General features: G+C 40.9%; 1 protein-coding gene across 2 annotated transcripts; it reads left to right on the top strand.

Moving 5' to 3' along the window:
* The first annotated feature begins 50,830 nt into the window (after nt 1–50,830).
* MINDY4 (MINDY lysine 48 deubiquitinase 4) lies at nt 50,831–135,914 on the top strand. 2 transcript variants are annotated; one of them, XR_007772829.1, is made up of 18 exons: nt 50,831–51,025; nt 53,998–54,117; nt 54,941–55,158; nt 60,688–60,934; nt 62,081–62,541; nt 80,531–80,589; nt 81,054–81,163; nt 83,052–83,168; nt 85,157–85,245; nt 94,688–94,789; nt 95,444–95,507; nt 96,827–96,892; nt 97,166–97,233; nt 111,117–111,180; nt 113,091–113,252; nt 123,627–123,807; nt 127,666–127,820; nt 134,504–134,525. XR_007772829.1 is itself a non-coding variant. In XM_050942539.1 (18 exons), exons 1-18 carry the CDS (start codon nt 50,963–50,965, stop codon nt 134,550–134,552), a joined length of 2,313 nt encoding a protein of 770 aa, XP_050798496.1. In that variant the 5' UTR covers nt 50,831–50,962; the 3' UTR covers nt 134,553–135,914. The 2 variants fall into 2 exon arrangements, 1 of the variants encoding a protein (XP_050798496.1); XM_050942539.1 differs by having other exon boundaries at nt 127,748–127,820; nt 134,504–135,914.
* Nucleotides 135,915–144,179: the final 8,265 nt, after the last annotated feature.

The raw sequence follows: 144,179 nt of genomic DNA, 5'->3' as shown, positions 1-144,179 counted from the left end.
AGTCGCCGGCAAGAAGGAACTGAGGAGCGGGCGGGCCGGCAGGGATATATATTGGGCGCCATGGCGGCGCCACTCCAGGGGGCGACCTGCCGGCCCACTGGAGTTGCTAGGGTAAAAAGTTTCCGACGAACGTGCACGCACAGCGCGCACACCTAACTGGAATGGATGTGAGCAACACATCTCGAAGAACAACAGTTACAAAGGTGAGTAACCGTCTTTTATGTGGACAAGTGGCACAGGAGTAAAGGGAGGCGATGTAAGCAGTGTCAGGGTTTGATCGTTGGTGATGTAGACAGCCACTTCTGTTTTATGGACAACCTTAGAAAGCCTGAATCCCTAGAAAAGTATATATTTTTTTATTCTGAATGCACGCAGGAGACTGGGTTGCATACTCCCAATTACATTTTTGCTATGTCCCTAAAGCCAGAAAAATCCTGGGAATTTAAGGGCGATAAGTGGCTTCTATGTTTGTTAAGAACTTTATTGGCAAAGTTTCGGAACTACACGTTCCTAGCACACAATTCCAAAGGTTACAATACTTACTCTATCATTAGGCAGTTACTGAAGGAAAAGATGTGCCTAGAACTGATCACTCAGAGTAGTAAACTGTGTGTGGAAGTTAAGGCCCTGGGGATTCGTTTTAATGACTCTTTAAACTTCTTGCCCATGAAGCTTATCAAGCTACCGCAGGCGATGGGGTTAGAAGGGTGCAAAGGTTATTTTCCACATTTTTTAACACTTTAGAAAATCAAAATTACGTGGGGCCTATGCCCAGTGTGGAGCACTATGGTGCAGAAAGCATGATGCCCAGGGAAAAAGCAGTTTCTCGACTGGTATCGGGGCCACAGCTCTGAGGTGTTTGACTTGCAGAAAGAGCTCGCGTATTACTGTCAGCAGGATGTCAAAATTTTGAGACTGGCTTCTATCCTATACAGAAAAGAGATTATGAAAATGACGGAGAAGAGAGAGATAGTGGAGAAAGAACCTGGTCAATTCACCAAGATAAAACTGTGTATAGATCCATTCCGGTACATAACACTAGCATCCGTCTTCATAGCTATGTACAGGTTTATATTTTTGGAGCCTAACACAGAAGCTCTTCTCCCTCCAGACAACTATCGCAGGCAGAAAAAGAAATTTTCGACCCCATCTATTCGGTGGCTGTTGTATATCTCTCAAAGAAAATATACAAATATGGCACGCTTTACAGAGTGAGGATCTACAGGGAGGCCCCTACTTTTTAGATGGTTATGCCAATGCTGATGGGGCACGCACAGCCATAGAGTTTAACGGGTGTTTTTTCCATGGCTGTGTCACCTGTCATTGTGAAAAAGCACAAAACCCTATGATGGGGATATCTGTTGGGTTTCTTTATTACAGGACGCAGCTCAAGACTGACTATCTAAAATGACTTGGTTTTGTAGTGAGGACTCTTTGGGAGCATAAGTGGGAGGTGATGAAAGAAACAGAAATGGAGCTTGCAGACTTTTTAAACCGAGCCCAGTTACCCCAGCTTCTCGTGCTTAGGGACGCTCCTTTTTGGGGGAGAACAAATGCTATCTGCCTATATTACAAGCCTAACCCCGGGGAAGAAACCCACTATTATAATTTTACCAGCCTGTACCCTTTCATAAACAAAAGCAAAGTATAAACTATATCGGGGTGTCCGATAGCGTATCACAAATTTGGATCCCTTGCAAATTATTTTGGAATTGCAAAAGTTAAAATGTACCCCTTGCGAGGCCTCTTTCCTCCACTTTTACCTGTCAGAGTGGACGGCAAGCTTATGTTCCCGCTACGCCGAACCTGTGCAGAAACCCAGCAGCGGGAAACATGCACCCATAATGACGAAGAAAGGGCCATCCTGGGGACTTGGTGCACGGTGGAATTAAACACAGCCATAGTGAAGGGGTACGCAGCGGCTAAAATCTATGAAATCTGGCATTTTAATGAAAAATCTGATGAACTCTTTTCAGAGTACATAAAATTACACTTCCGCCAGAAACAAGAGGCTTCAGGGTATCCTGGCGGGTACACAGATGAAGAAAAGCAAAAATAAGTACATTAGCGATTTCTACCAGAAAGAAGGCATGCGTTTATGCCAACATGAGATCAGATCAAACCCTGCTTAAACGCCAAATCGCTAACCTGTTTTTAAATTCTTTGTGGGGTAAATTCGGCCAAAGAACCAACCTACCCAACATCAGCATCGTGACAGACCCTGATGAACACTTTCAGTACCTGTTTTCCCCCAATTACGAGGTTTCATCCTGCAAGTTTATCGATGATGAAACAGCATGTTTGTCTTGGAAGCACGCAAAAGAACAGCACTCTGTCTCTGACAATACCAATGTTTTCATAGCCTGTTTCACCACTGCTTATGCCCGCTTAGAACTATACAGCCTCCTAGATAGGTTGCAAGAGCAGTATCTGTACCACGACAGTGACTCAGTGATATTTGTGAAAAGGGTGGGTGACTGGAATCCGCCCTCTGGGGGATTATTTAGGAGACCTAAGGAGCGAGATCCCACCAGATCAACACATCATCGAGTTTGTGCTGGCAGGCCCAAAAACGTATGGATATAAGCTGTCGGGAGGAAATACCTGTAGGAAAGTCAAAGGTATTACCCTAAACGTAGCAAATTGTGAAAAGATCAGCGACAGTTTGAAAGATCTAGTCCTGGACTATTTCATGGGTCTGTGAGAAAACATTTCAAAAAAGAGGTGCAGCTGCCCTCTATTGTAAGAAATAAACATGGATATGAGGTAAAAACACCCCTTTTCTGCAATTCTTGCGGGGCCTAGCAACCGCAGGAAAAGTTACTTTATAAAAAACGTGTTGGATAATGCCAAACAAACACTGTCTGTTATGCCTGAGAATATTTTGTGGTGTTACAGTTGTTGGCAACCTCTGTATACGGAACTACTCTGTGAATATGCCTTTATCAATTTTGTGGAGAGGCTGCCTGATGCTTTTGATGATGACCATTTGTTTCCTACTAATACAGTAAATATGATTATATCATAGACGATCTGATGAACTTGGCTTGCAAAAGCGATGAAATCGAGAAAGCCTTTACCAAGTATGTGCATCACAGAAACCTGAGCATTGGGTATATAGTTCAAAATGTATTTTGTCAGGGAGAAAAAAGAGTCGCACGATTAACCGAAACACAAAGTACATGGTTCTGTTCAAAAACTCCCAGGGATAAATTACAAATCGCTACGCTCGCTTGGCAAATGTACCCTGGCAAAGCTCAATTCTTTCTAGAAGCTTTCGAGGATATTACCAAAAGACCTTATGGCTACCTGGTGGTTGATTTAAATGCTTCCACATCAGAAGCTTATAGACTAAGAACTGGTCTTCTCCCTCCAGACTGGTCGGCGGTTTATACTTTGAAAAGAACAACAGCCGGGTATAAAAAGAGATGAATTATTAGCAGGCCTCTTTTTAAACATGTCTAGCTGCGTGAAGAGAAACCTGGGCCTTTTAAAATTACTTAGCAAATCATCCTCACAGCAAACGAGGGCTATACTGTGTTCGGCCTCTGACAATCTAGTAATGGCCACCTCAGAAATGGCGCTCAGTACCTTAAAAGGAAACGTACCTTTGACACAGAATCAGGTGAGCGTGCTGAAAAAGAGATGCACACTTGTACAAATTTTATGTAATAAAAGCGTTTCACTCTAAAGAAAGAAGCATCTGATAAAGCAATCTAGTGGGTTTATCGGATCTCTGTTAAGTTTTGCTATCCCTCTGGTAACGGGGCTTTTAACTAATCGATAATGGAGTATGCAGAAAAAATGTACCTGGTGCCCAGCCGCTAGTTGGGGCAATTAAAAAACGAAAATTGCCTAAAAGACCCGAATGGCTCAGTGTGTAATGTTTTCTACATTCTAAAATTTTTAAAATTGCTAATGTTTTGCTTTAAATAAAACACTTCTATACTTATTAAAAAATAATAATCTGTGTACTTTTTCTCAATTGGTCATTGCTGTTTAAAAAAAAAAAAAAAAACAGCACCAAACATCAAGTGTCTTTAAACCCCTCACCTGGGGTGCTTTATTGGGTAACATGGCTATGCAAATCATTGGAAGATACACGTCTGGTCTTGTTGAAACATATTTTGAGTAAAGTTAGGCATGCCCAAGAATTTAAATGTATTTTTTACAAAATTCATCACCATCCGGTCATTTTTCACTAAGTCATTTGAATAGAATTTTAAAATCCTGTCAAAAGATAAATCTTTGCTACGATGATGTAAGAAAAACAGGCAGTGATAGCCGCAGGCGACAGAGTGGGGGTCTTGTAATTGTCTATTGTGAAACACAATATCTGTGGCATTTTTGTTTAAAAATTTCATAATGCTTTTCGGAAACACCACACTGTTTGAGGTATGCCCATATGAATCAAAAAGCTCTCCACGGGTATGCTCCGCCAGATACAAAGCGAGCCAGTGTTCACCCGGTTGGTTATGTGGATGCATGTTCACCACCAGACCTAGGCGTCCCTGAGACAGCTTTCCGCCAAGGAGCCAATCGCAAGGGAACGCGTCTAAGAAATTCTTTTTCATGTAAGGGTCCGTTGACAAGATACCTGAAAGCTGCACGGTGTCCATGTTCATATGTAGTCAAACAGAACATTTCCTCCTCTGATCATCTCTATGACATTGTCAAAAACCTCATACACAATCAAACTGACGGTGACCGTTAAAGCCTTCCCAAAACATGTTTCTGCTCTCAGGTTCCCGGTTTTAATCAGCATTCCTGGTCAGGAGACAGGTCAAAGGCAAACAAGGTGTAACCCTGTGCAAACTCCTCACAGTCAATTAACAGAGAACTATCTTTCATGTGTTTACCAGCCCTCTGTACAGAATTCATGTATTCTCTCACGCAGCGTCCTGCCTCGAAATCCGGTTGCAGACGCTTGGTCGGTATCTGTTCACCATCCACATACAAGGCCACAAAATTAATATCGTAATGTTTAAAATGAAAGGGATTTTTAGCGTAACTTCTGCTAAAAGCATCATTATCCACAAACCCTAGGACAAGCATTTTAGGCAACTGTCCCAAGAACAGGTTCTCCTGGTTACTAACCCTGCTGCCCACGGGGATGCTAAACATTTTCATTCCCACACAGCCCATGGGGTATTTAGCATTAGCAGTAAGCAGGGCCTCCACGTGCCCGAGACGGACACTCAGGGCCACCCGTATTGTCTTCACAAAAGGGACGCTGATATAATGCGCAATTTAAAGCCTTCAACCGCACTGCCCATTAAACAGAAAGCGTCCTTACTGCAAGTCAGTTTAATTTTCACATCCACTCAGTTCAACAAAAGTTTTTCTTGAAAAAACAGGTTGCTGTGTAGATGGCCCAGCAGCTCTACCGTTCTGCACTTGGCTGTCAGCTTTGCAAACCTCACAAACCTTAGATTCCCTCCATCCAACTCTGTTTCTTCGTGCTGTCCAACAGTGTGTTTGTAAACTGGCCAGTGGAAAATTGTGTGGCGAAGATGTCATTGCTGTAATTGAGCACCGATTCTATAAAGGCCCGGTAAGGGTTACAGTTATTGTTTTTGGGTTAGGAGGCAGTCTCCCAGTGTAACATCGAACTGACTGAAAACAGAGGCCACGGGGTATTTTACCAGATCCACCTCAGCGTTCACGGCAAGTTCAGTTCCGTCTCTTTTTACAATCTTGCAACACAGGTACTGCAGTGTGTTGTTTAAATCCATATAATCTATGCCATTCCCTGCTATAAAAAGGTCAATGGGGGCAGACTCTGTAACAGTCGATAGAAGCAGCACCTCAATGTAGATGCTTTTCTCAATGCTGGTCTGCATAGGGGCTATTTGGAACAAGCATACTTCGGATTTGGTGCACTCTTCAGACCCGCAGTGAACAAAAGTCATATTGATTAAAATGTCTCTTTTACCAGACAGAGCGTGTCTACTCTTTCGCCGAGGCTTCCTCTTGGACTTTCGCTTATGGATGGCCCTGTGTCAAAGCCCTTCTTTTAAAGGGTTTTGGGGGACCTATGCATCGCAAGTATGACATATTTCTCTCTGTTCCTCCTTTTAATGTACATCAGCCCCGATCCTTCCTGTGAAGCTGTATTCCCCACCTTCTCCAGAACAGCATGGGAGACACGACCTACCACGTCTTTAGCTATGTTTTGAGCAGCGTTTTCAGAACAAGCCCATCCTAATTGGTAGAGGACAGCGGGAGGAGTTCTTAGAGGGGTCACACGATCCACCTCTGGATGGGTCACACCCACCCCAGAAGTCGCCCTGATTTGACCAATCTCCTCTTGGGGCAGTCTTTTCAGGAGGAACCCCATCCTGATAGGCAGAGGATGGTGGTTGGAGTTCTTAAATTAACTTGCTAGCTATTATTTTGAGGTCTGTTTGAAACAATGGGCAAAAATGGTATAAAAACCTCAGGTATGTTAGCAACTGTCCTTTTCAACAGAAACTTTCTTGAAGGGCTGCGGGACTGCAAAAAGAGGTAAGACTTGCTGTCTTTAACTCTGAAACTATTTATTATATAATGCCACTCCTTTGCCCATGCTGTCTTAGTCAATAATGGTGCCTATGTATATTTCAGTGTAATCTTTTAGCATGGAACCAGTAACTTTAAACTGCATTTCACCACCAGATCCAGGTAAAAACCATTTTTTTATACTGACACTATAGTTGTGCTTAATACTGTTTTTTTTTAAAATAGGTATTACACAGGTTGTATAGGGATTTGGAGGTAATACTGACACTTTTGCTTGTTCTTTAACCTGAAGGCCCAAACACACATGGTAGGGAAGAGAACAAGCATGTACCTGCAACACTTTATCCCATAGTGAAAGGTAACTTTTTTGCAATTTGCTCTTAAATGCATGGGGGTTTATTGAAAAGTATATGGCTGGAAACTTGGTTTGGTGTCTTTATAAAACTGCTGTTTTGTGTGTGAGAGAGTCTGTGCAAGGCGTAGGTGTAGATTCTTAAAGTACTTGGCTTGTTTCAAACTAACAGGCTTTTTTTTATTGTGAATAATGTGATGCCGGTTCGAGGCAATTGGGGGGAATAATATTTACTAACCCAAAGGCTCAAATACACGTGGCTAGGGGACAGAACAAGCATGGGCCTTTTAAATGCATGTGGTTTCTTGAAAAGTATATGGTTGCAAACTTGGTTTGGTGTATTTATAAAGCTGCTGTTTTTTTGGGGGGGGGGTGTCTGTGGAATAGGTGTAGATTTCTTAAAGTACTTGGTTTGTTTCAAACTAACAGGGTGTTTTTTTACTGTGCATAATATGATGTTTTAAAAATGGGTTTGAGGCAATTGTGGAGAATAATACTAACTAACCCAACGGCCCAAGCACACATGGCAGGGGAACAGAACAAGCATGGCCCTATTAAATGCAGGGGGTAAACTGTTTGGTTTGTTACAAAACAACAGGGTTTATTACTATGCAAAATGTGTTTTAAAATGGATTTTAAAAGCAGTTTGGTTTTTTATTCTGCAAAATGAGATATATTTAAAAAATGTTTGTGGAGGGGGTTGTTTATTTTTTAAGTGGTAGAAATAAACTCAAAACCTGTGTTTGTTGTACAGCCTGAAATGGATTATTTCATTTTAAAGCTATGACTCTTTAAATAGAAAAACACCCTAGCGAACATTTTATTTTTTTAAGTTTACAAGATGGTTTCATGTGTTTTATAATAATGTTGTTTGCTCCACGGTACAGTCAAAAGATGAGAGATCCTTAGACCAGATGGAAAACAAGCTCAAAAGAAAAAGGAAACAGACAGCTGAAAAAGAAAATTCACCAGCATCAGTGACTGATGGATGGATGAAGCCCAGTAAATATATATTGTTTATTGGTTTGGTTGTTTTATGAGGTATTGTATTTTAAGTAAATACATAGGTGTGGGCGAGAAAGCTAGTAAAGTTCAGTTTTGTAATCCCCTTCCCCCTCATAGGCATGGGCAACTTTTCTGACAGTGCTGTAGTCAGAGCTACAAGGACACCTCGTGCAGAACCGCCAAAGAACCAGGAATCTGATTTGAGACCTTTAACAATGCACAAGAGCACAAGAATGCAGATGAAGCATCAGGGTGGTCCAAACTTCAAATACGTCAAACCCAAGGACAAGACAAAAGACTCTTGTAAAAAAACAACCAAGCAAACACACCTCCAGTTCCTCAGTGGCCACCACCACACCAAGTCCTGAGGAAACTGTGAGCGAAAATGCACACATTCATGCGCTTTAGTGTTGTGAATTAAAAAAAACAAACAAACAAGGACTGACAAACCATTCTCCCAAAACCATAAGCTCGTCATAGCTCCCCCATATTCTAGTATTTGGGAAGAGTCTGATGCTTCATTCAGAAAACTGATGGATGCTGTATCCTCAGGGAGTCTAAAAGAATGGCATTCTAAAAAGATTTGGGAAAAATAGTCGCTTTGTTCAGAACACGGCTGAACTCTGTATCCTTAGGGGGTCTAAAAGACAGGAGGGCTGGAAAGGGTGGCTCTGAGCAGGTGTGACTAGTCGTGGAAAGGGGCCTGTGTAAAAGGGGCACCCCTCCAGGGTACACATCAGCTGATGTGTGGGGACAGCGCTTGGGGGATAAACAAATGGCTGCCAAAATGTTTCAAGCCAGGGTTGTTGCAAAATTTTTTAAAAAGGGCTAAAGAGGTAATGAGAAAAAAAGATGCCCCCTACTGGAGGCTTACAAACCGGCTTGTCTGAAAATGGGGAGGCGGAATCAGACTCTGGTTTAGAAAATTCCCCAGAGGGCTTTCTAGATGGGTCCCCATTACTCCCAATGACCATCACAAAGACGCCTCTGACATAGAAGATGCTGCTAATGGTCCGGTAGAGGAACCTCCAAGAAACCTTGAAAATGCAGGGTTGTATATGGAGACAGTGAGAAGCTGGCAACGTGAATTACCTAGATTTGGGGGGTCGATGTATTGTGAGTAATTTCGCTTTCTCAATCTTGAGCAAATAAATTCAGCTCGGCAGGTTGTTGAAGCCCCACAACGAGGGATACAGTTAGTGCTCAGTGACGTTAACGGTAGGGTAGGATCTGATGACTATGTTGAGTTATGTTTGGAGAGCCGTAATTTAACTAACCCTTTGTTTTCAGTCAGAAGAACTAGGGATGGGCTGTCTGCTGAGAATTTCTTAAAAATCAGACCTCAAAGCTGCTACAGAGCAATAGAGTTGCAAGTTAATGGGACATTGCACCTCGTGACAGTTATAAAAAACGGGGCAGGGGCGCTTGTAGAGTTTTAAATTCTATCCTTAGTAGTCAAATTATTCATAAAAAGAGACAATGTTTAGTAGACCTAGTTTACACTGGTACCAATCTCTGTTTTGCGGGTGGGCTCTTGGCCGTCATGTCCGATCGTAAACCTACGGACACGGAATTGTTAGTGGAGGCGAGAAAGTTGCATGAGAAACGGGGTGGTCAGATAAAAAAAAAGATTCTGCTCAGTGACGTAGCAAAGTTTGTACAGCATTTAGGAGTTAACATACAGGTGGTGCTGTATACGGCAAAAGGTGGCTGGGGCTTTTTTAAAACAAGGGACACAGTGTACCCAAAGACTTATTTCATCCTGTTGCATGATGAGCATTACTATGGGTTCTGGACGTGAAAAAGTTGTTCAGAATGAAAAATTATTGTGAGTTTTGCCACACAGTGTACAGCCACGACCACTCTTGCAGGCATCATTGCCGCCTCTGCTTGAGCCTAACGTGCTCAGATAGCGTGGGCGTTCAGCTGCGGTGTCCTAGCTGTAGACTATATTGTCGGTCCAAAGAATGTTTGGACAAACATATCGACTGTGCATCAAAAAACCAAGTTGAATGCCTGTCTAAAACTGTGTGTGATAAGTGTCAGTCTTATGTGGACAAGCGGCACAGGGGTAAAGGGAGGCGGTGTAAGCAGTGTCAGGGTTTGATCGTTGGTGATATAGACAGCCACCTCTGTTTTATGGACAACCTTAGAAAGCCCGAATCCCTAGAAAAGTATATTTTTTATGATTTTGAATGCACGCAGGAGACTGGGTTGCATGCTCCCAATTACATTTTTGCTATGTCCCTAAAGCCAGAAAAATCCTGGGAATTTAAGAGTGGTAAGTGTCTTCTATGTTTGTTAAGACCTTTACTGGCAAAAGTTTCGGGACTACACGTTCCTAGCACACAATTCCAAAGGTTACAATGCTTACTTTATCATTAGGCAGTTACTGAAGGAAAAGATGTGCCTAGAACTGATCAGAGTAGTAAACTAATGTGTGTGGAAGTTAAGGCCCTGGGGATTCGTTTTATAGACTCTTTAAACTTCTTGCCCATGAAGCTTAGCAAGCTACCGCAGGCGATGGGGTTTGAAGGGTGCAAAGGTTATTTTCCACATTTTTTTAACGCTTTAGAAAACCAAAATTACATGGGGCCTATGCCCAGTGTGGAGCACTATGGTGCAGAAAGCATGATGCGCAGGGATAAAGCAGTTTCTCGACTGGTATCGGGGCCACAGCTCTGAGGTGTTTGACTTGCAGAAAGAGCTCGCGTATTACTGTCAGCAGGATGTCAAAATTTTGAGACTGGCTTCTATCCTATACAGAAAAGAGATTATGAAAATGACGGAGAAGAGAGAGATAGTGGAGAAAGAACCTAGTCAATTCACCAAGATAAAACTGTGTATAGATCCATTCCGGTACATAACACTAGCATCTGTCTGCATAGCTATGTACAGGTTTATGTTTTTGGAGCCTAACACAGAAGCTCTTCTCCCTCCAGACAACTATCGCAGGCAGAAAAAGAGATTTTCGACCCCATCTATTCAGTGGCTGTTGTATATCTCTCACAAAGAAAATATACAATTACAGCATGCTTTAAAGGGTGGGGAACTAGAGGGAGGCCCCTGCTTTTTAGATGGTTATGCCCATGTTGATGGGGCATGCACAGCCTTTTAGTTTAACGGGTGTTTTTTCCACGGTTGTGTCACCTGTCATGGTGAAAAAGCACAAAACCCTATGATGGGGATATCTGTTGGGTTTCTTTATTACAAGACGCAGCTCAAGACTGACTGTCTAAAATGACTTGGTTTTGTAGTGAGGACTCTTTGGGAATATAAGTGGGAGGTGATGAAAGAAACAGACAGGGAGCTTGCAGACTTTTTAAACCGAGCCCAGTTACCCCAGCCTCTCGTGCCTAGGGATGCTCCTTTTTGGGGGAAGACAAATGCTATCTGCCTATATTACAAGCCTAACCCCGGGGAAGAAACCCACTATTATGATTTTACCAGCCTGTACCCTTTCATAAACAAAAGCAAAGTATAAACCATATCGGGGTGTCCGATAGCGTATCACAAATTTGGATCCCTTGCAAATTATTTTGGAATTGCAAAAGTTAAAATGTATCCCTTGTGAGGCCCCTTTCCTCCACTTTTACCTGTCAGAGTGGATGGCAAGCTTATGTTCCCGCTACGCCGAACCTGTGCAGAAACCCAGCAGCGGGAAACATGCACCCATAATGACGAAGAAAGGGCCATCCTGGGGACTTGGTGCACGGTGGAATTAAACGCAGCCATAGTGAAGGGGTACGCAGCGGCTAAAATCTATGAAATCTGGCATTTTAATGAAAAATCTGATGAACTCTTTTCAGAGTACATAAAATTACACTTCCGCCAGAAACAAGAGGCTTCAGGGTATCCTGGCGGGTACACAGATGAAGAAAAACAAAAATAAGTACATTAGCGATTTCTACCAGAAAGAAGGCATGCGTTTACGCCAACATGACATCAGATCAAACCCTGCTTAAACGCCAAATCGCTAAACTGTTTTTAAATTCTTTGTGGGGTAAATTCGGCCAAAGAACCAACCTACCCAACATCAGCATCGTGACAGACCCTGATGAACACTTTCAGTACCTGTTTTCCCCCAATTACGAGGTTTCATCCTGCAAGTTTATCGATGATGAAACAGCATGTGTGTCTTGGAAGCACGCAAAAGAACAGCACTCTGTCTCTGACAATACCAATGTTTTCATAGCCTGTTTCACCACTGCTTATGCCCGCTTAGAACTATACAGCCTCCTAGATAGGTTGCAAGAGCAGTATCTGTACCACGACAGTGACTCAGTGATATTTGTGAAAAGGGTGGGTGACTGGAATCCGCCCTCTGGGGGATTATTTAGGAGACCTCAGGAGCGAGATCCCACCAGATCAACACATCATCGAGTTTGTGTTGGCAGGCACAAAAACGTATGGATATAAGCTGTCGGGAGGAAATACCTGTAGGAAAGTCAAAGGCATTACCCTAAACGTAGCAAATTGTGAAAAGATCAGCGACAGTTTGAAAGATCTAGTCCTGGACTATTTCACGGGTCTGTGAGAAAACATTTCAAAAAAGAGGTGCAGCTGCCCTCTATTGTAAGAAATAAACATGGATGAGGTAAAAACACCCCTTTTCTGCAATTCTTGCGGGGCCTAGCAACCGCAGGAAAAGTTACTTTATAAAAAACGTGTTGGATAATGCCAAACAAACACTGTCTGTTATGCCTGAGAATATTTTATGGTGTTACAGTTGTTGGCAACCTCTGTATACGGAACTACTCTGTGAATATGCCTTTATCAATTTTGTGGAGAGGCTGCCTGATGCTTTTGATGATGACCATTTGTTTCCTACTAATAAAGTAAATATGATTATATCATAGGCGATCTGATGAACTCGGCTTGTAAAAGCGATGAAATCGAGAAAGCCTTTACCAAGTATGTGCATCATAGAAACCTGAGCATTGGGTATATAGTTCAAAATGTATTTTGTCAGGGAAAAAAAAAGAGTCGCACGATTAACCGAAACACAAAGTACATGGTTCTGTTCAAAAACTCCCAGGGATAAATTACAAATCGCTACGCTCGCTTGGCAAATGTACCCTGGCAAAGCTCAATTCTTTCTAGAAGCTTTCGAGGATATTACCAAAAGACCTTATGGCTACCTGGTGGTTGATTTAAATGCTTCCACATCAGAAGCTTATAGACTAAGAACTGGTCTTCTCCCTCCAGACCGGTCGGCGGTTTATACTTTGAAAAGAACAACAGCCGGGTATAAAAAGAGATGAATTATTGGCAGGCCTCTTTTTAACAGCCGGGGCTGCTGACCGAAAACATGTCTAGCTGCGTGAAGAGAAACCTGGGCCTTTTAAAATTACTTAGCAAATCATCCTCACAGCAAACGAGGGCTATACTGTGTTCGGCCTCTGACAATCTAGTAACGGCCACCTCAGAAATAGCGCTCAGTACCTTAAAAGGAAATGTACCTTTGACACAGAATCAGGTGCGCGTGCTGAAAAAGAGATGCACACTTGTACAAATTTTATGTAATAAAAGCGTTTCACTTAAAAGAAAGAAGCATCTGATAAAGCAATCTAGTGGGTTTATCGGATCTCTGTTAAGTTTTGCTATCCCTCTGATAACGGGGCTTTTAACTAATCGATAATGGAGTATGCAGAAAAAATGTACCTGGTGCCCAGCCGCTAGTTGGGGCAATTAAAAAACGAAAATTGCCTAAAAGACCCGAATGGCTCAGTGTGTAATGTTTTCTACATTCTAAAATTTTTAAAATTGCTAATGTTTTGCTTTAAATAAAACACTTCTATACTTATTTAAAAAAATAATAATCTGTGTACTTTTTCCAATTGGTCATTGCTGTTTTTAAAAAAAAAAAAAAAAAAACGCCACCAAACATCAAGTGTCTTTAAACCCCTCACCTGGGGTGCTTTATTGGGTAACATGGCTATGCAAATCATTGGAAGATACACATGTCTGGTCTTGTTGAAACATGTTTTGAGTAAGGTGAGGCATGCCCAAGAATGTAAATGTATTTTTTACAAAATTCATCACCATCCGGTCATTTTTCACTAAGTCATTTGAATAGAATTTTAAAATCCTGTCAAAAGATAAACCTTTGCTACGATGATGTAAGAAAAACAGGCAGTGATAACCGCAGGCGACAGAGTAGGGGTCTTGTAATTGTCTATTGTGAAACACGTCTGTGGCATTTTTGTTTAAAAATTTCATAATGCTTTTCGGAAACACCACACTGTTTGAAGTATGCCCATATGAATCAAAAAGCTCTCCACGGGTATGCTCCGCCAGATACAAAGCGAGCCAGTGTTCACCCGGTTGGTTATGTGGATGCATGTTCACCACCAGACCTAGGCGTCCCTGAGACAGCTTTCCTCCAAGGAGCCAATCGCAAGGGAACGCGTCTAAGAAATTCTTTTTCGTGTAAGGGTCCGTTGACAAGATACCGGAAAGGTGCACGGTGTCCATGTTCATATGTAGTCAAACAGAACATTTCCTCCTCTGATCATCTCTATGACATTGTCAAAAACCTCATACACAATCATACTGATGGTGACCGTTAAAGCCTTCCCAAAACATGTTTCTGCTCTCAGGTTCCCGGTTTTAATCAGCATTCCTGGTCAGGAGACAGGTCAAAGGCAAACAAGGTGTAACCCTGTGCAAACTCCTCACAGTCAATTAACAGAGAACTATCTTTCATGTGTTTACCAGCCCTCTGTACAGAATTCATGTATTCTCTCACGCAGCGTCCTGCCTCGAAATCCGGTTGCAGACGCTTGGTCGGTATCTGTTCACCATCCACATACAAGGCCACAAAATTAATATCGTAATGTTTAAAATGAAAGGGATTTTTAGCGTAACTTCTGCTAAAAGCATCATTATCCACAAACCCTAGGACAAGCATTTTAGGCAACTGTCCCAAGAACAGGTTCTCCTGGTTACTGACCCTGCTGCCCACGGGGATGCTAAACATTTTCATTCCCACACGGCCCATGGGGTATTTAGCATTAGCAGTAAGCAGGGCCTCCACGTGCCCGAGACGGACACTCAGGGCCACCCGTATTGTCTTCACAAAAGGGACGCTGATATAATGCGCAATTTAAAGCCTTCAACCGCACTGCCCATTAAACAGAAAGCGTCCTTACTGCAAGTCAGTTTAATTTTCACATCCACTCAGTTCAACAAAAGTTTTTCTTGAAAAAACAGGTTGCTGTGTAGATGGCCCAGCAGCTCTACCGTTCTGCACTTGGCTGTCAGCTTTGCAAACCTCACAAACCTTAGATTCCCTCCATCCAACTCTGTTTCTTCGTGCTGTCCGACAGTGTGTTTGTAAACTGGCCAGTGGAAAATTGTGTGGCGAAGATGTCATTGCTGTAATTGAGCACCGATTCTATAAAGGCCCGGTAAGGGTTACAGTTATTGTTTTTGGCTTAGGAGGCAGTCTCCCAGTGTAACATCGAACTGACTGAAAACAGAGGCCACGGGGTAATTTACCAGATCCACCTCAACGTTCACGGCAAGTTCAGTTCCGTCTCTTTTTACAATCTTGCAACACAGGTACCGCAGTGTGTTGTTTAAATCCATATAATCTATGCCATTCCCTGCTATAAAAAGGTCAATGGGGGCAGACTCTGTAACAGTCGATAGAAGCAGCACCTCAATGTAGATGCTTTTCTCAATGCTGGTCTGCATAGGGGCTATTTGGAACAAGCATACTTCGGATTTGGTGCACTCTTCAGACCCGCAGTGAACAAAAGTCATATTGATTAAAATGTCTCTTTTACCAGACAGAGCGTGTCTACTCTTTCGCCGAGGCTTCCTCTTGGACTTTCGCTTATGGATGGCCCTGTGTCAAAGCCCTTCTTTTAAAGGGTTTTGGGGGACCTATGCATCGCAAGTATGACATATTTCTCTCTGTTCCTCCTTTTAATGTACATCAGCCCCGATCCTTCCTGTGAAGCTGTATTCCCCACCTTCTCCAGAACAGCATGGGAGACACGACCTACCACGTCTTTAGCTATGTTTTGAGCAGCGTTTTCAGAACAAGCCCATCCTAATTGGTAGAGGACAGCGGGAGGAGTTCTTAGAGGGGTCACACGATCCACCTCTGGATGGGTCACACCCACCCCAGAAGTCGCCCTGATTTGACCAATCTCCTCTTGGGGCAGTCTTTTCAGGAGGAACCCCATCCTGATAGGCAGAGGATGGTGGTTGGAGTTCTTAAATTAACTTGCTAGCTATTATTTTGAAGTCTGTTTGAAACAATGGGCAAAAATGGTATAAAAACCTCAGGTATGTTAGCAACTGTCCTTTTCAACAGAAACTTTCTTGAAGGGCTGCGGGACTGCAAAAAGAGGTAAGACTTGCTGTCTTTAACTCTGAAACTATTTATTATATAATGCCACTCCTTTGCCCATGCTGTCTTAGTCAATAATGGTGCCTATGTATATTTCAGTGTAATCTTTTAGCATGGAACCAGTAACTTTAAACTGCATTTCACCACCAGACCAAGGTAAAAACCATTTTTTTATACTGACACTATAGTTGTGCTTAATACTGTTTTTTTTTAAATAGGTATTACACAGGTTGTATAGGGATTTGGAGGTAATACTGACACTTTTGCTTGTTCTTTAACCTGAAGGCCCAAACACACATGGTAGGGAAGAGAACAAGCATGTACCTGCAACACTTTATCCCATAGTGAAAGGTAACTTTTTTGCAATTTGCTCTTAAATGCATGGGGGTTTATTGAAAAGTATATGGCTGGAAACTTGGTTTGGTGTCTTTATAAAACTGCTGTTTTGTGTGTGAGAGGGTCTGTGCAAGGCGTAGGTGTAGATTCTTAAAGTACTTGGCTTGTTTCAAACTAACAGGCTTTTTTTTATTGTGAATAATGTGATGCCGGTTCGAGGCAATTGGGGGGAATAATACTTACTAACCCAAAGGCTCAAATACACGTGGCTAGGGGACAGAACAAGCATGGCCCTATTAAATGCAGGAGTAAACTGTTTGGTTTGTTGCAAAACAACAGGGTTTATTACTATGCAAAATGTGTTTTAAAATGGATTTTAAAAGCAGTTTGGTTTTTTATTCTGCAAAATGAGATATATTTAAAAAATGTTTGTGGAGGGGGTTGTTTATTTTTTAAGTGGTAGAAATAAACTCAAAACCTGTGTTTGTTGTACAGCCTGAAATGGATTATTTCATTTTAAAGCTATGACTCTTTAAATAGAAAAACACTCTAGCGAACATTTTAGTTTTTTAAGTTTACAAGATGGTTTCATGTGTTTTATTATAATGTTGTTTGCTCCACAGTACAGTCAAAAGATGAGAGATCCTTAGACCAGATGGAAAACAAGCTCAAAAGAAAAAGGAAACAGACAGCTGAAAAAGAAAATTCACCAGCATCAGTGACTGATGGATGGATGAAGCCCAGTAAATATATATTGTTTATTGGTTTGGTTGTTTTATGAGGTATTGTATTTTAAGTAAATACATAGGTGTGGGCGAGAAAGCTAGTAAAGTTCAGTTTTGTAATCCCCTTCCCCCTCATAGGCATGGGCAACTTTTCTGACAGTGCTGTAGTCAGAGCTACAAGGACACCTCGTGCAGAACCGCCAAAGAACCAGGAATCTGATTTGAGACCTTTAACAATGCACAAGAGCACAAGAATGCAGATGAAGCATCAGGGTGGTCCAAACTTCAAATACGTCAAACCCAAGGACAAGACAAAAGACTCTTGTAAAAAAACAACCAAGCAAACACACCTCCAGTTCCTCAGTGGCCACCACCACACCAAGTCCTGAGGAAACTGTGAGCGAAAATGCACACATTCATGCGCTTTAGTGTTGTGAATTAAAAAAAACAAACAAACAAGGACTGACAAACCATTCTCCCAAAACCATAAGCTCGTCATAGCTCCCCCATATTCTAGTATTTGGGAAGAGTCTGATGCTTCATTCAGAAAACTGATGGATGCTGTATCCTCAGGGAGTCTAAAAGAATGGCATTCTAAAAAGATTTGGGAAAAATAGTCGCTTTGTTCAGAACACGGCTGAACTCTGTATCCTTAGGGGGTCTAAAAGACAGGAGGGCTGGAAAGGGTGGCTCTGAGCAGGTGTGACTAGTCGTGGAAAGGGGCCTGTGTAAAAGGGGCACCCCTCCAGGGTACACATCAGCTGATGTGTGGGGACAGCGCTTGGGGGATAAACAAATGGCTGCCAAAATGTTTCAAGCCAGGGTTGTTGCAAAATTTTTTAAAAAGGGCTAAAGAGGTAATGAGAAAAAAAGATGCCCCCTACTGGAGGCTTACAAACCGGCTTGTCTGAAAATGGGGAGGCGGAATCAGACTCTGGTTTAGAAAATTCCCCAGAGGGCTTTCTAGATGGGTCCCCATTACTCCCAATGACCATCACAAAGACGCCTCTGACATAGAAGATGCTGCTAATGGTCCGGTAGAGGAACCTCCAAGAAACCTTGAAAATGCAGGGTTGTATATGGAGACAGTGAGAAGCTGGCAACGTGAATTACCTAGATTTGGGGGGTCGATGTATTGTGAGTAATTTCGCTTTCTCAATCTTGAGCAAATAAATTCAGCTCGGCAGGTTGTTGAAGCCCCACAACGAGGGATACAGTTAGTGCTCAGTGACGTTAACGGTAGGGTAGGATCTGATGACTATGTTGAGTTATGTTTGGAGAGCCGTAATTTAACTAACCCTTTGTTTTCAGTCAGAAGAACTAGGGATGGGCTGTCTGCTGAGAATTTCTTAAAAATCAGACCTCAAAGCTGCTACAGAGCAATAGAGTTGCAAGTTAATGGGACATTGCACCTCGTGACAGTTATAAAAAACGGGGCAGGGGCGCTTGTAGAGTTTTAAATTCTATCCTTAGTAGTCAAATTATTCATAAAAAGAGACAATGTTTAGTAGACCTAGTTTACACTGGTACCAATCTCTGTTTTGCGGGTGGGCTCTTGGCCGTCATGTCCGATCGTAAACCTACGGACACGGAATTGTTAGTGGAGGCGAGAAAGTTGCATGAGAAACGGGGTGGTCAGATAAAAAAAAAGATTCTGCTCAGTGACGTAGCAAAGTTTGTACAGCATTTAGGAGTTAACATACAGGTGGTGCTGTATACGGCAAAAGGTGGCTGGGGCTTTTTTAAAACAAGGGACACAGTGTACCCAAAGACTTATTTCATCCTGTTGCATGATGAGCATTACTATGGGTTCTGGACGTGAAAAAGTTGTTCAGAATGAAAAATTATTGTGAGTTTTGCCACACAGTGTACAGCCACGACCACTCTTGCAGGCATCATTGCCGCCTCTGCTTGAGCCTAACGTGCTCAGATAGCGTGGGCGTTCAGCTGCGGTGTCCTAGCTGTAGACTATATTGTCGGTCCAAAGAATGTTTGGACAAACATATCGACTGTGCATCAAAAAACCAAGTTGAATGCCTGTCTAAAACTGTGTGTGATAAGTGTCAGTCTTATGTGGACAAGCGGCACAGGGGTAAAGGGAGGCGGTGTAAGCAGTGTCAGGGTTTGATCGTTGGTGATGTAGACAGCCACCTCTGTTTTATGGACAACCTTAGAAAGCCCGAATCCCTAGAAAAGTATATTTTTTATGATTTTGAATGCACGCAGGAGACTGGGTTGCATGCTCCCAATTACATTTTTGCTATGTCCCTAAAGCCAGAAAAATCCTGGGAATTTAAGAGTGGTAAGTGTCTTCTATGTTTGTTAAGACCTTTACTGGCAAAAGTTTCGGGACTACACGTTCCTAGCACACAATTCCAAAGGTTACAATGCTTACTTTATCATTAGGCAGTTACTGAAGGAAAAGATGTGCCTAGAACTGATCAGAGTAGTAAACTAATGTGTGTGGAAGTTAAGGCCCTGGGGATTCGTTTTATAGACTCTTTAAACTTCTTGCCCATGAAGCTTAGCAAGCTACCGCAGGCGATGGGGTTTGAAGGGTGCAAAGGTTATTTTCCACATTTTTTTAACGCTTTAGAAAACCAAAATTACATGGGGCCTATGCCCAGTGTGGAGCACTATGGTGCAGAAAGCATGATGCGCAGGGATAAAGCAGTTTCTCGACTGGTATCGGGGCCACAGCTCTGAGGTGTTTGACTTGCAGAAAGAGCTCGCGTATTACTGTCAGCAGGATGTCAAAATTTTGAGACTGGCTTCTATCCTATACAGAAAAGAGATTATGAAAATGACGGAGAAGAGAGAGATAGTGGAGAAAGAACCTAGTCAATTCACCAAGATAAAACTGTGTATAGATCCATTCCGGTACATAACACTAGCATCTGTCTGCATAGCTATGTACAGGTTTATGTTTTTGGAGCCTAACACAGAAGCTCTTCTCCCTCCAGACAACTATCGCAGGCAGAAAAAGAGATTTTCGACCCCATCTATTCAGTGGCTGTTGTATATCTCTCACAAAGAAAATATACAATTACAGCATGCTTTAAAGGGTGGGGAACTAGAGGGAGGCCCCTGCTTTTTAGATGGTTATGCCCATGTTGATGGGGCATGCACAGCCTTTTAGTTTAACGGGTGTTTTTTCCACGGTTGTGTCACCTGTCATGGTGAAAAAGCACAAAACCCTATGATGGGGATATCTGTTGGGTTTCTTTATTACAAGACGCAGCTCAAGACTGACTGTCTAAAATGACTTGGTTTTGTAGTGAGGACTCTTTGGGAATATAAGTGGGAGGTGATGAAAGAAACAGACAGGGAGCTTGCAGACTTTTTAAACCGAGCCCAGTTACCCCAGCCTCTCGTGCCTAGGGATGCTCCTTTTTGGGGGAAGACAAATGCTATCTGCCTATATTACAAGCCTAACCCCGGGGAAGAAACCCACTATTATGATTTTACCAGCCTGTACCCTTTCATAAACAAAAGCAAAGTATAAACCATATCGGGGTGTCCGATAGCGTATCACAAATTTGGATCCCTTGCAAATTATTTTGGAATTGCAAAAGTTAAAATGTATCCCTTGTGAGGCCCCTTTCCTCCACTTTTACCTGTCAGAGTGGATGGCAAGCTTATGTTCCCGCTACGCCGAACCTGTGCAGAAACCCAGCAGCGGGAAACATGCACCCATAATGACGAAGAAAGGGCCATCCTGGGGACTTGGTGCACGGTGGAATTAAACGCAGCCATAGTGAAGGGGTACGCAGCGGCTAAAATCTATGAAATCTGGCATTTTAATGAAAAATCTGATGAACTCTTTTCAGAGTACATAAAATTACACTTCCGCCAGAAACAAGAGGCTTCAGGGTATCCTGGCGGGTACACAGATGAAGAAAAACAAAAATAAGTACATTAGCGATTTCTACCAGAAAGAAGGCATGCGTTTACGCCAACATGACATCAGATCAAACCCTGCTTAAACGCCAAATCGCTAAACTGTTTTTAAATTCTTTGTGGGGTAAATTCGGCCAAAGAACCAACCTACCCAACATCAGCATCGTGACAGACCCTGATGAACACTTTCAGTACCTGTTTTCCCCCAATTACGAGGTTTCATCCTGCAAGTTTATCGATGATGAAACAGCATGTGTGTCTTGGAAGCACGCAAAAGAACAGCACTCTGTCTCTGACAATACCAATGTTTTCATAGCCTGTTTCACCACTGCTTATGCCCGCTTAGAACTATACAGCCTCCTAGATAGGTTGCAAGAGCAGTATCTGTACCACGACAGTGACTCAGTGATATTTGTGAAAAGGGTGGGTGACTGGAATCCGCCCTCTGGGGGATTATTTAGGAGACCTCAGGAGCGAGATCCCACCAGATCAACACATCATCGAGTTTGTGTTGGCAGGCACAAAAACGTATGGATATAAGCTGTCGGGAGGAAATACCTGTAGGAAAGTCAAAGGCATTACCCTAAACGTAGCAAATTGTGAAAAGATCAGCGACAGTTTGAAAGATCTAGTCCTGGACTATTTCACGGGTCTGTGAGAAAACATTTCAAAAAAGAGGTGCAGCTGCCCTCTATTGTAAGAAATAAACATGGATGAGGTAAAAACACCCCTTTTCTGCAATTCTTGCGGGGCCTAGCAACCGCAGGAAAAGTTACTTTATAAAAAACGTGTTGGATAATGCCAAACAAACACTGTCTGTTATGCCTGAGAATATTTTATGGTGTTACAGTTGTTGGCAACCTCTGTATACGGAACTACTCTGTGAATATGCCTTTATCAATTTTGTGGAGAGGCTGCCTGATGCTTTTGATGATGACCATTTGTTTCCTACTAATAAAGTAAATATGATTATATCATAGGCGATCTGATGAACTCGGCTTGTAAAAGCGATGAAATCGAGAAAGCCTTTACCAAGTATGTGCATCATAGAAACCTGAGCATTGGGTATATAGTTCAAAATGTATTTTGTCAGGGAAAAAAAAAGAGTCGCACGATTAACCGAAACACAAAGTACATGGTTCTGTTCAAAAACTCCCAGGGATAAATTACAAATCGCTACGCTCGCTTGGCAAATGTACCCTGGCAAAGCTCAATTCTTTCTAGAAGCTTTCGAGGATATTACCAAAAGACCTTATGGCTACCTGGTGGTTGATTTAAATGCTTCCACATCAGAAGCTTATAGACTAAGAACTGGTCTTCTCCCTCCAGACCGGTCGGCGGTTTATACTTTGAAAAGAACAACAGCCGGGTATAAAAAGAGATGAATTATTGGCAGGCCTCTTTTTAACAGCCGGGGCTGCTGACCGAAAACATGTCTAGCTGCGTGAAGAGAAACCTGGGCCTTTTAAAATTACTTAGCAAATCATCCTCACAGCAAACGAGGGCTATACTGTGTTCGGCCTCTGACAATCTAGTAACGGCCACCTCAGAAATAGCGCTCAGTACCTTAAAGGAAATGTACCTTTGACACAGAATCAGGTGCGCGTGCTGAAAAAGAGATGCACACTTGTACAAATTTTATGTAATAAAAGCGTTTCACTTAAAAGAAAGAAGCATCTGATAAAGCAATCTAGTGGGTTTATCGGATCTCTGTTAAGTTTTGCTATCCCTCTGATAACGGGGCTTTTAACTAATCGATAATGGAGTATGCAGAAAAAATGTACCTGGTGCCCAGCCACTAGTTGGGGCAATTAAAAAACGAAAATTGCCTAAAAGACCCGAATGGCTCAGTGTGTAATGTTTTCTACATTCTAAAATTTTTAAAATTGCTAATGTTTTGCTTTAAATAAAACACTTCTATACTTATTTAAAAAAATAATAATCTGTGTACTTTTTCCAATTGGTCATTGCTGTTTTTAAAAAAAAAAAAAAAAAACGCCACCAAACATCAAGTGTCTTTAAACCCCTCACCTGGGGTGCTTTATTGGGTAACATGGCTATGCAAATCATTGGAAGATACACATGTCTGGTCTTGTTGAAACATGTTTTGAGTAAGGTGAGGCATGCCCAAGAATGTAAATGTATTTTTTACAAAATTCATCACCATCCGGTCATTTTTCACTAAGTCATTTGAATAGAATTTTAAAATCCTGTCAAAAGATAAACCTTTGCTACGATGATGTAAGAAAAACAGGCAGTGATAGCCGCAGGCGACAGAGTAGGGGTCTTGTAATTGTCTATTGTGAAACACGTCTGTGGCATTTTTGTTTAAAAATTTCATAATGCTTTTCGGAAACACCACACTGTTTGAAGTATGCCCATATGAATCAAAAAGCTCTCCACGGGTATGCTCCGCCAGATACAAAGCGAGCCAGTGTTCACCCGGTTGGTTATGTGGATGCATGTTCACCACCAGACCTAGGCGTCCCTGAGACAGCTTTCCTCCAAGGAGCCAATCGCAAGGGAACGCGTCTAAGAAATTCTTTTTCGTGTAAGGGTCCGTTGACAAGATACCGGAAAGGTGCACGGTGTCCATGTTCATATGTAGTCAAACAGAACATTTCCTCCTCTGATCATCTCTATGACATTGTCAAAAACCTCATACACAATCATACTGATGGTGACCGTTAAAGCCTTCCCAAAACATGTTTCTGCTCTCAGGTTCCCGGTTTTAATCAGCATTCCTGGTCAGGAGACAGGTCAAAGGCAAACAAGGTGTAACCCTGTGCAAACTCCTCACAGTCAATTAACAGAGAACTATCTTTCATGTGTTTACCAGCCCTCTGTACAGAATTCATGTATTCTCTCACGCAGCGTCCTGCCTCGAAATCCGGTTGCAGACGCTTGGTCGGTATCTGTTCACCATCCACATACAAGGCCACAAAATTAATATCGTAATGTTTAAAATGAAAGGGATTTTTAGCGTAACTTCTGCTAAAAGCATCATTATCCACAAACCCTAGGACAAGCATTTTAGGCAACTGTCCCAAGAACAGGTTCTCCTGGTTACTGACCCTGCTGCCCACGGGGATGCTAAACATTTTCATTCCCACACGGCCCATGGGGTATTTAGCATTAGCAGTAAGCAGGGCCTCCACGTGCCCGAGACGGACACTCAGGGCCACCCGTATTGTCTTCACAAAAGGGACGCTGATATAATGCGCAATTTAAAGCCTTCAACCGCACTGCCCATTAAACAGAAAGCGTCCTTACTGCAAGTCAGTTTAATTTTCACATCCACTCAGTTCAACAAAAGTTTTTCTTGAAAAAACAGGTTGCTGTGTAGATGGCCCAGCAGCTCTACCGTTCTGCACTTGGCTGTCAGCTTTGCAAACCTCACAAACCTTAGATTCCCTCCATCCAACTCTGTTTCTTCGTGCTGTCCGACAGTGTGTTTGTAAACTGGCCAGTGGAAAATTGTGTGGCGAAGATGTCATTGCTGTAATTGAGCACCGATTCTATAAAGGCCCGGTAAGGGTTACAGTTATTGTTTTTGGCTTAGGAGGCAGTCTCCCAGTGTAACATCGAACTGACTGAAAACAGAGGCCACGGGGTAATTTACCAGATCCACCTCAACGTTCACGGCAAGTTCAGTTCCGTCTCTTTTTACAATCTTGCAACACAGGTACCGCAGTGTGTTGTTTAAATCCATATAATCTATGCCATTCCCTGCTATAAAAAGGTCAATGGGGGCAGACTCTGTAACAGTCGATAGAAGCAGCACCTCAATGTAGATGCTTTTCTCAATGCTGGTCTGCATAGGGGCTATTTGGAACAAGCATACTTCGGATTTGGTGCACTCTTCAGACCCGCAGTGAACAAAAGTCATATTGATTAAAATGTCTCTTTTACCAGACAGAGCGTGTCTACTCTTTCGCCGAGGCTTCCTCTTGGACTTTCGCTTATGGATGGCCCTGTGTCAAAGCCCTTCTTTTAAAGGGTTTTGGGGGACCTATGCATCGCAAGTATGACATATTTCTCTCTGTTCCTCCTTTTAATGTACATCAGCCCCGATCCTTCCTGTGAAGCTGTATTCCCCACCTTCTCCAGAACAGCATGGGAGACACGACCTACCACGTCTTTAGCTATGTTTTGAGCAGCGTTTTCAGAACAAGCCCATCCTAATTGGTAGAGGACAGCGGGAGGAGTTCTTAGAGGGGTCACACGATCCACCTCTGGATGGGTCACACCCACCCCAGAAGTCGCCCTGATTTGACCAATCTCCTCTTGGGGCAGTCTTTTCAGGAGGAACCCCATCCTGATAGGCAGAGGATGGTGGTTGGAGTTCTTAAATTAACTTGCTAGCTATTATTTTGAAGTCTGTTTGAAACAATGGGCAAAAATGGTATAAAAACCTCAGGTATGTTAGCAACTGTCCTTTTCAACAGAAACTTTCTTGAAGGGCTGCGGGACTGCAAAAAGAGGTAAGACTTGCTGTCTTTAACTCTGAAACTATTTATTATATAATGCCACTCCTTTGCCCATGCTGTCTTAGTCAATAATGGTGCCTATGTATATTTCAGTGTAATCTTTTAGCATGGAACCAGTAACTTTAAACTGCATTTCACCACCAGACCAAGGTAAAAACCATTTTTTTATACTGACACTATAGTTGTGCTTAATACTGTTTTTTTTTAAATAGGTATTACACAGGTTGTATAGGGATTTGGAGGTAATACTGACACTTTTGCTTGTTCTTTAACCTGAAGGCCCAAACACACATGGTAGGGAAGAGAACAAGCATGTACCTGCAACACTTTATCCCATAGTGAAAGGTAACTTTTTTGCAATTTGCTCTTAAATGCATGGGGGTTTATTGAAAAGTATATGGCTGGAAACTTGGTTTGGTGTCTTTATAAAACTGCTGTTTTGTGTGTGAGAGGGTCTGTGCAAGGCGTAGGTGTAGATTCTTAAAGTACTTGGCTTGTTTCAAACTAACAGGCTTTTTTTTATTGTGAATAATGTGATGCCGGTTCGAGGCAATTGGGGGGAATAATACTTACTAACCCAAAGGCTCAAATACACGTGGCTAGGGGACAGAACAAGCATGGCCCTATTAAATGCAGGGGTAAACTGTTTGGTTTGTTGCAAAACAACAGGGTTTATTACTATGCAAAATGTGTTTTAAAATGGATTTTAAAAGCAGTTTGGTTTTTTATTCTGCAAAATGAGATATATTTAAAAAATGTTTGTGGAGGGGGTTGTTTATTTTTTAAGTGGTAGAAATAAACTCAAAACCTGTGTTTGTTGTACAGCCTGAAATGGATTATTTCATTTTAAAGCTATGACTCTTTAAATAGAAAAACACTCTAGCGAACATTTTAGTTTTTTAAGTTTACAAGATGGTTTCATGTGTTTTATTATAATGTTGTTTGCTCCACAGTACAGTCAAAAGATGAGAGATCCTTAGACCAGATGGAAAACAAGCTCAAAAGAAAAAGGAAACAGACAGCTGAAAAAGAAAATTCACCAGCATCAGTGACTGATGGATGGATGAAGCCCAGTAAATATATATTGTTTATTGGTTTGGTTGTTTTATGAGGTATTGTATTTTAAGTAAATACATAGGTGTGGGCGAGAAAGCTAGTAAAGTTCAGTTTTGTAATCCCCTTCCCCCTCATAGGCATGGGCAACTTTTCTGACAGTGCTGTAGTCAGAGCTACAAGGACACCTCGTGCAGAACCGCCAAAGAACCAGGAATCTGATTTGAGACCTTTAACAATGCACAAGAGCACAAGAATGCAGATGAAGCATCAGGGTGGTCCAAACTTCAAATACGTCAAACCCAAGGACAAGACAAAAGACTCTTGTAAAAAAACAACCAAGCAAACACACCTCCAGTTCCTCAGTGGCCACCACCACACCAAGTCCTGAGGAAACTGTGAGCGAAAATGCACACATTCATGCGCTTTAGTGTTGTGAATTAAAAAAAACAAACAAACAAGGACTGACAAACCATTCTCCCAAAACCATAAGCTCGTCATAGCTCCCCCATATTCTAGTATTTGGGAAGAGTCTGATGCTTCATTCAGAAAACTGATGGATGCTGTATCCTCAGGGAGTCTAAAAGAATGGCATTCTAAAAAGATTTGGGAAAAATAGTCGCTTTGTTCAGAACACGGCTGAACTCTGTATCCTTAGGGGGTCTAAAAGACAGGAGGGCTGGAAAGGGTGGCTCTGAGCAGGTGTGACTAGTCGTGGAAAGGGGCCTGTGTAAAAGGGGCACCCCTCCAGGGTACACATCAGCTGATGTGTGGGGACAGCGCTTGGGGGATAAACAAATGGCTGCCAAAATGTTTCAAGCCAGGGTTGTTGCAAAATTTTTTAAAAAGGGCTAAAGAGGTAATGAGAAAAAAAGATGCCCCCTACTGGAGGCTTACAAACCGGCTTGTCTGAAAATGGGGAGGCGGAATCAGACTCTGGTTTAGAAAATTCCCCAGAGGGCTTTCTAGATGGGTCCCCATTACTCCCAATGACCATCACAAAGACGCCTCTGACATAGAAGATGCTGCTAATGGTCCGGTAGAGGAACCTCCAAGAAACCTTGAAAATGCAGGGTTGTATATGGAGACAGTGAGAAGCTGGCAACGTGAATTACCTAGATTTGGGGGGTCGATGTATTGTGAGTAATTTCGCTTTCTCAATCTTGAGCAAATAAATTCAGCTCGGCAGGTTGTTGAAGCCCCACAACGAGGGATACAGTTAGTGCTCAGTGACGTTAACGGTAGGGTAGGATCTGATGACTATGTTGAGTTATGTTTGGAGAGCCGTAATTTAACTAACCCTTTGTTTTCAGTCAGAAGAACTAGGGATGGGCTGTCTGCTGAGAATTTCTTAAAAATCAGACCTCAAAGCTGCTACAGAGCAATAGAGTTGCAAGTTAATGGGACATTGCACCTCGTGACAGTTATAAAAAACGGGGCAGGGGCGCTTGTAGAGTTTTAAATTCTATCCTTAGTAGTCAAATTATTCATAAAAAGAGACAATGTTTAGTAGACCTAGTTTACACTGGTACCAATCTCTGTTTTGCGGGTGGGCTCTTGGCCGTCATGTCCGATCGTAAACCTACGGACACGGAATTGTTAGTGGAGGCGAGAAAGTTGCATGAGAAACGGGGTGGTCAGATAAAAAAAAAGATTCTGCTCAGTGACGTAGCAAAGTTTGTACAGCATTTAGGAGTTAACATACAGGTGGTGCTGTATACGGCAAAAGGTGGCTGGGGCTTTTTTAAAACAAGGGACACAGTGTACCCAAAGACTTATTTCATCCTGTTGCATGATGAGCATTACTATGGGTTCTGGACGTGAAAAAGTTGTTCAGAATGAAAAATTATTGTGAGTTTTGCCACACAGTGTACAGCCACGACCACTCTTGCAGGCATCATTGCCGCCTCTGCTTGAGCCTAACGTGCTCAGATAGCGTGGGCGTTCAGCTGCGGTGTCCTAGCTGTAGACTATATTGTCGGTCCAAAGAATGTTTGGACAAACATATCGACTGTGCATCAAAAAACCAAGTTGAATGCCTGTCTAAAACTGTGTGTGATAAGTGTCAGTCTTATGTGGACAAGCGGCACAGGGGTAAAGGGAGGCGGTGTAAGCAGTGTCAGGGTTTGATCGTTGGTGATGTAGACAGCCACCTCTGTTTTATGGACAACCTTAGAAAGCCCGAATCCCTAGAAAAGTATATTTTTTATGATTTTGAATGCACGCAGGAGACTGGGTTGCATGCTCCCAATTACATTTTTGCTATGTCCCTAAAGCCAGAAAAATCCTGGGAATTTAAGAGTGGTAAGTGTCTTCTATGTTTGTTAAGACCTTTACTGGCAAAAGTTTCGGGACTACACGTTCCTAGCACACAATTCCAAAGGTTACAATGCTTACTTTATCATTAGGCAGTTACTGAAGGAAAAGATGTGCCTAGAACTGATCAGAGTAGTAAACTAATGTGTGTGGAAGTTAAGGCCCTGGGGATTCGTTTTATAGACTCTTTAAACTTCTTGCCCATGAAGCTTAGCAAGCTACCGCAGGCGATGGGGTTTGAAGGGTGCAAAGGTTATTTTCCACATTTTTTTAACGCTTTAGAAAACCAAAATTACATGGGGCCTATGCCCAGTGTGGAGCACTATGGTGCAGAAAGCATGATGCGCAGGGATAAAGCAGTTTCTCGACTGGTATCGGGGCCACAGCTCTGAGGTGTTTGACTTGCAGAAAGAGCTCGCGTATTACTGTCAGCAGGATGTCAAAATTTTGAGACTGGCTTCTATCCTATACAGAAAAGAGATTATGAAAATGACGGAGAAGAGAGAGATAGTGGAGAAAGAACCTAGTCAATTCACCAAGATAAAACTGTGTATAGATCCATTCCGGTACATAACACTAGCATCTGTCTGCATAGCTATGTACAGGTTTATGTTTTTGGAGCCTAACACAGAAGCTCTTCTCCCTCCAGACAACTATCGCAGGCAGAAAAAGAGATTTTCGACCCCATCTATTCAGTGGCTGTTGTATATCTCTCACAAAGAAAATATACAATTACAGCATGCTTTAAAGGGTGGGGAACTAGAGGGAGGCCCCTGCTTTTTAGATGGTTATGCCCATGTTGATGGGGCATGCACAGCCTTTTAGTTTAACGGGTGTTTTTTCCACGGTTGTGTCACCTGTCATGGTGAAAAAGCACAAAACCCTATGATGGGGATATCTGTTGGGTTTCTTTATTACAAGACGCAGCTCAAGACTGACTGTCTAAAATGACTTGGTTTTGTAGTGAGGACTCTTTGGGAATATAAGTGGGAGGTGATGAAAGAAACAGACAGGGAGCTTGCAGACTTTTTAAACCGAGCCCAGTTACCCCAGCCTCTCGTGCCTAGGGATGCTCCTTTTTGGGGGAAGACAAATGCTATCTGCCTATATTACAAGCCTAACCCCGGGGAAGAAACCCACTATTATGATTTTACCAGCCTGTACCCTTTCATAAACAAAAGCAAAGTATAAACCATATCGGGGTGTCCGATAGCGTATCACAAATTTGGATCCCTTGCAAATTATTTTGGAATTGCAAAAGTTAAAATGTATCCCTTGTGAGGCCCCTTTCCTCCACTTTTACCTGTCAGAGTGGATGGCAAGCTTATGTTCCCGCTACGCCGAACCTGTGCAGAAACCCAGCAGCGGGAAACATGCACCCATAATGACGAAGAAAGGGCCATCCTGGGGACTTGGTGCACGGTGGAATTAAACGCAGCCATAGTGAAGGGGTACGCAGCGGCTAAAATCTATGAAATCTGGCATTTTAATGAAAAATCTGATGAACTCTTTTCAGAGTACATAAAATTACACTTCCGCCAGAAACAAGAGGCTTCAGGGTATCCTGGCGGGTACACAGATGAAGAAAAACAAAAATAAGTACATTAGCGATTTCTACCAGAAAGAAGGCATGCGTTTACGCCAACATGACATCAGATCAAACCCTGCTTAAACGCCAAATCGCTAAACTGTTTTTAAATTCTTTGTGGGGTAAATTCGGCCAAAGAACCAACCTACCCAACATCAGCATCGTGACAGACCCTGATGAACACTTTCAGTACCTGTTTTCCCCCAATTACGAGGTTTCATCCTGCAAGTTTATCGATGATGAAACAGCATGTGTGTCTTGGAAGCACGCAAAAGAACAGCACTCTGTCTCTGACAATACCAATGTTTTCATAGCCTGTTTCACCACTGCTTATGCCCGCTTAGAACTATACAGCCTCCTAGATAGGTTGCAAGAGCAGTATCTGTACCACGACAGTGACTCAGTGATATTTGTGAAAAGGGTGGGTGACTGGAATCCGCCCTCTGGGGGATTATTTAGGAGACCTCAGGAGCGAGATCCCACCAGATCAACACATCATCGAGTTTGTGTTGGCAGGCACAAAAACGTATGGATATAAGCTGTCGGGAGGAAATACCTGTAGGAAAGTCAAAGGCATTACCCTAAACGTAGCAAATTGTGAAAAGATCAGCGACAGTTTGAAAGATCTAGTCCTGGACTATTTCACGGGTCTGTGAGAAAACATTTCAAAAAAGAGGTGCAGCTGCCCTCTATTGTAAGAAATAAACATGGATGAGGTAAAAACACCCCTTTTCTGCAATTCTTGCGGGGCCTAGCAACCGCAGGAAAAGTTACTTTATAAAAAACGTGTTGGATAATGCCAAACAAACACTGTCTGTTATGCCTGAGAATATTTTATGGTGTTACAGTTGTTGGCAACCTCTGTATACGGAACTACTCTGTGAATATGCCTTTATCAATTTTGTGGAGAGGCTGCCTGATGCTTTTGATGATGACCATTTGTTTCCTACTAATAAAGTAAATATGATTATATCATAGGCGATCTGATGAACTCGGCTTGTAAAAGCGATGAAATCGAGAAAGCCTTTACCAAGTATGTGCATCATAGAAACCTGAGCATTGGGTATATAGTTCAAAATGTATTTTGTCAGGGAAAAAAAAAGAGTCGCACGATTAACCGAAACACAAAGTACATGGTTCTGTTCAAAAACTCCCAGGGATAAATTACAAATCGCTACGCTCGCTTGGCAAATGTACCCTGGCAAAGCTCAATTCTTTCTAGAAGCTTTCGAGGATATTACCAAAAGACCTTATGGCTACCTGGTGGTTGATTTAAATGCTTCCACATCAGAAGCTTATAGACTAAGAACTGGTCTTCTCCCTCCAGACCGGTCGGCGGTTTATACTTTGAAAAGAACAACAGCCGGGTATAAAAAGAGATGAATTATTGGCAGGCCTCTTTTTAACAGCCGGGGCTGCTGACCGAAAACATGTCTAGCTGCGTGAAGAGAAACCTGGGCCTTTTAAAATTACTTAGCAAATCATCCTCACAGCAAACGAGGGCTATACTGTGTTCGGCCTCTGACAATCTAGTAACGGCCACCTCAGAAATAGCGCTCAGTACCTTAAAAGGAAATGTACCTTTGACACAGAATCAGGTGCGCGTGCTGAAAAAGAGATGCACACTTGTACAAATTTTATGTAATAAAAGCGTTTCACTTAAAAGAAAGAAGCATCTGATAAAGCAATCTAGTGGGTTTATCGGATCTCTGTTAAGTTTTGCTATCCCTCTGATAACGGGGCTTTTAACTAATCGATAATGGAGTATGCAGAAAAAATGTACCTGGTGCCCAGCCACTAGTTGGGGCAATTAAAAAACGAAAATTGCCTAAAAGACCCGAATGGCTCAGTGTGTAATGTTTTCTACATTCTAAAATTTTTAAAATTGCTAATGTTTTGCTTTAAATAAAACACTTCTATACTTATTTAAAAAAATAATAATCTGTGTACTTTTTCCAATTGGTCATTGCTGTTTTTAAAAAAAAAAAAAAAAAACGCCACCAAACATCAAGTGTCTTTAAACCCCTCACCTGGGGTGCTTTATTGGGTAACATGGCTATGCAAATCATTGGAAGATACACATGTCTGGTCTTGTTGAAACATGTTTTGAGTAAGGTGAGGCATGCCCAAGAATGTAAATGTATTTTTTACAAAATTCATCACCATCCGGTCATTTTTCACTAAGTCATTTGAATAGAATTTTAAAATCCTGTCAAAAGATAAACCTTTGCTACGATGATGTAAGAAAAACAGGCAGTGATAGCCGCAGGCGACAGAGTAGGGGTCTTGTAATTGTCTATTGTGAAACACGTCTGTGGCATTTTTGTTTAAAAATTTCATAATGCTTTTCGGAAACACCACACTGTTTGAAGTATGCCCATATGAATCAAAAAGCTCTCCACGGGTATGCTCCGCCAGATACAAAGCGAGCCAGTGTTCACCCGGTTGGTTATGTGGATGCATGTTCACCACCAGACCTAGGCGTCCCTGAGACAGCTTTCCTCCAAGGAGCCAATCGCAAGGGAACGCGTCTAAGAAATTCTTTTTCGTGTAAGGGTCCGTTGACAAGATACCGGAAAGGTGCACGGTGTCCATGTTCATATGTAGTCAAACAGAACATTTCCTCCTCTGATCATCTCTATGACATTGTCAAAAACCTCATACACAATCATACTGATGGTGACCGTTAAAGCCTTCCCAAAACATGTTTCTGCTCTCAGGTTCCCGGTTTTAATCAGCATTCCTGGTCAGGAGACAGGTCAAAGGCAAACAAGGTGTAACCCTGTGCAAACTCCTCACAGTCAATTAACAGAGAACTATCTTTCATGTGTTTACCAGCCCTCTGTACAGAATTCATGTATTCTCTCACGCAGCGTCCTGCCTCGAAATCCGGTTGCAGACGCTTGGTCGGTATCTGTTCACCATCCACATACAAGGCCACAAAATTAATATCGTAATGTTTAAAATGAAAGGGATTTTTAGCGTAACTTCTGCTAAAAGCATCATTATCCACAAACCCTAGGACAAGCATTTTAGGCAACTGTCCCAAGAACAGGTTCTCCTGGTTACTGACCCTGCTGCCCACGGGGATGCTAAACATTTTCATTCCCACACGGCCCATGGGGTATTTAGCATTAGCAGTAAGCAGGGCCTCCACGTGCCCGAGACGGACACTCAGGGCCACCCGTATTGTCTTCACAAAAGGGACGCTGATATAATGCGCAATTTAAAGCCTTCAACCGCACTGCCCATTAAACAGAAAGCGTCCTTACTGCAAGTCAGTTTAATTTTCACATCCACTCAGTTCAACAAAAGTTTTTCTTGAAAAAACAGGTTGCTGTGTAGATGGCCCAGCAGCTCTACCGTTCTGCACTTGGCTGTCAGCTTTGCAAACCTCACAAACCTTAGATTCCCTCCATCCAACTCTGTTTCTTCGTGCTGTCCGACAGTGTGTTTGTAAACTGGCCAGTGGAAAATTGTGTGGCGAAGATGTCATTGCTGTAATTGAGCACCGATTCTATAAAGGCCCGGTAAGGGTTACAGTTATTGTTTTTGGCTTAGGAGGCAGTCTCCCAGTGTAACATCGAACTGACTGAAAACAGAGGCCACGGGGTAATTTACCAGATCCACCTCAACGTTCACGGCAAGTTCAGTTCCGTCTCTTTTTACAATCTTGCAACACAGGTACCGCAGTGTGTTGTTTAAATCCATATAATCTATGCCATTCCCTGCTATAAAAAGGTCAATGGGGGCAGACTCTGTAACAGTCGATAGAAGCAGCACCTCAATGTAGATGCTTTTCTCAATGCTGGTCTGCATAGGGGCTATTTGGAACAAGCATACTTCGGATTTGGTGCACTCTTCAGACCCGCAGTGAACAAAAGTCATATTGATTAAAATGTCTCTTTTACCAGACAGAGCGTGTCTACTCTTTCGCCGAGGCTTCCTCTTGGACTTTCGCTTATGGATGGCCCTGTGTCAAAGCCCTTCTTTTAAAGGGTTTTGGGGGACCTATGCATCGCAAGTATGACATATTTCTCTCTGTTCCTCCTTTTAATGTACATCAGCCCCGATCCTTCCTGTGAAGCTGTATTCCCCACCTTCTCCAGAACAGCATGGGAGACACGACCTACCACGTCTTTAGCTATGTTTTGAGCAGCGTTTTCAGAACAAGCCCATCCTAATTGGTAGAGGACAGCGGGAGGAGTTCTTAGAGGGGTCACACGATCCACCTCTGGATGGGTCACACCCACCCCAGAAGTCGCCCTGATTTGACCAATCTCCTCTTGGGGCAGTCTTTTCAGGAGGAACCCCATCCTGATAGGCAGAGGATGGTGGTTGGAGTTCTTAAATTAACTTGCTAGCTATTATTTTGAAGTCTGTTTGAAACAATGGGCAAAAATGGTATAAAAACCTCAGGTATGTTAGCAACTGTCCTTTTCAACAGAAACTTTCTTGAAGGGCTGCGGGACTGCAAAAAGAGGTAAGACTTGCTGTCTTTAACTCTGAAACTATTTATTATATAATGCCACTCCTTTGCCCATGCTGTCTTAGTCAATAATGGTGCCTATGTATATTTCAGTGTAATCTTTTAGCATGGAACCAGTAACTTTAAACTGCATTTCACCACCAGACCAAGGTAAAAACCATTTTTTTATACTGACACTATAGTTGTGCTTAATACTGTTTTTTTTTAAATAGGTATTACACAGGTTGTATAGGGATTTGGAGGTAATACTGACACTTTTGCTTGTTCTTTAACCTGAAGGCCCAAACACACATGGTAGGGAAGAGAACAAGCATGTACCTGCAACACTTTATCCCATAGTGAAAGGTAACTTTTTTGCAATTTGCTCTTAAATGCATGGGGGTTTATTGAAAAGTATATGGCTGGAAACTTGGTTTGGTGTCTTTATAAAACTGCTGTTTTGTGTGTGAGAGGGTCTGTGCAAGGCGTAGGTGTAGATTCTTAAAGTACTTGGCTTGTTTCAAACTAACAGGCTTTTTTTTATTGTGAATAATGTGATGCCGGTTCGAGGCAATTGGGGGGAATAATACTTACTAACCCAAAGGCTCAAATACACGTGGCTAGGGGACAGAACAAGCATGGCCCTATTAAATGCAGGGGTAAACTGTTTGGTTTGTTGCAAAACAACAGGGTTTATTACTATGCAAAATGTGTTTTAAAATGGATTTTAAAAGCAGTTTGGTTTTTTATTCTGCAAAATGAGATATATTTAAAAAATGTTTGTGGAGGGGGTTGTTTATTTTTTAAGTGGTAGAAATAAACTCAAAACCTGTGTTTGTTGTACAGCCTGAAATGGATTATTTCATTTTAAAGCTATGACTCTTTAAATAGAAAAACACTCTAGCGAACATTTTAGTTTTTTAAGTTTACAAGATGGTTTCATGTGTTTTATTATAATGTTGTTTGCTCCACAGTACAGTCAAAAGATGAGAGATCCTTAGACCAGATGGAAAACAAGCTCAAAAGAAAAAGGAAACAGACAGCTGAAAAAGAAAATTCACCAGCATCAGTGACTGATGGATGGATGAAGCCCAGTAAATATATATTGTTTATTGGTTTGGTTGTTTTATGAGGTATTGTATTTTAAGTAAATACATAGGTGTGGGCGAGAAAGCTAGTAAAGTTCAGTTTTGTAATCCCCTTCCCCCTCATAGGCATGGGCAACTTTTCTGACAGTGCTGTAGTCAGAGCTACAAGGACACCTCGTGCAGAACCGCCAAAGAACCAGGAATCTGATTTGAGACCTTTAACAATGCACAAGAGCACAAGAATGCAGATGAAGCATCAGGGTGGTCCAAACTTCAAATACGTCAAACCCAAGGACAAGACAAAAGACTCTTGTAAAAAAAACAACCAAGCAAACACACCTCCAGTTCCTCAGTGGCCACCACCACACCAAGTCCTGAGGAAACTGTGAGCGAAAATGCACACATTCATGCGCTTTAGTGTTGTGAATTAAAAAAAACAAACAAACAAGGACTGACAAACCATTCTCCCAAAACCATAAGCTCGTCATAGCTCCCCCATATTCTAGTATTTGGGAAGAGTCTGATGCTTCATTCAGAAAACTGATGGATGCTGTATCCTCAGGGAGTCTAAAAGAATGGCATTCTAAAAAGATTTGGGAAAAATAGTCGCTTTGTTCAGAACACGGCTGAACTCTGTATCCTTAGGGGGTCTAAAAGACAGGAGGGCTGGAAAGGGTGGCTCTGAGCAGGTGTGACTAGTCGTGGAAAGGGGCCTGTGTAAAAGGGGCACCCCTCCAGGGTACACATCAGCTGATGTGTGGGGACAGCGCTTGGGGGATAAACAAATGGCTGCCAAAATGTTTCAAGCCAGGGTTGTTGCAAAATTTTTTAAAAAGGGCTAAAGAGGTAATGAGAAAAAAAGATGCCCCCTACTGGAGGCTTACAAACCGGCTTGTCTGAAAATGGGGAGGCGGAATCAGACTCTGGTTTAGAAAATTCCCCAGAGGGCTTTCTAGATGGGTCCCCATTACTCCCAATGACCATCACAAAGACGCCTCTGACATAGAAGATGCTGCTAATGGTCCGGTAGAGGAACCTCCAAGAAACCTTGAAAATGCAGGGTTGTATATGGAGACAGTGAGAAGCTGGCAACGTGAATTACCTAGATTTGGGGGGTCGATGTATTGTGAGTAATTTCGCTTTCTCAATCTTGAGCAAATAAATTCAGCTCGGCAGGTTGTTGAAGCCCCACAACGAGGGATACAGTTAGTGCTCAGTGACGTTAACGGTAGGGTAGGATCTGATGACTATGTTGAGTTATGTTTGGAGAGCCGTAATTTAACTAACCCTTTGTTTTCAGTCAGAAGAACTAGGGATGGGCTGTCTGCTGAGAATTTCTTAAAAATCAGACCTCAAAGCTGCTACAGAGCAATAGAGTTGCAAGTTAATGGGACATTGCACCTCGTGACAGTTATAAAAAACGGGGCAGGGGCGCTTGTAGAGTTTTAAATTCTATCCTTAGTAGTCAAATTATTCATAAAAAGAGACAATGTTTAGTAGACCTAGTTTACACTGGTACCAATCTCTGTTTTGCGGGTGGGCTCTTGGCCGTCATGTCCGATCGTAAACCTACGGACACGGAATTGTTAGTGGAGGCGAGAAAGTTGCATGAGAAACGGGGTGGTCAGATAAAAAAAAAGATTCTGCTCAGTGACGTAGCAAAGTTTGTACAGCATTTAGGAGTTAACATACAGGTGGTGCTGTATACGGCAAAAGGTGGCTGGGGCTTTTTTAAAACAAGGGACACAGTGTACCCAAAGACTTATTTCATCCTGTTGCATGATGAGCATTACTATGGGTTCTGGACGTGAAAAAGTTGTTCAGAATGAAAAATTATTGTGAGTTTTGCCACACAGTGTACAGCCACGACCACTCTTGCAGGCATCATTGCCGCCTCTGCTTGAGCCTAACGTGCTCAGATAGCGTGGGCGTTCAGCTGCGGTGTCCTAGCTGTAGACTATATTGTCGGTCCAAAGAATGTTTGGACAAACATATCGACTGTGCATCAAAAAACCAAGTTGAATGCCTGTCTAAAACTGTGTGTGATAAGTGTCAGTCTTATGTGGACAAGCGGCACAGGGGTAAAGGGAGGCGGTGTAAGCAGTGTCAGGGTTTGATCGTTGGTGATGTAGACAGCCACCTCTGTTTTATGGACAACCTTAGAAAGCCCGAATCCCTAGAAAAGTATATTTTTTATGATTTTGAATGCACGCAGGAGACTGGGTTGCATGCTCCCAATTACATTTTTGCTATGTCCCTAAAGCCAGAAAAATCCTGGGAATTTAAGAGTGGTAAGTGTCTTCTATGTTTGTTAAGACCTTTACTGGCAAAAGTTTCGGGACTACACGTTCCTAGCACACAATTCCAAAGGTTACAATGCTTACTTTATCATTAGGCAGTTACTGAAGGAAAAGATGTGCCTAGAACTGATCAGAGTAGTAAACTAATGTGTGTGGAAGTTAAGGCCCTGGGGATTCGTTTTATAGACTCTTTAAACTTCTTGCCCATGAAGCTTAGCAAGCTACCGCAGGCGATGGGGTTTGAAGGGTGCAAAGGTTATTTTCCACATTTTTTTAACGCTTTAGAAAACCAAAATTACATGGGGCCTATGCCCAGTGTGGAGCACTATGGTGCAGAAAGCATGATGCGCAGGGATAAAGCAGTTTCTCGACTGGTATCGGGGCCACAGCTCTGAGGTGTTTGACTTGCAGAAAGAGCTCGCGTATTACTGTCAGCAGGATGTCAAAATTTTGAGACTGGCTTCTATCCTATACAGAAAAGAGATTATGAAAATGACGGAGAAGAGAGAGATAGTGGAGAAAGAACCTAGTCAATTCACCAAGATAAAACTGTGTATAGATCCATTCCGGTACATAACACTAGCATCTGTCTGCATAGCTATGTACAGGTTTATGTTTTTGGAGCCTAACACAGAAGCTCTTCTCCCTCCAGACAACTATCGCAGGCAGAAAAAGAGATTTTCGACCCCATCTATTCAGTGGCTGTTGTATATCTCTCACAAAGAAAATATACAATTACAGCATGCTTTAAAGGGTGGGGAACTAGAGGGAGGCCCCTGCTTTTTAGATGGTTATGCCCATGTTGATGGGGCATGCACAGCCTTTTAGTTTAACGGGTGTTTTTTCCACGGTTGTGTCACCTGTCATGGTGAAAAAGCACAAAACCCTATGATGGGGATATCTGTTGGGTTTCTTTATTACAAGACGCAGCTCAAGACTGACTGTCTAAAATGACTTGGTTTTGTAGTGAGGACTCTTTGGGAATATAAGTGGGAGGTGATGAAAGAAACAGACAGGGAGCTTGCAGACTTTTTAAACCGAGCCCAGTTACCCCAGCCTCTCGTGCCTAGGGATGCTCCTTTTTGGGGGAAGACAAATGCTATCTGCCTATATTACAAGCCTAACCCCGGGGAAGAAACCCACTATTATGATTTTACCAGCCTGTACCCTTTCATAAACAAAAGCAAAGTATAAACCATATCGGGGTGTCCGATAGCGTATCACAAATTTGGATCCCTTGCAAATTATTTTGGAATTGCAAAAGTTAAAATGTATCCCTTGTGAGGCCCCTTTCCTCCACTTTTACCTGTCAGAGTGGATGGCAAGCTTATGTTCCCGCTACGCCGAACCTGTGCAGAAACCCAGCAGCGGGAAACATGCACCCATAATGACGAAGAAAGGGCCATCCTGGGGACTTGGTGCACGGTGGAATTAAACGCAGCCATAGTGAAGGGGTACGCAGCGGCTAAAATCTATGAAATCTGGCATTTTAATGAAAAATCTGATGAACTCTTTTCAGAGTACATAAAATTACACTTCCGCCAGAAACAAGAGGCTTCAGGGTATCCTGGCGGGTACACAGATGAAGAAAAACAAAAATAAGTACATTAGCGATTTCTACCAGAAAGAAGGCATGCGTTTACGCCAACATGACATCAGATCAAACCCTGCTTAAACGCCAAATCGCTAAACTGTTTTTAAATTCTTTGTGGGGTAAATTCGGCCAAAGAACCAACCTACCCAACATCAGCATCGTGACAGACCCTGATGAACACTTTCAGTACCTGTTTTCCCCCAATTACGAGGTTTCATCCTGCAAGTTTATCGATGATGAAACAGCATGTGTGTCTTGGAAGCACGCAAAAGAACAGCACTCTGTCTCTGACAATACCAATGTTTTCATAGCCTGTTTCACCACTGCTTATGCCCGCTTAGAACTATACAGCCTCCTAGATAGGTTGCAAGAGCAGTATCTGTACCACGACAGTGACTCAGTGATATTTGTGAAAAGGGTGGGTGACTGGAATCCGCCCTCTGGGGGATTATTTAGGAGACCTCAGGAGCGAGATCCCACCAGATCAACACATCATCGAGTTTGTGTTGGCAGGCACAAAAACGTATGGATATAAGCTGTCGGGAGGAAATACCTGTAGGAAAGTCAAAGGCATTACCCTAAACGTAGCAAATTGTGAAAAGATCAGCGACAGTTTGAAAGATCTAGTCCTGGACTATTTCACGGGTCTGTGAGAAAACATTTCAAAAAAGAGGTGCAGCTGCCCTCTATTGTAAGAAATAAACATGGATGAGGTAAAAACACCCCTTTTCTGCAATTCTTGCGGGGCCTAGCAACCGCAGGAAAAGTTACTTTATAAAAAACGTGTTGGATAATGCCAAACAAACACTGTCTGTTATGCCTGAGAATATTTTATGGTGTTACAGTTGTTGGCAACCTCTGTATACGGAACTACTCTGTGAATATGCCTTTATCAATTTTGTGGAGAGGCTGCCTGATGCTTTTGATGATGACCATTTGTTTCCTACTAATAAAGTAAATATGATTATATCATAGGCGATCTGATGAACTCGGCTTGTAAAAGCGATGAAATCGAGAAAGCCTTTACCAAGTATGTGCATCATAGAAACCTGAGCATTGGGTATATAGTTCAAAATGTATTTTGTCAGGGAAAAAAAAAGAGTCGCACGATTAACCGAAACACAAAGTACATGGTTCTGTTCAAAAACTCCCAGGGATAAATTACAAATCGCTACGCTCGCTTGGCAAATGTACCCTGGCAAAGCTCAATTCTTTCTAGAAGCTTTCGAGGATATTACCAAAAGACCTTATGGCTACCTGGTGGTTGATTTAAATGCTTCCACATCAGAAGCTTATAGACTAAGAACTGGTCTTCTCCCTCCAGACCGGTCGGCGGTTTATACTTTGAAAAGAACAACAGCCGGGTATAAAAAGAGATGAATTATTGGCAGGCCTCTTTTTAACAGCCGGGGCTGCTGACCGAAAACATGTCTAGCTGCGTGAAGAGAAACCTGGGCCTTTTAAAATTACTTAGCAAATCATCCTCACAGCAAACGAGGGCTATACTGTGTTCGGCCTCTGACAATCTAGTAACGGCCACCTCAGAAATAGCGCTCAGTACCTTAAAAGGAAATGTACCTTTGACACAGAATCAGGTGCGCGTGCTGAAAAAGAGATGCACACTTGTACAAATTTTATGTAATAAAAGCGTTTCACTTAAAAGAAAGAAGCATCTGATAAAGCAATCTAGTGGGTTTATCGGATCTCTGTTAAGTTTTGCTATCCCTCTGATAACGGGGCTTTTAACTAATCGATAATGGAGTATGCAGAAAAAATGTACCTGGTGCCCAGCCGCTAGTTGGGGCAATTAAAAAACGAAAATTGCCTAAAAGACCCGAATGGCTCAGTGTGTAATGTTTTCTACATTCTAAAATTTTTAAAATTGCTAATGTTTTGCTTTAAATAAAACACTTCTATACTTATTTAAAAAAATAATAATCTGTGTACTTTTTCCAATTGGTCATTGCTGTTTTTAAAAAAAAAAAAAAAAACGCCACCAAACATCAAGTGTCTTTAAACCCCTCACCTGGGGTGCTTTATTGGGTAACATGGCTATGCAAATCATTGGAAGATACACATGTCTGGTCTTGTTGAAACATGTTTTGAGTAAGGTGAGGCATGCCCAAGAATGTAAATGTATTTTTTACAAAATTCATCACCATCCGGTCATTTTTCACTAAGTCATTTGAATAGAATTTTAAAATCCTGTCAAAAGATAAACCTTTGCTACGATGATGTAAGAAAAACAGGCAGTGATAGCCGCAGGCGACAGAGTAGGGGTCTTGTAATTGTCTATTGTGAAACACGTCTGTGGCATTTTTGTTTAAAAATTTCATAATGCTTTTCGGAAACACCACACTGTTTGAAGTATGCCCATATGAATCAAAAAGCTCTCCACGGGTATGCTCCGCCAGATACAAAGCGAGCCAGTGTTCACCCGGTTGGTTATGTGGATGCATGTTCACCACCAGACCTAGGCGTCCCTGAGACAGCTTTCCGCCAAGGAGCCAATCGCAAGGGAACGCGTCTAAGAAATTCTTTTTCGTGTAAGGGTCCGTTGACAAGATACCTGAAAGCTGCACGGTGTCCATGTTCATATGTAGTCAAACAGAACATTTCCTCCTCTGATCATCTCTATGACATTGTCAAAAACCTCATACACAATCATACTTAAGGATGAACATTAAAGCCTTCCGAAAACATTTCTGCTCTCAGGTTCCCGGTTTTAATCAGGGAATAGTGATCAGCGCATTCCTGGTCGGGAGACAGGTCAAAGGCAAACAAAGTGTAACCCTGTGCAAACTCCTCACAGTCAATTAACAGAGAACTATCTTTCATGTGTTTACCAGCCGTCTGTACCAAATTCATGTATTCTCTCACGCAGCGTCCTGCCTCGAAGTCCGGCTGCAGAGGCTTGGTCGGTATCTGTTCACCATCCACATACAAGGCCACAAAATTAATATCGTAATGTTTAAAATGAAAGGGATTTTTAGCGTAACTTCTGCTAAAAGCATCATTATTCACAAACCCTAGGACAAGCATTTTGGGCAACTGTCCCAAGAATAGGTTCTCCTGGTTACTGACCCTGCTGCCCACGAGGATGCTAAAGACTTTCATTCCCACATGGCCCATGGGGTATTTAGCATTAGCAGTAAGCAGGGCCTCCACGTGCCCGAGACGGACACTCAGGGCCACCCGTATTTTCTTCACAAAAGGGACGCTGATATAATGCGCAATTTAAAGCCTTCAACCGCACTGCCCATTAAACAGAAAGTGTCTTTACTGCAAGTCAGTTTAATTTTCACATCCACTCAGTTCAACAAAAGTTTTTCTTGAAAAAACAGGTTGCTGTGTAGATGGCCCAGCAGCTCTACCGTTCTGCACTTGGCTGTCAGCTTTGCACATCTCACAAACCTTAGGTTCCCTGCATCCAACTCTGTTTCTTCGTGCTGTCCGACAGTGTCTTTGTAAACAAGCCAGTGGAAAATTGTGTGGCGAAGATATTATTGCTGTAATTGAGCACCGATTCTATAAAGGCCCTGTAAGGGTTACAGTTATTGTTTTTGGCTTATGAGGCAGTTTCCCAATGTAACATCCAACTGACTGAAAACAGAGGCCACGGGGTAATTTACCAGACCCACCTTAGCGTTCACGGCGAGTTCAGTTCCATCTCCTTTTACAATCTTGAAACACAGGTACCGCAGTGTGTTGTTTAAATCCATATAATCTATGCCATTCCCTGCTATAAAAAGGTCAATGGGGGCAGACTCCGTAACAGTCGATAGAGGCAGCACCTCAATGTACATGCTTTTCTCAATGCTGGTCTGCATAGGGGCTATTTGGAACAAGCATACTTCGGATTTGGTGCACTCTTCGGACCCGCAGTGAACAAAAGCCATATTGATTAAAATATGTCTCTTACCAGACAGAGCGTCTCCTCTTTCGCTCAGGCTTCCTCTTGGACTTTCACTTTTGGATGGCCCTGTGTCAAAGCCCTTCTTTTAAAGGGTTTTGGGGGACCTGTGCATCGCAAATATGACATATTTCTCTTCCTCCTTTTAATGTACATCAGCCTCAATCCTTCCTGTGAAGCTGTATTCCCCACCTTCTCCAGATCAGCATGGGAGACAAGGCCTAGCACGTCTTTAGCTATGTTTTGAGCAGCATTTTCAGGACAAAACCCATCCTAACCGGTAGAGGACAGTGGGAAAAGTTCTTAGAAGGGTCACAGAACTCACTTCCGGATGGGTCACACCCATCCCAGAAGTCGCCCTGATTGGTCAGATCTCCTCTTGGGGCAGTCTTTTCAAGACAAAACCCATCCTGATTGGTAGAGGATGGTAGATGGAGTTCTTAGAGGGGTAACATGACACACCTTGCTTCCAGTCGTGTTGCCGCTTTACCCCGGAATTATTATCTCCATGGTACAGGACTTCCAGTGAGAGGTGGGAGGGACTAGGGGGTCAAGGGGTGGGGCTTAAGGCGCCAACAGGCAGGGTTAGGGTTTGATTGATGGTAGGGCCCTTATACTACTACTATAAGTCAAGGACATTGAGGCTTCACATATAAAACATTGCCAAAACATACCATTCGTGACTAAGGGACCAGCTCATTCTGGACATACATGTCCAGTACCATATATATAGCACACAAGGTTTTGTGAACCCTCTACCTTGCTAATCCCTGCACAGAACATCTACCTTGGAATGGGTAAGATCATCATCCCCAGAGGTTTCATCTCCTCCAGGCCCCCGGGAACCTAATCAACTCACATTAAACCACATGATCTTCTCACCCAGCAACAAGACCTGACAGGGCTGTAACTAGGGGAGGGCGAGCAGGACAGGCACACAGGTTACAAAGCTGAGGGCAGCGTCAGTTGAAGAGAGGATGTTCAGCCCACCTGCAGGATTTGACCCAGCAGTATCAGCCAGAGTGCTCAGCATGCTCCCCACCTCCCAATACTGGAAAAATTCCATGAATTCCATCTTAGATCCCTAGCTTCCTTTTTAAAATAAGTGTCACTTCATCATTGAAAAATTGCAGGCTGTATACTAATTGGAAGTTGTGGAGCAGATGATTGCTACAAGTAGAATGAAGACATCCACGAAGTATCTCTGTGCTTAGCATGCCCAGTAGAAAGTTAAAATGGAAACAACTAAAGATTGCTATAGGCCTAAATGTTACTTAGGGTCCCACAGCCGACGATATGGGTCACTAAAGGCTACAGAATAGAAGCTAAAGGTTACTGGGGGTTGTTCAAACTGCTGGGCACACACAGAGCAAAAATAGGGTAAAGATAAAACGTGAGACTAAAGGGTGAGATCTGGAGCATGCTCAGTAAAGGTCTCGGTGCTGATAGAATAGTATATCAGGTAGTCAAATGAGATGAGAGAGAGATTGGAAAGCTGACAGAGCAGACAGAATAGCTGCTGGAAGGATCGAGAAGTGAGAGATGACCCTTAGGGGTTCTGAGGAGAGAGTGACAGTTTAGAACCCTGAGAACACTGCTGAAGAGAGCATCCACTGCAGCAGCCCCATCACCAGCAACTCTAGCAGCCACAGTGCCATAACACCAGCTGCACCCATACGTCTACGGCAGCAATAAAACCTGCAGAGGAAGTAAGCTTGCTATTAAATTACAATATACAGTGTAGCATAGTTTAGAAGTAGTAATAGTATGTATAAAACTGTGTGTGCGTGAATTAAAGTTTATTCATTAAGGTTCATATAGGAAAACTGCAAAGTACAAAGTAAGAACTGCTGTCTGAGACCCGTTACAGATTGGCCATCTACTGCGGATCGTATCCATGTAGTGTCACTTGAACTGTACATCGCTGCAGTTCAGATGCTCAGACTTACATTAAGGAATTGTGTCTGATATTTACTTTTAGATTATAGTGTAGTACAGATTATTTAATTATATTAATAAAAAGATACTTTGTTGTGGAAAAGAATACTGCCTGTAGCAATCATTTTATCAGAAGTTTATATCTGTGTCCTTTGGTGTTTATTTAACTGTCCTGGAAACCCATACCTCGGGAGGGATAGATTAAGGGGGCAATGAGGTTATTCTAAGGGTTCTGCAATCCATTTTTTTGGGATAATACCCCTCCCTGTAGGATTGGGCCCAGTGACTTTGGCTGGAGCAGGCTCTCCTCACATGACTAAGACCATGGCAACAGGCAAGCAGGGCACTAAGTACTGCCAACTGCTGAAGTGTGAGTCAGATATGGCCCCTGCCAACCCAGTCCACCACCATCCTACCCTCTGCAGTCCTGGTGTCCCAGGGGGTGTCAAACCATTTTTACAGGCTCAGGTTATGGAGCTGGCGGGAGCGAGTCCACCTTGCCAGCAGCAGTCAACTGCCCCAGCACCTGAAGTGGGGGCTGAGCTCAGAGAGTGTGACTGCGAGCCCAGCAATCATGGGGCTGGGACAGAGCAACCAAAGGGAGCCAAAGGGAGGTGGTTCCACTCTACACTCAGGAATGTGGGAGACTGACCTGGCTGCAAAGGCAGGTTTCCAAGTGGCGAGCACAGTGTGACTGGGCTGCTGAGAGGCAGGTGCCCAAGGGGGATCAGTACTTCAGGGAGTGCCTCAGGAAGCATCTCACAGCAGCCAGGCTCCACAGGCAGGGGTTCGACTTCAGGAAGTGTCCATTGAGCAACATTGGGCAGAGGCAAGAGTGCGTCAGGGACACAGCTCAGAGCTGTACTGCCTGGCCTGCCTGGGGAGCAACCAGCCCAGTGTTGGGGAGGTCTGGATACTGGGGGGACCATCCCAGGAGGGTTGAGTGACGGGGACCATTCCCTGGGTGGAGGGTTGGATGCATGTGAGGGGGGCCCACATCAGGCAGGGCTCCTCACCTTTGCAGGCAGGCTCCGCAGCCACGCTCTCTGAGTGCTCAGTCCAGCCACACTGTCAGTAGCTATACAGAAGTCAAAGTGGCAATACACCATGCTATGCCACCCTTATAGTAAAATTAATGTTAAAAATTAATGTTATGACTTATTTTGCTAATTTAAAAATGACCTTGGCAGACATTTGCCAGTGTTGAAATGAAAGGTGCCATATTGATTTGAATAAAACCTCATTTTTTAAAAAACAGATGTACAGGTAGTATATATATTGTGTGGATGCGGCCCATATAACACAGAGGTGCGTATGTGGTCCACATTAGTAAATAGGTTGAGAACTATTGCCTCAGCCTCTCATAACAACTAGTGGCAGCTCCTCTGGCTCAGACCCCAATACCATATGGCATCTCTCTGGAGGAAGGTAGCCACAGAAACACTGATCCGGTTTGGGAGCTTTTCCGTGATGGGGTAGAAAATCTGGAGGTAATGACGTTCTGCCTCTGAGAAGTTGGCAGCTAAAAATTGTAATAAAACATCATGCCCGATGGATCTATCCCACTCACCCCATGCAGATTATAGGGCTGGTTCTAAATCCTGAGGGCGCTAGCTATTGACCAACTCTTTTAAACAGCCTCAAGCTATTTGTGTTTCAGTTCTGCATCAGATCCACTTAGAGAAGCAAAAAGAGCTATAACCTCCTGGCTATAACAGAAATAGAGCTTTTTCTTCCACTGAGCTCCAGGAAAGAAACATCAAGAAAGCTAACAAAGCAGAAGTCTACCACTCTCTCAATCAGGAGATGGGGAAGACGGAGGACAAGGGAGAAGGCAGTGGCTACTAGACAGATTCCTGGAGGACAAGGTCTACTCCCATCTTCTCTTGTTTCTGCAGGCTCCTCCTCCCCAACATATCAGCTTTGAAAATGCCCATGTTCAGGATCATAAGACCTACTTCAAAGGCAGCATGGAGTCAGGTAGTGATAGAAAATTACATCAGCAAGCAGGCGGGTGGCTCACTATGCTCTCCTGTATGCAGATGCACTAATCTCTCAGACTGCTGTATCTGTCATGATGTTTAGCCTGCGGTCCTATATTTGACTTGGCAGGAGAAAAACAATGTACTTGCAGATCACCTCAGCAGAAACAGCACTCAGATGCATAAATGGTCCCTAAAGGACAAGTTGGTTCAGACCAACTTCTGCAGTTGGAGTCCACCAGTTGTGGACTTGTTTACAATGAGGACCAACTAGAAGCATTGCCTCTTCTGTTCCAGAGCAGGCAGTGCCAGTATTTCTATCAGACCCTTTCTTTCTGCACTGGGGAAGAGTTTTGTTACATGCTTTTTCATTGGTCCGTAAGGCAGTAAGAAAGATACACCAGAACAAGGTAAGAATGATTCTTCTTTGAGTGCTTACTCATTCACTCCATGTTAGGTGTGCGTGCCACATGCACCGTTGCCAGAGATTTTTCCCTCAGTGGTATCTGCTGGGCTGGCAATAGTGCCCTCTAGAGCCGCCCTCATGCACTAGTATAAGGGGCACCACCAGCCACGGACCCTCTCAGTTTCTTCTTACTGCCCATGATGGTTGCTGGAAAAGGTTGGAATTGGAAAAGGTTCAGAAAAGGGCTACAAAAATGGAATGGCTACCATATGAGGAGCGATTAATAAGACTGGTACTTTTCAGCTTGGAAAAGAGACGACTAAAGGGGACTATGATAGACGTCTATAAAATCATGACTGGCGTGGGAAAAGTAAATAAGGAAGTGCTATTTACTCCTCATTACACAAGATCTAGGGGGTCACCAAATTAAATTAATAGGCATCAGCTTTAAAAAAAACAGGAAGTACAGTATTTTTTTCATACAACGCAGAGTCAACCTGTGGAACTCCTAGAGGATGATATGAAGGCCAAGATTATAACAAGGTTCAAAACAGAACTAGGTAAGTTCATGAAGGATTGGTCCATCAATGGCTATTAGCCAGGATGGACAGGAATGGTGTCCCTAGCCTGTTTGCCAGAAGCTGGGAATGGGCGACAGAGGATGTATCACTTAATGATTATCTGTTCTGTTCATTCCCTCTGGGGCACCTGGCATTGGCCACTGTCGGAAGACAGGATAACTGGGCTAGATGGACCTTTGGTCTGACCCAGTATGGTCATTCTTATGTTCTTAGGATCCCTCTTGCTTTGGCAAGTCTTCCCTGTGGTTTTGGGACTCTAATTCTTCGTTGCTGTTTTTAACATAGTTTTTAGTGTATACAGATATTGTAGTTAGAGCAGTATAAAGTAGTTGTCTGTATGAAATTTTAGTTTGTAGCAACTTCACTAATTTTTTTTTATGTAGCTTGTTGTAAAACTAGGCAAATATCTAGAAAAGTTGATGTACCCCTTGGAAGACCTCTGCATACCCCCAGAGGTATGTACACCTCTGGTTGAGAACCACTGATCTAGAGTATCAATCTGTTTAGGGAAGAGGCCCTCTGTACATAGTCAATTATAATGTACAACACACCAAGTGAAGGCACATCAACAGAAAAGTGAAATGGAAGTTAATTTTTGGTTTGTGTAAGACAGCAAAATGTGGCATGCCAACCTTGATTTCATTGTGATACTCTGCATTAAGATGAATTTCATGTTTTATTATGCATTTTCTCTACAATGAACTATGAAAAATTGTTGTATTTGACTCCCTTCAACTCACCTCAGAATTTGTAATAGAAAAGGTATAACAGCCTACATACAGTGTTCATGTTTTACTAAGATCTTACAAGTGTAATTTCCACTGCTGAATGGTCCCACCTCTACAGAAGCTGCCAAGGTAGAAAAATTCAGCTTCCGTGTTACCTTACTAGTTTCTGGTGTTTGAAAAGTGAATCATTTGCTGCTACAATATAATTGCAAACAAACAAACAAACAAACACACACTTTATTCTATTTCACACTGGTGGGACTACAGCCACACTACCGTGAGTAGTTCTGATGCCCACAATTCAAGAAGGATGTTGAGAAATTGGAGAGGGTTCAGAGAAGAGGTGTGAGAATGATCAACGGATTAGAAAATATGCCATATAATAGACTCAGATATCCATCTATTTAGTTTAAAAAGAGAAGTTAAGGGGGTAATTTGATTACAGTCTTAGTATCTACATGGGGAACAAATATTTGATAATGGGCTCTTCAGTCAAGCAGAGTTATTTTAATGGCTGGAAATGAAGCTAGATACATTCATCCTGCAAGTAAGGCATAGATTTTTGCCAGTAATGGTAATTAACCACTGGAACAATTTACCAGGGACCATGGGTGATTACCCATCACTGACAATTATTAAATCAAGATTGAATGGGTTTTTTTCTAAAATATATACTCTAAGAATTATTTTGGGGAAGTTCTATGGCCTATTTTATATAAAAGGTCAGACTATATGAACACAGTCATGCCTCCTGGTCTTGGAGGCATCCTAAAGGAACAATTTCATAGATACCAAGAATGTTAATAACTTCATGTTGTCATATGTAGTAAGCTTACCTCTTAAATGTCAAACACTGACATTAGAGTTTAATGTGGACCTAGAAAAGTACTCACTAAAATGAATAGGCACATTTTCATTAAATATGTTAGTAAATAATTTAGAAAATCTTGAGTAAATTGAGATTTGAGTATTATGATCCAAAGTTGAGAATGGTTTTCTTGGAATCTCATGTTTCTAATATATTGAACTTTAATTGAAATATTATGCTCACTGGTTGCATACTGAGTGTTAAACACAAGAGCTGTTTCCAGCTGCATGAAAAATCTACTTTCTCACAGAGGGGAGGAGTTCTCTGGCCATCTCTGATGACACACAGTCTCCATGGCAACAAATCTATGACAACGCAACAGAGGAGGGTACTGCAGGCTGCAATTTGAGCTGTCTGCTTCAGGAATGCAGTGGTTAATGGCTGTACAGAAGAGCTAGGAAGTCAGCAAATTTAAATGACCAATTTTGATCAAGTAAAGAACACCCCTGTACGTTTTGGAATAAAATGGATAACTCTTTTGTGGAAGAAGTGGCTGCATCTTTGGTTAGAGAATTTCTCAGCAGAAAGGTAATTTTGTCTCATTTTGCTCCAGTCAATGCATGTGAGAGACCCTACCAAAACAACACATGAACAGCCCCCAAGTCATCTGAAAGAGATTAAGGGGTGCTAGGGGAGAGGAAATAATTTTTCCAGTTTTTGGGCAGTTGTATCTAAACTGTAACAAGCTACTAGAATAAAAACAGTAGACTACATTTCCCATAAGGCATTTCTTTAATAGTAACACTTCTGAATACGGAAGCTGGGTTTTATCTAGCTTAAAAAACATGACTTTGCATATAAAAATCTGTTTTGTTGAAAATGTCCCCATAAACACTTTAAAAAGGGTATGGAATATTTCTGGGGGTTACTGGGAAGTGTCCATTCTGATGCTGTCCAAATATTAGGTGTCCCAAACCTAAAAGAGATCAAGCAGTCAGAATGCACGTAGGGAGCAGGGGAATATAAAGAAACAGCACAATCATGACTTACGCATAGAGAACTGATTTTGTGAATGTAAAAAATCCCATTCTAAATTTATTTAGTTTTCAAACATTCATGCAGCTCCCTCTGGAGCTAAAGGGAAAAGTGAAATCCTGATAAGGATTTATTGAAAAACTAGTTTTCTGGAAGCCCCATTTAAAAATGCTACTCCGTGTAAGGCATTATGGAGCACTGTAAATAATGTTCTTGGTGCTCATACCAAACTTAGGATCAGAAATCAAAAATCTTATTTTCAAAATCATAGAACGATAGGACTGAAAGGACCTCGAGAGGTCATCTAGTCCACTCCCCTGCACTCATGGCACAACTATTATCTAGACCATCCCTGACAGGTGTTTGTCCAATCTGCTCTTAAAAATACCCAATGATGGAGAATCCACAACCTCCCTAGGCAATTTATTCCAGTGCTTAACCACTCTGACAGTTAGGACGTTTTTCCTAATGTCCAACCTAAACTTCCATTGTGGCAATTTAAGCCCATTGCTTCTTGTCCTATCCTCAGTGGTTAAGAAGAACATTTTTTTTTCTCCCTTCTCCTTGTAACAACCTTTTATGTACTTGAAAACTTATATCTCCTCTCAGACTTCTGAGGTAAGGGCCTAGTTGGTAGGGATTATAGAAAGCACTACCTTCATACATCTCTGTACTATCCACTCCTCACCTCATAATATTCTCCATCTGCACTGATGTCTATTAGAGCTATAATTTTGGTATATGGGTTGAGATAGTTAGGATTCCAGGATCCAGATGCTGTTCCCATCCATGGGAATTAGTTTAAAACAAGTTTTAATTCTCTGTTTGCCGTATGCTATCAACTCTTTGTTTCAAAGCACAATAGAAGTTATCTGCCAGGATGACATTTTACCAAGATATTCAGGTAAAAATACTGCATTGCTTTTTAGATTAGATGTGTACATATAACACTTAGCAAGCCACTATTAAAATTATCAGTTTAAACTGAGCAGTGGGATGGTGGCAGAATGGACAAATACAAGACTTGCTTCAAGATCTTTCACATCTAAAACCTAGAACCTATGCCAGATTCATCTCCCTTCAAGATTCATTTCTTCTTCCATTAAGCAAGGGACATATTACAATTGAAAAGAGGCTGCTTTTATTTCACTTCTGCCATAGTGCTTTTTATGTGTTTATGTGACTTTCTTTGGAGCTATTTCATAGCTCAGAGGCATGGTGTCTGCAGCAGAGAATCACTAGCAGTTTCGCTACACATCTTTGTGACTGAAGCCAGCTACCTTAACTCCTTAAAGCTGTCTCTCAGCATAACTATCAAGTAGAAATCTTATGTCTCATGAGAGCAAAATAATTTATTTTGCCGGATTTTAGCTTCAACCTTCCCATTGTTTACACTAACATTGGGATTCTTCTCCAAAGCTAACGTTTCAGTGCAATTTTGTATGGAGCCTTTCTTAAGTAGAGATTTTATAAGATTCAGGTATAGATCTAATATTTGAATCTTGTCCTGAGACTGCTGTTAATCATTTTTGTGTAACCTTTCAACTCAACCTGATTCATAAGTTCACTAAGTAGTTCAGAAAGAGACTTCATGTAACTAAAAAGTGGTGCTTTGCTTCTCATAACTGGAGAAAACCACAAGAGTTCTGTGGAAGGGTACATTTTGAAGTTTTGGATTGGTTTTTAGCCTGCTTTAAAGTAGATACCCATGTTTTGAAATACATTGTTAAGGTCTCTTCAGATCAATTCCAACATTTTCTGTTTGACAAAAGGTAATAACTTGAATCTGCTTCGTAATGTATTATTTACTAATGGTCAAATACTTTCTGAAAATACTAAACAGCTTGTGCAACGCAAGAGGAATATGAGGACTTCTAGACAGCCGTTATCAGATGTCATGCATGCCTGATTGACCTTTGAACATACAATACAGCTTGTTTTCTACACATATAATGAGACCTGATCAGTGGAAGTATTTAAACTATAAAAACATAAGCTACCGTTTCAGATACATTTTATGAACTCTCAGCATCCTCTTAAAGATTTTCATCTGCTGCCTAAATATTCTGGGAATTTATATTCACAACAGGCCTAGTTTTCACTAGTACTATCGGCAGCCCCATCAGATATTAATGAGATTCTTAAGTTCAGCACCTATGAAAAAGTCAAGCCACTGGTGTACATATTTCATAACCAAGCTTTACTGATTTTGTATATATTGTGAGCATATAGATTTTATTCCTGATGTAAAAGCACTGTAGCCATGCTTTAAGCATCACCTTGGAAAATGTAACCATTGGATTTGCAGGCTTCCCTTGATTAATTATGAAAGAAGTTTAGATAATACAGCAATAGTTAAATTATCTAAGCTAATAATAGGAAGTTTAAGCACTACTGCTGTATGTGCTGTAGCATTTATAGCAAGCTTCAAATTAGGTATGATCTATTGAATAAAGATGTTGTAAACTTTAAAGTTGTACTGTGTTTCCTGCAGTATTTCTAAAATTGATATTTCTTCTGTTGAGGGTTTAAAAAAGACAAGTGCCATTATGGACAGAGAATTTCCTCGTACTGCACTTAGCATCAACAATAGAAATGAACTGCGAAATGTTTTGCATTTACAATCTTTGTACAAACAAAACAAGGTAAGGAAATTTTCAGTTTTGTACTTAAATGACCAAGAGTTGTATGCTATTACATGTTAAAAGCAAACTTAAAAAACTGGTCAGACAAGAATCATCATTGCTTTTAATGCTCAGCTTTGTGCAGTTAAACAGTGTAATTTTTACTGGTTTCGAAGGACTTATGTTTTGTTCAATATCTTTTCCTTGTTACATTTACACAAGTGGTTGACACCCAATATTTCTGATTTTTTTTTAAACCAACATTTGAGAAACATAGTTCAACATGCATGATTGTATTTACTTATATCTAATTGGATAGCTAATGCTAGCTGCAGAACTTAAGATTTTTTTGCAAGAAAACCGGAACAGAAATCAGAAGTTTGAGTTATTATTGCATGTATAATATTCTAGTTCATTCACTCCATTATGGTCTGTTTCGCAAGCAGTAGTTTATTACTGGAATAAACATCACTTTAGTCATTTGTTTGGATATTGTATTAACAAATATTTTTAAATATGAAACCAAGAAAGAAGGACTGGGGAAAGACTGTTTTGTTTCCCTGTCTGCCTATTCTGCTTTAAGCTTCTGACTCTTAAGAATCTTTAAGGTGTAAAATAAACTGGATCTCTGCGTACTCAACATTCCTTAATATTTTCCTGAATCATACCATTTATGAACTAACATGACCTTATATCTGCAAAACTCCTCAGTGCATCCTAAAAGACAATGAGTCAGTTTAAACTGCTGCACTGTAAAACTAAAATGTTTCTCAATCTTCTGTTTTAACTGAAGTTAACTGGAAATTTTCAATAGTTGTAAAGCAATGTATTCCCTCCTCCCTAGGCAAAGGAGAATCCACTGAAAACAATTCTTGAAGTTATCACCAACTATTTTCTTGAACATTTTGGGACCACCAGATGCATCAAAAGTCCTGCAGGTTCAGTTCTACAAGCTAAGAGCTCACAGTTTAGGTATATAGAAACATCATCAGTTAATGACTACTCAGATGAAGACATGCATGGCAGAACAGTGTCTGATGCAAGTAAAACTGAGGTTTACAGGTACAGTCCCATTTTACTTTACGTTAAGTATGTATGCAGTCTAATCTTTACATTCAGAATTACAAGTATGAAGAGGTTTCAGTTTTTACATTCAGTTGTCATCTTTTCTTAGTTGCCTTTAGCTTGGCACACTATTAAAAGGGTACTATGATGAATGTAAGTAAATATATTCTAAATTGAGACAATTCTTTTAATTATGTACTCCTTGAGATTTGTCTTAGTGTACCCTCTGCTATCATATTCAGTGTTTGACAATCTCTCTATCCTACATCTTCATTGTGCTGTACAAGGGGCCCTGAGCTATTATACTAGATGTTTCAGAAAGTTCAGATATGAATGCACGCCTTTAAGTCAGCGGCAAGCAAACTGCAGCCGGCCAATCAAGGTAATGTGATTGCGGGCCACAAGACATTTTGCTGATGTTGACTGTCTGCAGGAATGTCTCCCTGCAACTCCCAGCCACAATGAGATTACCCTGATGGGCAGCAGGTTACCCATCACTGCTTTAAGTAGTGATAAATATCTAGGCAACAAATTCTCTTATATGTAAATAGAAATAGAATGCATGGAATCAGAAGCATTAAAAAGGCATGATCGTATTTGTTTCATCCCTACAAACTTAACAACCTGAAGTATTTTGAACCCCGTTCTACCAAAGCATATATCCTGCAGGGTGGAACTTGTACAAATCCTTTCTGTGACTTACTTTTGAATATTAATGTCCCTTGTTAAGATGTTTATGTTTAGTTCCTGCTAAATACTATGCTTCAACTGAATACTTTTAGATGCAGGTTCTTCTATTGACTAGATCAGGGGTTAGCAACCTTTCAGAAGTGGTGTGCCAAGTCTTTTATTCACTCTTTTTCACATGCCAGAAATAATTTTAACATTTTTAGATTTCTTTCTATAACTAAACTATTGTTGTATGTAAAGTAAATAAGGTTTTTCAAATGTTTAAGAAGTTTCATTTAAAATTAAATTAAAATGCAGAGCCCCCCTGGACCAGTGGCCAGGACCCAGGCCATGCGAGTGCTCCTGAAAATCAGCTCATATGCCAGCTTCGGCACATGCACCATAGGTTGCCTACACCTGGGCTAGCTCAATTGACATCCCAGAGCCTCAGGAGATTTAAAATACCCCTAATGCCTCACATTAATGGCTTTCAAGTAATCTGTAGCTGCCAGCACTTTATTCTTTGTTCCTTTAGCAGGGTCAATGACCAGGCAGGCTGAACAAACTGGATTTTTAAGTGTGTTTAAAAAAAAAAAGACCCAGCTTGTCTTTCAGGCAGCGATAAAGCCTAACCCCAAATGAAGGAGGCGCCCTACAGACATGACACCTTTGCAGCAGTGCCAGAGCGCTTTGGAAACAAAAGGCTTTTTATCAACTTCCACCAAATCTCCCTCCCCCGAATGAGACGGTTTGAAACCAGCCTAAACGAACTCTCCTGCCCCCGCCCTGAGGACACGTCTCCTTCAACAAGCTGCCCCAGTCCCCTGTATCAGCCCCTGGTAAAAGGAGAGGGAAGGATCCCTCAGCACGTAAGAGTCAGGCCGCACTGAATCACAGCGCCTATTCCCCCCCGTCACAGCAACAACCCGCTCCAGACCCCTCCCCGCGCTCGCGTCCTCCGCTCTACTTATACACCTCCGTCGCGCATGCGCAATGAAGCGTGCGGCCGTCCTTTCCCGCCCCCGCGCGCGCAGGAGGCGGGAATGATTGACCAGCGAGCTCTCCGCTCCCGAGGCAGCGCGGCCCCGATCGCGAAGGTTTACTCTCTTTCTTGTGCCTCCGTGGGACTCTATGATCCTCACCCTCCAAAGCCAGACAGCTCCAGTGTCCGGGCTTGCGCAGTGGATCCCTGGCGGAGGCCGGAGGGGGAGGGCAGGGAGGAGTGCCCAGCTGTCTTTAAAGAGACACACACACGTTCATCTTTCCTCTCCCCATGTTGGGGTTTCAGGGTGCAGCCAGGGGAGGGGTGACCCCACTGGCATGCCTGGTCTCGCCTCCCTTCTCTGTTGCGCCAAAGGTAGCTTGAGAAGGTGAGTTGCCAACTCTCACAGTAGGAGGTGCTTTTTTTTTAAAGCCCCAGCTCCAGGAATCAAGTGATTACCTGAGACGCTTAATTTTCTTTAAAGAAAGAGTACACTTCTAGCCACTGTGGGTGCAGAGATAAGCTTGATGGCATGACCCCAGTCAGTGTATTCTGAAAGTTCTGAAACCAGAAAGCAAAGATAAAATAACACAAAATGTATTCACTTAAAAAAAATGATGATTTTTTTTCTGCCAGGCTTGTGGGTTTTTTGGATGGCCTGACTCATGATTCTTGTATACTTGGGGTTGGCGATGCTGAGCGTGGATGCATGTAGGGATGCAAAAAAGTAAACTGAGTGGCTGTGCAATAGAGGCATACATTGTGGGTTTGTTCTCAGCTGGTATACATCAGTGTGGCTCCATTGACTGGAATGGAGCTGTGCCGTTTTACACCCGCTGAGATTCTGCCCATTTGTATGTTGATCTCATTCCTACCTTTGAGTGGCCTTGGAAGGGATGTGAGGAAAGGTGGGGATTTCTCCTTTCCATCTTTATATCCAGGGGACTGCAGATCTCTGTCAGTGGGGGACAGTGGGACACGTTTTGGCCCATGCTCTGGCAACACAAAGTAGCTGCAAAGCTGCCGTAATAAGGAATGACATGCGGAACTGTCCATCTGGCAATGCTAAGTCCTTCCAGAATGTCAGGGCGGGAAGGCGTGTTGCTGTAGCATGCTATCTCCAGTGACCCCCATAACCAAGTCAGCCCCAAGCAGTCAGAGGAGAAATGGGGCAATTACAGTGTAAAAAGCCAGTGCTTGAGATGAGTCCTTTTCTCAGTCTTCCTGATCATTTAAAAAAAAAGTGAAACAGCGCAGAATGAGAATTGGATTTTCTGTGCCAAGAGCTGATTCTTTGAGCCATGATCTAATAACCATCTCTTACAGATAAGTTTACCTGTTCACATCCTTTAGAGAGGCTTGACAACTCTAAAACCAGCCCCAGTATTTACACACTGGGCCAGATTTTTAGAGCTATTTAGGCACCTAAAGTTGCAGATAGATGCCTAATGGGATTTTCAAAAGCACATATGTGCCCATGGGGCTTAGGTGCCTTGGCACTTTTGAGAATCCCAGTAGGTACTTATTTGCATTATTAGGTGCCTAAATACCTTTAAAATCTGGCCCACTGTGCCCTTTGCCAGCCGAGAGTTGCATGGCCCTAAGTCACAAGTCATAGTCCCGGGCATCTCTAGAACTTCCGTGTATCCCTTCTGTATACTGTGCCCTTCCCTCTTGTACAGTATTTTGGTTGCTTCTAAAAAGCAGCTGTTTATTTAATTAAAAGGAATATTTTATAACACAACATTTTTTAACTTCATGGAACTTGCTGCTGAAAGATCCTAATGATGAAAATAGTTAATTAGAAAAAAGGTTAAAAGGTAAGATATTTGAATGAACATGTTAATCACTTAATGTTTTAGCCTCTGCGGTTACATTAGCTGGGATGCAAATTATATTGGTACTAATACTCATGCATCAGGGCATAAATTGCTCACCACCTATAGTCAGGAAGTACAATCCCCCCCATAATATACCAGTTACTCTATACTATATCAGGGGTCGGCAACCTTTCAGAAGTGGTGTGCCAAGTCTTCATTTATTCACTCTAATTTAAGATTTCGTGTGCCAGTAATATATTTTAACATTTTAGAAGGTCTCTTTCTAAAAGTCTATAATATATAACTAAACTATTGTTCCATGTAAAATGAATAAGGTTTTAAAAATGTTTAAGAAGCTTCATTTAAAATTAAATTAAAATGCAGAGCCCTCCGGACCGGTAGCCAGGACCCTGGCAGCGTGAGTGCCACTGAACATCAGCTCGGGTGCCACAGGTTGCCTACCCCGTACTATATTATAGATACTATATATACTAATACAATAGATCACAAGTTCCCAAACTGTGAGTCAGGACCCCAAAGTGGGTCACGACCCTGTCTTAATGGGGTTGCCAGGGCTACTGTTAGATTTCCTGGGGTTTGGGGTTAAAGCTGAAGCCCAACGGCTTCAAGCCCTGGGTGGTACGACTCAGGCTTCGGCTTTGGCCAAGGGTGGCAGAGCTCAGGTTACAGGCCCTTGGGCTTTGACCACTGACCTGGAGCAGTGGTTCTCAGGCAGGCTCAGGCTTCGGTCCCTGCTCCTGGGGTCATGTAGTAATTTTTGTTGTCGGAAGGGAGTCACAGTGCAATGAAGTTTGAGAACCTCTGCTATAGATGTTTTATGGGGTTTTATACCTTCCTGTGAATCATCTAGAACTGGCTAAAATCAGAGGTTGAAATCCTGGCCCCAGTGAAGTCAAAAGGAGTTTTGCCAGAATTTCACCCATCGACCAGATACTAGACTAGGGCCTAATCCTGCAAAAATTTATGTGACTTTACAATTTGAGTTCAATCCCCATTGACTTCCATGTGGCTACTCATACATAAAGATAAGCACCTGCATAAGTCATTGCAGGATGGGAGCCATATGGTATTCTTGCACATCCTATATTTAAATAAGGAGCCAGAGAACTTTTGGCAATGTAACATTAGCAAGACACAAAAATCTAAGCCTCACAGAAACACATTACAAAACGTAAATCATAAGAATGAAATATTTTAAAAACATCCTTAACTTTAATCCAAAATCAGTGATTCTCATTCCAAATGAGAGACTTTTGGCAAGCTTGTCTTAGCGATTATCTGAACAAGGAGTAGGACTGAGTGGACTTGTAGGCTCTAAAGTTTTACATTGTTTTGTTTTTGAGTGCAGTTATGTAACAAAAAATACCTACATTTGTAAGTTGCACTTTCACGAGAAAGAGATTGCGCTACATTACTTGTATGAGACGAATTGAAAAATACTATTTCTTTTGTTTATCATTTTAAAAGTGCAATATTTGTAATAAAAATAATAATAGAAACTGAGCACTGTACACTTTGTATTCTGTGTTGTAATTGAAATCAATATATTTAAAAATGTAGAAAAACATCCAAAAATATTTAATACATTTCAACTGGCATTCTACTGTTTAACAGTATGATTAAAACTGTGATTAATCATGATTAATTTTTTAAATCACGATTAATTTTTTAATTAATTGCGTGAATTAACTTTGATTAATTGACAGCCCTAATTACAAATAAGAAATGATAATAAATTAGTTCTCATTGAAGCTATTTAGGATTTTATACATACTTTCTCCATTAGGAGATGGTTTGTAGCACATTAAGAGATCATAAGATTAAAATAATGATTTATTTAATTTATAATTCATTCCAGAAAAAATGCAGGATTAAAAACTGAAGAGCTGTATGTTGACATTTTAAGTGATGAGCTGTCATAGCCATATATAATTGCTAGATAATTCACAAGTAACTCCACCACATTATTATTGTAATTTTTTATTGATAGTGTTTGTGTATAATTTCATTTTAAATATTTTTCTTCCCTGATAGATATGACATTGATGTTCCACTATATAAAGAGAGACATCAACATAAAAGTGAGAAATCCAAGACTGTGGTAGTACCCAATAGTGGCTCATCCTCTGAAGGAGATAAAAAGTCAAAAAATAGCAGAGATGATTTGAAAATAACAGAAACTTCTGAGGAGATGAAGACCACAATGAAAGAGAAGCAAAGGTCCAGGTCTGGTCTCATTGTCAGAGGAATGATGGCTGGACCCACTGCAAGTTCACAAGAGGTGCTTTCCTGTACTTCTAAAGAGATTAAATAAAGGGTTAGAGTTATAGATTTCTACATTATATTTGCTAGTAAAGACATCTGAATATAACATGCAGATTGTTTTTGTATATTAAATTGCTATATTTAGAGTTTGTAGTAGAGGAATAATTTAAGGAAGAAATTGTAGTTAGTAATTTAAGAAAATCTTTTCAATGATTTAGAACCATCAGCGATCATCACATTGTGTAATAACTAACCTATGCAACTCTCTGATCTTTGATTACACTATGTATAGTTATTGTTTATTTTCCATCCTCATTACCTTTTATTTCTTTAAGACTAGAATTTTCAAAGGTACCTAAGAGAGTTAGGCACACAAATCCAAAAAAATTTCTTTAGAAATCCCAGCCTAAATCAACAACTGTTCTGGGTTCCAGCAATTAAACTTCAATTAACATTCTCATGTGTTTTGTACTATACTCTTTCAGTGAGTATTCTGGAAAACCACTGCCAGGATTCATGTTTTTGGTTTTTCTCCCTATTCTGTTTTTTTTATGTCAACGGAAGTTTTGCCTGAGTAAAGAGTGCAAAGTTGGACCCATGATCATTAGGAATGGAAAAATCTCTCATGACCAGTTTGAATAATTTCTGAGATGCACATAAAAGTTTGTGTGTGTATCTGAACTTGTCTAAACCACTTTGGTCTGGAAATAGGACTGGGTACTTTCCTGTACTTCCTGATTTCATCTGAACTGGCTTAAACCTCAACAACGAGGTTTCATGAGCTGTTTCATTTCTGATCCTGGATGAAAAGAAGGAGTGCCTGAAAATGCACAACAATCAAGAGACCAAAAAGTTGATCCTTATTATTATTAATAATAATATTTATGTGTTTATTTATTTATTTTTATGTTGTAGCACCAAGGAGCCCTATTCATGGGCCCAAACCCAGTGACTTACCATATATATCTGGCCTGATACTGTCCAAATTTTGGGTGAAGATGCAAGTCAGTTCTTACTATTATTATCCAAACCCCATCCCTAATAACAGAATAAACTGCATATCCCAGTAGTTAGACTAATATGGCCTTTTGCTTTCTTGTGTGTTTGTTTAAAAAGGCTGAACATTTAATCTGGTATGTTCTTTATTGACAACTTATCCTAGGATTCAGTAAAAAGGAGGCTTCTGAAACGATCCTCTGGCATAAATAGCACAATGCAATTCAAAGAGGAAGATCATCAGAAAAATTCTTCAGAGGTGACAACTAATGATTTTCAAGAGATTAAAGGAATTTCCACAGAGTCCATGAGTTACCTTTCATCACATAATGCCAGTGGTCTGAAAGTAGGTACGGAATTTTCATCAAAGATTTCATCAAACTCATACACAACTTTAGTCAGTGAGAAGCTAAGACATTCGCCCAAAGATACAGCTGATCCACTTGCCAAACTCTTATCAGAAAGAGAAAGAACCAAAGTTGAAGAAAGGAAATCAGTGGCAAGCTTTGATATAGACACCAGTGAAAAAACCCTCAAATTAAGTGTTCTTCACAGACATTCAGAAGCTGGAAGAGAAAAGAGAGAAAGATCTCCCAAAAACAATGAGAATCAGTTATCAGGTCGCAGGTAAGATTGTTGGGTATCTTTCAAGAATATCTGTAAAACTACTGTACTGAAGAATTCGGGAAGTAACTAATATTGATTTGTGCAGGAAGCCTAGATATGATTTCCATTTAGCTCAGAGGCACAAAAGGAGGTGCTCAACAAAGAGCCCTCTTATGCATTAAGAACTAGCGCTGACGAGCTTCGGATTGCGTGAAGAAGGTGAATAAGGAAGTATAATTTATCTCTTCACATAACCTAAGAACCAGGGCTCACTCAATAAAATTAATAGACAGCAGGTTTAAAACAAACAAAAGGAAGTATTTCTTCACATAATGCGCAGTCAACCTGTGGAACTCATTGCCATGGGATGTTGTGAAGACCATAAGTAACTGGGTTCAAAAAAGAATAAGATATGTTCATGGAGGACAGCTCGATCAATGGCTGTTAGCCTCTGTTTGCCCGATGCTGGACTGGACAACAGGGGACGGGTCACTTGATAATTGCCCTGTTCTGTTCATTCCCTTTGAAGCATCTGGCACTGGCCACCATCAGAAGACAGGATACTGGACTAAATGGACCATTGGTCTGACTCAGTATGGCTGTTCTTGTGTTTTTATGAATTGAGTTCTGTTGCGTCTGAGAAGTATGAGAATATGGCTTCTGGGTGCTCATGTAAAATGAGGGAATATAGAAGGTGATCCTCAAGTCTCTAAGAGGGAGAGAGAGCTTCCTTAATCCCAGGAGCCCTAAAACATATTGATAGCTTTTCCTCTCCTTCCACCCTTATATGTCACTATCTTCACATGGATTGTAAACTCTTCAGTGCAGGATCTGAGGTATTTTATATATAGGAGCTTTGTACAGCTCCTAGCACATTTGGAACTCGATGCTGATCCATGCTTCAGGGCGCTAATGTGAAATAAATGCACGTTGTCTGAATGGGGCTGTGGTCTTGATTAGGCCTTGAAATAATGCAGGGCTATAGTGCATCAGGGTTAAGCAGGCTGATTTGTGAACATAGGATGCTCTATATCTGAACAGAAGAAGAGGAAAATGCTGGAGACAGTGTTGTTTTCTTCCCTTTCAAGTGATGCTAGGACAGGTGGTATTTAAGAGTTATCTTGCCTGAAGTTAGAATGAAGTTATCGGTACTTGGCTAAAAGTTTCTAATTTCTAATGGGCTTCATTGGCCCATTGCTTATAGCAGTCTATAATTAGTTGCATAAATAAGTGGCCTGAATTGCAAAGGTGTTTCAGTCAATAGAAATTGTGTGGTCAACACCTCTTAAAATTAGGAGACTTGGATAGGTGTCTTATTGTGGGTATAGAAGAGTAGCATTAGGCACCTGGTTTGAAAATCTTAGACTGAATGTAATACTACTGGTTATTATAAGAGTAGATTGATTTAAAAACAAAACACTGAGGATGACCTGATCTCTATTCCAAACTGCAAACTTAAATTCTTTCTTTTGGTTTATTGGGTTTCTAGACTTAAATTCTGCGACCTAATGAGCACGGGACACTGTTGACATCCATGTTAGTATGTTAGGTCCCTCCAACTTTCTTTTCCGTGGACTGGAGGAAGCATGAGAAAGGGACTCATTGAAGCTGCATGGAAACCAGCATGGCACTGTCCTCTTCCTAGGAGCCAAAAAACATTTGCAGAGGCTGCTGCCTTTCCTCCCCTTTCCTCTTCCTTCACCTGCATGACACAGTTATTTGTTCATGTTAGCAGACTTCATCTGAGTGATATGGATTGCTGAACAACCTGTCAGAACACTGTCTTCAAGGTCCCAGCATCTCAAGAGATTTACAGTAGATGGTCAAAAAAAAAAAAAACCTTTATGTCACGAGTAAGAATAAATAAGTGTTCTACACTAGCAGAAAGAATTGCTTTAGGGAATACAGGGTGATAAGAGTGAGTGTGTTCCCAATATTGATGAAATAATAGGAGTATAGCAGATTATTTATCACTGCCCTGCACTGTAGCAAAGGGCTGGCTAAAACCGAGTAGGAGGTTTTGTTCAAACAACAAAGCAGTTGTAATACCTCCATGCAGCTGCTGCTGGGCCTTGTGGCATCTACCATGCTAAATCAGCACCTGTGGGACAGAGATGAAAAGCAGTAGCTGTGCTGAAAGGAACCGACACCCCATGCACAATTCTGCAGAATGTATGTATGTCCCTGTGAGTTACAACAGCTTTGATCCTCTGATGGAATGAGCGGGTTTCAGAAAGAACAGTAGAGGGAGCTGTTTCATAAACAGTCTGTTTAATCATTGCATTGGTATTAGTATCTTTAAGACCTTGCTGATATAGGGCTCGCACGCTCTTGCAGGGGTGCTGAGAACTCTGGCCAAACCACAAAGTACTTCAGTACTTTGAGCACCTGAGTATTGTCTTTAAAGTCAGGGGGACTGCTCCTGTGCTTAAAATTAACCACATGCTTAAGTGCTTTGTGGCATTTGGGCAGAGAGTTTAGCACTTTAGCTGTAGACTCTCTTAGGTAGGGATTTTTTTTTTGTTCTGTGTTTCTACAGTGCCTAGCATGACTGGGTCCTGGTGCAGAAGTAGGGCTCCCAGGTGCTAGAATAGTACAAATAATAAATAATAACTTTGCAGGATGTGTCTGAGAAACTAGAACAGTCACTATTTATTTGGAACCAAAGTCCACTCTCTGTAACTCCCATGCAGTTCCATTGACTTCAGTGTTAATGATGACAGAATTTGACCCTTCTCGACTAATATTTGAAATTTAGTTTAGGACTGATTGCAGCTGGTTCACCCGCAGGGTTTTATAATCTTTCTCTTTTTTCCCTTAGCAATGTGAAGACATTCCAGTCTTATTTTTCATTCCTGTTTTCTTTTCCTTTTTCTGGCTTGCCATTTTCAAAGGTTCTTATTATTCACCACCCCAGGCACCTTTTGTCTATATATGCACTTGGCAAAAAACAGAAGTCAAAACCACAGCACTGCATCAAAGGACTATCTGAATATCAATGAATAACGGCTGCTGACAGAGCAGAGAAAAATAACTGTTTATAAAAATCTACTGGAGACATATGGATTCGTCAATATTTGGGCTCCCACACTTAGGTAAAAGGGGAAGACAAACACTGTGCTGTGAGTCATTATATCATTGATTAGTCTTAGACAAGGCAAGAATTGGGGGGCACAGGAGGGTATCTGTTAACTAACTTCAGTTTAATAATGATCTTGATAATTCTGATCTCTTACACTTTTAACAGGAGATTTCAAAGCAATTACAAAGGAGATAAATATCATTTTCCCCTTTCAGATGGAGAAACTGATGCACAAAGAGGTGATGTGACTTTCCCAAGGTCACCAAGCAGGCCTGTGGCAGAACTGGGAATCAGAGGTGGATGAGGGGTTTGTGGGGCCCGGGACCAGTGCAAATGGTGGCCCCTCCCCACCCCTTTCACGTGCAGTCCCCCGCACCTCTGCCTGGTGCACCTGCTGGGGAAATGAGGTCAGGGCAGGAGAGTTTGCCCCACCCCACCTCACTTTCCGGCACTCCTGCTGGGGATGTTGGTCAGGGCACAGGGGCTTCCCCTGCCCACCCGGCGCTGCTGCCAGGGAGCAGGGTCAGGGCACGGGGGCTTGCCCTACCCCACCTGCCCAGCACTCCTGCCGGTTAGGTCATGGGGACTTCCCCTGCTCCCTGGTAGGAGTGCCAAGCGGGCAGAACAGGTTGGCCCATTTTTCCAGAGGCCTCCAAATTGGCTGGGGCCCCTGGGCACAGGCCCAGTTGCTCAGTGGCTAAATCTGCCACTGCTGGTAATGGAATCCACATATCCTAAATCTCAGTCTAGTGCTCTATTGACTAGTTTAGACTAATATATATATATATATATATATATATATATATATATATTTTACAATATTAAAAAGATAAACTCAAAACTAGTCATCAATATTTAAAGGTCTGTATTGAGGCCAACATTGCATTAGCTTTGTTGGGAGTTGTCCTGAATAAGAACTGCAGGATTATAATCTTTTATAGGCATATTTTAGCCAGGTGGACAAACTGAGAAGACATTTGGATTTCTCTTACAACCAAAATGAAATGCTCAGCCTTTTTGTACATACATATAAGAGGAATGATGAACTGACTGAATGGAATCTTTCCAGAAATGGTCAGCTGTAGTAATACAATTATTCTCCAAATATACTTTAAAAAGCAAACTTAGTTGCTATTGTTTCTTATTAAGTAGTTTTTCATAGAATAGCTGACTGAATTTACGAAAATCAATTCAAAACAAAAAATATGGATGTAGCTTGTGGCATTTATCGGTTTATTTAAAGAACACCATTAGGGATCTCTGGATTAATATCTGATTTATTTACCTTAACAGATGTTCTCCATTTTCTAGGTCTGACAAAGATTCCAAACATCCACCATTAAAAAGTCAACATTTAACTACATTTACTACACTATCAGGGGTAATTGTGGTAAAATGCTGATTTCTTAATGGAGACCTCTCTATTTTTCAATATACTTCTGACTTACCATGCATCCCCTTATAGATGTATTGTGTCTACTGCCATGTAATAACTTTTAAAACATCCCTTTAGTCACATAAATTAGAAATGGAAAAATATCTAACTTACATAGTGCCTATCACTGTGGTGTCTTAGTGCTTCTACACAAAATTAAGGAGTGCAAATGAGAAGAACAAAGGTGTTATTTTCTCTGTGTTCCTCAAGAGTTAGATCTTGTCAGAGTCATATGGTCTCTTCCATGCCACTACAGATTTGTTCCAAAAATAGAGTTACATGCTTTCAAGTGCTTTATACAATTTGTGCATTCACTCGTGGTAATTTCATGCACAAAATGCATGCCTTTACTTCGAAATTCTGTCCCTCACTTTTTAATATAACTCTACAAAAGAGGAGAAATCATAGGTAGGTGGCAGCAAATCTGCATGAATCCTGAGTAATAAATAATTGACAGCAAATCTAATTCCCTAAGTCATCCTCTTCTAGCTATGTATTAAACCATATAGAATATGTGTCCCTTGCCTCTATTTGCCAGAAGCTGGAAATGGGCGACACAAGATGGAGTCTGGCATTGGCATAGTCCTTGTGAGGGTCTATATCTAAGCAATAGGTATATTTTATAGTCCTTGTGAGATTATATATATATACACACACACACAGAGTATATACTCTTTTACACTATGAAAAAAGGCTGTAAATATGACACCTTCACATGACTTCATATCAACATTGCTCAATTTAGCAAGTCAAAAATGATTTTTCAAACTTCCAATGCCAGTCAATGTAAAATCTCAAAATCAAGCTTTTTTTTGTCTTACCCTTTCTATGTTCATCACCAGTAATGCTCATCATTCTTCAGCTATCCCTTTCTATCCTCGTTATCCTTTCATCTGAATTTATGGTACTTGAAAACATAGTTAGTGATGTGCCATCTCTGAGGGTAGGCCCTGTGTGTAACTGCAACAGTTCTGATGTTTTCAGAACCTGTGTCTACCCCTAGCTGGGTGAGAAGATTTGGCCCATCAAAAGGTATCACATTCTGGGAGTTTTGACATCTGTGTTCTGCCTGCCACGGCATATGGAGCAGAAAAAAAATTAATTCCCCAGGAAAAGATATTTAGCACACTAGATGCTAAAATCTCAACAGCAAAGGAAGCATGACTATACCTGTGGAATTACATGGAGAACCAGGAGACCAAACAATGAGATCAGTTCAAGAATATCTTGCCTGTACTGTAGAAGCTAAAAAGGGAAGGGCAGACAGCGCTGCAAAAACAGGCAAAACTGTTTTACACTAGAATAGTTTCCTTCTTCCATAATTAAACAAAAGGATATGGGTTGCCTGTAAGAACAGAGGACTGAAGTCGGTGACTCAATAGGTCCCTTCTGCTCCTGTGTTCCTATAATATCTCAGAAGATCCCATTGTCCAAAGGAAGGGATTTTTAATACAGGATTAGGAATGAGGCACTTAATTGAGTTTTTACTCATACTTTCATTGTGAACACTAGTCATCCCTACCTCTTCTGTACCTCTAATTTCTCCTTCTATACTGTCCTCTTTACTGCTTGCAGTCTTGGCTAGAAATGGAATGTGAGCTAGTGATTTCCTTTCAAGACTCTGCCAATGTAGCTAGGTAATTTGAAGAATAGGGGCTGTTTTATGAGCCTGTGGCTTGGCATCAGCCATCTTCTTCCAACCAAAACCTTAGCATCTCTGTGATGTGCTCCATCTCCACTAGCTGTGGAGTAAGTGCCAAATGAGTCCACTGCCAGAATTTCTTTTCTTTTATGGCAGTGCATAGCCTTTCAACCAAAATTCCCCAGATGGGAACTTTTTAATTGTTCCAAAAATATCACGGCAAAGACTCATTATTTGTCGTGAATTCTTTCCGAGCTGTGCTGTGCATCCAAACACAAGCAGGCCAAATGTAGTGAATTGCCATAGATACTAATGCCTTCATTGGAACATTAGTCATATTTCATAGAATCATTGAAATTAGAGATGGAAAAGACCTTTTTAGGTCACTTTGCTCTACAGTATAATATTCAGTACTATATATATATTTGCTGCAGCACATTTTCCAGGGTTTTGTCCAGTTCAGTCTTTAAATGGCTCAAGCCACAGTACTCCCCCACCATTTCCCTTGGGGATCTATTCCAAAGTCTAATAGATCTTAGTTTTAGGATTTCCCCCCTTATATTCAGCCTAAATTTTCTTTTGCTTAATTCTATCCCATTATTTGTAGTTGTAGCTGCTTTTACCACCCTGGTCATTCCTCTCTCTGCTTTTTGTTTACCCCTTTTAAGTACCTGTGGACAGTTATCTTATTCCGTTAGTCATCATTTGACTAAAATTTATATATAATGATTTTAATATTTGTTCATAATTCTGTCCCTCCAACCTCTGAATTTGTGTCTTTTGCTGCTCTTCTTTAATTGCCTTCCTATTTCTTTCTAGTACTCAGGGCTCCCATAATGGTACAGTATCCTAGGCGTGTCTCACCAGTGCTACATGGAGATTAAAAATCTTTCGGTTGATGTTATACTTCTTAGTATGTGTTGAAAAATCACATTGGTGTCTCTTGCCACTACATTGCATTGCAAGCTCATGTCTTATTAGTTTCAGTTCTGGACAGTGATGTAAACATAATCTTTTCCTGAGTGTCTTCCTCTGAACCACTCTTTATGAGCCAGTGCTAGATGTAGGATACTGGCTTAGATGAATCTGTTGTGGTGCAGTAGTTCGGCATTCCTATGCCTTGGTGAGTACAGGCGCTTTCTCTATGCTTTGCAATACAGCATTTCTACATGTGACTGTCAGCTGTGAGTCTGAATCACTTTGTTTTGTCTTCTGAATCATCACTCACTTTCTCACTCTTACTTTAACTGAGGTTAATGAAGGTGGACATTTGTATTATGCTACTGACAGTTCTTACTTAGAGATGATGAAAAATTCTTGGCTACGAGAGGATTTTCCCTACATATACATTTCAGTAAAAAGGATAGGAAAAACCCAACAACCTGAAGACACATTTTGGGGAATAGAAGTAGAACTGGGTAGGAAAGGGCTTTGCTGTCCCACAAATATATTCAGAGTTTGAAATATTTTCCCATTTTTAATCTAGACAAAATGTCAAAATCTCTGAATTATTCATGAACCGGAAAAGCTTTTTTTTTTTTTTCCTCTTCATTTCAGGTCAATCAAAACATTTCATTTCTATAATTCTGAAATGTTTTCTTTCAATTTCAATGGGGGATTTTTTTACCCTTTTTTAGTCAAATTACCTTACATTTTGAAACTTTGGATTGGGAAACTGGAATTTTTCATTTTGAAAATGTCACAATTAAATATTTTGACAAATATGAAACATTTTTTCTGAACATTTTTTTGAGTCGGGAGATTTGTTGACTCTGACACTGTTTTGCTCACTGTTTCAATAGCAACAAATCAACTTTAAAAAAAATTGTCCAAAAATTGTTGACCAGCTCTAGATCGAAGACCACTAAAAGCAAATACCTCTTTCCCCCTAAGAAACTCAGTAGAAAAATCAAGATGACCAATTTTAAAATACAAATGTTATTTCTTAGTATTTCTCCAGTTATCTGAAACCAGCAAATATATATATAAACAAAAACAGTGACTTGGCCCTTTAAATAATCAGCGTTCTTTCTTTAAATGACTGAGTTTTAAAACTAGAGTAAAACAGCTTAATTGCCTATAGGAGGACTCAAACCTATGCTTGTCAATTCTCTATGCTTAATTAGTTTTAGAACTGCCTTAGAGCTCAGAATTAATTTTTTCTCCTAGTAAACCGTTGCATGCTTCCCACCCACAAGCCATCTGTGCTGGCATACGTTAAAATATAAGCACAGAAGATGGAAATTCATTTCTGAAGGACTAACTGACCACACACACACACACACACACACACACACACACACACACACACACACACACACACACACACACACACACACACACACACACACACACACACACACACACACACACACACACACACACACACACACACACACACACACACACAAAATTTTTCCCTTGCGCTAAATGAGAAATGAACCTGGAGGAAGTCTGTTATGTGGAGGTGGAACAGTTGTATCCTTGGTTTGAGTGGGCAATTAAGGGCTGGACTCCAATGGAGAGCATTCCAATGAAAGTGTACTGTACATTCCACTAGACTAACTCATTAAGAATCTTGACGTTCCTAACTTCCTTCCATTTATTTTCAGCTTTGCTGGAAATGGCCAAGCCTTTTTGCTCTTGGGAAAAGAGGGAATCCTTCCATTTCTGGGGATTCCTCCCAGTTTAAAGCTGGTGTCAAAATAATTGTGTTGATCTAACATCGTAAATATTGATTTCAGTGAACGTGTACATCTGGATACCGTCAATATTGCGCTTGAATTTTAACTGCATTATCTCCTTGTCCAAATGGAAAATAATAACTAACACACAAAGCACTTTATTTCAGAACTTAAATGAAGTAAGAAATTCTTGTTCTAAGATGCGTTCATATGATATACTCTGGGCCTGATCCTCTCTTCTCCCAGGTTTACAATGGTGTAACTCCATTATCTTCTTCCACTGGTGTAGATGAAATCAGAATCAAGCCATTTACCCAAAATCTTTGTAATACTCTCCCTAATCTGAGTGACAGTAATATCAAAAAGAAAATCCTTCTTGGTTTTTCAGATAAATGTCTTCTTATTTTTCACAGCTCATTTTTGTTAAGAAGGAGAGAGAATTGTAAAATCCAGAACAGAGCTATTCCACTTGGAGTAACAAATGTGGATGGCTTGCAGACAATACTTGACATATCACACTGAAATGACGTTTCAGCAGCTTGGGAAAAATGTAATAGCTGACTGCAAAGGAAAAGTGCTTATCAGCATTTTAACTTGGTTTATAGTCTTCATAAACTTTTATCGGAATAGTAAAGTGGAGCATCTGAGCCAAAGAAGTTCCTCCAGATAGAATAAAGTAAACATCTGCAGATATCCACTTTCAGCATAGAGCCAGACCCTGTCATCTTTCACCAGGCAAAACTCCCATTAACTTCAATGAGAATTTTGTCTGGTGGAGGACTACAGGATTTGGCCCAGGGGATGGAAAAAATCAGTGCTGATGTGATGTTATTAAGACATCATTAATTACTTTTGAGGCAGTGTAAGGGTGAGCAGGGCAGGGAGGAAGGTGTTAGACTCTGCTTTATTCCTAATATTACTGAACTCTTGTGGAGCTTTCCTATTTTAGTTTTGCATCCATGATGTTATTGTTAAGCTGACATCTACTAACAATATTTATAAAACAAGTTAAATGTCACAAAGACCTGCAGCTGGATTCAACTGTTTATTATCTATTTAAAATAACTTTTCTACCCAACTTTTCTGCCCATATATTTTCCAATTTGTGCTTCAAGAGGAGCCTTTTGTGAAGGGGGCCATTAGAACTTGGGTTGCCCCATGAGGATGTTTCTTGGAATTATATGTAATTAGTAACAGCAAGGAAGAGACAAAAAAATATTCCAGGATTGAGAAAGTCATGATTTTACAAAGATTTATGATATTGACAAATCCTAGTAGATTCAAAGCTTGATTCATCACTTTGTTAACTCCATTTAATGCTTGTAGCTTCATGGAAATCAGCACAGATGCATCATAGTACAACTGGTATAAAAGCCATGTGAATCAGGCCCTCAGAGTTAAAATGGCTGCTCCTTCTTTAACATATGTTGTCTTTAAGAGTGGGAGGCGCAAAATCATACTGGCTTCATTGAAGAGTAAGGTATCATCTTTAACTTTTAATTTCCTAAATTTCATTGATCAATATTCTGGATTTAGTGGTACATTTTTTAAATTTAATTTAATTTCCTTGTTAAAAACAATAGAAAGCTTTCCAGGAAGGTTATATAATGCAAATCGTTTACCCAAGAGTTATGATTGGCTCCAATCCTTTCTGTCAGGCAACTCTGTGGATAAGTAGTTTTTCTAAGTATAATGAATATTTTTAAATGCGCTGTTTACCCAGTGGGCTGTGACGCTCTCTTGTTAAATATGTAACTTAATTTATCAGCTCAGACTGTTTTATCTAAAATAACTAAACCTGTTAATTAGGCAAGCATTACTGCCATTATCCTACAAACTGCTGAGCAATGACTAATAGGGCTCAAACTATGCTCTGAGAGGGTGTGGCCTGATTTGGATGTCTGTGTAGTGGGGTCCAATGCAGATCCCACGGAAATCCAGTTGGCTTCACTGAGCATTGGATCAGGTCCTAGGTCCACACTCATATGTGGTAGGTTTGTTTGATGTTTCAAAAATATGTTTAATTGTTCCCATATTAGGCAGGAGAGGATGAGCTTTACAATGGTAGCGTTTGTAGAAAAGGTCAGTTTAGTCTGGGTTCGGCGTTCAACATTAAAGCAATGCAATTAATGTAGTTACCTGTACATGCTTCCTTTCCATCCTCTCTGAATTCCCAACCTAGCTTGTGTGTGTCTCCCCATGCTGTACCCTTTGCCAAGAGAGTAGGCGTGTGGCTTGATCCGCAGCTGACGTCAATACTGCTGTGTGACTCTGCAGACAGGAAGCACTGTAAGAATAGGGCAGTCAGCACCTCCCCGCAAAGACTAAACACATCACCTCTACAGTACACTCAGCCTTGAGCCTGGGAATAGGTCTCCGCATGACTTTCTTAACTGGCGGTGCAGTGAACTGCTGTCAAACAAGATCAGGTCAATTTAGGAGTTATGGATTTAAATATCCCATATAAAAAAGGTAAATAAATGAGGGGAGGAAACCTTCAGCTATCTCAAATTGCATAGCACCTTTCATAATGCGAAGTCTGGACGGGTAAGAAAAGCTAAAAGAAAGATTAGTAATCTATTGTGGCCTTTTGCTTGATGCCAGTGGATTCATGGCACCAGATATGTCAACACAACATCTGTGCATGTTGCCATCTGCCCTTTCAATATTTTCCCAAAATTTAATAGGAAGAGGCTGTGTGCAATTACTGGAAATGGTTAATTGCTTCTTCATTATATTTTATTTTTGGAAAGCACATCAAACTGGAAGAGGACAGCCGCATGGCCTAAAATGCAGTCTGTCAACAAGACAACTTGCTTAATCAGAGCACTGGAAACATATAGTATCTCTAGAGCATACTGTATGTAAAGCAAGAAGGCAGTACACATTAATTTATGCACTTAGGGGTTTACACGTTTCCTTTTCACTATGTCTGCTTGGGAACATCTGGTGTAACACATTAGGCAGAAGAATTAGCGCAAGAAATCACTGTCCCACAAGAACAATTATGTGTATGGCAGTAGCTCAGAGTGTGTTCTCCCAAAGTTTTATACCCCTTCTGATTACTTTAACAGGAGGTAAAGGCTATCTCTGCAGTACCTGTTCTCACCAATCAGCTATCATCTTTGTTTGGTTTTGATCATAACAAATGGAGATAAGAGAGCTTCTCCAGTGTTCAGTGTAAGCTCTCTTTATATTCCTATTTCAAGTTTGACATTACTTTTCAGGAAGATAATTCATTTGGCTAGAAACTGTTAAGTTAGATTGTCTGGGATTGTTGAAACTCCGAAGTTTTCTCCCAGGAAATGTCAGGCCAGACACTTTCCACATTCTTAAAAACAAATGAAGGTCAAAAACTGAAGAAGTGGCTACTTTTTATTAGACAAGCAAAAGAGAGAGCTCTTAAACCACCCACACTGAGAGGGCTCATGTGACTGTTAAATGCTGGGAACCCAATTTTTATGTGGGTCTTGCATTATTTAGGGTTGTCATTGCCACATGTACAATAGACAGTGTCTTGAATGTGTCTTTATTTAATGTAAATCAGTCTACCTCCCTTAGCTCTTCTACTGGCTGCTACCGCCATCGTTTGAGTGTCCTAGGGTATATCTGCACTGCAGCTGGAAGCAAGCTTCCCAGCCTAGGTAGACAGGCTTGTGCTAGCAGGGCTCAATCAGATTGCTAAAAGTAGCAATGTGAGCATTTCAGCTCAGGCTACTTACTATATGTGGTGTTGGGATGCGAGGTACTTCTAGTACGGAAGTTTTAATTTGGAATTCTTAATTAAGAGTAGAATCTATAACTGAACTGCACCTTCTTCATGTTAGCTCCTTGTCCATATCCAGTGATAATTGTAGTTATTTATTGTATTAGTGTTACAAATTGTAGTTATCTGCATTAAGACACGTTATTCAAGCGAGCCCAGCGTACCGTGCAATCCATATTTCTCAATAGAACTGACCTGTCATCATTATTTACTACTTCTCCAATTTTTGTGTCATCTACAAACTTTGCCAACAGTTATTTAATTTTCTTCTAGATCATTGATAACGATATTGTGTTACATAGGACCAAGAACAGATCCCTGTGGGATACCACTAGAAATGCCCCAATTGATGATGACTCCCCATTTACAATTACTTTTTGAGATCTATCAGTCAGCCAGTTTTAATCAATGTAACGTGTGCTATGTTGATTTTGTATAGTGCTAATTTTGAATCAGAATTTCATGCTATACTCAGTCAGATGACTTGCAGAAGTATATTATGTTAACAGAGTTACCGTTGTCAACAAAACTTGCAGTTTCATAAAAAAAACTGTATTGAGTTTATCTGACCAGATTTGTTTTCCATAAAACCACATTGATTGGCATTAATTACGCTGCCACTCTTTAACTCTTTACTAATTGCATCCTTTATAAGTCTTTCCATGATTTTGCCCAGAAACGTTGTCACTCTAAACAGTCAATATATATGTGGGTCATCACATTTACCTTATAAAAATACTGGCACAAAATACATTAGTTTTTTCCCAGTCCTCTGGAACATCTTGTAGCCCAATGTAATAATATAATATTGATTATATAATTATATTGATTACTTAAGAATTCCCAGTTATCCCTTTGAGGGGTGACAGGTTCTTGTCCCAAGATCAAACCCAGTTTTATAAAATTACTATATAGCTGGGAACCCTAATATGCATAGTTGCAACACTCACACTGTAGGAACCCTTCTATGTTTCCAAATATTGTATTAATACTTTTAGCAAAATCACAAACACTCTAACTCAAGGTAGATAGAGAGACTATAGAATGTACCTCTGCACATCCATATACTCAGACCATGTCTTGCAGGATGACCTGAAATGTTAGCCATTATCTTCCTCATCATCACCTTCCTCCTCATCACGAGTGGCCATAATTCTGGTCCCTTCCAAGGGCCACCTCTCTCTCCTGCCCCATCATGCTGGGATGCGACTTGTCTGATACGTTGCACTGACACCACTATATCTAATGCATATTCAGTAACAGGTTTTCCACTTTTAATTATTTGTATTTTCTCATCCTACTAATGTGAGGTGTCATTCTTTTATAGGTTAGTATATTGATACATGTACCACCACAGGGATCGGCAACCTTTGACACGTGGCCCGGCTGGGAAAGCCACTGGTGGGCTGGGATGGTTTGTTTAATTGCAGTGTCTGCAGGTTCGGCTAATTGCAGCTCCCACTGGCTTTGGTTCACCGCTCCAGGCCAATGGGAGCTGCGGGAAGCAGCGGCCAGCACATCCCTCAGCCCGCGCCGCTCCCCACAGTCCCTATTGGCCTGGAGTGGTGAACCGTGGCCAGAGGGAGCTGCGACTGGCCGAACCTGCGGACACTGCAGGTAAACAAACTATCCCGGCCCGCCAATGGCTTTCCCTGCCAGGCCGTGTGCCAAAGGTTGCCGATCCCTGTACTACCATGTCAGCTCGTGATCATACCCATCAGCCCTTGCTTAAGCAGATGTCGGGTTATTATTCCTATGTTCCTTGTGGTGGCACTTACTGGCACATTCCACCTCCTACTATTGCGCAAGCTCTCCCTAGTTCTTAAAATCTAAAGGTAACAGTTGATTTATGCCATGGGTTATGGCCCATTTAACCACACTTATGATAACTTATGCTTCATCTAATATCTTACAGGATACCATAGGTTTCTTGTGTTACAGCTGAATATAATGAAAACAGCTAAATATAATGAAGGCAAGGCAGTGAATATAATAAAGGCAAGCTAGCCCTATGGGCTCCAGGCTCCAGTATTACAAGAATGGAATAAGGGCTGTATACCTCTATTGTACTGTGTGTACAGTAACAGAACAGTATACAACTCTCAGATTGTTTCAGAGCCTATAGCAATTCTTCTGAATCTCTACATTATTTCAGAGGCAAGATGTAAGTACCATGCAAGAGCTGCAGAATGCATTAAATTGACAAGGAAACCATAGTTTTCCAACACAGTTAGTTACTCTGAAATAGCTGTTGACTATTGCTTATTTTAGAAGCACGTTTGTTTGTTTGACCTCCAGCGTAGGTTAATATAAATAGGAAACCATAGAGGACACATGCATTATTGTGCAGAGGGAAGAACTTTCTTTGAGTTTGGTTGTCCTATGTAAACAACATTTTCTATGCATGGAGTTGAAAGAGAAATGTTCAAATATTTGGAGAAAGTACAGTATGGTATATTTATAATAAAACATATTTTCTTCCTGCCCCATTTTTCTGACGACAGATGACTTCCTCCTTGCAAAGTTCTTTAATTGTATGATTTTATATGCACAGTAAATGTTCCTGGAATGGTAGCCATCTGTTGAAGTGGAAATAACAGTTAAAGTTCTGATGAAGTTTCAAGTAACTTAAGAAGGGAGCTCACAAATAATCTCCATCTGCAAAAATACCCTTCTGTGCAGGAAACCATCCTACGTGGAGCTCTGCTTTTGGTGCTTTCCCCAGTGATATACACCCTGGAAGTTCTCTGAGATCATCCATTTAGACTTTCTTTCAGTTCTTTCAGTGGTAGATCTATATATTCATTTGCAATTGCTTTCAGGTTGAGGATTTTTTGGGAGAAGAAGAGTTTTGGAGAGGAAAGAGTCAGAATATTAACTTAACCTGTTTCCAGTCCTTTCTGTTTCAAAAGGCAGTCAGATACTAAGGTGATTGGGCATGTTAAGACGATGGATGGAGATCTGGGTTCAGTTCAGTTTCTAGTTCTGCCACACACACCTTGTGTGGCCTTGGGCAAGTCATTTAACTCTTCTGTGTTTTAGTTTCCCATCTATAAAAATAGGGATAATAATACTTCCATACCTTTAGAGTACTTTAAAGAGGATAAATTTATTAATGTTTGTGAGCACAGATACTATGGTTGTGGATCCCATAAAAACTATATATAGAGAGAGACAGAGATGTAAATGTTGATGCAAGGCTGCATGATAGGCTCCTTGTAAAGGGGGAAAGAACACGATCGGTAAACCCTGTCCTTCCATTTCAGACTGCCATTGGCAGCATTTGGCTGTCATCATCTCTGACAATCCTAGTCTGTAATCCCTGTAATATATCCTGTCACCTTTGTGGCTCAATTAGTGATCAAATCTTCGACCTGGGCCATGGTAAAGTGCAATGTAATGTAAATGGAGGCGAGTGGCTTTTTTTGGTAACACACACACACACTTTTAAGTGTAAACAATGCTGATGTAGATAGGAACAATGACTTCTACCAAATGGCACGTTTTGTAACTTTCCTTTATATCCAAACCCTACGTATATTGCGATCTCAGCTTTCAGAGTCACTGTATGTGTAAGACTAGACCCAAAGGGGTTGACCTTGAAAGGAAAAACATTCTTGCTAAGAAGCCAGGTGGAATAGTTTGCAATCTCAGAAATAAAAATAAAAAAGCATGTTACTGTTGTAAGCGTGGCTGAGTGACTTCAGTATTCAGCTGAAACACATTCTGTGTGCAAACATCGATTTTACTGGAACTCTCCACCTGGCGAGTAAGTATGAAAATATGAGTAAGTAGCACAGAAAAAAAATGAATTGAAAAGAATGATGGAAACCGATATTAGTAAGATCTGTTAGAATGTACTGTAATTTACCTGACAATGGTTAATCCGCTGGTGTGCTGAGACCATTGCCCATCATTCTGACCAATACTGTTTAATTGTTCCTTGTACTTCCCTGTCCTTCTGTATCCATCTGGGGTGTCTTGTCTTAGTCTTTGATTGTAATCTCATTGGGGCAAGGTCTGTATTTGTGATCTGTTTCTATAGAGCTCCCAGCACACTGGAGTTCTGCTCCATGATTATCACTCCTAATGCGTAATAAATACTACTACTACTACTAATTGTATATTAAAAAACACTATAGTAAAAGGTACTGCTATTTTCCACTGTTGCTCAGGATCTTTTAGTATGTTGCTATGCAGATTAACTCTCAACCCACCTACTTAGATCTCAGGACTGAGCCCATGAACATTAATTCTTTTACTTTGACTTACTAGTAATATGGGTGATTCATTTCCCACTGTAGAGTGTCTGTTTGTTGTGACTCGGTGCATGCCGCCAGATTTAGTTGAATAAATCCCTTAATGCTTTTATGGAGAAAAACAGCATGGTAGTTCCTACTTTTATGTTCTAGAAAGGCCTGTAAGGGAAAAAGGTGCCAAAGAGTTTTCAGACTGGAAAAGTCCCGAGTGTGGTGTGTATGTGTGTTCTGCTTTCATTCATCTCCTTTTACATAGTGAAAAAAGGAAATTAAGTTAATGAAAAGTATGTGATATGGCAGCAACTGTTGCTTTTATAATAACGTGCATGCAAAGAGTGTTTCTGAGGAAATTATTCCATACAGTTTCTGAAAGGACTGTCATTTGCAACAAAGCTTTCCAAACAAAAGATGGATGAAAAATGATTCAGTGTTATTATTTTGAAAAAAAAAATCCTCTTTTACAATGACAGTAGGAAACTTTTCCTTGGACTGTATTCACTTTGGTGTGAATTCAGTGGGAGCAACAAGCCTGTGCTACATCTGAAAATCCAACTGATATTTAGGAGTCTAACTTCATAGCCAAGTTTGAAAAAAATTAGCTTTTATCATCATTTACTTATTTCTATAAACGTTTAACTTGTTGATACACAATTTACAAATAAGGTCAGTGTGTGAGCCAGCACAGTTTATATCCCACTTAAATTTTATTTTAAGGATTTAAGTTGGATTTAAGTGGTCCATAGGCCTCATGCAGGAGTGAATTTCACGCCATGGGTCCCTATCCTGCAAGCTGAGTTGTGGGCACCCAAACATTGAACTCATGCAGAGCGCCACAGACGTCAGTTGAGACTCCATGAGGGTATAGAGTCCTGCCCATGCATATGAGCTTGCAGGATCTGAGTCATAGTGGAGTTACATTTAGTGATACAAATTGATTGCATTATGTTGCAATGTGCAGACTGCTCTTCTGGCTTTAGTAATTGTCTATATCCCATATAGAATGCCACATACTTCTGTGAAAAACGTGATTTTGCCCTAATAAGATTTGATTTGCTTATACATTGTTTAACTTAATCTTCTGTATTGCTGTTTCATTAAATGTGAACCTTTGGTAATTTGTTCTTTAATTCATTTTAATTTAGAAAGACTCCATCATCTATATCCTATAAAAGTGACCAGATGAAAGATGTCCTAGAAGTAGGTATGTCATGTCATGCTTCGCTTTGGTCTATCTCTCATATTTTTCACAGCAAATAAAACTTAACAGCAATGTGCATAATGGTCTGTTTTTGATCAAGTCTTAGCTGATTCAAGGTACATACAGTTGTGTGTTAATTTCCTAGATAAGATTGTGTACTCAATCCCGGTTTAACTTTTATATTCCAGGCCAAGGAAGTGCAAATAGCACTTAGGAAATTTAAACAAACAAATAAACCATTTTCATTTAATTGTCCGTTGAACAAATTTAATACAAAATTATTGGGGCATAAGAAACAGTGGCTCTCATGATATAATTTGTATCATAACTTTTTAAAAATCAGTGGTATTAAAGTTGCATTGGTCATTATGATAAACTACTAGCAGTGGGTTACCTGGAGGTATTGGAGGGCAGAATTTGGTTTACCAGACAACATTCTGCATATTACAAGGTTTCTTCTCTTTCAGTTGATTTCGATGATGAAGCAACGACTGGGGAAGTTAGTAGGATCCCAGAACTTTCAACGCTGTATACACTTGAAATAGTATCAAAGGCAATTGATATTTCCCTAGCAAAAGTAAGACAAATGTATGATGATAAACACAAAATGATGCATTCAAACCTGTTATTTTTATTGAGTAAGACAAAGCTACAATAGGTTTTGTTTTTTATATTTAGTGCATCTGAGATTCATAATCCAGTAAATCCTAATAATCATTAAAATTACATTTTTACATTCCTTTGTTAATGGTTCCAGTCAATTGTGCATCTTTGACCTTTTCTAATTTTTAATCAGTTATTTCAAAAGCAGTATTTTAACGGGGGGGTTAGAATAAGGAAGGAGGACTACTGGGATCTCTTACTGATATTCCACTAACTTCTGGGTGACCTTGGGCAACTCACACTCCTCCATCCATTTTATGCATTTTAAAATAGTAATAATTATATTTACCTTCCTCATAGTTATATTGTAAGGCTTCATCCATCAGTTATTTTTTGAAGAGTGCTTCAAGATCCTTGGATGAAGTGTACTATACAGGTTCAATGTATTGTTATTATTTCACAGAATATGTTTCGAGCTGCGAAACCTCACAAACAAGTACAAAATAAGAATTTATTTCCCCCATTTTACTTGGGGCCTAATCCAATGTCATTGAAGTCAGTGGAAAGATTCCTAATTGACTGACTTCAGTTCAAGATGAATCAGGCCCTTGGTGTGTTGGTATTGTATGTTTATGAGTGGAAAGGTGTAGACTTGTTCATTAGCACACCTGGGTTATCACTAGTTGTGGACAAACTGGTTTGGCTAAAATAAGAGTTATTCTGTACCTTCATCTTTCTCTCTTTCTAACGGAAACAAATTTGCATGTTTACCTATCCCCAAACTAAAGCTTTCATGAGGTTTAGAGTAATCTGAATTATTTTTATTCTCTAGTGCTCCCTCCATTTTCTCATGCATCTTTATCTCTTTTATTTCGAGCAGACGCAGAAGTCTCTAAAAACCATGTGAAGGGCTATTCTTATAGCACTTCCCACTCAACCAGAGCTAAAAAGCACTACAAATCTCTTGAGAATGATTCCCAGCCTGATTTCTTTACCAAAGTAGTCTGAATAAGTATCTAAAAACTGAAGGAGTCTGATTCTTACTTACATCCATTTACACTAGTATAACTCCACTGATTTCAATAAAACTGCTCCTGATTGGGGTCAACAGTCCGAATTTGTAAAAGCAGCAAAGAGTCCTGTGCCACCTTATAGACTAACAGATGTCTATAAGGTGCCACAAGACTCTGGTGCTTTTACAGATCCAGACTAACAGGGCTATCCCTCTGATACTTGAGTCCAAATTTGCTTGGTGTTAATATCTGAATGTGATAGTTTGTTACATGTCCCAGCACAAGTGTTATTCAAAACTTTGAACAACATGGGTCTCATACCACCACCTTTGGTAGGTGAGACAGATTGTCTATTCTACATAATGTGCCAGCTAAGGTACTTCTTTCACAGCTTATATTTCACCCCATTGGATGATATCTTTTACTGGGGTGTAGGAAATTGAAAACTCTTCAAGAGAAGACCATAGCAAAATCTTTTTTTTTTTAACCAGTAGTACATATTATTCCTCTCGTAGTTAAGTTTGAGGCTGTCTTCTATGAACATTTCAAGAAACACCGTTTATCCAATGATCTACAGAAAAAAGCTCACAATGCTGAGCAACAAATAGCATTATGTGCTGAAGGAACATAATGTGTTGAAGGAACATTGCAGGAAAAGGAAAAAATGACTCCTTTTCAGTGGAATTGCCCTGCTATTTACAGTATTTACAAAACAGAAATTAAAAGGGTGGTTATATAGAGTTAGTAATTATCCTGCCACATGCCTCCTTATTATAAATTATGAAAAGAAAATATACCTATTGGGTTTGTTTTTAAAATGAGAGCTTTTTTCCCCCCCTTTTTTTTTAGGAAATAAAAAATCTTTTGTTTGGCTCAAGCCTTTGTTGCTTCAGTGAAGAATGGAAAATACAGAACTTTACATTTAACAGTATACCACAGCTAAAATACGGCATCGTTCAAAAAAAGGTACAGTAAATGATTTCTTTAAAAGCTCAATGATCTTTACCTTTAACCTAAAGTTTCCAGAAGTTGTGTGTTACCTTAATAAAAGAAACCATCCTTCTTTAAAAGATATTCCTTTTTCTTTTTCATCACTGGTTAATGAATGGAATTTTACTTCAGAAATCTGCAAAATAGCTAAATCTTTTAAGGAGAGTTGAGCTAGATGGAAAACTTCAGAAGAAAACTCAAGGTGCTCCAGGAAATATGGGGAATCAGTAGGTGACATTTATTCCTTTAAGTCAATTTTGAACCAATGCTTTAGGAAACATTCTGCTACAAGAGGTGCCATCATCTTGAGGTCTAGAACATCTTTGATCATTAAAGATGTCTGTCTTGCATTAAAGGTCCTATGGAGACCAAGAGAAGGGGAGTAAACCCTGGAATTCTGGTTACATTTGTAAATTTCAAATGAATACTTTATTTTTCTCTTCACTTCCTAGCTTGACTTCACTTAACTGGTTGTATACTGCTGCTTTACAGTGTTAGTTTCTGTGTTTCATTCTAGTTGTTAAACCGTAGTACTTCTGAGTGATATTAAACAGTTGCTGTGTTTCATGTAAACTTTTAATATCAGGAGCTTTCCTTGACAGACTGAAATAAACCCTGCTATTTTCCACAGGTCAGTTTTCCAAAGTTTCACTCATTAGTTATTTAAATGATTTATTGAGAGAGTGAAGAAAACATTAAGTTTCTCTGCTGAATATTTGTTCTGGATGAAATGCATTTATTATCTATTATTTATACTGTGGTAGCACCTAGAGGCCTCCTTCAGGGACTGGGGCCTGATCAGCGGCGGCTCCAGGCACCAGCACTCCAAGCGCATTCCTGGGGCAGCAAGCTACAGGGAGTGCCCTGCCGGTCCCTGTGAGGAAAGCAGTCAGGCAGCCTTCAGCGGCTTGCCTGCGGGAGGTCCCCAGTCCCGCAGATTCGGCGGCAATTCAGCGATGGGTATGCCAAAGCCATGGGACCGGCGGACCTCCCGCAGGCAAGCCGCCAAATCCTTAGAACCAGGGACCTCCCTCAGACAAGCCGCCGAAGGGCTGCCTGACTGCCGTGCTTGGGGCAGCACAAAAGCTAGAGCCACCCCTGGACCTCATTGTGCAAGCAACAAAATGAAGTACCTCACTAAATAAAAATTGCATAACTGGATGCAGTTTAAAATGTGAGCTTGTGATGGGCCATGCCTCTCTAGGCCTTTGACAGAAGAGTGGATTGAAGCCTCTTACATACTCTAAACCGTATTGTGGCTGACCTGTTTTTCATAATGCTCTAAGATGGCAGATCACATTAATGCACAAGAATATAAAGGGTTGGCTCATATGTTTAAGTGTGAACCTGGACTTGAAAACAGTAACATATGCAGAGAGAGGAGCTTTTCATCTTCCTGTAACAGTGTCTGAATCAAGCCCATTTAGCACACAACTTCTGTCTCTCCCTGTTATTCTCTGTGGGTAAAATTCTTCCCTGTGCAGAGGGCCCACACCAAATATATATACCACTGAAATCCTATTTTGAGAGTTTGTATGGGATTGAATTCATGAATAGGCTGTGGGGGCGGGCGGCTCTGCCTAGGGATTAATTTCAAAAGGTAGGAATATAGACCTTCCTCATTTGTTTTCATCTTCAGGCAAGGTGCATGTTCAAGGGGCATTAGGAGCAATATTTTTGGTTGATGGTGGAGGAGATAAAACTCCTGTCCTTGACTTCATAGATGTCTGTACGGTATGTTCTAGGCACTTGCAAACAGAACACAGAGGAAACAGAACCTCAATTAGTAATGCTGACTTTTCAGTTGCTTCAAAAAGCAGCATAATGCTGCAAATTCAGCAAGCAAAACAGATACATCAAAGGATGGCTTTAAACTTGAATGAAAACACATGGGTTGTGAAAAGTTCTCACCAGCATCAAACAGTGCTAGTTGTTTTGTTCATCCAGTGTATTATTCATTTTAGGGCGGTCCATGTGGAGTATTGGCTGCAGTTCAAGCCTGTGTCCTGCAACAACTTCTCTTTGGAGACAGTCACAGAAATAGCGATGTGCGGTGAGTCAACAGCTGACACCAGAAATTTTTTCCATTCTAAATTAAACTAAAACTTTATCTTAGTGTGTCCAGAAAAAAGCCTTTCTGAGCTTGGCCCTATTGCCCTTGCATTTGTGTCCAGAAGAGAGAAAGTGTCAACTGCTTACTTGTTCTTCTTGAGGCTAATAGAAGTTGCCTTTTAACAGTGGATTTAAAGGCTAGCTTTTCATTAACATACTAGTTCCTTGTGATTAACCAAGAACCTTTTTAAAAAAAGAAACCCTGAATTATGGCCAGCATCAGTTACTGAACCTGCAGAGTCCCATGGTGAAGCAATGATTTAAAAGAGAATGCAATCATGTATTGTAAGACCATACTATGCATGGGGTCTTTCATGGCAATATAAAATCCCAATGAACTTGCAAAAAGTTAGTTATACCAGCTCTTTTCCTTACTAATTTTACACAGCTAAATTCCCTAATGGGATTTAAAAACTGTATATCTTTTAATTACTTTACAGAAAAGTTACAGGATATTCATAGCATCAAGGGAAAATTACTTGCTACGTTCTAATAAACTCAGAGCACGCAGCATTTGTGTCTGTGCTAAAGAGACAAATCTTATTCACTGTGGGAATTTATCACAGTGGGGTTTACAAAAACACATGGACACCTAATTCCCATTAATTTCAATGGGATTTCTGCACCTACACACTTTTGGAAAAGCTTTAGTGCCTGTCTGACTCTTTAGTGCCTAAATACCATTAAAATCTGTCTCTCAGCCTCTTTCTCTACTTGTGGACAGAAATTCTGGCCCCATTAGGACTTCAATCTGGCCATGTAAATGGGTCTTAAAGTGAGTGCAAGTGTAATTTACTTCCACTTTAAAATTTCCTTTCCTTGAGAATTATGTAAAGAGACAAAGGACTTTTTACATGAGAAGGAGAATCTCCACCAATATGGGCAGATTCTTGTGGAAATTATGTGATATCTGTTACGATTTTCTGCAGTGATTCCTGATGTTGTAATATACAATTTTGAGTTTTTCAAGGGCGAAAATTATGATTTGACATAAAATGGGAGAGAATTAGCACTTAAATTGTTCTGTGAACAATTTTGGATCTCCACTCCTAAATAAGTCTCACGGAGTATGTCCTCACAGTGAAACAATGATTGCATATGCCTATAATTGCTGGAGATCTGGGTTATGTTAATCTACAATTGCAAATCTATTTTTGGATCTCATTTGATTCGTCATCTCTCCTAAAGACACCATTAGAGCCAGGGCCGGCTCTAGCCATTTCGCTGCCCCAAGCACGGCGGCACGCCGCGGGGGGCGCTCTGCCGCTCGCCGGTTCAGTGGCTCCGGTGGACCTCCCACAGGCTTCCTGCCAGCGGGACCAGCAGACCCTCCGCAGGCACGCCTGCGGGAGGTCCACCAGAGCCGTCTGCCGCCCTCCCGGCAACCGGCAGAGCGCCCCCCCATGGCATGCCACCCCAAGCACGCGCTTGGCGCGCTGGGGCCTGGAGCCGGCCCTGATTAGAGCACAGATTGGTATAAATCAGCACCGCTAGCCAACTATTCTCAACACAGACCGAAAATGAAAATACCAGAGGCCAAATTATGTCCATTGTCACTCTGGTATAAATCTGCAAATCAATTATTAGTTCCTCACCTTCAGTCCCACAGCTGTGAAGAAAAAAAAAGTTGAGATTTCGGAGCTATCCCATTGTATTTTATACCTTCTTGAAAACAGGCTGAACCTTATCCGTTGGATGGATCTCAAATTCTCTCTCTCTCTCTCTGTTTCTCAACAAAACAAAAAAATTTTGAACGTGCAAAAATTACATTGATACATCCCCAATGTCAAATGACGTTTGTGATCCCTATCCTATTATATTTAGATTCTTTTACTGCACGCACCTCCACTGCATCAGCTCAAAAAGAGCTCCACCGGAATCAGCAAAGCCCTAATCTAGGTTACTTAGGCAAATATATACTGTGAATACACACACACACACACAGACTATACACAATAGCCTATTTTAAACTCAGTTGAATAGATTTTGAAATGTAAGCCTCATTTTCTTGAGGGATATTGTCAAGCTCTTTGGCATAGCTTCCCTGGTTCATCCTTTCATTAAATGATTTCATAAAGCAGAGTGCGCCACTCAAATGTGGATTTCAAAATAGGCTATTTGGTAGACAGAATCAGCTTTCACTAGGAAAAAGGGAATTCTAACTAGAGATGGTAAGTCAGAGACAGCTATTGCTGGGGTAGCAAATTCTTCTATGTATACATGTATTGTCAGAGGTGGACAATATTTCTAATATTTATGAGATACTGATTAATATGTCTTTAAGAATATGTGTATGCTGGAGTTGGCGGAGGGATTACAGCACATCTAACTATACCCAACCTCACTTTGATTTATTGAGTGCAGCTTAAAATAGCAGTGGTGATGAGATAGCATGAACCACAGTACAGACTAGGAACACAAATACCCAGGGTACTAGGTAGGCCCGTGCTGAGTTGCATGTCACTGCATCTTCACTGCTCTATTTTAGCCATGTGACCTAGATTAAATTTAGCGTGAGTACGCCTGCACGAATTGCACTCACACCTCTGATTACAGTAAGACATACCCTGAGTGTCATAGAAAAAATAAATGTAAAACATTAACATCAAATGAAGAACCAACTCTCCCAACCTATCCAAAATACAATAACCCTGCTTTCAAAGGCAGACATCCCTGGCACAAGAATCAACCCCATAATCATGAGGAAGCCACCTCACCAGGTGAAAAGGACTGATTCCTCATTGACAGAAAAAATGGGGATGGAAAGACATGAGATGCAGTAAACCAACAGAACAGGGGAGGGGGCCCTAAAACCCTCAGGGATGAGTCTCTTGCAGGGTGTGTGATTTGAATCATCCAAGGCAACCAGTGAATTATTCTGGCAAACCACTTCTGTGAGAGAGTTCCAAACAAACAGGGTGTGACATCATGTTAGTTTCACAATTTTTGTTGTTTTGTTTCTTTATTTTTTCTCAATTCTTCCAGAAGAGCATATCTATCTGTAGCTCCACCAGCTAGCCTCTCATTCAGAACAGACTCTTTTTTAAATACACAGTGATCTACCATGTTTTACATTGCGATATCATGTTCCAGTTTGGACAAGGAGACAGGAAATTTCCTGAGTTTTAGAAGGGACTGTCTCTGGTTCATCATATTACAGAATATGAGGGGAATATGATAGAAATCATTTCTCAATCAATTCAGTGAGAAAAGAAATTGGCTACAGTAGAGGGGGAAATTATTAAAACATTGCAAATCGATGACATCTGACATATCAATCAACTAAGAAATCAACTCAGTGGTGGCTCAAACACTGGCTAAAGGAGCATTAAGAAATATGTAACAGTGTATTCTCTTCCAGATACAATGACAGTATATTTTTGAAGACAATTTCTAACCTTTGTCCATATTCATAGAATCATAGAATATCAAGGCTGGAAGGGACCTCAGGAGGTCATTTAGTCCAACCCTCTGCTCAAAGCAGGACCAATCCCCAACTAAATCATCCCTGCTAGGGCTTTGTCAATCAAGCCTGATCTTAAAAATCCTCTAGGGAAGAAGATTCTGCCACCTCCCTAGGTAAGCCATTCCAGTGCTTCACCACCCTCCTAGTGAAAAAGTTTTCCTAATATCCAACCTAGACCTCCCCACTGCAACTTGAGACCATTACTCCTCGTTCTGCCATCAGCCACCACTGAGAACAGCTTAGATACATCCTCTTTGGAACCCCCTTTCAGGTAGTTGAAAGCAGCTATCAAATCCCCCCTCATTCTTCTCTGCTGCAGACTAAACAATCCCAGTTCCTGCAGCCTCTCCTCATAAGTCATGTGCTCCAGCCCCCTAATCATTTTTGTTGCCCTCCGCTGGACTCTTTCCAATTTTTCCACATCCTTCTTGTAGTGTGGGGCCCAAAACTGGACACACTACTCCAGATGAGGCCTCACCAATGCCAAATAGAGAGGAATGATCACGTCCCTCGATCTGCTGGCAATGCCCATACCTATACAGACCAAAATACCATTACCCTTCTTGGTAACAAGGGCACACTGTTGACTCATAGCACACTGTTGACTCATAAAGACAAATGTAAACGTATTGTAGATGTCTGACACCACCATGAGGCTTAAATTCAGTTTTAGAGTTTGTTGCTTAGGAATCTCCTTTGGAGTCAGTAAAGGATTATTTTCTGACTGTGAGGACCAGGAACCTAATTTCATTGTGGAGGTCAATGGGAAATCTTCCTTCTTTTTCTGGGGCTAAATGTGGCCCAGAACATTTAAGAGGCTTAGGCTCCCATGTTTAATGGAGAAGCGGAGTCTGATATTTGGTAATTTACAAAAAGGAGAGGAGGAAAGATTCAATGGTCAGGATGCTGTCCTTGTTCTTAAGAGACCAGGGTTGAATTCCCAGCTTCTCAGACTTCGTTAGGCAAGTCACAGACAGATTTTCAATAGTTTTTAGGTGCGTAGTGGGATTTTCAAAAGTGCCTAAGCAGGTTAGATGCCTGAGTTAGGTGCCAAAGCTCCTTAGGCACTTTTGAAAATCCTACTGGGTATCTACCCGCATCTTTAGGCACATACACACCTTTGAATATCTGGTCCTTTGTTTCAGTGTCTCACAATTCCCCATTTGTAAAATGGGAATAATAGCAATTCCCTAACTTATAGGATGGTTGTGAAGGGCTCAGATATTAAGGTGATGGCAGCCATATAAGTACCTAAGATAGATTTTTTGCTCTAATGTGACTTCTCCCAGCCCTGTTTATCTGGAAATTGTTCTCCTCTCCTCGTGTTTCTCATCCTCATTTGAAAGGGTTTTATTTCCCACTATTTTGTGTGTGAGAAGGGTTGTTGAAGTATGCAGAAATTCCCAAAAGAATTCTGGTTAACAGGCAAACTCTTTATCTTTATGAGAAGAAACAAAAAAGGCCTTCAGGCATGTAAAACTTGAATAGCGAGATGTTTTGTTTTATTCATGAGAGAGGCATATTTTTCTTCAGATGTGTCTCCCTAGAGTGGAAGCTGATTCTTGATCAGAAAAGGACAGGAGTCTTCATGGCTGAACTGTTTAAATTAACATCTTTTTCTACTGTACCTGCCTTTTCAAGGTGTTGACTGCTTCACATCAAGCATTGGGCTTCAGATTTCTTCCAGCTACATGAATAAAATAATGGATTTTCTTATTGCTCCTTTACCTCCTCCATCCACAGAATATAATTTTGGCACTGCCCACAAATACCTGAACAACTCAGCTAGAATACAAGAACAGATGTGAAAAGGCTATGGGCACTTTTTTTTTTTTTAACCTGAGTTCTCTCTGTTAGTTCAAATGCCCCACGTCCATCAGAGAAGGAAGAGATTTCTCACTAAACATTATATTCCAGGCAGACATACAACTTAGAAATCTGTTATTTAATTTTTGTTGGTTGATGTTTAGTGTTTTGAATTATTAGATCTTTTAATTCAAGTGCTGCACATGTTTTTTCACCTCATCTCTCAGGCTGGCAATGCTCTAATACTAATATTGTCTAAAACTCAAAGAGGTTACTCTTAAAACCAGTGGAGAATGATTCCAAACTTCCCATGTGGAAGGGTGTATAATTTAGTTGTTAGAGCAAGGGGCTAGGAGTCAGGACCCCTAGGTTCTATTCTCAGGTCTGCCAGTTTCTCACCATACAACTTTTGGTCCTATAATCACTTAATCTCTCTGTGCCTCAGTTTAATTAGAATCATAAAAGATTAGGGTTGGAAGAGACCTCAGGAGGTCATCTAGTTCAACCCCCTGCTCAAAGCAGGACCAGCCCCAACTAAATCATCCCAGCCAGGGCTTTGTCAAGCCTGATCTTAATAAACCTCTAGGGAAGAAGATTCTACCACCTCCCTAGGTAACCCATTCCAGTGCTTCATCCCCCTCCTAGTGAAATAGTGTTTCCTAATATCCAACCTAAATCTCCCACACTGCAACTTGAGACCATTGTTCCTTGTTCTGTCATCTGCCACCACTAAGAACAGCCTAGCTCCATCCTCTTTGGAATCCCCCTTCAGGTAGTTGAAGGCTGCTATCAAATCTCCCCTCACTTTTCTGCAGACTAAATAAGCCCAGTTCCCTCAGCCTCTACTCATAAGTCATGTGTCCCAGCCCCCTAATCATTTTCATTGCCCTCTGATGGACTCTTTCCAATTTGTCCACATCCTTTCTGTAGTGGGGGACCCAAAACTGGACGCAATACTCCAGGTGTAACCTCACCAATGCTGAATAGAGGGGAATAATCGCTTTTCTCGATCTGCTGGCAGTAGTCCTACTAGTGCAGCCCAATATACTGTTAGTCTTCTTGGCAACAAGGGCACACTGCTGACTCATATCCAGTTTCTTGTCCATTGTAATCCTCAGATCCTTTTCAGTAGAACTACCACTTAGCTGGTTGGTCCCCAGCCTGTAGCAGTGCATGGGATTCTTCTGTCCTAAGTGCAGAATTCTGCACTTGTCCTTGTTAAACCTCATCAGATTTCTTTTAGTCCAATCCTCCAATTTGTCTAGGTCACTCTGGACTCTATTCCTACCCTCCAGCATATCTACCTCTCCCCCCAGCTTAGTGTTATCTGCAAAGTTGCTGAGGGTGCAATCCATCCCATCATTCAGATCATTAATGAAGATGTTGAACCAAACCGGCCCCAGAACAGACCCCTGGGGCACTCTGCTTGATACTGGCTGCCAGCTAGACATCAAGCTGTTGATCACTACCTGTTGAGCCCAACGATCTAGCCAGCTTTCTATCCACCTTATAATCCATTCATCCAATCCATACTTCTTTAACTTGCTGGCAAGAATACTGTGGGAGACCTATCAAAAGCTTTGCTAAAGTCAAGATATATCATGTCCACCACTTTCCCCATATCCACAGAGCCAGTTATCTCATCACAGAATGCAATCAAATTGGTCAGGCATGACTTGCCCTTGGTGAATCCATATTGACTGTTCCGGATCACCTTCATCTCCTCCAAGTGCTTCAAAATGGAATCCTTGAGGACCTGCATGGTGTCAAGTATCAGAGGGGTAGCCGTGTTAGTCTGGATCTTTAAAAGCAGCAAAGAATCCTGTGGCACCATATAGACTAACAGACGTTTTGGAGCATGAGCCTTCGTGGGTGAATACCCACTTCGTCAGATGCATGTCATGAGTGACATGCATCTGACGAACTGGGTATTCACCCACGAAAGCTCATGCTCCAAAACGTCTGTTAGTCTATAAGGTGCCACGGGATTCTTTGCTGCTTTTTGAGGACCTGCTCCATGATTTTTCCAGGGACTGAGGTGAGGCTAATTGGTCTGTAGCTCCCCGGATTATCCTTCTTCCCTTAAAGTTGGGCACTATATTTGCCTTTTTCCAATCGTCCAATTAATCTGTAAAACTGGAATAATATTTCTTACCTATCTCATGGGGCATTGTGAGACTTAGCAAATAAATTTTGTAAAGAGCTTAGAGATCCTTTGGTGAAAGGTGCTACACAAGTACAATGTGTTCTATTTACAGCACATGACATTTTAGATAAAGTCTGTTAGTAGATAAGGATTTTCAGGTTTGAGCTTCAAGCCAACAAAAGCTAAACCATTCAGATTTAGGATTGAAATGAAATTTGAAGGCCTTTTTTGACTTAAAGCATATTCAGCATATAAAACAATCATATCATAGAATGTAGAGATGGAAAAGATATATTAAGTCACCTGGTCAAACTCCTTGCCAGTGCAAGATTATTCCCCTAGGGACAGTTACTTGTATTTTGACAGATATAATTTTAAATGTGCCTAGTGATGGAGTTTGTACTGCTTCCCCTAGAAGTTTAATCCATAGCCTACTACTGTAGATCTCACTATCTAATTGGCTCTTTCTTGATTTTTACCACTTTACTCCTAGTTATAACCTTTCATATTATGCTAAATAATTCTTCATTGCTTGACACCCTTTGTCAAGATATTTCTCCCCCAGTTTGAACTTTAGCGTCCAATAGTGGGGACCTGCATGGACACTTCTAAGCTTAATTCCTAGCTTAGATCTGATAGCATTGCCACCAGCCAAAATATAGTGTTTGGCACACTTTCTGTTCCCCCAAAACCTTCCCTGGGGAACCCAAGACCCAGACCTCTTGGGTCTTAAAACCAGGAGAAATAAACCATCCCCCCTCCTTTCCCCCTCCCAGACTTTCCCCTCCCTGGGTTACCCTGAAAGGCTACACTGATCCAAACTCCTTCGATCTTAAAACAGAGAGGAATTAACCATCCCCCTTCCTTTCCCCCTCCCAGACTTTCCCCTCCCTGGGCTACCCTGAGAGGCTCCACTGATCCAAAGTCCTTGGATCTTAAAACAGAGAGGAATCAACCTTCTCCTCCCTCCTTTTCCGCCACCAATCCCTGGTGAGTTCAGACCCAATCCCCTTGGGTCATAAACAAGGGAAAAAATCAATCGGGTTCTTAAAAAAGAAAGCTTTAATTAAAGAAAGAAAAAAGTAAAAATTATCTCTGTAAAATTAGGATGGAAAATGTTTACAGGGTAGTCAGATTTATATAGCCTAGAGGGACTCCCTCCCCCCTAGCCTGATATTCCAAGTTACAGCAAACAGAGGTAAAACTCCTTCCAGCAAAATACACATTTGCAAGTTAAGAAAACAAACATAAGACTAAACCGCCTTTTCTAGCTAGTACTTACTATTTTGAACATGAGAGACTGTTTCAAAAAGATTGGAGAAACCTGGGTTGCACGTCTGGTCCCTCTTAGCCCCAAGAGCGAACAACAAACAAAAACAAAGAGCACAAACAAAGACTTCCCTCCTCCAAGATTTGAAAGTATTTTGTCCCCCCATTGGTCCTCTGGTCAGGTGTCAGCCAGGTTTACTGAGTTTCTTAAGCCTTTACAGGTAAGAGAGACATTAACCCTTAACCATCTCTTTGTGACACCTTTTATCATGATCCCTCCACCCAGTCATTGCTTCACCAGGCTCCACATGCTAATTTTGTGAATTTTTCCTTGTAAGTGAATCATGAAAAAACAGACACCGCCCTTTAATGTCAACCCCCTAGAATTAAAGCTGTTAGTGTCTATCATGCCTAGGCATGTTCTACCAACAGTGCAAAGAGAATATCCTACATGAGGCATCTCTGCTCAATGATTTTAGTCATTTAGTCTCACATTCTCAAAGGTATTTAAGTGCGTAACTCACATTGACTTTGATGGGATTTAGGTGCCTAAATACATTTGAGGATCTGGGCCTTTGTACATACCAAACCTGCTGTGAATCTGTGCACACTGAAAGAGGAGAAGTTCATCTTTACATGGCTGCCTCACTAATAGTGTCAATTTTTGCTTGTTTCTCATATATCCAAAAACAACAGGTGTCTGCAACCTTCAGACGCTCACAGGACCAAATGCCTCACCCTGGCTATTGCAGATATTTTATGGCGTGCAGGGGGCAATGAAAAAGCTGTGGTTGCACTGTAAGTGGGATGAACATTTTTAATTATCATGTAAGATTCTCGTGTGTATAAAATGATTGTTTCTGTTTATACATCTAAGTAGCTATCACTATGTATGAAGGACAGTATGTATCTGTATAGTCTGAAAGGGTTTATTGCTAATGGTCACATGCTCGCAGCAGTTACCTGCCCTAATAGTCAGAGAAATCTCAGGTGAATTCCTGGCCCCATTGAATTCAATGGGACAGTTTTTGATGAGAATTCCTTCCTGTTAATCTGGAAGTAGAACTTTCCCAAAGCAGCTCCCTGACTATTGTAATTATATTTTTATTTTTTTTCAAACTACAATGGGTATCTCAGAAGAGACTTTGAATGTCTTTTCCACTCTTGTGATAATATTCTTGTTCTTATATTTTGTTGCAGTGAAAAAATTCAGTAAGTTCTTCAATCTATACCTTTCTTCTTTCTAGATACTGAAACATGAACTCATCAATTGCAAACAAATCTAAAGGCTATCAGAGCTCAGATAAAGTAATATTAAAAGCCAAAGGTCTTTTATTTAATGCTACTTTTTTTTGGTTTAGTCTTCCAATTCATTACAGCCCACGGATTTCTCTTTGCTGTGTTGCTGGTTCTTCTAAAGTGAACTGCTGTTCATTTAATTCTCCTCTTTAGGTCTTCAGGAAGGCAGCAGTTCACTCCAGCAGGAAAATACAAAGCGGATGGAATCTTCGAAACAGTAAGGTTTTATGTGTAATCTTCCTGTAATGTATTTTGTAACTTCCCTTATATAAGTGCAATAGGCCTGATTCTCCTCTGTCTCACCAACGTTTAACTCTACTGACACCACTGTAATTACTCTAATTTACTCCAGTGTCAGAAGAGAATCAAAGAGGAAGTGACATAATTGGCTCCCAAACTGCCACACCCTTTAAGGGGAATTGGGCTTTCTGACATTCTCCTTTTTCCTTTCCTTTCATTCCCTCTTCTCTCCCAGGCCCCATTTAATAGCAGTTTCCCCTCTAGTTACTGGAAATGGATCCTTCCATAGGTCCTCACAACACTGTTAGAGATAGAAACCCTGATTTTCCCTTCTTGTCCTTCCTACAATATTCCTTGCCCTTTGTTTTTCTGATTAAATAATAATAATTAATTGTAAACCAGATACTTTCCACTTATACATTTTTTCCAGCTGAAGATCTCAAATTGATTTAAAAATCCAGTAAAGCAATAATGAATTAAGCCGTACAAATAATACCTCTGTGAATTAGGGAAATATTTTTATCCTCAAAAACTGAGACAATGGGAAGAATGGCTTTCCCACAATCACACAGGAAATCCATGGCAATGTCAGAATTATAACCTTCTCTTCCAACCCTGAGTCCCATGTTTTGGCCTCAAGATTATTACTCCCCTCAAAATCTAGGGGTGTAAATCAATGATAAAGAACATACACTGTGGAAATAATAGAATTGTAGGACTGGAAGGGACCTTGAGAGGTCATCTAGTCCAGTCCTCTGCACTCAAGGCAGGACTAAGTATTATCTAGACCATCCTTGACAGGTGTTTGTCTAATCTGCTCTTAAAAATCTCCAATGATTTGGTATTTCTAAGCTGGTTCCAAGAATTGCCCTTTCTCCCACAGATCATTCTTAAATTAATAATGAACTTCCATGCAATAAATTTCACATATCAGGAACTAACATTTTAAAAGAGCTCTCAGAATATATGACTTTTATAGCTAAAATAGGATTTAAAATATATTATTTTGCTAAGTGTTGTTGTAGCCGTGTTGGTCCCCGAATATGAGCGAGACAAGGTAGGTCAGATAATACCTCACCATATATTACCTCACCAATGTTGTCTCTCTCATTTTAGTAACATTGCTAAAAAAAGTGAGAGTTGTGAACATCATGGGCTTCAATGGATCCGATCCAATTTACACCAGCTGAGAATCTGGCCAAACATACAGAATTGAGTTTCTTAAATAATTCTGGCTTGAGTTATACCAGCTTCTTGTTATCTGTTTTAATTGCATTATTTTACATTTTTTTCCAGCTAATACTACATAGTGTCACAAAATGTGAAGATCTGACCATTTTTCTTCAGCAGAATATTCATCAGGTATGGTACAAGGAGAGAAAATGAAACTTGTCATTGTTCAGCTGTTATTTTTTCAGTATTTAATGTTTTGTAGAAAACTGTATAAACAACTTTTTGGATATGACGCTGATGTGTCCCATGTTTGAAAAAGATGAAGGACCAAATTCAGACCATAACGTAAATGGAAGTGAGTCTTATTGACCTCAGTTGGAGGTGCATCTCCTTATGCTGGGGCTGAAAAGCATATTCAATAAACAAACACATGTAAATACAGTGGAACCTTTTTTTTTCCAGTTTGAAACTGGTCCATTTGGGTGCATTCTTCTTACCCTGTCGGTTATCTTTACAAGATCTATCGATCTGTGAGTATTTTTATATTCCTCTTTCATAAACTTCAGAGTTGCCTTAGCCATGTGAAAGGTGTAACACAGGCAGGGAGTGGTCACCCTTCAAAACTTTCTAGTTTCCACAGACAGTCCCTTGGCCCACTAAATAATATGAATTCAGCATTTACAGCATTCTAGGTGTTGTCTCTTACAAGTAGAGGGAATATTGCTGATATTGACTGATTCCTATGTTTGGCTTTATCAAAAGCTCAATAAATCAGTAAGAGGCTTTCTGTTAGCTTTAGATCAGGCTCCTAATCTATAAATGGTGAGTTTTTAAGGGCGTCCACTGTGGAAACTGTTCTAGTAGAAAGATGCTGAGCCCTAGGGTGACCAGACAGCAAATGTGAAAAATCGGGACAGATGGTGGGGGGTAATAGGAACCTATATAAGAAAAAGACCCAAAAATCAGGACTGTCCCTATAAAATTGGGACATTTGGTCACCCTACTCAGCCCAGTCCTTTGGACCACATGGAGCCTGATTTGTGTGACATCTGCAGTGAGGTACGCAGTACATCCAGCCAGCAGGTGAAGTGTACTGTGCCAATTGGGTTAGTCTATTCTAGTGTGTCTGCCACATAACAAATACAACCAAAATAACAGGCTCATCATTACTGCTCTACAGTCCATTTTTGTTCCTGGCTCTCCAATTCTAGCAGATTTTCTGATAGCCTGAGCAGTTTTACTTCATTTCAGTTTTGGATGGTGATTCCATTTTATATGGTCAGATGTCACTCAGGAAGCAGTGATCACTATGTGAGTCAGTTGTTTAGTGTAATATACATTCGGGGTCTAATTTAGAAGCATTCTTTAAGATAGCCTGTGTTACATTCCATTGAGGGTCACCAGCATGTGGGACAATAGGTGAGATATTGATTTGCACTTAATAGAGCAGCAAAGAAACCTTTGGCACCTTATAGACTAACAGATGATTTGGAGCATGAGCTTTCGTGGCTGAATACCCACTTCGTCAGATGCATGTAGTGGAAATTTCCAGGGGCAGGTATATATATGCAGGCAAGCTAGAGATAATGAGGTAGTTCAATCAGGGAGGATGAGGCCCTGTTCTAGCAGTTGAGGTGTGAAAACCAAGGGAGGAGAAACTGGTTTTGTAATTGGCAAGCCATTCACAGTCTTTGTTTAATCCTGAGCTGTTGGTGTCAAATTTGCAGATGAACTGAAGCTCAGCAATTTCTCTTTGAAGTCTGGTCCAGAAGTTTTTTTGCTGCAGGATGGCCACCTTAAGGTCTGCTATAGTGTGGCCAGGGAGGTTGAAGTGTTCTCCTACAGGTTTTATATATTGCCATTCCTAATATCTGATTTGTGTCCGTTTATCCTTTTCCGTAGCGACTGTCCAGTTTGGCCGATGTACATAGCAGAGGGGCATTGCTGGCGTATGATGGCGTCTATTACATTGGTGGATGTGCAGTCGAATGAACCGGTGATGGTGTGGCTGATCTGGTTAGGTCTTGTGATGATGTCGCTGGTGTAGATATATCGGCAGAGTTGGCATCAAGTTTTGTTGCATGGATTGGTTCCTGAGCTAGAGTTCCTGTGGTGCGGTGTGTAGTTACTGGTGAGAATATGTTTCAGGTTGGCAGGTTGCCTGTGGGTGAGGACTGGCCTGCCACCCAAGGCCTGTGAAAGTGTGGGATCATTGTCCAGGATAGGTTGTAGATCCCTGATAATGCGTTGGAGAGGTTTTAGCTGGGGACTGTATGTGATGGCCAGTGGAGTCCTGTTGGTTTCTTTCTTGGGTTTATCTTGCAGTAGGAGGCTTCTGGGTACACGTCTGGCTCTGTTGATCTGTTTCCTTATTTCCTCATGTGGTATTGTAGTTTTGAGAATGCTTGGTGGAGATTTTGTAGGTGTTGGTCTCTGTCTGAGGGGTTAGAGCAGATGCGGTTGTACCTCAGTGCTTGGCTGTAGACAATGGATCATGTGATGTGCCCGGAATGGAAGCTGGAGGCATGAAGATAGGCATAGTGGTCGGTAGGTTTTTGGTATAGAGTGGTGGTAATGTGACCATCACTTATTTGCACCGTGGTGTCTAGGAAGTGGACCTCCCATGTAGATTGGTCCAGGCTGAGGTTGATGGTGGGGTGGAAGCTGTTGAAATCATGGTGGAATTTTTCCAGTGTCTCCTTCCCATGGGTCCAGATGATGAAAATGTCATCAATGTAGCGTAGGTAGCGAACGGGCGTGAGTGGACGAGAGCTGAGGAAGCGTTGTTCCAGGTTGGCCATAAAAATATTGGCATATTGTGGAGCCATGCGGGTGCCCATAGCGGTGCCACTGATCTGAAGATATATATTGTCATCAAATTTGAAATAGTTGCGTGTGAGGATAAAGGCACAGAGCTCAGCAGCCAGTTGTGCTGTGGCATCATCAGGGATACTGTTCCTGACAGCTTGTATTCCATCTGTGTGTGGGATGTTTGTGTAGAGAGCCTCTACATCCATGGTGGCTAGGATGGTGTTTTCTGGAAAGTCACCAATGCATTGTAGTTTCCTCAGGAAATCAGTGTTGTCACGGAGATAGCTGGGAGTGCTGGTGGCATAGGGTCTGAGTAGAGAGTCCGCATATCCAGACAGTCCTTCAGTGAGAGTGCCAATGCCCGAGATGATGGGCCAGGATTTCCGGTTTTTTTTTTCATTGGTTTTTTTTAATTGACTTCACGTTAACATTCCACTACTGTTCCATTGCCATTATGCAGAGTTGACCCCCAAACAGTTGGTTTAATACTAATAATATCTGTATTTTATAACATAAGTAGCATTATCTTCATTTTATTGACTGGGGAACTGAGACCCAAAAAGATGTGTTGTCTTTTCTTAGGCCACACAGGCATGAGATTTTAAAAGATATTTAGATACCAAGTGGGTTTTTCATAAGCACGTAGCTGCCTAACTCCCACTGATTTCAGTCCAGGAACCAGCCATTAACTAGTACCTATTTCTAAATGATACAAGCAGTGAGGTCATATCTCCTGTTATTTTTGAAATCCTAACAGAAGGATTATGCCACGTCAATTTATCTGTAATTCATTTCAGTGGGAGTTAGGTGCCTAGACACTTTTGAAAAATCCCACTTGGCACTGATCTGCATTTTCAGGTGTCGAAATTCCTTTATAAATCTGATCTACAGTTGCAGTGCTGGTACAAACTCCAGCTCTCTTAAATGCCAGATCGAGCAACATCCCACTGGGCCACCTTCAGAAACTGTGCTGCTTTCCTGGCCTTGAGTGAGGTAGTGAAAGTAAATGGTACCAAACCTTATCTTTTGTTTATAAGAAACAGGAATTTAACGCTAAAGACAGTGAAATGTGGACTCAAACCTCTGCACAACCTTTAAATAGCAAACTACACCTTCTTATGTATATTTCAATTACAGATGAGTGGAGATGTCCTAATCATAGGAGATATGACCTCACTATTCATATCTTTCAGAAATATGTGCCATTTAGTGCCTGGTGCACAGATGTAGTGAGTGGTTGTGATTTACGTAACTGACATAGTTCTGGGTGAGAACTCAAAGGCCAGGGAGAACTGTTATACTCAGGGCTGTCTCTAGGGGTTGCGGGGCCCAGGACAAATCAGCTTATATGGGCTCCCCTTGGGGAAGGGGGTGCACTGGGTCTCCCATGGGGGCTCTGGATGGAGCAGCAGGCGCGCTGGTGGGGGCAATGGGGCTCCAGCTTCTCCATGGGGTGTAGGCGAGGAAGTTTACCTGGCGCAAAGCGCATCCACTGGTGGTCGGGGTGCCCTTCCACTGGGTGAGAGTGCTGCCTCCTGCCCAGCTTTGGCTGGGATCTCCACACTCCCCGACCTCAGCATTCAAATACTAGCAGACCAGGGTGGGTGCATGGGGCTGGGGAGCTGCGTACGCAGCACCCTCCTTCCAGCACTGCCCCGAGGCCGGCAGGGGCCCAAGAGCCCAGGGAGGAGGCAGGGGCTGCGTGATCTGTGTGCAGGTGCCACAGGTTAGCCCAGCTGTCTGGGGGAAGACAAGGCCAGACAAACCAGGCTGCCTCCTGCTTGCTGGCTGCCTCTGCCTGCTCTGCTCACTGCTCAAGGCAGACAGCTGCTGTCCTCATCCCATCTGGCACCGTGATTTCGAAGTGCGGGGTCCACCAAAGCACATTGCCTGGAGCAGTTGCCCTGATTTGTCTTACCCAAGGGATGGCTCTGGTTATACTTAAGGGGGGCTTTGTTCAGAGTAGAGCTGATCGGTAATTTTCTGTTAAAATATTTTTTTCCACAGAAAATGAAATTGCCACAAAATTAAAACTTTCTATGCAAAAATTTCAATTTTGCCAACATTTTTCAATTTTACATTGAGAAAATCAAAACAAAATATGTCAGCCCAAATCAAAATATTTTGGTTCCTCTAACTGAATCAAATGTTTCATTTCAGGTCAGTTTGATATTAAAGTGTGTCTGAGTGATCACGATGCCTCATGGAAGTTGTAGCTTGGGTGCCTCGTTCCACACTTCTCTATAGGCTACAGTCCTTGGCTGGACTACTGATCTCTGAGAGTGGACTCCAGTCTCTCCTCTGGTTGAATCGATGCAGGAGCCCAGCCCATGGTAGAGAATGGGGGCACAAGGCATTTGAACTACAACTTCCACGAGGCTCTGCTCAGCTCAGAGTTACATAGGTGAGTGTCAAACCAGATGAAATAAAATGTTTGAATTCAGTTCATAAATTCACTCAGAAATAAAAATTTGAAAGTTTTGACTTTTCACCACAATTCGGGATGAAAACAAATTACGGAATTTCCCACAGGACAGAAATTCCAATTTTTGACCAGCTCTGTCCAGCAGTCATTGTAACTCTAGTAAGATCATGGGCATTTTTTTAATAGATCTACACAAGTAAGAAAGGTGAAGGGTTGTGCTTTCATGCTGCTCTTTACATTTTGCTTATGATTTTATCATACTGCATGCTCACATAACCCTCAGCTGTGGAACTGATAACAAATGGAAAGAGGCAAGAGAGAATTCCTAAGTGAGTTCCTCATGATTTGTTGTTGCCTCTGGTTTGAGAAGCAATGCTAGTTGCTAATGATTGTAACTGCATTTTGACTGCTAGTGGTGAAAAAAATCAGAAATAATTGCAGTCTTACCTTAGATGCTGTTACATCTCTTCAAACTTCCTCCTCAAACATCTTACTCATCCATGCAATGTTAGGCACAGTCTTTTGCTCTATTAGGACCTTGCTGGCACTGATCCATCCATTCAGAGGCCTACTTTAAAGTCCTGCATCCCACCAGAAGCGGGTCCTTCACTTGCTCTGGGGGCCCCAGAAAACTCTCGCAGGGCTTGGGCTCCCAGAGCTTCTTCCACTCCGGGTCTTCAGCGGCAATTCGGCGGTGGGAGGTCCTTCCGCTTCGGCTCCCGCTGCCGAAGACCCCTGGTCCCCTGAATCCTCTAGGCGGCCCTGCTTCCATGAATCTATCTAGCTCCCTTTTGAACCCCATTATAGTATTGACCTTCACAACACCCTCTGGCAAGGAGTTCCAGAGGTAGACAGTGCGTTGCATGAAAAAATACTTTGTTTTAAACCTGCTACCTATTATTTTCATTTGGTGTCCCCTTATTCTTGTATTATGAGAAGGAGTAAATAACACTTCCTTATTTACTTTCTTTATATCACTCATGATTTTATAGACCTCTATCATATCTCTCCTTAGTCGCCTCTTTTCCAAGCTGAAAAGTCACACACTTATTAATATTTCTTCATACGAAAGCCGTTCTATACCTCTAATCATTTTTGTTGCCCTTTTCTGAACCTTTTCCAATTCCGATATATCTTTTTTGAGATGGTGCAACCACATCTGCACACAGTATTCAAGGTGTGGGCATACCATGGATATAGAGAGAGGCAATATGATATGTTCTGTCTTATTATCTATCCCTTTCTTGATGATTCCCAGCATTCTGTTCGCTTTTTTGACTGACGCTGAACATTGAGTGGATGTTTTCAGAGAACTATCCACAATGACTCCAAGATCTCTTTCTTGAGTGGTAACAGCTAATTTAGACCCCATCATTGTATATGTATAGTTAGGATTATGTTTTTCAATCTGAATTACTTTGCATTTATCAACATTAAATTTCGTCTTCCATTTTGTTGCCCAGTCACCCAGTTTTGTGAGATCCTTTGTAGCTCTTCACAGTCTGCCTGGGACTTAACTATCTTCAGTAGTTTTGTATCATCTGCAAATTTTGCCACCTCACTGTTTAGCCCTTTTTCCAGATTGTTTATGAGTATGTTAAATAGGACTGGGCCCAGTACAGATCCCTGAGGGACACTATTTACCTCTCTCCATTCTGAAAACTGACCATTTATTCCTACCCTTCTTTTCCTATCTTTTAACCAGTTACCAATCCATGAGAGAACCTTCCCTCTTATCCTATGACTGCTGATTTTGCTTAAGAGCCTTTGGTGAGGGACCTTGGCAAAGGCTTTCTGAAAATCTAAATACACTATATCCACTGGATCTCCTTTGTCCACATGTTTGTTGACCCCTTCAAAGAATTTTAGTAGATTGATGAGGCATGATTTCCCTTTACAAAAACCATGTTGACTATTTTCCAGCAAATTATGTTCAGCTATGTGTCTGCCAATTTTGTTCTTTACAAAAGTTGAGATTTTTGTTGTATAAAAACTTGTGCCATCATGTAATCTACTGCCCATTTTTTGGCAGCCATAACAGAGAGAGCAGCAGGGGGAAATAGCTGTCATTTACCTCCAGTGCAAAAATAAGCAACTTGGACCTATTTGAAATGCCCACGTTCCATAGTCTAAGCTCTATTTTGTGGTTTTAAACCAATGAGAAAGCATGGAGCTAGAGGCAATCAAGAGGTGCCACATAGATTTGTGACTCAATAGACATTAGTAAAAGTTTAAACTAAAATTCAGCTTCAGTGACGGGGACAGAGATCAAGTCTGAAGTAGCAGCTAGAGAAAATATTTTGATATTCCATTCAAGAAAATAACTGGGAAGGTCATGATTTTCCACTAGAGAAAATAAAGGGAGGGTCACATTTTGGCTATTCCTACTCTGGTGCAGGTAAAGTTTGTTCCCCACCCACACCTCACAATGCTGCTTCGTCTCCATGTCCATCACAATAGTCTGAGCCTGAGCGAAAGTCTGTGAGGAGTCCCACACTGATGAGCGTTGTAGTTAGATAGAGGGATTTGATTGTCTAAAAATACATATTTACATAGCATAAATCAGCTTAAAAATGACGCATTGTTCTGTGAGGTCATCTTCCATGTGCTTCTATGAAGAATTTTTCTCCTTTAAAAGGTACTGTAAAGAGAAAAGACAGCAGAAAGATAGAACTAACATACCTACTGCTCTAGTTCTGCTAATGTTGGGAGAAAATGTATAGCAAACACAACTTAAAATCAAGTGCTGAGGCTGCCTTTAACTGTTGTGTCTAGATGATGACAGTCTCAGAGCATTTTCTCTTTGGCTATGGAAAGCAGATGCTTTGCATTTCCATGGCACCTTTCATCCCTCAGGATCTTGAAACTATTTGCAAAATGCATATGCATGGCCTCACTGAAATGCAGCCACCCCTGTAGAATTCTAGTTATTGCTCCCCTGTAACTGTAAATGGAATTCCCCCATGCCCCAGTCAAATCCGAAAAATTCAAACCCAATTTTTTTCAATTTCAAAAGCAAAAAGTGCCATTAAAAAAAAAAAGAACAAAGCAACAACAACTAACTCAGAATATATTAAAAATTAAACCTTGGGCTTTTATGAAACAGAACAGAATGGAAAACACTCTCAAATTTACCAGATATCAGAGGGGTAGTCATGTTAGTCTGGATCTGTAAAAGCAGCAAAGAATCCTATGGCACCTTATAGACTAACAGAGGTTTTGGAGCATGAGCTTTCCTAGGTGAATACCTACTTCGTCAGATGCATGTAGTGGAAATTTCCAGGGGCAGGTATATATGTGCAAGCAAGCTAGAGATAATGAGGTTAGTTCAATCAGGGAGGATGAGGCCCTGTTCTAGCAGTTGAGATGTGAAAACCAAGGGAGGAGAAACTGGTTTTGTAATTGGCAAGCCATTCACAGTCTTTGTTTAATCCTGAGCTGATGGTGTCAAATTTGCAGATGAACTGAAGCTCAGCAGTTTCTCTTTGAAGTCTGGTCCAGAAGTTTTTTTGCTGCAGGATGGCCACCTTAAGGTCTGCTATAGTGTGGCCAAGGAGGTTGAAGTGTTCTCCTGCAGGTTTCTGTATATTGCCATTCCTAATATCTGATTTGTGTCAACTTATCCTTTTCCGTACAGACTGTCCAGTCTGGCCGATGTACATAGGAGAAGGGCATTGCTGGCATATGATGGCGTATATTACGTTGGTGGACGTGCAGGTGAATGAACCGGTAATAGTGTGGCTGATCTGGTTAGGTCCTGTGATGGTGTCGCTGGTGTAGATATGTGGGCAGAGCTGGCATCGAGGTTTGTTGCATGGATTGGTTCCTGAGCTAGAGTTCCTATGGTGCGGTGTGCAGTTACTGGTGAGAATATGTTTCAGGTTGGCAGGTTGTCTGTGGGTTAGGACTGGCCTGCCACCCGAGGCCTATGAAAGTGTGGGATCATTGTCCAGGATGGGTTGCAGATCCCTGATGATGCGTTGGAGTACATTAGTACAAAAACCCATTCATTCATCCTGTCATTCCTCATATCTCCTTTATAATTATTTGAGATCTTTACATTCAAAGAGGAGTTTTTCTCCTTCTTAGCTCAAATTCTATTTCTGTAGTGGACTCCTAGTTGTGTGTTTGTTAATGTAACAGTGTTGCCATGAAAATGGGTGTGATGTCATCAATTTACTACTACAGCTTCACCACAGGGTTAAGGAACCAGCCCTAACTTAAACACACACTTCTTTTTTAATACCTAACAAACATAAGGAAAATCTAAAATAAATAATGAACAGTTTTATGCTTATTTTGCTATGTCAGCATTTTCCCCTGTAGTAAATGTATGCCTGGTTTTTGGATTTAGTGTGCAATTCTCAGCTGTTTTCCATTAACAACAGGGCATGGATTTTCCTTTGAGTTTGCAGATTCTTGCAGTCAACAGATTGAGAACACAAACTGTTATGGAGCATTGTTTTTTTAACATGAGTGTAACTCATCTGATGTCCACCTAATTAAGTATTTCAAACCCTTGTGTCCAGTATTCAAGTATTTTTGTTTCTTCACATTTTTTGAACTTGTTTGTGTGCATTCTTAAAAACTGGATAGAACCTGGATTCATCTCACTAGAAATCCCCATTCCCACTACAGTTTCAGTTAAATATGTTTTTTTTCTTTACTTTTCCTAAACTCTTGTGTGATTCATTTGTATTTTCTATATCAGGAGCGGCTGCAATATACTGCTGTGTTTCATAGGAGGGATGGATAGGAGTAGATGAATGGATACAGAGTTTTAGGGCAGATGGTAAGCTGATATAAATTGTATTAGCTCCATTGATTTCAAAGGAGCATTGTCAATGGAGTGATGAGAATTTCTATCAGCTGAGGCTCTTACCTGTAGAGTTTGTGTAACTCTTTGAGATTAATGGCACAGTAATGGTTATAATTCCAACAGGACTCAAAGTTAATATATAATAATACAGTTGAGCCCAGGCAAAATGAGATTAATTATATGTAATGATGATATCATTCTGTAATGTGTATTTTAACCAGTCCTGCCTCTAACAACAGCCTTCTGAGACAGTGTTGGAAAGTATCAGAAAAGTGCATACAGGCCACTGGATTTTTTTATAACTATAGAAGGGCTCCACTGAGGTATTTTTGTCGTGAAGGGATTTCCCTAACTGGTACAAAGCAAAAGAATTACACTGGGAACTTACCATCGCAAAAAAACATTTAAAAAGAATAATATGTAATGATAGAGATGGCTACAAATAATTAGGCATAGGGAGGGGAGTTTTAACATCAGCGTTTGGGTTCAAAATGGAGCAAATGTGTTTCTGTAAATACAGTGCAAGCTGAAAATAGAAAATACATCTAGTAATGATAGTTCATCTGTACGACCTTTGAGAACAATCTGGAAGCCCAAAGCTATCATTATGGCTTTATGCAAATAGGTTCCCATTCAGGGCAGCACTTAAGAATGAATTTAACTTTAAGCACGTGCTTAAGCGCTTTCCTGAATCAGAACCTTGGTGTCTAACTGGACCGTTTTCTTTACTAACTATTGCTTATGATCCAAACCCCATATCTAACTTGATTTTGTGTTTTCAGCCTCCAATCAAAATATTTTCTCCCACTCTACTGTAATACTTCCATGCTATCATAACAGAGGAAAAACTGATAATGTCACACCATGAAGATGCACAAGAGCCCTATAGGGTAATGAAAGGAAGCAATCCCCCCTTTTTAATGGCCTTGTACTTGAGCAGCACATTTTCATTGACTTGAGACCTGACATAGGGAATAGAGCCAGAAGACTTGGGGATTTTATACTCAGCTGAACCACTGATGCACTATGTACCATTGGACAAAATTCTTAGTCCCTCAGCTTCCCCATCTTTAATTTAGGCAATGATATTCACCACTGTAGAGTGCTTTAAGACGTAGGGCTTGTCTACACTGGCCTGCTAAATTGATTCAGTGGCATTGATTTAGCAGGTCTGGTGAAGAGGCGATAAGTCAATGGGAAAGCGCTCTCCCATTGATTTCAGTACTCCACCTCCCCGAGAAGTGGAAGCTAAATTGGCGGGAGAGCATCTTCCATCAACATAGCACGGTGTGGACACTGCGTTAGGTAAAGATAAACTACGTTGCTCAGGGTCAGGGAAGCTCTAGACATTTCACCGCCCCAAGCACGGCGGCATGCCGTGGGGGGCGCTCTGCCGGTCGCCGGGAGGGTGGCAGGCTGCTCCGGTTGACCTGCTGCAGGCGTGCCTGCAGAGGGTCCACTGGTCTCACGATCCGCTGGTCCGTGGCTTTGGTGGACCTCCCGCAGGCGTGCCTGAGGGAGGTCCACCGGAGCTGCGGGACCAGCGAACCCTCCGCAGGCATGCCTGCGGGAGGTCCACCGGAGCCGCCTGCTGCCCTTCCAGCGACCAGCAAAGTGCCCCCCATGACGTGCTGCCCCAAGCGCATGCTTGGCGTGCTGGGGCCTGGAGCCGCCCCTGCTCAGGGTGGTGATTTTTTCACACTCCTGAGTGTCGTAACTGACATCGAGTTAGGCTGCAGTGTGGACTAGGACTTACAGATGGAAAATGCTATTGAAGTGGTATCATTAATTACAGTAATTTATTTATTAAGGTTCTTCAGACAATTTATTACCAGAACATCAAAATTAATGATCCTTTCACATGCTACATGTCTTCAACTTACTGCATTGCAAGCTGACAAAAATATACAATGCAATGTCAGTACCTGTATTTATTTGCTGTCTATACAGTGCCTAAAGTGTGCTAGGCCCGTTAAACAGTACACCTCTTATTGTACTGTAAATAAACACTCTAGCTCGCATGCTAACTTCTTGGGAATGGGGAATTGTAGTGACAGTATGATTAATAATCGTTGTAAATCTTATAGCTATATGTTTGGTGGTTGTTTCCTCCCTAGCAGAAATGATTTGAAATGCAGATGTGTTTCTTCTTGAAAATCTGAGATACACTTCTGAAGTCCCATATTGTTTGCACCTACAGAAGCAATTAGAACTTCCTTCCATTGTCCTGCTTGTATGTCCCATCGCCCCTAACTGACGTATATTGTATAGTCCGCTCATTTCGAACAAGGCTATGGCATTTTCAAGATGCAACTGCTTCTAAAACTAATGAGTGGCCAAAGTCCAAAGATTATTATCATTCCATCCATGCCTTGAAAGATTGTGATCTCTTTATACAAGACTTTTCCACACCACATACCACAGTGTTCATGGATTCTTCTTAGCCCTTTTGATTCAGTACTAGTAACATTAACTAGTATGGCTCTTAGACATCACTGGAACTGGCTCTTGGATTGCCCTGCTCAGTTATACACATGAAGTAGTGCACGGGTGAACCTCAACAGGTTCAGTTCAGATATAGTGATTCCAAGAACCTGTTCAGTCCTGAAGGCTGGCTGGAAATCTTAGAAGATTTACAGGTACATCCTGCTTTTGGCACTACAAGTAATACCACAATAAACATATCTCTGCAATATTTGGGACGTAACCAGGAACTGCAGAGATGCCCCAACTTTTTTATTCTTGGAACCAAATTTTTGAACTGAAAGTATGTGTTAAGTTTGAGTTTTGGATGAAATGTCAGGTTAATCACACCAAGTCAACCATAATACCTATTCCATTATCACAGACATATTATACCACTATATATATATTTAAAACTGAAATTTAAGGGGTCCAAAGACAGGCAACAAAAATTGCTAGATGCATGGAAAGACTTACATACCAGGAAAGAGTGAAAAGATTAGGATTGTTCAGTTTAGAGAGGAGACAAATAAGAGGGAACATGCAAAAGGTATATAAAACAATGAAATATATAGAGAAAGTCAGTAATCTCTTTTCTTTTTGACTAATACAGGAATAAGGGGAACCAATGTAGTTGAAATCAGAACATTTAAAACTGAAAGAAGAAATACTTTTTAAGGCAGCACATAATCAGTGGAATTTATTGCCATAAAATTGTCATAGGGTCCAGTTGGTTGACTGGGTTCGGAAAAGGCTCATACATTTATACGTATAATAAGAATATTCACAATTACATTAGGTAGAATAAAAAATATAAGCGATATAAACCCTCATGTCTCAGGGCATACACCAACCACTAACTGATGGGATTTAGGAAAAAAACTTCCTCTTTGGGGAGGTATCAGAGGGGTAGCCGTGTTAGTCTGGATCTGTAAAAGCAGCAAAGAGTCTTGTGGCACCTTATAGACTAACAGACGTTTTGGAGCATGAGCTTTCGTGGGTGAATACCCACTTCGTCGGATGCCTAATACCCCACGGCTACCCCATGGATGCATCCGACGAAGTGGGTATTCACCCACGAAAGCTCATGCTCCAAAACATCTGTTAGTCTATAAGGTGCCACAAGACTCTTCGGGGAGGGTATTCCATAATTGTCTACAAGGATGTTTCTTGAATTTTCTTCTGAATCATCTGATGCTGACCACTATCTGAGACAGAGTATCGGAGTAGCTGGACTAGTGGCATGAAGCATTATGATGATTCTGATGTTTCTAAGAATAAAGGATCTCAGAATGGGGTTTTAAATTTGCACATTGTTCTTCCATGTTGTGTATGGTAGATTCTACTATGTACGGTGCATATACAGAATTGTCTGCTGTTAATGGACAGATCCCATTGATAACACTGAGAATTTCCCTAGAGATCAAAGACAGACTATCCTAGTGGATGCACCTTTGTTAGTAATATCTATATTTCATATCTGAAACATTACATAAAGTACAAAATCAAGTATGTTCCTAAAACAATCATCCTGGAAGTAATTAATATATATAAAGAATACTTGCATATCTTCTTCTAACACTCTTTTTCTGGTCAAAATTCATTTAAGCAAAACGCTCAGTAGCTGTGAGTTTTGTAGCTTTAACTATTGTTGAAAATATCGTTCCTTTCTCTTTACTGCTGCAGTTTACCACTTAATTGCTAATTTCTTGTAAAACAACTTATATTTGCTATGTCCTCAGCAGGCTTTAGGTAACTACATAAACAAGCATATTTTTTCATAGAGAAATGTACCCCTCAAAAATAAAAAAATTGAGCCATGTTTGCAACTTTCCAAACCTTAGAAATGTAAAATCCTGTGAAATTATGATTAAACGTTCCCAAACCTTTTTCAGGGTGCGCAATGATTTTGATGTGTCCACAAACCGACTGATTGGCACCCACGGATACTGCACACAAGTAAGTAGGGGAGGTGGGTGAGTGTTAAAGACAACAAATGCAGAAAGCCAACGTAATATGAACTATACTCTGTGAAGAAACAACACTGTTGATTTCACATTCCTCATGTGTTTTTCCCTTTGTCAAGTATCTTCCTCCTTTTTTCTTTTATAAGACTTTTGTTTTCTCTTCTTTGTTCTGAGAGTCTCTTGCTTTCTGAATCTTCTCCTTAGCTGCCTGAAACACAATTTTTTATTATTTGCTATTTTTCTAATTTTGCTTTGGTTTTCTAATTTTTTATTTTTGCAAGCTCGGTTGGGACCTAATCCAAAGCCTGATGTAGTCAGTGAGCTTTTGATTGTGTTTTGTGGAGGCCTTATCCAAAGTGAGATGTGTGTGGTGCCCCATTCAGTTCCACAGGCTTTATACACACATCCCACTCTGACTCCATGGACTGGCCAACAGTAATATTAGAAGGAACAGAATGAGCAGACTGGCAGATGTCATGGGTAGGCCATAATGAGTGGCACAGGTGGCATCTGGCTGAACCCACCACAGATTATTGTAAGTAAGTGGCAGAGAAGGGTGTTTTGGAGTTGTATTGGGTGAATTTAATACATTGTTAAAGCATGGAAGGATGTTTTGTTCAGGCAACATTTGTTCTCATCTCATTCACTTCATTCATTTCTTGGCCTTTCTTTATGAAAAGATGTTAGGCATCTACCCCGACTGAAGTTGAATTTCAATGTGAATTGATTAAATTTTCTCCAGGGATAGCCACCCAATGGCTTTATGAATGTTGGCTGTTTCAATTCACAGGGCATGGGAGGAACATGTTCTTTGGTTTAGATACACATGGCATTTAGGCCTTTGAGATGTGCTTTGGGATTCAAGTTCCAAGAAGCCCAAACAATCAAAGCACAGCTCAAGCCAAACCCCTAATGGCTCAGGTCCCTGCCACAGTCACAGTTTTCTGAGGCCCTTACTGTATTTTAAGGCTGTCCTTCCAGAGTGGGTCTACCTCCTTGCAATGTTCTCCAACATGATCTTCAATGGTAATACCATTGCAGTGAGAGGCCTGGGGTTCACACAGGCTTTCAAAGGCAGCAGTGATATGAGACATATAGATAGATACTACATCTATCTGCCTTCATGAAGGTAAATCCATCTCTGAGTGAGTCCAGGTTCTCACGTTAGTAAACCTTTTGGCAAATCAGATCAGAGAGAAAAAATATGCCCACACACATGGAGAAATATCAGGAAAATACTATAAAATACTTGTTTAATCAACTCCTAATTAACCATATCTTGATAATGTCTTCTGGTATTGAAATGTTTCTCAACCAGTAGGTTGCAGCCCCTCGAGGGGCTGGGTAATGAAAGTCAGTTGGGAGTGGGAGTATCATAAGCCAGCAAAAATTTTATTACAATCTAAAGAAAATCACTCTCCTCCACTCCCTGCACCCGCTTACTCTTCGAGCTCAAGTATGTCAGCCTCTCAAAAAACGTGCACATCAATTACATAGGCTTAGCATTAATGTTGATACATTTTTTACTTTTACTTTTACAGTACATGTCAGGGCTACTGAAATGATTAACTTAAAATAAGGGGGTGCCAACCAAGAAAGGTTGAGAATAGTATTGAATGTAAGATTGTATTGGATGTAAACTGGCTTCTCTGCCCTAATCTGGCTGAACTTTCAAATCCAGGTGATGTTTCTTCATTGCACTTTGGGGTCGGAATCCTGAAACACATCCTTTGAAAAGTCCACTGCTTAGCTGATGCCTTTATTCCAGATAAGGTTAACTGCCCACTTAAATAAAAGCTGTGGTACAGCCTTAACTATACTGACCTACCATAATGTGTTGTGTTGATTCTTAGTGAGCTGGCGAGATGTATAGTTGATTACTTTTTTTTATATTGTAAACAGGAACTTGTGAACTTGCTGCTGACTGGTAAGGCTGTGTCCAATGTGTTCAATGATGTAATAGAGCTGGACTCTGGAAATGGAAATATCACAATTTTGAAAGGAATCATTAACCGCAGTGATATCGGCTTGCTGTCTCTTTTTGAGCACTATGATGTTTGCCAGGTATGTACCATTTGCTTAGTTTAAAAAGAAAGCAATTTACAAATCTGAAACTTGACATGGACTGAACACTTGCAATAAAACATTATATTTCACTTACTGTGTGATTGCACATTCGAGAGTCATACTGGATGAATCCTCTAGGTGATGCCACCATACAATTCCGCTACTTCCACTAATAATAACAGAAACATAGGACATAGGAGTGGAAGGGATCTCCTGGTTCAGTGAGTCCAGTTCCCTGCTATTACAAGCAGCCCCATCATATAATCACATAGATGAACTTATCAAGCTTAAGTTGTTTGTCCCCACTTCTCCTGCTGGCAGGCTGTTGCAGAACCCCCCACTCCATTAATGGTTAGAAACCGTCTTCTAATCTTCAGCCCAAATATATTCATGACCAGTCTATGCTCCTTTGTTCTTGAGCCAACTCTGTTGCTGATCTTAAATAGCTCTTTCTCTCCCTTGTGTTGACCTCCCTAATGTATTTGTAGAGATGAATCAAATCCCTTCTCAGTCTTCATTTTGCTAAACTAATAAAAGACAATGATAATACCTGGTAACACAAAGGGACATGTTTCTTTTCAACATTTAATTTTGAAAATAATATTTTAGTTACATTTAGAATGAAAATGCACAGTTAGATGGAAATTTAAAAAAAAACCAGTAAGAGTAATTATCTGTTGGAACAATATATGTACAGCTGTAGTGGATTATCCATCACCTGAAGTCATTAAATCATGACTGTGTGTATTTTTAAAAGACATGTTCTCTCACAACCAGAAGTTATTGGACTTGACTCTGGAATAGTGTTGGAAATTCTATGGCCTGTGTTATACAGGGGATCAGACTTGATGATCACAATATTCCCTCTGGCCTTTTCAGTTTAGGGATCTATGAAAAGACACCCATCAAGCAATAAGCTAATAATTTGTTTTAACTGATCAAATGCAAATAAATGTATCTAAAAACAAATCCTGACTTTAAATGTTTCCTATATGGCTGAAGTTAGTGGGATTTTTTTAACACTGATAAATTCTAGTGTTTCCTATTTGTAATGGAAAAAGAGTACTACCGTATTCAGGACTAAAACAATATAATCAAGAAAATATCCCAACATATTAATGTCCAAATTTGATGAATACTGATCAAAACAAAGCAAGGAAAACATTTGCTGCATCTGGTTCATGCTTCTAGTCCTTCCTTAGTATTATTATAAGGACTGTATCAATTCCTTGGTTTGAACCACAAAAAGATTAGCACCTCTTAGGGGTGGTCTACACTACGGGGGAAAATCGATCTCAGATACGCAACTTCAGCTACGTGAATAACGTAGCTGAAGTCGAAGTATCTAAGATCGAATTACCCTCCTCACGGCGTGGGATCGATGTCCGCGGCTCCCCATGTCGACTCCGCAACTCCGTTGGGGTTGGTGGAGTTCCGGAATCGATATAAGCGCGTTCGGGGATCGATATATCACGTCTAGATGACATGCGATATATTGATCCCCGAGCAATCGATTGCTACCCGCCGATACGGCGGGTAGTGAAGACGTAGCCTTACAGATGTTTTCCATGCTCCAGAGTGAAAGATATGTTGTATGTAGCACAACATTAAGTGAAGTTCGTATAGATTATAACTCACCTACTCCTCCACTCCCCCCAAAAAATTCTCCGTTACCAAATCCCAAAACATCTGAAAACCAAACACCTTCAACTTATTCTCCAGATACTACACTTAAGAAATGTGGCACCTTGTATTAATATGCAGTTGCTTGGGAATTAGAATCATGATCAGCAATATATTTTCCAAGTCAATTATTTTTACTCAGTTGTAGAAACCCTAGTAGACATAATTTCATTTTTCTTGTCTACACAATTTCAGGCATCTGATGCAAACTTTATTACATTTTATTCGGAACATCTGTCACTGCTGTACATTTGAGTTCTTAGACTACACTGCAATACATGCCGGAGGGAATGTAACAAAAATTGGATTCCAGTGGACTTATGTCACCAGGCCTGGAACTCATTGTCCTGGTTTCAGAATTAAGGGCCAAATTCTACTCTCAGTTACACCAATGTGAATCTAGAGTAGCACCAGGAAAGTCAGTGAAGTTGCACTGTATTTACTTTGGTGTAACTGAGAACAGAATTGGGCTCTAAGTCTTTAGAATTGACTATTTCCTTCTTAGCAGCATTTCAGTAAATAGGTTCTGCATGAAATTACAATGTGGCAGTGAGAATGGTAACTGGAACCAGAAATGGAAAAGAACAGTAATTTTTTCAACAGTTAGAGGCTTATGTATGTGACTTATAGTGAATCACAGAATGAGAACTTAGGAATGGAAAAGTACTTTGAGGTCATATCCAGTCAGTCTCCCAGGTGTAGGATTGTGCCCATTTTCTAGTGTTTTGTGAAGTCTATCTTGAAAAGTCTAAAGCAATAGAGCTACTCTTTAGTTGAATACAATGTGCATCATTAAAAACTCAATGTTATCCTCGCTGCAGTGATCCAGACTCTATCATGCCTTTAACCCTCACTGTCTTTCCTCATATCTACTTGATCATCTTAGCTCCTCATTTTCCCACTCTTTCCTAACGAGTTAGGTGAATGATCTGAGAGGAGGACTCAGAACCAAGAACTAATCTTGGCTCTTCCAATGGTTCCCGCTGTGGTGGAAATGGGCATGTTACTAGACTTTTCTACCTACATTTCTTGATTTAGAAAACCGAGGAGAATGACAGTTATCTGTTAACTCAACTTATTCATTAAAATGCCACTGATGGGAAATATTAGCTTCGACCCCTTTGACGTGACCAGCACACTCTGTGCACTAACAAGATCTGCTTTATATTAACTCACAAATTTACTGCACGTTCTCTGTCTTTTAGTACTTTGTCTGTTTATCTGCCCTGTGCAAAACCCTTCCCATAACCTTTTGCAGGTAGGAAATTTATCTGTTTCACAAAGCACCTCTCACACTTAGATGTATTAGAAGCAACTCATCCAGGGGAAAACGATATCTAACCATCTTAGCTAAGAAATAATTGATGAAAACATGCAAAATGGGAACTGGTGGGCAAGCTTTATTATCCATCAGTTTGGCTTTTTATTGTTCGGTGATGAGCAAGCAGTAGAGATTCTGCTTCATGTATGGATTCTGCAAAGGCATTGTAATATCTCTATAAATTACTGGTGAGCTCCATTTTGGAGAACAATGTGTGTTCCATCTTAAGGTTTAAAAAAATTGTTCTTGACTCCTTGTTTATTCAAATCCCTTTCTAGCTTAGAAATGAAATGTGTTTCCTTACAGAAAACTTTTTGTCTTTGATCTCATCCATGAATTTGTTTTCATAGCGTTTGTCATTACTGTTGGGATATTAGCATTGATCTGTTTCTAACTTGTTTAACAAAAGACAAAACAAGATTGCAGCATTTCTTGAATTAAATTTTAATTTAGATTTTAGAGATTTTCACAGATTTTGCAAGCATATATAGCAGAAAGAGATTGGTCAAATATAGATCACATTTCTGTAGCATTGGACTGTCTTTGATACCACTGCGAGTAAATCTTGACTTCTTGAAAATGAAATGTTAAGCTTTTGCACACAGAATGCTCTACCAACCCCTGTTCTCAAAGCCACCACTGTTGTTTTTACATGTATTATTTATGTTTCAGTAGCACCTAAAGACCCCGGTCAGGGTGGGGGTCCATTGAATTAAACACTGTGCACCCACATAATGAAAAGAACCAAAGCGTTTACAATCACCATCCCTTGGACTTACCACTTGCAAATTACAATTGGTGAAACCTGTAACTGGTGTGGAAATTCATTATTATTACCTGACATGGTATGACATGCTTCACTCAGCACCATGATGTCTGCATGCCTTTTTGAGCACGAGTTGAACATGAGTCTTGACCCACAGCCATCACTTCATTTGCTATAGATCTCTTTAATCTGACCTGTGTAAGGCACCACTGATGTAATAATTGGTCATAATTGTATGTTGTAGCTGCATGTAGGGCCTTGTTCAAAACCCACTGCAGTCAATGGGAGTTTTGTCACTTATTTCAGTGAGGTTTGGATTAGACCCGTATCTGTTTCCATTCCTCTCCATTATTTTACCCCTTTTCACATGTTTCCTATTTCACCCTACGGGACAGTTCTTCTACATCAAAACTATCCAATGCCATATTGTTCTGTGTTTGTCCAGCACTTAGCATAGTGGGGTGTAGGTCCATGATTAGGGCTCTTGATGCTACCACAATACAAATAATAATATTAATAAATCACATGCTGTTTCTGTTATAATAATGACGTCTATTTCTAGTTTATCTCAAAGATCTCTGTTTAAAACTTTTTTGTTTCTGGCAAGGCTGACATATTCTTCTATTTATCAATATTCCCAAACATTCAGTATTGAATTTTGTTTTCTTTAATCTGCTTGAAATCTGCTACAGTTTAATGGCCACAACTGATCTGCCCTCCATGCCATCCTGGAACTGGAACAAAATATAATTGCAAGTTCAGTAGGATTGGGGAACTTTTAAAAGGGGCCTTAATGAGTTAGCAAACTATTGCCTTGATCCCAGACAGTGATCTATGTGGCCGAGCCTATGCACCCACATAGAATCCTATTGACTTCAACAGTGGTGCTGGGTGAAATTTTGATAATATATTTGTTGAAAAATGCAGTTTTGTTGACCCAAAACTATTTGCAAATTCATGTTGAGTTCACTGAATAGTTTCAACTGAACTGAAAAAAATCAGAATATTTTGAAAATGTCAAAATAAAACTTTTTTTCCCTACATAGAGTTTTTTTGACTTTTTGATTCACTTGAAATTTAAAAAAAAAAAAAAACCAAAACGTTTTTGGTTGGCCCAAAACAAAACTATTTTTTTTTTAATTTTTTCAGAATTGCCAGTGAACTGATTTTATTTATTTATTTTATTTTTGCCAAGCTCTACTCAGTTTTGCAAGATGAGATTTTGCAGGAGAGGAGCATGTAAATGTAATAGTCATACCCAAGCAAACAAAAATAAGGCAGGAAATGGCAGGGTTGATATTATAAATAAATACAATTCAAGTTTCAATAACATAAAACACAGCAAGCATCAAAATTAAAACCTGTGCTAGATAAGATGGAACTAAAAAAGCATCAGCCATAGCCATTCAGACACCTTATTTTTTCTGATGTTGCATCCTCTTCCCATCTGAACTATAAACATTACAAGGAATGATGAGAACATTGATTGGTTTCAGCTCAATCTGTGTGACTTACTAAAGCATCACAAACAGAAAAAAAAAGCCTCTGCATCATATGTATTGCTTCTGAAGAAAACTTAGCAAGAATGCAGTTGTACTGTGCTATAAGAAGTTAAGATATGAATGGTGAAATATGTGCAGATCAGGAACTTTCATCCTGGCAGATACATTGGAAATGATTCTGCCACAGTAAGTGTTGGGGAGGAAAGTAAAATTTGCCATTGTGCAAGTATGAAATTAAGTCAGATGTGTAAAAAGACCACCCATAGAGTTGGAAATGAGTCTTTCTTTGCAGGTGCTCCCTTCTGAAAGGTTGACATTTTCCAAAGATGAAAATTGCTTCAGTGAAATTTACGAGAGTACTTAAGGGATTTGTAAGGGAGGGGCAAAGGGGTAATGAAGTCTCTGTAGGATTGTAAACATGAAGCGTAAGAAGATATCTAACTCCCTATATCTCTCCCACACTTTTTGCCAGCAATAGATTAGTAAACATCTCTCAAAATTGATGAAATATTTTGAAACTGATGCATTAGAGTTTTTAATTCATTTGCGATATGAATGTAGGCTCCTTAAAAGAGGATTCTCTTTATACTTGGCCCCTGTAAAGTACAAAGCATATGGCTGGCCATAACAAAAATGACAATTGTTAAATACTAATAGGTCCAAGAGCCAGATCTCTGCAAGCTCTTAGGGTTGGTTTACACTACTATGGTAAGTGAACCTAAGTTATGCTACTTCAGTTACGTAACTGAAGTTGCCACAGCTTAGGTTGACTTACTGCAGTGTCTACACTGCGCTGTGTCATGGGGGATACTCTCCCACTGACTTCTTACTCCTCACAGGGAGCTGAAGTACCAGATTTGACAGGAGAGTGCTCTGCCATTGACTTAGCAGATCTTCACCAGTCCCGCTAAATTGACACTGGTGCCTCGATCACAGCAGTGCTGATCTACCGGTAAATGTAAACATGGCCTGAGTAAATAGGCCTTGCCTAAAGATTTTCAGCAGCCCAAGAGGAGACAAGGGAATCTTTGGGTTTTTATTTACACACTCTGAATTCTGCATGTGCATCAGTGTGATTTCAGAAGACAAAGATGAATGAGTCTCCCGAGCGTGAGACATCAGGAAAATATGCAAGCTCTTCTTGCTAGTGGGTGAGGCTGAGACAAACAACTGGCTTCTTTGGCCAGCAAGAGGCAGGGGCACATAATTCATCTCCTCTTGCAGAAAACTTAGGGTATTTGACTGCCATTTTCTTCTTGAAGGTGACTACATCAGAAATAGTATCTAGGGTGGGATTTTCAAAAGCCCTCAGTGTTGGCCTAAATTTGAAGTTTGACCATTGACTTCAATGGAAGCAAGTTAGGCCAGCAAATGAGCACTTGTGAACATTGCTCCATTAGTCTAGCATATTCCCTTTCTCACTGTGTTATTGGTCTCTGGTCTCAAATCTTGGGGAGAGCTGATAGTATTTGTTTCATTGAAACTCTTGATTATCAGTCCAACTAACAACACTGTTTTTTGATATAGTAAAGGCCAACTCTTCCTCTGGTGTAATTGGTGTAGCTCTGTTGTTTACAATAGCTGAGGTTTTGGCATGCAGTGTTTTAAACACTAGTGGAACACTTATTATGTTAATGCAGTATGTGCTTTTAGTTCTTTGTGCAATATACATATCTGAGGCTGCAGCGTGGGGCACGGGTCACTTGCTGGAAGATTCTCTGCATCTTGAAGTCTTTAAACCATGATTTGAGGACTTCAATGGCTCAGGCACTGGTTTGATACAGGAGTGGGTGAGTGAGATTCTGTGGCCTGTGTTGTGCAGGAGGTCAGACTAAATGATCATTATGGTCCCTTCTGACCTTAAAGTCTATGATTCTATGATTCTGCAGGCCTTACTCACATGAGCAGCCCTATTGACTTCAGTGGGACTGTTCAAATGAGTAAGAACTAAAGTGGAACCTTGGTTGGAAACCTTTTTCTATTTCCTTAATCTCACATCGACACATATTGTTTGAAGCCTTTTGGGCGTTATTTTAGCAGCCATTTATGCGATGACAGCATTGTTGCAAGGAAGTCACTGAGTATTCACATATGTCTTTGATTTACATGAATACTAATATAAGTATCTTTGTAAAGTGAAATCTTTTAATCAATTTCCCTCTCATTTGAAATCTTTTGAAATCTGGGATCTATGTATTCTCTTATTTTTATCCCTTTTATGATGTTCTATTTTTTTAGCTTTTAACTTTGCAAAATTTCTTTTGTACTTCTGAGCCAAGAATTTACAACTCCTCCCTCTCCAAACTATTGAATAAAAGGATTTGTTATGTAGACATTAACAAAGTAATAAATCAGGAAACAGTTACTTACTGAGCTAGAGAATTGTTACCTAACGTTCCAAGGAACTCTGCTTCAGGAATAGGCTTGATTTTGTGTTTATATAAAATTTCAGATGCAAAATACATATCTTATTAGCAAAAGTGCATCATTCACAATGCTGAGAATTTTGTTTAGATTTTTGTAATAGAATGGGCTATACAGCATATGCTGTATTTTTTCTGATTAGCTCACTTTGGTGTCTATAGGCAATGTGCCTGAGAATTGGAAGCAGCAATATATTTGCAATATATAGCATAATGTCCACAGTAGCAAATATTCCTGCTCGAACCCTCTCCTGACATCTTTGTTCAGTCCCAGGAACTCAGGAATAAAGGACTTACCAGACCAGATCTAGAGCAGCAGTCCACCTAGTCCAAAATCCTTTCTCTGACAGTGGCCAACACCAGAAGCTTTAGGGAAAGTTGCAAGAAGCTGCATACTGGACAATTATTATGGAACACCAGCCCAAAGGGAAGGTTTCTTTTTAGTTAGTGGATGAGGATTTAGAGCCTTTTTATATATTTTTATTCACCCGAATGTAACTGTGGATATTTTCATTATCCATATAAATGTCCAAACTTCTTTTGAAAGTTACTGACCCTCAGAACAAGTAGTTCTGTGTTGCAGGGAGGACAATTGATCTTACGTCTCTTTGTAGAGTCATTGTCCAATACTTTGGACCAATGACAGCAGTTTTGCAGAGAATAGAAGTAGCATAAAAAGTGTAGCTAAATGGAAGGCTTCAATTTCTGTGGTTATCAGTGCAGCAGTCATCAAGATAAAATTCACAATATTAAAAAAGGAAAAAATAATATGAAGGAAAGAAGAGTAATGGATCTATGAAAATCAGACATACCACTCTAATGTTAAGCAGTTCTAAAGTTAATGTTTGTACAGTACCTAACACAATAGAGTTGGGGTCTCTAGGCACCACCTCAATAGAAATAATTATAACCATAATAAAAGCTATCCTGTTAACATAGAAGCTTTATTTTTGTCTTTAGTTTCCCTAAACAATTTCTGGAAGATAAAACAGTCAGCAGTTCCATGGGGAAAACAAAGCGGCTTTGTGTTCAGATGCCATATTTCAATTACAGGAATATAGCAAATAACTAAATGTCTTTTATCAGAAGGGTAGCCGTGTTAGTCTGGATCTGTAAAAGCAGCAAAGAGTCCTGTGGTGCCTTATAGACTAGCAGATGTATTGGAGCATGAGCTTTCGTGGTGAATACCCACTTCGTCGGATGCATGGAACAGATTAAGGCAGGAAAAGAAAATCTAGAATAAATCTCTTATTGACATCAGTGGATATAGGAGCATGGCCTAAATAATTTACATATCATTATGTTGTAAACACCGGAAATATATGTATATTGCACAAATATATATATATAGACATATATAAAATATACATATATAAAAACATGCACCCCAAGAAGAGTTTTTACCCCAAAAAGGAAGTCGTGTCAGAGACTCTATGAAGTCCAGTGGGGACTTTGCTATTGCTATCGATTTTACATGGAAGGTGGTCAAATTCTACAGTGGTGGGCAGCAGGATAAAACCCTATGATAGATAGATAAAGTTAGGTTATCATTCAAGAACCATCAATACTACTGTATTTACTTATATTTCAAACTATTGGGAGATTTAAAAATAATAGCCATTCAAGTAAATTACACTTGATATTTTTTTCCCATGAAGAATGCTTAGGGCTATATTTTGCCTTTAGTCTGTGGATGGAACTTCCATATGAGGTCAGCAGGAGTTGCAAATGTGACTTGAGAGCAAGATAAGGCCCTTGCAATTGAAGGCTAAAAAAAAGAACTGAAGTTTATCAAAGGCAGCCAATACTTATGCATTGATTTTACTCCATCTGAGAATCTTTCCGTTTTAGTAATAATGGAAATGGTTGTTCAACCTCAAAAGATTGTATTGTTTTATTCTACTCATTCAAAACCAAACCAAACCCAACCCTCTGAATTTGAGATGCCAATGAAAAATGTGTCGCTATGAGGGGATTTTATTCGATTGTAAACTCTTCAGAGCGGGGATTTTGTCTTCCAAAATGTCTGTACAGCACCTAGGAATAACTAAATCATCATCATCGAATTACTCTACTCTTTCCAGTGTGGTTTATTAACTACTGCAGATAACTGGATTCTGCTTGCTTCTGAATTCGAGGGATGGAATCCTGGGCCCATTGAAGCCAATGCGAGTTCGGCCACTGACTTCAGTCAGGCCAGGATTTCACCCTCTGTGAAAAAGAGATGTTCTTAACTGTGGTTAGCTAACTCAGTTTAAAATAGCAGTGAAGATACAGTGAACTGGCTTTTAACTTAGGTTAGTAACTTGAGTTTAACCTCAGGTTCCTCTGTAGGCTTTTCACTCAAGCTGCTATGCTAAGTTAATGGCCAAGTTGCAGTGTCTTCACTTCTAATTTAATCCCTATTAATTTACCAAAGCTAAGAACACACCTTTGTTGCAGTGAAAAATATACTGTATCTATGTGTAATCTTGGGCAAATTACTGGACCGAATTGTGCCTCAGTTTACCTAATTGTAAAAATAGGGGAAATAACCCATACCAGATTTAGCGGTGTACTATGAGCCTTAATTAATTAAGGTTTGTTGAAAGTGATACTTAAATGAAAATTATTGTTATTTCTTTTATCGTACACTATTAACTGTTTTATTTTTCATGCTCTCTCTCTTTCTTCCAGGTTGGCTGCTATTTGAAGACCCCTAGGTACCCAATTTGGGTCGTGTGCAGTGAAAGCCATTTCAGTGTGCTTTTTTGCTTGAGAAGGGACTTACTAGGTGACTGGAAAACGGAAAGGAGATTTGATCTCTATTACTATGATGGCCTGGCCAACCAGGAAGAGGAAATACGATTAACAGTTGGTATGTATAGGACAACCTTTGCATTTCCTCTACAGTGACAGTAACAGCATCACACCTGAAAGAACAGTCCTGATAATATAACCCAAATCTAGCCAGCTGTTGATGGTATCAGACTAGTAGAGGTTTGGTGCCCATTGACTAGCTTTCCATTATTAGTTACAATAAATAGTGGTTCACATCATGATGATTTTGAGGTTAAGGGCCCTTTAATGTTTCAAAGTGAGCATGCACTATTTCCCAGAATCTCCTACACCCTTAAAGAAAGCTGAGTTCTAAGGGCTAGATTGTGATCTTGTCTACTGAGACTCACAGGGCCATAAACCAGTTGTGTTTGGATAGGCTCCACATGTCTGCAGACGCAGGGGACAAAGTAGATACTGCAGGCTCAGTATTTCCCCCTGCCCTTGCAGGATGGGTGGAAAATGGCAGAGAGGGTGGGGAATGGTTACAGCCGTAGCTCGAACCTTAATGCTCCTTGGGGACAGCTGAGTTGGTGCAGGGAATATAGTAATCTTCTGCTAATAAGGTCCAATTCCTTCCTTGGACTGCTTGTGAGGCAGCACACCTATACACTGCCGTTTAGTCATGGCTAGTTGTAAATGGACAATCTGGCCACTCATTAAACAGAGCTGATGTGCCCAACCTTGAGAGTTGTAGTGTGGAGTTGTGGGTGCTCAGGAGCACCTTTCAAGATTTGGTCTTTGGTAAGCGAAAGTGTAGTAGCACCATAGTTTGTATCTTCTTACTCAAATACACCTAGAATCCACCCTACTGGGATGATTATGATGGTTGTAGGTTGTCTCAGTGATGAGCTGCCAAAATCTTAGGAACTGGTTCCCTACCGGTTCTTCGGTGGCGAGTCCTTCACTCGTTCCAGGTCTTTGGTGGCATGGTGGTGGCGGGTCCTTCAATGCCGCCGAAGACCTGAAGCGAGTGAAGGCCCCGCCGCTGAAGTGCTGCCAGTGAGTACAAGCCCATTCCAGTAAGGAACTGCCTGGTGAGTACAAGCCCCATGTGCCTCCCAAAACAGCCTATCCCCCCCATCTGACCCACACCCACGTCCTGCCCCTACTGCCCCCTCAGAACCCTCAACCCATCAACCCCTCCACGCCTTGTCCCCTGAGCACCCCCTTCTGAGACCCCCCACCTTAACTGCCCCCCAGGACCTCACCTCCTACCCAACTGGCCCTGCTCCCTGTCCCCTGACTGCCCCGACCCCATTCACTACCACCCTGACAGAACCCCAGAACTCCCATGCCTACCCAACTCCCCCATTCCCTGTCCCCTGACCGCCCACCCAGAACCTCCGCCCCCTCCAACTGCTCCCTGCCCCTTATCCAACCCCTCCTCCCGGCCCCGCCCCCTTACCATGCCGCTCAAGGCAGCATGTATGGATGCCGCGCGACTTGCTGGAGCTCACACCCCCTTACCATGCCGCTCAAAGAAGTAGGAGCTGCAGAGCTGCCCAGGATCGATCCAGAGCGCTGGCACTGGCGGCGCAGCACGCTGAGGCTCTGTAAGAGGGGGGAAGGCAGGGGAAGGTCCAGGGGAGCCTCCCCAGCCAGGAGCTCAGGCGGGCCAGACAGGACAGTCCCACGGGCCGGAGTTTGCCCACCCTTTTAACAACCGGTTCTAAACTGGCTTCTACATTTAACAACCGGTTCGCATGAACTGGTGCTAACGGGCTCCAGCTCACCACTGGGTTATTTCCATAAATAAACTTCCAGGTACCCATATGTGGTCTATTTCAGAAGTAAGAAGACTTACTAGCATATATCGTCCAAAGGGCCACTAGGAGAGAACATTTATTATAAATAGCTCCTGCTACCCTTACACACAGCTACTACATTTATTTTTTCATATGCCTCCAATTTTTTTGAAACATGTGCCTCTCAGGCTAACCTTTTCTGTGATTTTTTCAAATATTTTTGTAAGTTTGAGAAAAAACATTTCAGTTTTTGTGTTATTGAAAAGCACCCACACACTCTTTTGGTTCAAGCCAGTCTTATTAAGTTGTCCATAGTCAAGGAGAACCCTTACTTATTAATTGTTTCTAATGGCAGCGAGTTTCAGTTTGTGGCAAGGACGTCTTTTATCAGCATAGAGACCTAAGTTCTGTTTACACCTCTGCTACTAATGTCTGTATACTTGGACACGTCACTTCACTTCCGTTGTTCTTAGTTTATCCATCAGTAGAACAGGAATAATAATACTTGCTCACACTTTGAGATCTGTGGATGAGAAATTGCTAATTATTATTTTGTGCATTATTTCTTTGTACCATGCAACCAACTCTTATGACTCCAATTTATTTCTCCTCTGGAATTAGGCTTGGATTCAGAAGTATGTTTTAAGTTTAAAGCATCACACCCTCAAATGGTTTACACTACTAAATCTTTTCTTATCTTTGGAATTTTGCGGTATGGCATTAACTCCAAATAGTTTCACCATTCCAGCTAGAAAATCTCTCCAAGACTCCTCTGAGCCTGTTGTGTGTCTTTGAAGAGAGCCATCCTGCTCAGTACAAACTTTGTTTGATCTTGAGAAATGTTGGAGTTCTTTAACATCTCCTAAAAAGTGGAACTGAGTCTTCTGAGGTCGTATGTGCTGTGCTTTCTTTGACCAGATGTGCAAAAGTAGTGTTCCTTGAAATGATGCCCTTTGCCCAGGACTGTAGTTTCTAACAAGGAAGGCAGGATCAAGGCCTGGTAAAGCCTTTTGCAAAAATAGAGAAAGAGTCAAGAAGTGGCAAGCAGAAGTAACTTCATTTGGAGTGGACCAGAACACAATCGATGTAGGACTTTACTGATGCACAGTGTCATGCTAGCCCTTTGCATAGGGGCAGATTTTATCTATGGTGCTCACTCATATGGACCCATTTGCTGCAAGTCAGAAAGAATACCTGTTATCTCTTTCCAAAAAATAGAGCAAATCCATGGTCACAGAACTTCACTCTGCCTTTACAGGGCAAAAAGGGCCTTCTTCCCCACAGAAAGTCCTACTCAGATATAGGCGGCAAATAGGCTAATTTATTTGGAGTGAACGATGCACTCCATGAGAACGTTACATGACTCTCATGTTTCACCCATGTGCCTTTGTCAGTTATTCAGGGAATCTCCGTGGGTTCAAGGATATTTATTATATATTTTACACAGAACTTTCAAAAAAGAACAACTTTTTTGGACTTCTGGAGAGATGTCGCTGATCTTTATAATGATTACAGATGATGACCATCTATGTATCTTACCCCATTCAAACATCCATTGAACTCAGAACTCTTTAAAATGGAGTTCTCAGGAGAATACAGTCATTTACTAATTGCTGGGGAAAATATAACTGTAGTTGAAGTTATTAGAAGGTGGCATTTTCTGCAGAGGCACGTTCACCACCCATAACTCCAAGGCAGCTGCCATAGGTTACAGTAAATAGTTTGATTGACTTAATTGGATAGTAATTGAATGAGGCTATTGGGTATTTGCATATATATTGATTACTGTACTTCCCGTTAATAAGAGTCTTGTCCCACATTTAAGAAGAGAGGTCATGTGTGTGCCACTATAGATTTTGTGGGAAAAGGACTGGTAAAACATAATTGGTTCTGAATGGCAGGGTACCATTTTTAAATAATAGAAGTAAAACGTATGAGGTTTTCAGACTATCATACTTTTCTTTAAACTACACCTTTGCTCATAGTACATTACCAGACTCGTCCTGAATGGAATTGGCGAATTTATGATAATATTTGATCTGCCATCCCATGCTAATACTAACTGTGTGCAGGATTTGGAAAGAGGATTTAGCATGTAGATTATAAGCTCTTTGGGGCAGGGACTATCTTCTTGTTCTGTGTTTGTACAGTGCCTAACACAGTGGGGCTCTGATCCATGCTGTTGACTCCCAGGCATGATGGTGATGATAAATATCTGAAATGTCTCTGCAGATACAGTTCAGCCTTACACTGAAGATAAAGAAAATGACCTTATTCCTCCACTTGAGCACTGTATAAGGACGAAGTAAGTAACACTCATCTAAAATTTTATGGCACTGATAGTTTCAGTTCTCAATTTTTTTTCTCAAAATGAAGTTTTGACTTGCCATAAAATAAGCATGTTCGGCTGAGTTATACAGAGTTGTTGGTTAACAAAAAGAAAGGACCTCCATGAGCCAGAACTGGATAACAAAACATCAGAAATAAGGTTCTAGTCCTGTATGATGTTCTGATGACCACAGTAGGGGGCTGGGATGTTCAATTCAGTGCTTAAAGAAACGGTCAGTAAATCACTAAGAGCTGGCTGCATTGCAGTAATTCTCCTTGACTTCCATAGGACCAGATATGGGCCCCCAAAAGCAATTTGTTACAAGAGCAAAAAATGCATGAACATAAGAACAGCCATACTGGGTCAGATCAAAGGTCCATCTAGCCCAGGGTTCTGTCTTTTGACAGTGGCCATTGCCAGGTGCCCCAGAAGGAATGAACAGAAGAGGTCATCATCAAGGGATCCATCCCCTGTTTCCCATTCTCAGTTTCTGGCAAAAGGAGTGAAAAGGATAAGAAAAGCCCTTTTTTCTGTCCTTTTAAATGTCCAGATTCAAAGCACAGGGAAGCAGGAGCAACTGTAATATGAATGGGATTTAGCCATGAATGGGGAAATGGCAGACAATGCTGTGAGCTTAACAGAGCAAACAGTACTGTAAGATAAACCTGCATGCTTTAAATAAAACATGAGCAGGGGGGCAGAATAGGGTATTTGTATGGTTACTCATAAATAGAGTGGATATGCTGCTATTATAGCATTATCTCAGACAGCTGATGGTATAGATGTCATCCTGGTGATGGCCGTTGTAGGTAAGGCTGCCGAACAGTTTCAATCATAATTTTCTATTTTCACATGCTCACAGCTTTCTGAAACATTCAACCTTTTAACAAAAATATTCCCTGCTTGGGGTCAGCCCGATGGTGCTTTTATTGATTGATTTATTTTTTCTTATTGAAGGTTCGAGTAAAATCCTTTCCATCTTTGGTGATGGTGAAAAAAATCTCAAATATTTCCATAGTAAAAAAAATTTTGAGCAGCCTTTCTTTTATTGTGCTAACTACATCCCCCCCGACACACACACACACTGCAGTCCTGGCTTTTTAAAAGGCATCTATGAGGAGTACATGATTTCTCAAGACTGCAAAAGACCATGTTTTTACACAATGTTCTGACTGTTTGAAGAAATGGGACTGACCATGCACAATAGAAATTGTTTTTGTTTTCTTAGGTAAGCTCTTAGGCCAAATTCTGCCCTCAAATATGCATAACTCTCACTGCAATGGAAATTTCATGCACATATCAGAGGACAGATTTTGGTACTTAAAAATAAGTGTGGTGGTCATGGTTGTGCAGATATTTAAGGGCTTAATCCAGTTCACACATTGAAGTAGATGAGAAGATTCCCAATTGTGTCAGTGGAGGGGGAGAGAGAATATGTGCGTAACTAGCTAAACTAAGAAATGTATCCTCTCCACTGGCAGAGCTTGGAAAATCCCATAACTGGGTATCTCTGAAGCAAGAAACATACACACATTGTTGGTGAAGACTGTAGCAGCACAAACATCTCCAATTTTTTTAATTTCCTATTGTTATCCCCTCCCCTCCCCCAGTTTTCTTTTAAAAAACAAACTGGGACATTAACTGTCAAACACCATTGCAATGCAAAGCTGATATTACACAGTCAACATTACAGAAAGTTAGAAAAGGCAAATCGTAACATTACAACAGATACATTGGCACAGCTACATTGCATGTATGGGATGCCTCAATTCTCATGACCTGGCTAAACACACGGCCTAACAAATGACACAAAAAGAACAGGAGTACTTGTGGCACCTTAGAGACTAACACATTTATTTGAGCATAAGCTTTTGTGGGCTACAGCCCACTTCATCGGATGCATAGACTAGAACATAGAGCAAGAAGATATTTATGAATACAGAGAACATGAAAAGGTGGGAGTAGCCATACCAATGGTAAGAAGCCAATCAATTGAGATGAGCTATCATCAGCTGGAGAAAAAAAAGCTTTTGAAGTGGTAATTGAGATGACCCATAGATTTCCCCATGTTAAGTATCCTCACACCTTTTATGGGTCATCTCGATTATCAGTTCAAAAACCCACGAAAGCTCATGCTCAAATAAATGTGTTAGTCTCTAAGGTGCCACAAGTACTCCTCTTCTTTTTGTGGATACAGACTAACACGGCTGCTCCTCTGAAACCTAAGAAATGACAGTTTAGATGTGAAACCTATACCCAAAGAATACACAGGATGGGCAATGCAGACAAAGTTAAATTTGTTGTTATAATCACTTTGTTTCCTGACTTTTGGGGATTGCCATATTGCAACACAATTCTATACAGTGGGTTTTTTAAACTTTTCCCTACGTTAACTTTTAGAGGGTGGAATTAAAAATGAATTCCACTATCAACAAAAAGAACAAGAGTATTTGTGGCACCTTAAAGACTAACAAATTTATTTGGGCATAAGCTTTCATAGGCTAAAACCCACTTAGATTCTATGGTGCCACAAGTACTGCTCATTCTTTTTGCTGATACAGACTAACACGGCTACCACTTCTGAAACCCTTCCACTATCAGCTCATCTGGTTTGTGTCAGTTCTAAGCACGAAAGGCTGTCTCATTGATCTGTCTGTCTGTCTAGTGCTCTTATTGATAAGCTGCTAATCATTGTACTGTAGCCTGTCAGCAGGCAGCCAGTCAATGAGTAGTCCAGAGGGTGGTCATGTTACACTCCTTTTCCCAGCCCCCATTTGATTACTGTGTTTCTTAGAATCACCAGAAGGCACGGAGGAAAAATGAAACACAAAGATTGTGTATTCTTATGTGTAACAGAAAATCCATATGCTAAGTATGTTCTGGAAAAAAAGGTTATTATAAAGCAGGTACTGGAGTATACATGCAAAGAGAAAAAGAGAGAGAGAGAGAGAGAGAGAGAGAGGAAAAATATTTTATATGGTATAGGCAGAGCAGAGGAAATACTTCAAAAAACCCCTTGTATTAAACAAAAACAATCCATAGTCCCTACTTGTTCCCTGTTGCCATAAAACTCTCGCTATGGAGGCAAGAATAGCTGCAAGATTTGGGGGAAGTTTGTTGTTTGCCCGTCTAGATTCTCAGAACCAAGAAGTTTTGCGGAGGACTCCAATCCTGGATAGGGATTTTCAAGAGAACTCAATTTTTCCCTTTCTTTGTCACTATTCTGTTCTGTTCTATACAGGTTCTTACATCATGCCCATCACCATAGTAACTGAGAACCTTCCAGTAGTGCAGGAGGTAGTTTCAACTAACATCTGTCACGTGTGGTTTGTTCTCTCATCCTCTTCCTAGGAGGAGAAATGGGTGTGCAGTGCAGGGTTTTTGTTTGTTCTTTTGAGAGGCATTTTGAGGGGGAAGGTGTTTTAATTTTATTTAATGTCCATGTTGCTCTGAGAAGACAAGGTCAGAGAAGTGCAGTTTGCCTTTGGAGCAGGAGGCAACACAGTCTGAACATTGCCTCCTGATGTTGCTTCCAACTGCAAACTCCCAACCAAGGAGTCAGAGCAACCACATGCACTTCCATTGTGCCTCGCAGCTCCAGAGATCTGGGGAAGCAGTTAGATTCTGACCCAAAGATGCCTGGAATGTGCATCCTTGGGTTGTTCTGGCGATGCCGTGCAGACTTCAGGAGAACACGCTTGTATCATAGTCCCTGTCCTCAGTTGTTTTCTGTCTTCAGCAATGGAAAAAACATCTGTCAGCTCTGCCTGAGGGAACAAAACTTTGATCTTACTTTATCATCTAAATTCAGCAATACATTTTATTAACCCATAGCCTCTACCTTCCTCTGCAGTTCCCGGGCTATACAGTAGCAGAATACAGCTGTTGTCCTTTGAAGTTACACACTCCACTGGGACAATAGGGATGTACCAAATACCATATGCAGGGCAGCACTGCAAGTACATTTCACCCTAAGTTACTCACACATTATGCAACAGCCAAATAATTAGCACAGCACCAGCTTTATGAACTTTATTCTAGACTGAATGCTCTGGAAAGGCTTAATTCAGGCTCCTTTGAAGTCAATGGCAACACTCCCATTAACCTCAATGGGCTTTGGATGAGGCCTCAAGTGAATGACAGGAGTAAGAGTTTCTTGTTATTGTTAATCTGATAAAGTAGAATTGAATCAAAAGCAAAAATTGCAGGGTAGAGTTGAGCTAGGGTAGCGTGAGGGGAAGCTCCAACTGCCACTCTCCATGCCCTGCCTATTCTGCCAATAAAGAAAGAACTTACCCCGCACCTGACAGTTCAGCACTTCGTGTGAGTTCATGAAAAGAAAAATACTGACATTCCAGCATCTTCAACTCAAGCTTTTATAAGAGGTAAACAACAAAGGGATTTTTTTTTCTTGCAGCCTACCAATAGCTCAAGGGAAGTGGTTTGTAAATCAGTAAGAAAAATCAGTGTTGTTATGGGAGTCGTCCTGACTTTTGCCACAGAATATTTTTTCTACTTTTTTTTTTGCTGAATACTTAATTAGAAAGAAAAACATCGTCAGTGTAACATGACTAACGTGTCTCAATGTGCAGCAGGAAGAGTGGTGTCTGCCATAACTATGGTATTTCAGTACTTTAGTTGATCGCACATTCACCAGAGTGCTTTTTCTACCATGTGGTTTTTATTTGCCAATGCAGACAGTTGTATCATATCATCCCACCAGCTCCTGATGATGGAAGATGATGTGGTAGGCAGAGCGTCCAAGGAATAGTGATGTGTCTGAGCTCTGTAGCATTGTCAAAGAGGCCAGGAGAGGATGGGGATTATATTTCTTAGCCATATATTACTGCTTTTTTGGTCACATCAGGAAGGATGTTGATAAATTGGAGAGGATTCAGAGAAAAGCCACAAGAATGATTAAAGAATTAGAAAACCTGCCTTACAGTGATAGACTCAAAGAGTTCAATCTATTTAGCTTAATAAAGAGAAAGTTAAAGGGTGACGTGATTACAGTCTAGAAGTATCTACATGGGGAACAACTATTTAGTAATGGGCTCTTCAATCTAGCAGAGAGAAGTATCACACTATCCAATGGCTGGAAGCTCTAACTAGACAAATTCAGACTGGAAATAAGGCATAAATTTTTAACAGTAATTAACTATTAACAACTAGTAACAATTTACCAAGGGTCATAGTAGATTCTTCATCACTGACAATTTTTAAATCAAGATTGGATGTTTTTCTAAAAGCTCTGCTCTAGGAATGATTTTGGGGAAGTTCTATGGCCTGTGTTATACAGTTCAGACTAGATGATCACAATGGTCCCGTCTGACCTTGGAATCTGTGAATCTCTTTCTGAACATTTTGCAGTGATTCCAATGTGATTCCAATTCAAATGTCCACAAAACTTTCAAGCCAGATCAAAGTAACTGGTGTTTGGAATGTATTAGACTGGAGGTGACTCATTTTCAGACGCTTCCAATCAGGGACTTGCAAATATTACATGTACAAGTAGCTGTTTGTGGGTGTAGCTCAAGTAATGCTTCTTCTAAATACCCAATTGTACTCTCCATGGGCCTGATCTTCAACCCAATGAGGTCATCAGTAAGACTCCCATTGACTTCAGTGGGCTTTGGATCAAGCCCAGTGTCTTTCTCTAAGTTTGACAATGCCTAGCACACTTTGGGTTCTGCTGCAAATTACTGAATAAATATGTTGATGTATACAGATGTAGAGACCCATTTGAAAATGCTCTCCTAAATATGTATCTTTGCATTATTTCTAGGGCAGGGCAGTGGCAGATAAGAGAAGATATAGAATTTTCCAGTAGACGTGTGTCTATTGAGCATTTGAAAGAAATAAACACGTGCAGCAGCAGCAGAATGTACTTTCCTGGGCTTAGGGTCACAAATACAAATCACCTATTCAGAGGCCCATCTATTTAGCAATGTGCAAATTGCCTAGTGGCATTTGAGAGTTTAGAGCAGTAGTAGTTGCTTAGGGGATAACCCTTATAGAGATCACTAAGAGACCACAAGAAAAATGTGCCAAATCTTTGGGGGGAAGTGAAGTTGAGGCAGAAGACAGTATATAATAGGAACTACTATTTGATTTTAAGTGTGTGCCTCTGATTACAGTGGAAGGGGAAGATAAGGAGTTTTCAAATGTGTCCCCTCTTTGTTTCTCATCTGATGCTTTGCCTTAACAAAGTTTAAATAAAACCAGTAATATTATCCCCAGAAAACACATTAGGAAGACTGGAATTTAGGCAGTAAACTGGGATTTGAAAAGGAGTCTAAGTGGGGAGCTGCTCCAAATCCCATTGAAATCTAATGGGAGTTGGGTACCTAACTCCCTCAGATGCCTTTCAAAGTCTCACCCTTGAATATTAAGGGCAGAAACCTAATATGAGACCTTTTAGTCTCCAGGCCAATTCGGTTTTGGGGCCCCCTCTGCAGAGAGTGCCAGGCAGCATGCAAATGGGTTCCAGTTGAAGCCGTGGTTCCAGAGAGGTGGATTCCTGTTGAATACATAAAGGTAGTGGTTGACTTTAATGGGTCCACCCCAATTAAACAGACCCTGCGCTACTTTTTTTGGAGGAGCACCACTCCAACTGGCACCATAACCTATTAGAATAAAACAATCTCTTTCATCCTTAGGTGGAAAGGAGCCGTTATTGACTGGAATGGCACAGAACCCATCTTGTGACTGAACTGAAATGAAAGGAAACCAGTAGAACAGCACGCTCTTATTCTCACCAGTAAGGAAGCAGGGCAAAACTCCTGGCCGCTTTTGCAATGTGTGGTGAAGCTGAGTGACACGCTGCGTGCAGGCAGGTGGGAAGAATTTCACCTTGCGCTTCAGATATTCCATCCATTGTGTAAACATCATTTACGTAAATTCTCTCTCACTTCCTTTTATGCACAATGTGTGAAAGTAGACAGAACCTCCACTGCCAAAAAAAACTTTCAGACAAAGCAGTAAAGCTGTCAACTTCTACTTGAGTTCCATTGCTGGGTTCATTCTGCATCTTGCAAGTTTCTCCAAAGATCAGACAAAAGAAGCTGCACCCAGATTTCTTTGACACTGGTTTTTCCTTCCTCCCCCTCACAGCCTCCGCCTAAGGAAACCAAGGTACAAACATGAATCACTGCTAGAGAAAGAAGTTATCTTCTTTCACTAGTTTTTGTAGTTCAGACTTTCCAATGAACTGGTTGTTAACACTGTAGGCACTTGCAATATGGTCTGGACTACACACAGTTTTTGTACTAGTGTAACTAGGTGGGGATATAATATTTACTGATATCATTATACTGGTACAAGCCCTAGTGTGGAATCCAGTTATACCAATATAAGGGTCCCTGTACCAGTAGAATTTATTCCTCTTCCTGTACAGGCGACTATATCTATATTATGAACATCTGCAGCCATAGCTATGTCAGTCTGAGATTTGAAGAGGGAGATCTCTGACCAACATAGCTGTGCCAGGAGAAGCTCCTAGAGTAAATACAGCAATACTGGTAACACTTTGCTTTTACTGATATAGCTTGTTTCACGCATTGGGGGGTGGTTTTACTATATCAGGACAAAGTGCATCTATGCTAACACAGCTGCATCTACACTTGAGATATCTCTACACTACTGAGACTATGGGTTTGTCTTCACTATGGAGCTAAATCAGCGCTGCTGCAATCGATGCAGCAACATCAGTTTAGTGGGTCTAGTGAAGACATGCTCAATCTGTGGGAGAGCGCTCTCCCATCGATTTCTGTGCTCCACTTCAATGAGAGGCGGAAGCAATGTTGGCAGGAGAGTGTCTCCCATTGACATAGTATAATGGGGGCCCCGCGGTAAGTAGATCTAAACTACGTCTTCTTGAGTTACGCTACTAATGTCACTCAAATGGCATATCTTAGATCGACCGTCAGCGTTAGTGTAGACCTGCCCTAAATTGGTATAGCTATGTCGGCGTACCTATGCCACCATAGCCATGTAGTGCAGACACAGCCTATTCTGACAGAAGAAGTTTTTCTGTTGATGTAGGAACACCACCTCCCTGAGCAAAGTTAACTATGTTGGTGGAAGCCCTTTTTCATCAACATAACTTTGTCTACACTGGGGATTATGTCAGCATAGCTAGGTCCATCAGGGTGTGGTTTTTCAACCCCCTGACAGACTGATGTCTATATAACTTTTCACTGTAGCCCAGGCCTCAGATCACTTTGCTTGTGCAGTGTACTGGCATCCTGTACAGGTAAATGGTTCTAGTGTAGACGTAACCGGAATAAGCTATGCCACTATATGCACTTTTATACTGGTATAACTGCTGCCACATTAGGGGTGTTGTACCACATGAACTATTCTGACATAGTTTAAACCATACCACTTTTGTGTGGAGATGAGGTCTAAGATGTTTTGCTGCTTCGCAACTGTAAAAAAACAGAGGCGCCATAATGTTCTGCATTTAAGATGCACATATCTGTGACAGGTACTGTTCCTAACAGTTGAATAAAAGGCATGTATAAAAACATATTCTTTCAGTTAATCCAGAGGCTACCAAATCCAGAGCTAGGGCTTCATGAATGAACTGTGTGAGGGTTATGTTGCAAATAAAATGTGCAGAACTGGCCAGATCAATCAAAAGAACAATGGAACAAAAAATTTGAAACAAAGCAACAATATTAGTTACTAATGGAAAGGCAACAGAGAAGTGGTGTATCTATCATTTATTCCTTTGCCTTTGGGAGCAACTCTCATAAAATGTCTCTTTTTTATGTTCAAAATGGTACCCTAGGAATATCCATTTTTTTCAGTTATCCACTTTGTCATCATTTAATATTTAGTTTCTACTTTTCTATCAATAATAGTACAATTTTTCAGACTGACTTTTCAGATTAAAACTTAGTTTTACATTCGCATATATTCAGACAAGTTACAGCAGAGTATTCAACTACACAGAAACATATGGACACCTAGGAAATTATCACTAGCTATAGATAGATGAGCCTGTCTGAATGTGAGCCAGGACACCAAACAGAAATTTTTTTTAGTATAAAAAGTCTTTGGATATGTACCCTCTTCCTCTGTTGCTTCCAGTTCCCAGCAGGCCTTCTACCTTCACATATCCGGGTCTCTGCTGGTCTGGTAAGGTTAGCTAGGCCAGATACTGTACTTAAACCTTGTGAGATCAAAACCTTCCATTAAAGTAAAGATCATCAGGAGCTGGCAGATCAGGTTTCTATTCCTGGCTCTGCTACAGTTATATGGCCTTTGCCTCGTCCCTTAACCTCTCTGTGCTTAGGTTTCCTCATCTGCAAGATGGAGATAATAACACCTACCTCACAGGTGTGTTGCGAGGCTTGATCAATTACTGTTTGTAAGGTGCTTTTTGAATCCTGATCGGAAGGTACTATAAAAGAGCAAAGGAAGTTGGTGATGAATTCCTGGGGTCAGATATAATGAGAGAAAATATCTTTGTGGGCCCTTGAATCTGGAAAAACCCAGGTGCATGTGAGATGTCAATAGAACACCCAGCTGGACCCTTGTAGAAAGAGTGCCAATCCCAAGAACATCTTCCAAATAGAATATCAACAAAGGTAGAGGGTCTGTTGGGGTTTAGGGAGCTGTTTAGTGTCAGGAAGATATAGGGAATCTTCAGGATGTAAGAGACAGGAAGTTGGAACTTAAGACAAAGGAAGTATAGAACCAAGGAAAGAGGGAATGTTTTGGTTAGGCCTGGGAGGTTAGAGGAGTGGAGGTAAGGAAAAGGGGAGTTTAGGTAGGCATATGAACGTCTGAGTCTTTCTCCAAACCAGATTGTAGAGACTTGAGTCTCTTCTGTGACTGACAAGTATTTTCGCTGAAAGTTAAGTATCAGAGGGGTAGGCATGTTAGTCTAGATCTATAAAAAGTGACAAAGAGTCCTGTGGCACCTTATAGACAGACATATTGGAGCATAAGCTTTCGTGGGTGAATACCCACTTTGTCAGACGCATGTGGTGAAAATTTCCACCACATACGTCTGACAAAGTGGGTATTCACCCACGAAAGCTTATGCTCCGGTACATGTGTTAGTCTATAAGGTGCCACAGGACTCTTTGTCACTGAAAGTTGTTTTTCATCACAGTAGAATCCTGTGGATCCAACTCCCTCTGATCCAAGAAGACCTGTTACCTGTAATTGTTATGACCTCCCACACATACCATTTGCTTTCAAAAGTCCCCTGTGTATCTGAAATCTTTTTATCTGAATAAAATCCAAGTCCCATTTCATCCAGATGGAAGATACAGTCAAATCCTGTCTATCCGAAAGCCAGAAATAAATGTGCTCAGTACAATTCCACAAAATCACTGTATGTGTATATTGATTAACTTCCACTCCTACAGCATAGTTCTCCATGACTGGGCTGGGGCCCTGAGGATCTGCACATTGCTAATATACTTCCACCTCCATCAGGGCTCACAATACAGGCACCATCCTGGCTAAAGGGCACTGAGGGGTTCGATCTTCAGAGCTCAGAGATAGCTCTCCGGGTAAGAGGAATCACTGATGAAAGATGAGATCCTTCTCTCAAAGGTGATGAGGGCTTATCTTGGTCTTAAGACCAAGGTACTGGGACCCTTACTCAGATCTAATTCTTCTGCATGACATTACAGAGCATCAACATTATAACTGTTCATACTACCCACAGGCCTGATGATCAACCCACTTGCGTGATTCTGTTTCATTTAAAATACCAGTGAACACTGACGGTTGCAAATGTATAGATCTCTTTTTGGATAGGACAAATATAAAGGGCCCCCCAGATTTTGTTTTCTCTAGGGGCTCAGTGGCAATATAGAAACACAATTCTATGCAGAATCGCATCTTGTTCCAGCAAATTGACTCTGTTTTTTAAACTACATTTTCCTTTTCATTGTTTCCTCTTTTGGTTTTCATTGTTCTCCAGATGTGACTTCCTGAAACTAACAAAGCAGCAACTCTTTGCAAAACTGCATTTAAAACCTGTAATATTCATAAATTGCAGTATATCTTAATTTCATGCTCATTCCTTCTATAGTGTTATAAATGTACCTTCTTCTTAAAACAGACCTCTTAGTAGACAACAGAAGTGACATATTGCATATTCAGATGAGGATTTGATCAGAAATTGAGTAAATTTGTATGATCTGTCACCTTTGTGGAAAATATACCTTTCAAACCAATAGTAATATCTTTGATCCCTCCCCCCTTTTGAGTAATGAATTTGTTAGTGGAAATTAAACCAAGAGATTTGAAAATGAACATTTCATGGGAGTAGCTGACCCATGAAAGTTGTTACCATCTCATAGCTCTTTGGAGTCCTCTGTGAAATTAGTTTGATGGCCTTTATTTTGTTCTCAGTAGAAAGGTGTCCACACTACGAAAGATACCAGTTTCAGCCTGGATACTAAATTTTTCTCTCACCCCTAGGCAGGCCTTTCTACACTAGAAAAATGACTTCAACTTCCATCAATGGTGCAGCTATTGCATTAGAGCCAGTAGCAATGTACGTGCTCGTGTTGCTAGGACTCTGGGGCTTTGTGTTACATTCATGTCATGAAAACCTGGTAAAATAGTTTAAGCCCTGTCTATGCTAGTGGCTTAGTACTAGTGCAGCTACACCATTGTTTTCTATTGCTGTGATGTGCGCGTCGATTTTTTCAGTGTAGATCCACCCCTAAGGTGACAGGAGTATCTAGGAACAGGTTGAGGTACACTGGCAGGACCCATGGAGAAGCTTGTCCTAACGCTATTTGTGCTGCCCCCATCCTGTGCAAAAAATGGCAACTTATTGTCAAACCAACATCTTCACTGAACGTGACATTCAAATTAATTATTTTTTATAATGACATACTAGGTTCAATGGAATTGAGCTGACATGAGGTGATTGCTGAAGAACGCAGTGGGAAGCTATATGCCTTGGTAAAATCATACAGCCTTAGGCCAAATTTTTCAAAAGCAGCTAGTGTGCTTCAGGTTTTGATTGACCAAACTGAGACACTTTGAGGCAGCCTGATTTTCAGGAGGCAAGTATGCAGCCATTAAGGAGGACCCTGTAAAATATCTCAGGTTGGGAACCCCGAAATTGGGAATCCAAAATCCCTAGTCACTTTAGAAATCCTTGGCTTTAGTTTCTGAACTAATAAAATGTATAATTTTCAAAAATGCCTAATCAATTAAGGTGCTTAAATCCCACTTGACTTTCAGTAGGACGTAGGCATCAAAGTCACCATTATGACTGGTGTCTTATTTTTGTTTTATGTTAGTAAGGGCTGAGAACGAAAGAGGTCAATAGGGAATAATGAGCCCCACTGTCTGGTTCGCTTTGCTATGTAAACGGTGGAAGCTAGTCACAGCAGGCTCCCATTAAAGTGACTTCCTATATATTGGTACTTTTTATTTATTTGTTTTCATTGGCTGAAAGATAATAAACCCAACTGTGCACTCTGAATTGAGGAAGTTGTTTTCTCTCTAGCAACCTTATTTATACCTGGGAGGTGGGAAAAGAAGGTTTCTCTTCAGATATTTTCTTTTGTCATTTCAACCAGCATGGAATGGGATCGTAGCCATTGTAGAAAACAACTTATTTTAATGATGTTCTACGTTAACAAAAAGCTGCCAAATGAATTATATGAACATGGAAACAAGAGTTGTACTAAAAAGAGAACTGGAAGAGATGGCATGTAGTGTTCTTTAGTGATCCTTATTCCAAAATTCATTTCTCAACCTCATTTTACTTGACACAATGATCTTTAATTATAACACAACATTATAACAAATATGTTTTGCTTAACCCTAATGCTTCATGAAACGTGGTTATTAAGGATATGCAGCGTATTGGTTATTAAAGATGGAATTCAGCACTGTGCCGAAGACCTGCAGAATGTCCGTACACCACCTAAGCTCTCAAATTAGAGCATCACTGGGCCCTAAGCATTACATAGGTTTTAGCCGGGGGTGGACATCACCTTGCATGCAGTTCCATTGCATTGTAGCTCATGAACACACCACTTTGTTATCTGATTCATTGATGTAGCAGAGCCTAGTTACACGTAGGCCAAGATTTTCAAGAGCATCCAATGATTTTCAGTGCTTCAGATGCCCACTTGAGACACCTCAAAGGGATTTGAATTTTAGAAAGTGCTGAATACCCACCTATGAAAATCAAGGGCCTTTAAGGTGTCTCAGGTTGAGCATCCAAAAATGGAGGCACCCATGATCATTAGTTGTTTCTGAAAACCTCATCTGCAATGGATATTATATATATAGCAACCTGCTCAAGCAGCTTCCTGCTACAGTAGCTTTGCTCTCACCTGTGGAAACTCTGTGAATGGTACAGTTGTTGACAGGTACATATAACTGGTGAAATCAATAGGGATTTTGATGAGTGGTAGAATCCTCCTGGTATATATGCCATTCCCACCTCTGTGTTCCATATCCTTATTCACCTTCCATTTATTAGCCCAAGAAACCTCCCAGTCAGTTCAGGAGCTAGTCAAGGAGGATTATGAAAAGAAGTGAGGAGGCTTTTGACAGTTCGGAGATTTGCAAATGTGATGGGACTGGATTGGTGATGAGGTTAGATACCTCAAATCAGGAAACTGGAGGTTTATTAAGGCTGATATGTGGAGGGAGTCTTGGGGCATGTCTGATGGAGGATGACGTGGGGGAGTAGATTTTGTTGTATAAACACCCTAAAACTGAATAAAAATCCCAAAGGCCACTAATATAGCAAAGATGCAGTTCTCTTTTACGTGTGTGTTCTGTTTATTTCATAATCATTATCTTGAATCCATTTGTCATGAAAGTCCAAATCATCAGCAAAAATATGCTAGGAATTCAGCACATTGGTATTTAGCAAATATTTATTAGTTAACGAAATACTAGCAAAGAATGTGCAGCAGAAAATTTTCCACTCCAGTCTTTCCCTTATGCAGTATGCAAAGAGAATAAGGTTAAAAAGTTATATTCGGCAAACAGATTTTCCACTAAGATGTATTTGGTTTGGTAAGTGTTGTGACTAACAGCCAAGCTCTTCAGACACTGGATTTTGTCCCACTGATATGACATAGTGCAGCGAACAAGGAACATTTTAGGTTATTGTTAGGGAGGAGTGTGGTCCCAGCTCTCCACATGTGCGGGGCATGATCTGTCCGAGAGTGGCTAGGTTTTTCGCAAGGTTACTTTCAAAGAGAAGTTGTAAACCCAAATGAGGAAATTAGAGTGACTGAGCAGTGAATTGAACTGTGTTATTGACATGATCCATCTGGGTTTTGACAAGGAAGGGTGTTCAAATGCTATACCATAAAAAATATATCACCGTAGGTGGGAGCAAAAAGATGCAATGGCAAAGGAGTTTTAAGAAGCCTGGTTTAAAAACAAAAAATCCACCTTAAATACCAGGCAGTGAAACTAGAACAAATTGTTCCATCCTGGAGATGCAGCACATTATGAAACGTGGACTCGATGATAAACACTCGCCTTTTTTTGAATCGGTGACAACTGGCCTTTCACCTGCATTTGCTTCTCTCTTTGTCCTATTAACTAAATTAAATGAGGAGATTTCTACAGACAGAGGCAAATTCATTCCCACTATAATTCCATTGAGGCCTGCCTGTTTCCACTATGTGAAAATAAATAGCTCAGAAGATTAAGACCTCACACAATTTTGTTTTTCCTGGCTAATAAAAGGATTATCTGTCTGTTTGTCTCTCTGTCTGTCATCTTTATCCTAGATGTCTCTATTCATACATTCTATTAATTGGCTATATTCCTTTGTGGTTGTTTTTTTTTAATTGATATTATATGCATTTGAGTTATATAATTAAAAAAGCCAATAGCGACACAAGAAATCTCCGTTCTAAATCACCTGTGTTCTAAATGTCAAGACTAATTTTAACCCTTTAGTTGCTGCTTTATTATGTTGTGCAAAGCATATATCTTCAGGGTTATAGTGAGGTAGCAAGTATATTTCTTCCATGGACTCTGAGAAGCAAATTTGCTGCAGGTGCCTGATGCAAGAAGAAAGTTTTACATGGGAAGGGAGGAAACAGATGACTGTTGTTTAAAGGAAAAATACCATTCTTTGCTTTAAAACAAAAACAAAGTCAAGTTCAGTCCATCCAAAACCAGTCACGAGGAGGGTATATGTAATCTACAACTGTTCCAGAAAGACCGTCCTACAGAACAACCACCACAGGTTATTGTAAATCTCCTGGGAACAGCAGTTAAAAACATCAACAGTTAATTATTAGAATTTCCCATAATCAACCTTCCTTGGCATGACATGAAGTGAATGAAAGCAATAAAGGCAAGGAAGTCCATTGTGCTTTGTCCTGCCTAACTGCTGTTCGGACAGGCGTAGGTTGTGAGCACAAATATACCCAGCCGTGAATTGTTCTTTTTTATTATTTATTTTAATTTGTGGCCTTGGGTTGCATTAAATGAGCATGCAAGAAAGGCCAAGGTAAAACATGAGGCCAGATCCTCAGCTGGCGTAAATCATTGTGGCTCCACCTACTGACTTACACCGACTGAGGATATGACACACATCCGTAACAATCCCCATAGGGTTGGGATTATCTAAGTGATTATTCTCCACTGCCTTGATCCCTAGAAATTAATGGGAATGGAAGTGTATTTATTTTATAATAGCAAATAAAAATAACAGATACGTGCAGGAAGCCAATCTCTTTAGGGTCTGATTTTGTAAGCAAATGTTCAATCTTGGAAAGGCATGCTATGTTTTTTTTAAACCTTCATTATGCAAGTGTCACGACCCCAGGTTTTCTATGAAACGTCTCAGTTACTGGCTATCACCATCCAGCTTTTCACTTGGAAATCTTATGTCAGGTCATCCGTCCTCTGCTCCCATGTTATGAGGAGTCTGTTCCCAGCAGTGGGAGTCCCTGATAGGTGAGGTAAGCATTCTTCAAAAGCCACCACGGAAATCCCCATTCACCACAGCTCTACTCCAAACGGAATTAATAAACTTCTAATTTGTTATTTACAATTAAAACCTATGAATGAATTCTGGTACTAATCCTCTACAGTTGGCCACTTCCTTTTTCAAGCCTCAGAAAGCCTTATTTCATACCCAGTTCAGGTTCTCTTTTCACAAGCCACAGGGTCTGATGCTCTCCTATCATGTCTCACCACCACCCGCTTGGCAACCTGGACCCTGATGGACCAGTCTCTGGAATCTGAAGAAACCTTTATTGGCAACTTCATCCAGTCTGAACCCAACTGCCTCGAGCTGGCAAGTGTCTACACCCCCTCCTCCAACAGTCCTCTTCCCATTGATGATTTTTCATT

Source organism: Gopherus flavomarginatus, chromosome 2 (assembly GCF_025201925.1).
Source record: "Gopherus flavomarginatus isolate rGopFla2 chromosome 2, rGopFla2.mat.asm, whole genome shotgun sequence".
In the NCBI taxonomy this organism is placed as follows: domain Eukaryota; kingdom Metazoa; phylum Chordata; order Testudines; family Testudinidae; genus Gopherus; species Gopherus flavomarginatus.
This window is presented reverse-complemented; position numbering and strand designations above follow the sequence as displayed.

Coding starts and splice junctions, on each gene's coding strand:
- MINDY4 (XM_050942539.1), top strand. CDS start 50,963: ATGGATAACTCTTTTGTGGAAGAAGTGGCTGCATCTTTGGTTAGAGAA. Junction 55,159..60,687: donor AGTAAAACTGAGGTTTACAG/GTACAGTCCCAT, acceptor CTTCCCTGATAG/ATATGACATTGATGTTCCAC. Junction 62,542..80,530: donor AATCAGTTATCAGGTCGCAG/GTAAGATTGTTG, acceptor ATTTTAATTTAG/AAAGACTCCATCATCTATAT.